The sequence below is a fragment of the Mesocricetus auratus genome, unplaced genomic scaffold (assembly GCF_017639785.1).
Source record: "Mesocricetus auratus isolate SY011 unplaced genomic scaffold, BCM_Maur_2.0 Super-Scaffold_100015, whole genome shotgun sequence".
Lineage (NCBI taxonomy): Eukaryota > Metazoa > Chordata > Mammalia > Rodentia > Cricetidae > Mesocricetus > Mesocricetus auratus.
The window spans coordinates 19,068,895-19,213,073 of NW_024429198.1; the positions used below are offsets into that span (position 1 = coordinate 19,068,895).

At 42.5% G+C, this 144,179-nt stretch overlaps 1 protein-coding gene and 1 long non-coding RNA gene across 4 annotated transcripts; one reads left to right on the plus strand and one right to left on the minus strand.

Moving 5' to 3' along the window:
• Positions 1-62,166: 62,166 nt before the first annotated feature.
• Basp1 (brain abundant membrane attached signal protein 1) lies at positions 62,167-109,025 on the minus strand. Of its 2 annotated transcripts, XM_040757664.1 has the most exons (3): positions 108,806-109,025; positions 100,210-100,333; positions 62,167-63,769 (listed from the first exon to the last, which is right to left on the minus strand). In XM_040757664.1, exon 3 carries the CDS (start codon positions 63,758-63,760, stop codon positions 63,080-63,082), a length of 681 nt encoding a protein of 226 aa, XP_040613598.1. In that variant the 5' UTR covers positions 63,761-63,769; positions 100,210-100,333; positions 108,806-109,025; the 3' UTR covers positions 62,167-63,079. The 2 variants fall into 2 exon arrangements, with proteins under 2 accessions (XP_040613598.1, XP_005081364.2); XM_005081307.4 differs by lacking the exon at positions 100,210-100,333 and having other exon boundaries at positions 108,806-109,018.
• On the plus strand, positions 84,776-99,961 carry LOC121144277. 2 transcript variants are annotated; one of them, XR_005881597.1, is made up of 6 exons: positions 84,776-84,894; positions 90,350-90,460; positions 96,490-96,597; positions 99,031-99,094; positions 99,301-99,488; positions 99,616-99,961. It is a non-coding gene; the product is annotated as an uncharacterized LOC121144277 (long non-coding RNA). The 2 variants fall into 2 exon arrangements; XR_005881596.1 differs by having other exon boundaries at positions 99,301-99,961.
• Positions 109,026-144,179: the final 35,154 nt, after the last annotated feature.

Sequence of the window (144,179 nt, forward strand, 5' to 3'; positions counted from 1 at the left end):
ACATTTCCCTAATCCCAGGGAACTAGTAAACTCCCCCACATCCTATCTTTTCTTCTACGATGCCACAGACATGGTGCAGAACCAGAGAAGTCGACTGCTAACTAGATAGACCTCTAATCCTCGTGTAAATAAGTAGCCAAACAAAAGCAGAATGTCCCAGGACTTGGAGGGGAAGAGGCATATCGGAATCCCTTTGGAATGCTTCTCCCCACATCTGAGCACTATGAACTCTCAAACTTTCCCAGGCATCTGCTTCACATCTGTTTTCTTCTCCAGAGTCAGGTAAAGAGGAAACAAAAGGAATCAAACAGACTCCTGCAGTGGCTAGGAAACATTTAGCCCCAGAGTTGTGCTATTTCATATTGTGGAGACGGTTTCCTTGGCTTGAGACTTTCCTGGCTGAGTAAATGCTCACATAAATCTGCCAGGGCACTGGCACCCAGACCCATTACTCAGGGCCAATCAATACCCAGGACCAGTTGGTTTATCTATGGGGCTGATACCATTACCCTATGAGTAAGGAAGTTGAAGAAAGGGAATTTGTTAGGATTGCATGACAACGAGATGAAGAAAATTTAATGGAGAAAAATTACATATATTCCATCAATACCCCCAAAATATCACTAGAAAACAAACTTAACTCTGCTTAACTTCCTGCAATAAGAGAGAACAACACTCCACTTGACTGAGTCAGGATGGATTGGAAAGACATGTTTACAGAGTTTAAGGACCCAGTTAGCTTCCAGCAGGTCTGGCAAGGCAGGACTATCTATGGTCAGAATTGGCCATACTTTTGACACATATGGATTAAGAGACAATTCAGCAATATCAACAAGCTGCCAGGCCCTCTGAGAGGATTACCTTGTGGTTCACAGGCCTATCTTCAAGAAGCAATGCATTCTGGGCCCAGGATATGAGATATTTGCTCACTGATTTCTGAGGGAGCTGCCCCAGTCCTATTGAACACAAACAGGAAGTAGACTTGAGACCATTGTTGTTCAATGTGCATGGGGAGTTCTATGAGCTTTGACCCCTCATAGGATTCCAACAACTTTCTGGCTGTGTGTTATACACCCATCCCTGCATCCCCCTGAGTATCTCTAGTGCCTCCCAAGAGCTACAAAAGCATTTATTTGCTGACTATATCAATATGATGTCTTGTGTCCAGTTAGTGTAGTTGGCAGAGACAACTATATTCTCTGTGGCCATGAACTCATTCTACTGGGACTAAAAAGTTTATACTGGAGAAGAGTTTTCAGACAGTGAACTTAAAGCAAAGGTCTCTGGAAACCAGGCAGGTAGATGTGAAAGTTTTAAATAGCATAATCAGTTTGTTTGGCTTGCTTTGCTTTCCTTAAAGATTTGGGTTTGCAATTTTCACACAACTTGAGCATGCATTCTAACTTGAGGGTTGAAAGTATGGCCAGATGCTCCATTTATCATTCTTATGATGCTCAAACCTGATTGGGTGAGAAGTCCGCCCATCTTATCTGGGTTAACCATTGGGTGTAGCTATTTTTAAAGGAATTTCACAGAATATTCTTAATGACATTATTTCAAAACTCCCTTTCCTTCACCAAAAGTCAAAGGGGCAATCAAGGAGTGTGTGGAAGGCTGGGCCTAGAGAAACTGTTTTCACAGTGGTAAGAAGATGTCTCCAGACTGTGATTTTGTTCTCCAAAGCTCTTAAGGGGCATTCTCCAAACAAAGCAAAGCTTGAGCAAGGAGTATGAGAGGAAAGAAGTCAGAAGTCAGCAACCAGAAGAGTAACTAGTTGAGCAACTTGTTGTCAGAGGGGCAACAGAAAGAGCACAGAAAGTCAGTCAGGCACCTGAAGAAGACAACCTCAAACCTTCAGCAGTGTGTGAAGCTGATTCACTTAACACAGCACAGATCATTCCAAAGTTGTCTGTTTTAATCTTACACTGCCTTTCCCTCACTTTCCAACCCTTTTATAAACCATCTCTTGTCAGACTCCTCACAGTCCCTAGGTTAAGTCAAAGCAGAACTGTTAGTTTAGCTATCCCCATGGCCATTTGCAAACCACCTATCCCAACATTCACAAAGAAAATTCACTTTTGAGAAACACTTGCTACCCATTTTCTGTTCTGCTCCATAGAGGGGCCCCTGCTTCCAGAAGGTGGGTATTCATCCCTACATTCCAGTAATCAACTTTACACTCAGGATCTTCCCAAACCTCTATTGGCTAAAATGGTGATGCACTCATCAATCAGCCCTTACCCTGAACACCAATGCTATTCTCCACTTAGTATCTTTATTAGAAAATGGTCTTGACATCCTCGAGCTGTTTGTTCTTAAACCAAGCTCAGTTTCAACACGCCTTCTGAAGGTACTACAAGTTCATGAAGGTGTAATGTGCCTGGAGACTCACCTGTGTGTCACAATAAGTGTTTCAACAACCTTGTTTGTGGATACCTCCCCCACCCTGTGCAAAGGGATCTATGGCATTTTCAGTTGTTGGTGGCTTGGGATATTATCATTTATATATTTTTATACTGAGAAGCTCAACTCAAAGGAATATTTGTCAATGATACTTTCAAAGTTGAACCCCATGGCTATGTAAATTAGTCTTCTAAGATGGCACTGTGTACTTCAATAAACCGTACATTTAATCCATGGAGGGGTGGGTTCACAAATCATTAGCTATTTACAGTAAAAATAGCTCTTTTATCTACACAAACAGGTTCATGACAGCATGAGTTCTGTGGTTTATTAAACTAAGTAATTACTAAAAGGCAAATGACTTTTTAACTTCTTTATTGTACAAGGTTACTTAAGGCAATTTCCATGCAAGTGTGTAATATATGTTGAGTAAACATTATAAGTTGTGATGGAAATGTGGTAATATTTCTTCTTCCTTCAAGATCCCCAACTTTCATTCTTATGACCCTCAAAGCCAACTGAGTGTGGCCCAAGTGTTTTATCTGTGTTAATAACCTGTTGTAATTAACCATATTTACAAAATGACTCCCCAGAAGACCCCTAGACTGGTGCTGAATTGAACAACTGAGTACTGTCGCCTAACAGTGCTGATGAATAAAAGTATCTGTGTAGCCATCCTTAGGAATCAGTGATACTACGGTGGCTCTGGTATCAACAAAGATGGCCTCGGATGGAGTGTTAGCTACATATTTCATCACTAGCAGATACCCAAGGAAATCGCTTAAGAGGACGTAACTCCAAGCTCCAAAGGTTCAGTGCATCATCTGCTGGCTCCATTGTTTTTGGCCTGAAGGGAAAATGAATATCATGATGAAAGTCACCTTGAGGCAGAGTTGCTCACCTCATGGCAGTGAGGAAGGAGAGAGGGTGTGTGTGTTTGTGCAAGGTTTACCATCCCAGGGTGTGTTCCTTCTAATGGCCTATCTCCTCCAGTAGGCCCCACTTTCTAACATCATCTCCCAATGCCATCAAACTATGGCTTCATTAAGTGAGTCAACCACTGAGTAGTTTGGATCCTTCACAGTCCAAACATTTCTCAATGGTTGGATCTACCAGCTAGACATGAATTCTTCAATGCATGAACCTTCTGAGGGGAACTTCATATTCAAACCAATCATAACAGGAAAGATGTTATCCAGGCATCTAAGACATAATTGTCCAAATGAAGGTCATCTAATGGGGGAAACTCACAAGTTATTGACAAATATGCAACATGCTGTACACACACACACACACACACACACACACACAGGACAGGGAAAGCCAAAACCCAGCATTAGTTATTCCCTTGCTTTCAATCATTTACCCACTTCACTCATTAAAGCCTATCACCATTTGTTTTAAACAGACCATATACATTAACCAAAGCATTGCCTTAATTGAAAAATCCTTAAAAACAGATTTTAATTTTATTTAAGATGAAAGTTTTCCATTGTCAAAGCATAAGATTATTTTCTAGCTTGATGGCACTATAGAAAGCATATTATGATTCATCAACTTAATGAACATTATTTCCAGTTTTCCCAATGGTTTTACCATACAAATGTGCTATCATCAAGAAAATAATTGAAGGATGAAGACAGACGTTCCAGAGTGATTACATTCACCTTTCCTCCAACTTCCATCTTCCTTTCGTATGGTGAGTTCACTTCTTTTAATACCAAGTCTTTAAGGAAAGCATGAGGGGCTGCCCTTCCAAATCCATGTCAAAGCCAAACTCTTGTTCTGAGCTGTAGATACCACTGACCTCACAGGCTCCTGAACAGCAGGTTGGACGGGTCCAGACTCCAGCTGTGCTGGCAGCAGAGAACTCCTGCCTGCACAAAAAGGAGCCTGTGGGGGTGCAGCCCACATGCCTGCCCTACATGCCAGTCTCCCGAATTATGTAAGTCAGTCTCAACCAACCAATCAATAAGTGTGCATGCAGTTGAGAGTGTGTGTGCACTCTTTCCCTAAGAAACTGCAATATAAGCCTTTTACTTAAATTTCACGCACGTATTTTACCCAAAACGTATAACCATTGTTAACAAAAAAAAATCTTCCTTCCCTTACTCCTTTTGTCATCAATTAGATAATTCATTTTCTTGGTATGACACCTCTTCAATTATAAAGCAGAGAGGTTTGAGGACTCATTCTCTCTCTCTCTCTCTCTCTCTCTCTCTCTCTCTCTCTCTCTCTCTCTCTCTCTCTCTCTCTCTCTCTCTCTCTCTCTCTCTCCCTCCCTCTCTCTCCCTACCTCCCGGAGTTGCATACCTGCTTTTTCATTTTCATAGACTACAGTTGGCGAAACCAGATACACTCTGTTCTCCTTCCAAATTCTACTTCCTTATTGCTCAGGGCTTGTTAGGCAATGGACACTGGCCAGGTTCCAGGGATGGCAGACATTCAACACAGCCCCGAATGCATATGCCTGGTACAGATAAAAATTGGCTGGGTTGTAATTTGAAGACCAAACAGATATGATAACTTGGAGCTGTCGAGTGTGTCTGTTGAGGGGCTTTCTATTATCAGACCTTCTCCATGACCCTTTCAGGGGACTTATTCAATTAATTGCCCTTCTAATTAACAGTCTGAGAATGACCACAGTTTAGCAAAGAAAGAGCAGAACAGACTTTTAATGATGCGAATATTACTCTCTTGTTAAGGCTGCTTTTTCGATAAGGTTTTGCTCAAATGACTAAGATTTGCCTTGTTACTAAGGCAACCAGCCTTCGGGAATAACAGATCTATATATCATTCCAGCAAGTGGTCTCTGCAATTTAATAAAGAGGAAAAAATAGTGTAGCCACAGGCTCTTATCAGAGAGGAGAGCAAAATTAAAATGTGGAAGGGAAAGGCAGAGTGGTTGGCATGGTGGGTGCTGGATTTAAAGAGTGAAGCTAAATGTGCATCTGCGGATACAGAAGATAACTTTATTGGAATACAAAAGATGTGTAAGAGGCCAGGAAAGTGAAAAGGATCCTTTGCAAAGACAGGGCGGTGGGGAGCACTAGGAAGGGATCTGATCAAGGAAATGGGAAGGGGAGGGAGGTAAACACAGAAGAGGAGGGTCAAACATCAATATGAATACCTGAAAACATCACAAGGAATCATGCAACTATTTAACTGAATGAAGTCTATAATACAGGTAATACTGTGTATACATACCCATACACTTTAAACAAACTTTTCTCATCCAGGCTAATGGTGTTTCCTCCAAGCACCAAAGACCTTCTTTTTTTCTTTTTTTTTTTCTTAGAAAGGGAGTCCCCCTGGCCAGAAACTCATCAACAAAGCCAGGTTGGCAGGCCCAAAAGCCCCCCAAGATCCACCTTTCTCTGCCTCCCCTGTACTGGGATTCTAAGTATGTGTCACCAAACTTGACTTCTTATACAGCCATATGGGTTCTGGGGGACGAACTCTGGTCCTCACACTTGTAAAGCCATGTCTTTGCAAACTGTGTCATCTGCCATCCACAAAAGAGTTTTCTTGAAGGGAGCCATAGTGTAGCTTTCTTCCCTTCTAGATAAGCTTTCCAATTTAGAATATGAGCTAAATAATAGTTAAATAAAGGGGTTGCATTAAACTGACAGAGTGAATGATACAATGTTGGGACTGCTAAAGTAAGAAGTATACAGTTGTGAGCTTAGATTCAGTTAAGGAAATAGAGAAAATCACTTCAAATCTTCCCACAGAGAAGTATTTAATATGGGGAATTAGATTACAAAGTTGTTGAAATGGTTGGAGAAGCAGGGAAGGGAGATATTTTCACTGATTGGGAGCTATCTGCTACCAGCCCCGCTGAAGTCCAGACCCATTCAACCTGCTGTTCTGGAGCCCACAGAGGTCAGTGGCTGTCCCTGAGGCATAATATATCACAGGCACCAAGGGAGCCTGAAGCTACTGGTGAACCCAGAAAGGAATGGTTTACACTCTTCTCATCATCTAATCTCATGGGAGAGTCTCCTGCTGGCAAGACCTCTCCTGGAATCTTCTGGAACTATGACACGTAGTTTCTGGGCTTCTACCCAGGCTATGATTCAGTGAGAATTATCGGATTCAGGAGTAGTCAGTGGCAAAGCGCTGATCTAGGAAGATTTCTTGGGCACATACTACAATCACATCCCTACAAATGATTTCTTTATTTTTCCTAACTCACACTTCATCTCACTATAACTGCTTTAGCTTTCCATTTTGTCTTATTTTTTCCTCCACATCGGTACTATGTCCTTGCTCTGTGTCTGCTTTCTGTCTCCAGATGGATTCTTAAAGATTAGGAGGAGAACTTCACTTGTTGATGAATCATCTGTATGTACAATGAAGCGAGGCTTGATTTAAGATGCTGAGGACACAGGGTTGGTTGAGGCAGTCAGTTTGACCTCTTGGTGAAGCTTACATTCTAAGAAGGAAGACAGAAGAAACAGTTGAATACACACATTTAATAGCCGATGCTGATAAATGTCCTGAAGGGAAATGTTAGACAAAAACAGGGGCTTGCATTGCAGGCACTGGCAACAACGCTCTGACAGGAGGATCTGAAGAGTAGGGAGGAGGAGCCAAGCTTATATTTATGGAAACTAATAAAGCTGCAGTTTGCTGAAGCTAGAGCAGCCTGGCATGTTTGAGAAATGCGTGAGGCTGGAAGGAGACAGCAGGCAGAGCTGCAAGAAGTGAGATCAGAGAGTGGGGGTACATCATACAATACTCACGTTTTTGAACATCGTTTATTTTACGTTAGAAGTTTGGAATTACGACATAATTACTACATTTCCCCTTTGCCTAGTCTCCCCTCCCATGTGCCTCTCCATGCACTCCGTTAAATGCATGGCCCCCTCTTTTACTAATTGTCGTCGCATGCATAGATGTGTACATGGAAGTATATACTAAATATAACCTGTCTCATCTGCATAATGTGTGTCTGTTTTCAGGCCTGACAACCAATTGGTGTGCTCTTCCCTGGGGAAGGCCTCTTCTCCCACTCCCAGCTTTCCTCGGTTGCCTGTAGTTCTTTCTAAGGTTGAGGCCTCCTGGGCTTTCCCCCGTCTACCGTGACATGTCCATTGTTGTCCTACTTCTGCTCATACCATACAGCCATGCTGGTGAGATTTTACGGGTGTAGCTTCTTGTGTTACTAGGAGACACAGTCTCACAGCAAATCTGATCCTCAGGATTTTACAGTGTTTTACCCACCCACCCCCTCTGTTTTGTTCCCTGAGCCTTGGGTGTGACAGTGTTTTGTAGAAGTGTCCAGTGGGATAGCACTCTGCTACTCTGCATTTTCTTTGATTATGGTTTTTCTACATGATGATCTCTGTCAGTTGCAAGAAGTTTCCTAAATAAGGCATGAAGATGACACTTACCTTTGGGTGTAAGGACAAACATTTATAGATTGTTGTTAGGTATTCCACTGGTTTAGTAAATACCCTTGACTTTGTTATCATTGAATTTTTGACTAGGTTTCCAGTATCAGGCATGGTTTCTTTCTTGTTGAGCAAGTCTTGAGTCCAACTCATCTTGTTGGTTGTTGGTTACGCCAAGGTATGCATACCACTACTCTCCCCTTAGGGTTATCGAGCCATGCTAGCCATTGTTGTAGTTCATAGGCGCCATACCTGGGAAGGACTGTAGGTGACCTCCCTCCTTTGGAAGCTTGCATTGTACATTCCGATTGCGTGAAAGCTAGTCCTCAGGGAAAGAGGCATGCAGATCAGTTCCAGCTCAGGGGTCTCCAGGTTCTGTTTCTGAAGTACATTGTTTCTTCAGTAATGGGGACCTTCCTTCCACCTCTCAGAGAGAAGCAGGGGCAACAGCATCAGGGCAACAGGCTGTATGTTTTGGGATTCTCTTGAATCTACCCAATATCACAATAAGATTGGGATCAAGTCCTCATCACCAGAGTCTTTGTGGGACACTTCCAAACCACAACAGGCACTGTTAAGGAGCCTGGCATGTGTACATATTACAAAAGCTACAATGAAAATCTGCAAGTCCTGGCTTTCAAACTCTTAACCCGGGTATATTTGCATTTAAGAAGAAAGACGGTGTGGGGTAAAAAATTAAAGAAAGAGTTCAAATACAAAACCGTAGGGTAGGGTGCTGATTATTCCATGGGAAATTCAGGTATGCAGACAGAGAACTGATGAATACTGAATAATAGCTAGAAGCAGCCCTTTTGGAGTGTGTGTGTGTGTGTGTGTGTGTGTGTGTGTGTGTGTTATATATGGTATGGGTGTATTTGTGTAGTTTATGTTTATATGTATGATGTGGGAGGAGAGTAGAGGATATGGGGGATGTGTATGTGAGTGTGGTATTTATGTGTGTGGTGTATGTGTATGTATATGTATTTATATGTGTGTATATATATGGTAAGTATATGGTTTGTGTGCAGCATGTATAGGAGAGTGTGTAGTGTTGTGTGTGTGTGTGTATTTCATGCACATTAGTGCATACATATAAGGATGCATGTGCTCCTTCCTGCACTTGCTTGCTGAGCTAAGCAAGACATGAGACAATTACCTCTATCACTACTCTGCACCGTATTGCCTGGAGACAGGGTGACTAACTGAACCAGATGCTCACTGATTAGGCTAGGCTAGCTGGCCAGCCAGCTCACAGGATCTGCCTTCTCCATCCCACAACACTGACACTGCAGTCAACCTCGCTGGCTTTTTCAGCTGGTGCTGGGAGTAGGAAGTCAGGTCCTATGCATGCAGAGTGCAGCAGTCTTGTCCTTTCCAGCCTCCGGCTCTGCTGGGTTTTGCGTTCGAAACTATTGCTTCCCCTCAGTGAAAATGAGTCAGCAAACAGGAGGAGCCAAGAGCAGTTTTCAGTCAAAGTCTATTGCTCTCCAAACTGCCCAAAAGCCTCAGATGGTGACCTAACTCCCGGGCAATGCACTGCCTGTCTACTTCACTTCAACTACCTTGCTTGGAAATCCCAACATTTGCTTGGTATACTTGAACTTTCCTACTAGAAACAAACTTCTCTTTGATATCAATCATTGGTTTCATAATTTAAAATATTTCTACTTTTTCAATAAATAGTTCATTTTCATATCTAGTGTATTCATTTAAGTAGGCTCAGAGAAGAAGATAGGTGAACTTTAAAGAAAAAATTTCAAAAAAGAGCATGGGGCTATACAAGCATCCTCACAAGACTGTTATTTTTCAATCTTTTTTTTTTTTTTTTTTGGTTTTTCGAGACAGGGTTTCTCTGTATTGTTTTGGAGGCTGTCCTGGAATCGGCTCTGTAGACCAGGCTGGCCTCGAACTCACAGAGATCCACCTGCCTCTGCCTCCCGAGTGCTGGGATTAAAGGCGTGCGCCACCAACGCCCGGCTATTTTTCAATCGTAAAGAAAAATATAAACAGTTGAATTAAGAGCCAGAAAGTATGTCTTGGAAATTTTGAAAATTGAAACCAGTAATAATTCTATACTACTATCAGAATACCCTGAAAATGTACAAGGAAGTAGGGGGTGAACCATGACTCAAATCAAAAAGATCTTTGCAATGTCTCAAAGATGATTCAAGTCAGAAGCAATCTGTTATTCAGTGAGCAGAGATGAAACTGCTATCTTCTTAGTGCTAGTAAGGCCCGATGTGAAACTGGGGAAATGTTGGATGAATAAAGGAAAGGTCTTTGCATTGCAGCAAATATTAAAAGGGGCTTTTGGATGACAGGTTCATGCTTTACTTCCTTGGTTGAGCAACTGTCCTGCTGAGCTCTCTGAAGGAAGCCCGCCTGCCATGGTACTGTAGCTAAAGCAACCACCTCAGGTGCTCTGTTCCGTGATAAATTAACTTATTTGGGGTTGTTAGCTGCCAATAACAGTACACTGGCTGTGTGCACAGAAAGGGGGCGGGTTGTACAGGACAGTACTTACCTTACAGAATCTTCACGTGTTTCAGAGAATGAACTGAAAGGCAGCAGGGCTGGGGACCCCAGGCCATCCATACTGTCTCAGAGCAAAGGACCTGGTGAGCAGCCCTAGCCTCTGCGGCTAGCCTTTCTTTCTCCTGCTCTGAGTTGTCTGCCTCCTAGCCTCGATGACTTGAAAAGTGCGTGTCAGACCCCTACTGCCTTCCCTTGATCTTTCCGAAGCCTAATGCCAGTATGCTTCCTGCATCCAGTCTGCATCAGACATCTGCACTTCATAGCAATGGACATCACTGTGCTGAGTCATACTACAGCCAGGCGGAAATGAAACTTTTTCTATCATGAGTCTGGCTTTCTTGATCCCTGGTTCGTGTTTCTTTTTTCTTTTTCTTCCTTTTTTTTTGTTTTTCTTTTTTTGTTTGTTTGTTTTTGGATTTGTAGTTGTTGTGTGGTATCTCTTCAAAACTGTCCCTTTGGGTGAGTGCCTTGCTCAATTTCCCAGACCCCAGCAGGAGATGCTGAATGTAAAACTAAAGGCAATGGCCACCACAGGTGACAATGCCCAAATCCCCAGAGGCTGGGGCTGTGTAAACTTCTGTGACAAAATAAACTTTGCAGCTGGACTAAGGGATGGGAAGATAAGAAACTGCCTCGGGTTGTCCAGGTGGCCAGCATTCTCTAACTGCAGAGGAGGCAGAGGAGGACAGGTGATAACAGAAGCAGGAGACAGAGTGGAGACTCTGCTGTTCACAGTGAAGATAGGGAGCAGACAATGGCCTCAAGAACACAGGGCTGGTGCCGACCAAACAGGTTCCCGAGTCTCCAGGAGGGATGCAGCCCTGCTATTGCTGGGCCCTTTCCTCCGGAGAGGCCAGTCTGAACATCTCACCTCTGAACTATGAAGCAATAAACCTATGGGTTTTAAGGCGTTCGTGGAGACTTTTTTGAATCAGAACAGAAAGCTACTGTGTTGTGGGACTCTCCAGTGAGCATCATGGTGGTCCAAGGGTGGGGCATCAGAGGGCTTGACAGGTGCCCAAGAGCTATGCTCCGTAGTACTCAGTCTCCAGTGCTGACACGGTCTTGTAGTTTTTAGCATCGGGTTACAGAGTTTGTCAGGGAAATGATGAATTCTCTGCCATGTCTGTAGTTGCCATCAGCATTCAAGTGTCTTCAGTCATTCCTGTGCCCTGCTTCCTGCAGCCTTGCAAGTGTTCAGAGCCAAAACACAGAGCCCCAAACTTCACTCCTTTCCAAAGAACAGTCATGAGATGCTAGAGCGCCCTGCACTTTTTATTACAAAATGTTCATTCCTCACCATCCTTTACTGCAGTAAAAAGTGCTACAATGAAGTCTGCTTTTACTGTTCACCAAGTGTCTGAATTTACATAAAAACCTAAACACTGACATTGTAACAACTGTTTTCTGTTCCTTAGAAAAACTTTTTTTGCACTGTCTTATTAGATTTTGTTTTGTCCTATTTGGTGGTTGTCTCTTGGAGGCCTGCTCTTTTCTGAGGGGGGATGTAGGGGGGAGTATATTTTCAATATTAAAAAGGTTATAATTTTGTTTAGCTAAGGTAAGTAGTGATGTTCTTTCAGCAACTACATTTGTGAACTGAAGAGATAAAGGATAGCCTCTAATGTCATTGCAGAACTTATTCCCAAAGTGCATGACCGGTCAGTCATTTGGAATTCAAAATTCATTTTCATTTAGTAACAGGGTGGTTAGTATGCAGCACACATTGCAATCTTTTGCATGGTAACCGGCACATAGAAAGCTTTACGTTTGTAGAAGTCAGGGTGTAAATTCCCTGTTGAGGAACTGACTTAGTTCTCATCTAGACCATCACATAAAGTATCAGCTTGGCTATTACTTCTACCTGGCATTAACCTGTGTATGGGTATACACACAAGTTTTCACATCGGAATACTACCATATAAAAAAAAGAGTCACACCAATTCTGTCACTTGCCAACAGTAAACTCACCATAAATATTTGCCAAATAAGTGAGTCAATAAAGTAAATCATTAACAGACTCTGATAAACTGTTGATTTGAAGTCAGTTAAATTCATCAGGGTACACTTGTATTGAGCCTATTTTTATTTAATTTCTCTTTACAAGCAAGTTGAGGGAGGGGTAAGGGGGGAGTAAGAGGTTCCATAAAAATAGTCTCACCAAGGCTTAGGTTTCTCTGAAACTTCTACAAGCGAAGGAGTGAGGCTAACAAGAGGATCACAGGTTTCCAAAAATAAACCTCAGTTTAAGAACAGGCAAGCTGCCATGCCTTGTAACAGAACTCCAAAACCCCATTGCTGGGCCCTTTCTAGGAAACCTCACAGCTCTGTGTCTTGCAAGACAGTCTCCAGTTGGCTGTGTTCTTCCAGGGCCTTAAAGTAGACGCCAGGCTTTACCTGATTTGGAATGCATCCAGGAGCTGTCCCCTGACAGAGATGACACAAAGGATGTGGTCTTCCAGCTTTTCCTCTGCTCCTGCACAAAGCATTCAATAGTGCAAGCAAGCCAACCCAAACCTGCCCACACAGAAGAACCACATTTTAGAGAAACTATCTTTATAGAATGTTAATATCCAGACAAATTATGAAGCTCAGCAGTCCATGGCATAAATATTCTTAGGGAGTCCAATGCCTGAGTCTACAGTGTTATTTTGCAGAGAGGATTCCTACTTATAGACATGAGTTATTTGTGGTATAAAGGAAAATGAGAGTTTAATAGCACAATCAACTCTAGGCAAAATTTTAAATTAAATAGAAACTGAAATCCATGTCTCTAGTCTTATACCATACACACACACACAGAGAGAGAGAGAGAGAGAGACAGAGACAGAGACAGAGACAGAGAGACAGAGAGACAGAGACAGAGAGACTCACATACTTTGCATCATATTTTAAAAAGCCAAGGGCCAGGGTACTAATGCATGCCTATGACCCCACACAAGACAGAGAAGCACAATTTAGCGACCAGCTAGACTATATAGTTTGTCTCAGTGTTATTTTAGTAATGTACATCAGTGTTCTAAGTCTCCCACAGATACTTGATCTGTCTCATTTTTATCCATAGCATAAAATAGCTTGCCGTAGAGACATTTTGTTATTGAGCATTTTATTACTTGCATTTCTGTTGCTGTAATAAAGCATCATAACCAAGGCATCTTACAGGGGAAAAAGAAGTTTATTTTGGCTTATGATTCCAGAAAGCTCAGGGTGCATCTCAGAGAAGCACGGTAGAAGCACAAAGTAGAAAGTGTGAACTAAAAGTGGCAGGAGGATTTTAGAATCAAAACCCACCCCCGGTGACATACTTCCTGCAGCAAGACTACACCTCCTAAACCTCTCCAAACAGCGCCAGCAACTGAGGACCAAGTGTTCAGATGCCCAAGACCACAGGAAATATTTCTCAATTCAACTACCCCAAGTATGACATAGACTGACTTAGAGCTTTTAGCTTGAAGTTAGAGAGCAATCTTCCTGGAATGGCGCCGTTTTCTCAGCAACTCACTGACTTCAAGTGTGTCGTCTTAGAAAAGCAGCTCCATTCATCCATAAAAGATTTCTGCCCTCATCAGCCAACTTTTGGAGCCATTAACAGAAGAAATACAGACTTCAGAACTTCTACCTGCCATCCAGAAGCACAAACCCGCCCACACCTCGCCCACCTTCTTTTGACTAGCAGCTAAGAGAGTAGTGCTGAGTGTTCAATATCAATTTCTTAATTACTCATTCTGCCTGTGTGTCTGTGAAAACAAAGACATCTCCATCTCCTTGTTTGCTCACATTTTCTTTAAAATCAAAGATCTCGTCAGAAACTGTTGTGACTTGGTAGCAAGCCAAATGCTTTTCAGCAAGCTGGTTGCTACACAGAATACAGTCTGGGACGAATTTAAACACAAGGAATTGACATCCTGCAGATTCAGCTTGAACAAACCTGGTAGACCCAAGTAAATAAAGGGACAGAGGGATAGAGCTAAAGTTTGACAGTGGAACAGTCATGGCCTCATACAACCTACAGGCTCATCCTCCATCACACAGTTCTCCCCAATCCTGAAAAGCCATCCTTCAATCTGGCAAGGTTTCCTGTCTGTTAAGATTCCTCACCTTTGCAGTCAATGTCTATCACTGCCATATCTGAGTTTCTCCCTTGGTTTTCAAGACCTAGCACTTACTTTCCATTGTCTGCCATAGATTAGTGGGGGTTAAGCAAAGGGATGGAAAACTACCGACCAGTCTAGAACTCTGGTTATATGCATCAAAACCCCTCCTTACAGTTTGCAATTTTGGAAATATGCACAAATATCATCATCTACATGATGCAGCTTCAAAATGTAGGCCAAGACCTGCAGAAGCTATGAACAAACAGCCTGAGTGAGCAAAACCCATCAACGCAGAGGAAGCAACTGACATGGGAAATGAACAGAAAGAAGTCTGCTGGGGCGGATCTCTGTGAGTTCGAGGCCGGGCTGGACCGATAGCCTCCAAAACAATACAGAGAAACCCTGTCTCGTAAAACCAAAAAAAAAAAATCCGCTGGGATTTGTGCTTTCTATCCAGCCATGTCCACACCTTGGCCTTCCAAGAAAGTCTTCATTTTGTTTAAGCTATGGTTGAGTTGAGTTTATGTAACTTACCATGAGAAAAGGGGTTCTGAGTACCCGGGGGTATGTTCTGTTCTCTCAACCATATCATAAAGACCTTCAGGATAAGAGCTTGTTTCTCATTGTTTCAGTGACCATGGTGGCATTTTGGTATACAAAAGCCACTCAGTCCTTGTACTGATACTTTCCTGATAAGGCATTCAGTGCCTTCCTTGTTTCGTAGTCAAAAACACAGATATTAGAAGCATTTCAATAACAATGTAACTGAGAAAGTGCTGGACAACAAAACTGAGGTGATGTTCTTACAGTAGCTGGCCTCTCCCTCCTGATACCCTATCTTTCATAGTCCCCTCCCCTCCTGCGCTGTACCAAGGTTGTTCTGTGCTAGACAAACAGCATGCAGCATTGTTGAGCCACTTCTGAGATTTATGGATAGGGCCAAGGAGACAGCTCAGTGAATAAAATGCTTACCATGCAAATGAGAGGATCTGGTTTGAATCCCCAAAACCTTTCTAAAAGCAGGCTCGGTGTATGCCAGTAATCCCAGTGTTCATGAGACGAGATGGAAGGCAGGGACAACAAAATCCCCAGACGTTCACAGGACATCTCACCTGGCATATTAAGCAGCAAACAACAAAAGAGAGATCCTCAAACTAGGATGCAAACAAAGTGGAAGGTGACAACTGACTCCCAATGCTGCCCTCTGACCTTCACTGTGGCATGAATATGCCCGCACTTTCACACAAGAGCACACACAGACAAGCGCGTGCACGCACACACACACACATACACACACACACAAAGTAAGACTTACGGTATACTCTATCTCATTAGCCCTCTTCCTAGCATAACTTTGATAGAGAAAGCCTACCAGCAAAGAGATCGGGTCTGATAATAGTACTAAAGAATGGTGCTCTTGTGAAAACCTCATTTGTGAGCTAGAACATGGGTCCTTTTGAATCAAAGTAATATTGATATGGCTGCGACACAGGCAACATCTTATTCATAACCTCAGAAGAAAATAACTGAGCCAAAACCACCTGCTACCCATATCCAGATTTAAGAGCTTCAAACCTAGAGATCAAAAGACTGACAGTTATTGCAGTTCCTATAGTCCCATCATAACGTCAAAGATCCAGAGTTCTCTGAATTAATAAAACAGCATGAATGTTTTCTTGGTCTTGCTTAACAGAGGGAATAGTTGAGAACTAAAGTGAAATCATGGACAGGGAAAAATCTTGGAGATAAGCACAATGGAAGGAAATCTGAATGCTATGTTTGCTATGAGCCAATCAAGGTTTGGGAACAAGGAACCAATGCCAAAGTGAGAAAAAAGCATTGAAAGTCTTAGGGACTCAAATTATGAAGTGTTGAAAATTCATAAAAGCAGGAGAAATTATGCTCGAGAATGCTTCATGCTAGCGGAAGGACTCACTGAGCTGCATGTTAAGTACATTGGGCTGAGTCAAAGTAAAAACCACACTAGGAAGTTATAAAGTCTGGCCAGAGTCGAGAGCCAATCAAGGCTGCTCTGTAACCTTTTAGGAAATTTTACACTTGCTCTGTGCCTAGCATTTCACACCAACAAAACCAACAACCCTGCAAACTCATCACTGACTCTCAATTCCTGTCCATTCATTGATAAACTCCATTTTGTATCTTCCCAAGTGGATCACCTGACTCCTATTTCTTGGCTTTATCAGACATTACCAATTCTTTTAGACCCAGTTTGTGGCTCTGGTTCTACAAAAACTAATGATCCATCTAGCCATTACTAAGACTAGAGACCACAGAACTTGGTGCTGGGTTTTGTGTCCTGTTATTGACTTGATTCCTGCCCCCCAAATTCCTTGCTTTGTCCAAAGACTCTAAGATACTGGTTTCCAGTTCTGTCAAGGGCTATGGCTTCCAAATTCAATCACACATCAAAATCACCTTTACTGCCTTTTGAGATTTGCGTACTCAGAGTTTTAGGGAGTGAGGACCCAGGAGAGCATCAGTTTAACAAACTGCCCAAATGGTTGCTTGGCCTGCCCAGCTCTACAGAACGGTGGTACACTGGAAAACCCAACAAGCAGCTTTGGGTAGAATGATCCCACATCACCACTTCTGATCACAGAAGTGATCTAACCAACTGGACACAGGCTCTAAAAAAATTTTGGTTTACATTTTCTTTGCGTACTTAGAAAGATGTGTAGCATACTAAGTAGAAGAGATGTTGTCAGCAAAGCCCAGATTCTCTGTACCTTTAAAACTTTTTAGTATAAAGCATTGAACAAAATTGAAAAAGAGTCCTGTACTTCCCAGACGCCAAGCCAACACAAATTTACTCTCTCTGAATTTCGCTTCTGCTTCCTTTCCTTTTTTTTTTTTTTTTGCTCTTGTTTTTGTTTTGCTTTGTTTTGTATTATTCTTGATTGTAGTTGAAGACCTAACCTTAGGAAAAGCATTTACCTCAACTATGCTTCTCATATTTGGGATTCGTCCTATAACCCTAAAAGGAAATGAGGGGAATATTTCAAACCTTGCAAAACCTCAGCCTTGACATTTGGGCTACAAATGATGCTTCAGTGTTTTATGCAGGCAATCTATCAAAATGATTCAAGACTAATTGGGGAATTTTTTAAGTGTTCTGATGGGTTCAATGAAAGACATGACAACTCAACAAGCAGTTTTGAATAGACTGACCTGGCATTCCCCATGCTGATCTTGGAAGCAAGGGTAGATGCTCCCAAAACAGTAAAACCAATTACAGGATACATAAGCATCCAGTATGGAAATTATTCAAGCTGTTCAATATTATCGTAACCTCACTGTGATAGTTTATCTCAATTCCCAAATCCGTGGGATCTGGACTCACCTGGAGATCGCCCTAGGGGAGCACACAAATGATAGTATCCCTGATTATGTTGATTGAGCAGGAACCTCAGTGGCTGTTTTATCATGCCTCCCCCCCTCCTCCTTTTCTTCTACAAATTTAACTGCCTACAGCTTCCACTGTCTAAATTTGATTCCCTGTTACAGTATTTATTCATCTCAACATTTTGTGGGGTTTTTATCATTCCTATTTTACAAATTAAGAATACATGGTATTGCAGTAAACAAGTGGCTATATCGATGTCAAAACGCATCACAGATGAGGACTGAGGGTATGTTCTCCTGAGCTTGAACATCTCTACAGCAAGTATCTCAGGCACGGCATGATTTGGATGACATGAAAAGGGAAAAGAAGAAAACATCTTCTTGTAGGGAGATTCATTTTTGCATGCCACAGAACCTTCCCCTTACTCCCCAATCCCTACAAAGATAGCCCCAGGGTTGAACTCAGGCTTCTGATGTGTCCTGGCAGTTCTGTCCTTCCTGATAATCCGGTTCAACCGAAAATGCTCTTATCAGCTGCATTATATCAGCCTTGTTGTTTAACTGTGACGCAAATACAAGGAGCTGAGACCTACCTTAAGAGATAGTAAAAATGCTCATGTTAACAAAGGTGAGGCAGAAAATATAAACATTTTAAATAACAAAATATGGAAACATAAAACATTTTTCATAAAACAGAACATTTGACTGGTTAAGACCAATTGCCAGAATAATACTCAACTTGAAAAGAAAAAAAGTTAGTATCTATTTGGAGACAAACAAGTGTATGTTTTCTGCAATGTCTGATTTAAACACCAAAAACTCCAAAACTTCAATAAATGTCTTCATCTTACCTTGACCTCTGACCTAACATGCACCCAAAAAGCTAAAAATGCTTTTAAAAAATATGGTGGTAGTCACTGACCGTGCTCACTTCAAAGACAGAGCCATTTTACACTCTGGAAAACCACATAAGAAAGAAAAGCAAGATGGCAACCACAAATAATTATGGCTGAAAGAATGTCTGAAATACCAAATGGCATTAAATGAATTGCTCTGCCCAGACTTCCTTTAGGGGATATCTGGGACATTCATAACTTATAAGAAAATTAATTATGAAACAATGCATTCAGGAGTTTTCATATATTCGCATTAAAAATTAACACACATAGCGATAGTGTTCCATTCTAGGGCACCTGGCCCTAACCGTTCTAGTTAATTAAAACTTACATAGTGGCTTTAGCCTCCGGCAGTCCTTTGAATCGCACACCACACCACCGTCCTCTGTTCTGTACTCAGACACGTTGTGCTGACAGTTTTATTTCCCTGATGAACCAGTGTGATTGAACCCAAGAATGCAAAATGCCCCGTTGTTTTCCCTACAGTATGCCTTCCGGTAAAAATGGAACTGTTCTCTGGCTGCACTGTAAGTAATTAAGAACATGTGAGATGACAGCTTTAATGGGAATATTGGTTGAAGTGAAGATCGTTTAGAGAGAGGTCATCATTTCAGAGAGGACATTTAAGCTTACGCTTAAATCATGCATCACATTTAATGATCAAACTGGTGGAGAGGCGGTATTAAGAGCGGGAGGGAAATGGGAGATAGAAAGGAGGCAGGAAAGACAAGGTGAGAGGAGCTGATGAACACAACTCTCAGACTGTCCCCACCAAGGTGACAGTAGGACTGCAGGTCTCCAAAGCCAAGAGCATGTCTGCAATAGAATCTAAAAGTCAAACAAAAATAGACAATACGAGAAGAGAGAATGGAGGGTCTATCATATATGTAAAAGGAACCCAGTTAGGCATGTTTTACAAGTAGGGTGCCAATGACATTAGTACAGTCTCCAATCTGCTCAGAATTAAGCATACCATGGCCCAAGTATTGTAGGTAACTTAAAATAATTTGACTGCTTAGGTACTTCCAGGTCCTCTTGGTTAAAGTAAAGGGGTGTATTTGGAAATCATTAGAGCTATTTACACATATTCAAATGACTGCACGGCCAAATTGTGCTTCCTAACATGTGTATGGCGATGAGTCCTCTGATGAGCCCTGAAATAATGTAGGAACATGCCCACTCTGTAGAGGTTACCTAGTTCATGTCCTCAGTTACCTGTAGATGAAAAGGCTCCCAAGCTTTAAGAATGAGCCAATCAGATACAACACGTTCAGTTCATTAAGTATCCTGCATTTGAGCTAGAAGAGGGAGGAGGGTACCTCCAGGCCTACAGTTTTAAGTTTGAATAAATCCGGTGAACCATTGGTCTACAACTGTAAAGTCAGAGGCTGGGGCAGGTGGAAGCAGATGGTTAAAAGAGACCTAGAATCAAGAAAGAGAGCACAAACTGTCAGCAAGAACAAGACCTGAAAGCTCTTAGAATACAGACTTCCCCATTCGGGACAAAAAGGAAGTAAAGCAAGCACTCTGGGGCCTGCCTTCAGCAGAGTCACTGGCTACCCCAAGCCACTGAACAATAAGCAACAGTATAGTAGCTGTAGTTCCCCCATGGTGAGCATAACCCATGAAGGCCGGGTTAGGCTGTGGTCCACAGAATATCTTAATGAGGCAGAGCTGTATGCTCTGTAGCTTGTGAAGACAGTTAAATATATGTTTTAGTGATCAAAGAGCAAGATTGCTTAATAATTTGCTTAATCAGAAGGCTTTCATTCCCTAACTATGCCACATAAATGAAGTGTAAGAGTGTTAAGTGAATTCTCTGCCAATTATTACATTGAGAAACCAGAACTTACTTAAGTACCCTTTGTGACTGCTGAGAGTTACCAAGATTGAGTACATTGTAGAAACCAGGACAGGAACCTCCTCGCTTCATTATCTTCTTGGGGTGTTGCCAGAAGACCTGCCAGAAACAAGCTGAAAGAGCAGCAGAATTGTATTCATCCTGGTTTTAGGCAATCCATGGTCTTATTCCACCCAGAGACGAGAGCTGGGGAAGCTTAACCAAAAGCATCTTCCTCACCAGTCCCCACTTCCTAAGGCACTTATAACTTCACCTAAGAAGCACAAAGTATGTCCTCAAGACAGGATATGCATGTCAGCTCTCAAAAGCAAGTTTTTAAACATTACTTTAAAACTTTAGCCCTAGGATAGACTTCCAAAAGAAAGTAAAGCCAACTTATGTGATCCTACAGGTCTGATGATGACCTAAGCTCCCTTAAACAAGAAGATGGATCATGCGTTTGGTGGATGCAGGGCATCCTTCTCAGCTCTGAGATTCCTTGGGCAAGAACTATGTCCATAAACTGATTTTGCAACCATACTTTGCATAACATAGACATTAGTATGCTAGGTAGGCATTTAACATTCCCTAGGGACTCCACTGGAAGAAGGAAATGGGAAACCAGACACACTAATAAACTACAGAGGAGAGGCCTGTTGGACTGCATACCAGACAACTCAGTAGGCTGGAGTTTCTTCATCTAGTTTCTCATCTCCGGGTTCCAGATATTATCTTCCAGATCATCTCAAATAAACTCCACTCAAATAAAAACAACCCACTCTAAAAATGCCCCATGTCTCTCAAGCAGCAAATTCAAAAGAGAATCTGAGTAAAACATTATAAATTAACCTTGTTTTCATGTGTGGATTCTATTACATCCTCTCTAGTAGTGTTTAGTGGCATTATTCTACAATGTCACTCTCCAGGATGCTGCTATAGAGATCCTCACCAAACTTCCTCTGCACAACCAGGACTATATCACAGAGAATAGAATCCCACTGCAACCCAATTATGCAAACCCTCAAAGAGGGGAGGAGCCAATCTAGAAAAAAGGAAAGTTCAGTAAATACAAAATGTGCTCTGACAAGAATAAAATAGGATTCAAGGGAACTGAGTGCTTAGAAAAATTGCACCAAATGTGAGCAGAAGATGAAATGGCAAAACCAAAGAGCTAATGATGAGGATATGAGTTGTACATTGACACAATAAGTGAGATTAATTCCCTTACCAGACCAAATTAGATGTAACACATAGACGTGATCCAACACAAAGGAAAAATCTTTGAAAGGTTAAATATGGTAGCTACTAATGGGATTAAGTTTGGCATTGGGGTATTGAAAAGTAGAAGAGATGAGACTTACTGAATCTCTTCTAGATGGTTTTCACAGCACCAGCATGGCAAAGAAATACACCCTAGTTATATCCTGACTGCCTTGATTTAGGCTCAGGAATGAAGGTCTCAGATACCTCTTACCAGGAGCATCAGTCTGACTCCCAGAGATTAGTTCATTTCCTTGCCATATGTAGTAAAGATTTTTGAACCAACTTATATGTCCTTATGAAGTAAGACATAGCCCCTTCATTACTCTCTATTTTCCTAAACTTAACCCACATTACACATTTGCCAGCATGGTTTGCAGGGGAGCATTTAAGTTTATGAGCCAATGAGATAAAATACCAGTTTGCATTTAATCTACACAAGCATCATTGTCCATTTTGGCTGTTGGGCCACTCAGATGGGAACAACCCAGTAAGATCCCAATATAATCTTATTCCTACCACTGTGGAGGATTCATTCATTTGATGAAAATATGAGACAATAATCAGCAGAAGACTTGAATAGCCTTCTCAGCAATGATGGTATACGCTAGAAATGAACATTAGTCACTAAGGAAAAGCAAAAGAAACAAAAAGGAACCACCATGAAACAACAACACAATATTGCTCACATCAACCACAATGACCCAAATAACAAATGCTGGCACAGACATGGAGAAGAACTTTCACAAATTACTGATGCAGTTTACAATGATGAATCCACTTCAAATGACAATGTGAACGCTTCTTAGCAAGCCAAACGTAAACATAAAGCAAACACAAATTCACTAAAAGCCTTAGCAATTTCACTCTTAGCAATGTATCCAAAAAGAAATGAAAGCATGTATCCCTGTGAAGGTGTACACTGACACTTTTCTTTCTAATTAGCATATGAACTATTGGATATTATAATGACTTTTTCAAACAAAACACGTGATTCTCTTCCCCATGCATTGCCTCTCTGTGTCCTCCAGTTGTCTCTCCACCCCTTGTCTTTTCTGCTTCCACACCCCATGTGTCCTTCTGCACTCCCTTCCCATACTTCTTTTTACCTTTCTTCTCCTTTTTAGTTGGTTTGTCTTTATCCACACTTATACTCATCTGTGCACACATATAAACATTACAACACAAGATGTGCATATAATAGAGTATTCACTGGTGTTGTCTGTCTGAACTTAGACTACTTCACTGAGTATGCTTTCGAGCTCCATCCATTTGCCTGCAAATTTCATGATTTCATCTTTATTAATATCAGAGCAAAAGTCCACTGTTTGTATGTACCACATTTTAACTATCAAGTCATTTGGCACTGGGCATCTAGGCTGATTCCATTTCCTCAATACTGGGAACAGGGCAGCAATAAACACGGATGTACAAGTCTCTCTGCAGTAGAAGAAGCAATCCTCCAGAAAAATGCCCCAGTGTTGGATAACTGGGTCATACCCATACAGCAGTTCTATATTTAATTTTTTGAGAAACCTCCATACTGCTCTGCATAATAACTATTATTCCAGTTCACTGTCCTGCTAGCAGTAAATAAGGGTTCCTGATGGCTATCATCAAGAGCTCTGACAGCAAAATTATTCTTTATTAGCCATTTGGAAATATTCCAAACGGTCATTAAGTGGCGGTGTATGAGCAAAATGTGTTGTTATTATGCAATGCAGCACGCGACTGATTGAAGGGTTAGCACCTACTACACAACGAAGGGATCTAAAAAGCAAGCCCCAAGTAAAAGAAATCAGTCGCAAGACACTAGGCATTGATTTATATGAGTCCACTTATACCAACGCTTAGGAAGGACAAGTCTACAAAGATGGGACACATATCATTGGTTGACTAAATGTAGAAGTGAGAAAAGAAAGTGTCTACGGTGGGCATACTAGATATTTAGGAGGTAATAAAAACATTCATGAATTGAATTCTGCAAAAGATCTTATGATTCTCCAAATATATTAAAAAGCATTTATCTGAACAATTAAAATGAGGCAATTTCATAAAATACAAAATAGATCTCAATAATCTACATTTTAAAGCATGGTGGTAGGTCTGGGAGATGGTTTGGTGATTAAGAGCCCTTGGTACTCTTGCAGAAGATTGTGCTTTGGTTCCCAGCATATTCCTACATATAACAGCAAAATAAATAAATGCTTTAAAACATGATAACATTATAAAACATGATAAATGCTCTACATTTTTAGGATCACACTGCCATGTATCCTTCATGAAAAGTGTTGATTTTAATCCTTGAGATGTATTCACTCTTTTCTTCACAAAGCACACCATAAATAAACATATTATATGGAGCATATGAGAAGCCCAAAAGTAAAGTAAAAGGTTGTATCCACATAAAACAGATGATCCCTCAATATAAAACTATTGATTTGATTGTAAGATTTTCTCAGAATGACAGAGTAAGAATTAATAAACATATCAAATTTCAGAGTAACGAACATGTGAATATAAGAATCTCCCCAAATTAGCAAATGGCCATGTGATGGACAAGACCACCCATGAAGTAGACACCCTCATAACATTCTTCAGATTGGAAACCAAGTTCAAAGCAATGTCGTCCTTGCATGAGCATCAGTCAAAATAAATCCAGCTGTTCCAAGGATGCCAGATCCTCAGGAACATGGGACTGCAGATATTAAGAAATGTCAAGCAAGAAAGTTCAAAAGAAAAAGGCCAGAGAAATGGCAGTGGTAGGAATTACTTCTACAAAGATGAAACTGCCCACACAATGCAGTCTGCTGCCAGGGAGGATAGATTTAGTCACATCACTCCACCCACTGTGACAACAGAACTCTTATAGGAAGGTTTGCATCAGGGTTTAGGGTACCGATAGAGCTATTAATACCTCAAGTTTGCTACGTCCTCAAGTTTTCTTCGCTGTTTCACATTATAATATAAGGATTTCTGTTGAGTTTGACATTTACAATGTGGTGTCTAGCAAGAGCTCATTACAAACAACAAATGGAAACCCCATACAGAGGCACCTTGCCAGTGAGCCGGAAGCAGTAACGCTGGATGGGGAATCAAGGTGTTTCCAAAGGGTCTGGGAACAGACTTAAGGAGACTGGATATTTTCTCTGTAATCACCAGAGGGACCTTTTCATATTTTTGAGCTAAGTGCTTTCAGAAGGGATTAGCAGAATGCTATCCACTACATAAGCACTTGAAGGAGAGTTGGACAGCATTCTAACTGGTTAGATTTATACAGAACATTAAGTAGGTACAGTCAGAAGTGAGGGCTCTGCTCCAGATGATAGAGATGAAGACAGGGTGCAGAAAGTGACGAGGAGTTTGTGAATCTTAACGACCAGTGCTTCCCAACAGGAGGCCAGAAGGAGAGTTCAACTGAAGTGCACAAAAATGGGTTTCCCTTGGGTGCACGTGAGTCCTGGGTACTTTGGAGCAGGCCCAGGCCCAGGTGGGCTCATGTCCTTATCATCCAAGCAAATGCAGCGTCCTCCTCCTCTTCCTACATCTGTGCTGCTTAGCCACTGCTAATGAAGCAAGGGAAGTTAGAGACATGCCTCTAACACACACACACACACACACACACACACACACATTTTACAGCTAGGGATTCTCATGGGAACAGAAATCACTGTCTCATCCTCTTTTCTTTCACCAAGTCACGTGAGAGAGGTTCTAATACCAGCATCTTCACATCAACATTTTAAGTGGTCAAAACAAAAACAAACAAACAAAAAAACATCAAAATCATGTAACTTTAGCTGAAGGTGTGGCTTTGTAAAAGCCAAGAGTCTGCCCAGCATATCCAAAGCTATGGCTATTCAATTACCAACAGTAAATTTTTTTAATCTTTTAATTTTGGAAAAAGAGACCTTCCTCTTCATTCATATTTGACGAATTCAGTAAGAAGACATTCTTGAGTAAGACCCAAATGTCCATATTCAGTTATTTGTCCTTGGGTATGTCATGGCTTAAATCCACCAGATACCACAGAATAATACAAGTCTGTGTTCTCTTTCAGGAAGCAGATATATGAAAATTCTGCACTAGCACAGAAACTATACATAACCAAAACAGACACAGTATCTCTGCATTGCAATGAAAAGATGGGGAAGCTGTTTCTATCTATGCATTCCTATTACCATTGTAGAACCACTCTAGTGAAAATTCATTGGAAACCTGCATTAATGAATTCATAGCAACTCAAAGGTTTAGATTTTCCTCGTGAACCAACCTGAGGAAGAGAACATAAAGAAGAATATGGTTCTTTGTGTCCTGGTCATAAAATTCAAATATTTAGGATAATATTATCTAACAGTATTATTCTTCTGCCTTTTAACACTTGTGAAACTCAATTCAAACCATAGAACTTGGCTTCCTTCAAATGGGCAGTGGCAACTGCCAGACATTTGGCTTCCTCTAGAGACTATCTCTATGGTCACAAAAATCAGTCACACAAAAGCCATGTAAGGGAGCATTACCTATAATCCCAGAACTTTGGAAGCTGAAGCAGGAAGGCCCTGAGGTCAAAGCCAACCTATTCTTGGAGGTAAAGTTTTCTGCTCCCAGTACAAAAGCAGAAGCCCTTCTACGCTTAATCACTAATAACTGGTTACTAAGTGGAGCTTTGTTTAGTCTTTTCCTAATTTTGAATGAGCAAAATAGCTTATTTTAACAACATGTCATCTCAATTCCTGCAAGAGTTGGAGCATTTGATACTTGGCTGGATGATGCCAACATATGCTTATTACTTTTCATAGAACAGAAAATGCTATCATTCAAATCTTCATTATTCTAGATTAATTTAAGGCTGAAAATAAAGTTCAAGTCTTGAAACGCCCTTTCTGTATGATAAACTGGAATATCTTATTCCTTGCATTGTGTGGATGGTCTCTTTGAGAAAGGATGAGCATCACACTAGGTATCTTCATAAATAGAATCTGGAAGCTCTGGTCTGGGAATAGAGTGACTCCAAGAGTGGCTGAGTTGTGAGGGATTTTGCACTGAACCTCAGTGATGCAATAGAGTGTGGGACCCATTCACAAGGTGAAACAGGTCCTCTAAAATTAAGACTTCAGAGGCAAATGAGATGTGCCATGAGCAAAAGGTGACTAGAACCAACCAAAGTTCCCTCTGCAACTCTATTTCAAGGATGCGATTGCTGAATGAAAAAGACTCCGTGACCCTCAAGTGAGTTTTCAGTTCAAAATTCCTCTCCCATGCTATCTGAAACATGCAGAATGCTGATTGAAGTTGTCTTTGCTGCAACATGAGTAAACTCACATCCCAGAGACTCAAGTTCAAACCAAACCTCAAATAATTCCCTCTAATAATCTCCACGGAAACAAGCAACACTCATCCAAAATTCAGGAAACACATGGGGGAGAGAGACCACTGGCACCTGGCTGAGAATCAGCAAAAATAAGCAACAACTTAAACACACAAAATTAGATATGCAATTACAAGCCACAATGGGAATGGTGACTACATATGAGCATTTCTAAGTGGGCTTTTTTAAAACTTGAATAGGGACATGTAAAAAAAGCTTGTTTCTAATTTAAACAAAGAAATGTAAAAAGAAAAAAACTTGGGTAAATTTTAAGAAGGGAGAATTTCCCAGATGATAAGTGTAAAATTTTAAATATAAAACGATACATATGAATACTTAATAATCTCCAGAAATGATTACAATAATTTAAATATAATGAGCATGCACATAGATGTGTATATTTTGAAGAAGTGAATGCTGAAGTGCTTATGAACCTACATCCAAAAGACCTGCAGCTTATTGACAAAGGACTCTTAAAGGAAAAGCAGGAGTGCAGGCAGTAGGGTAGACAGAAGAGGACAGATGAAAACATGAAGAGGTGCACAGGAAGATGGATGAATGATGGATGGCGGAATCATGCGATCTTCTGGGCTAGAGAGATGGCTCAGCAATGAAGAGCGCTGACTGCTCTTCCAGAGGACCTGGGTTCAATTCCCAGCAACCATATGGCATCTCAGGACTATCAGCAACTCCAGTTCCAGGGGACCCAACACCATGGGAAAATACCAACGGGGGTAAAAAGAAATGAGACATTCTTTTTTGTAGTCTTTGAAATGCTTCACAATAAAAATTGCAGGTGAATTAGAAGAATGAGAAGAAGAAGGAGCGGGGATGTGGAGGACAGGTAGGACTGAGAGGAGGAGAAGAAGAAATCCTCCATAAAAACCGTACAAAGCCCCCCTTCCCTGCCCAGGAGCCCGCAGGGAGGGGACTGTGGTTTCCCTCCTTTCAAACACTGCTCTCCATGGGGGAAGAACTGGCTCAACTAACACAAAACTTAATTTGTATAGTGTGATTCTTCTAAGAATGCACATGCACATGCGCAGTCACACACACACACACACACACACACACACACACACACACACACACACACCAGTCCCTCAGTGCAGAGTCACAGCACAAATGGCCATGTGAAAATCAAACAAATAAAACCGTGAATCAGACTACACAAATATTCCCAGACAGTCTCGTTGGAAAGAATTAAGTATTCAATGACGTTTCCCCCAGGGAAAAGTAAGGTGAAATTGTGTCATTTGCAGGCATTCACATAATTAAACTAATGAGAAATTAAAGCCAAAATGAAATATTCGCCTTTGTGCTAAAAGTGGCTCGCTTATGCTGCCTGTGCACAAATGCCTCTGCAGACATTATTAATAAGGGATTTAAAAGATTAATTTTAGCACAGACCACAGTTCCGGTGTTACAACGCTAACATTAAGCAAATAAGCGTCCTGGCTGATGAGGAAGCTGAGGGGTCAGGGCAGGGAAATACTGAATCATCCTGTCTAGCCATGGCAGTGTTCAGACATCACACTTTGGTTCACAGTACATTTGTGTCTTTAACCCCCAGCCAGTCTTCTGCCCCACAAGGTCCTTTCCTCTCAACGCAGAACCATATTCAAATGCTAAGAAAATCTCTCTCCTACACCTTGAAACAAAAATGTGAATGCAAACGACATGGGAGTCATGTTCTGTAAGGGCAGATGCGGATGGCGTTTGCATATGGAAATCCCAGGCTTCTGCTTCCCTGCACAGCATTATACTAAAAGCAGAGTTAACCTCTCTGACCCTGAGTTCCTTCCCCCAGCAGAGGGGGGACTGTTGGTACCACTGAATGCCACATGCCGGCTTTAATAAGCCTGCGTGGAGATACAGGAGAACAAAGAAAGAGCTCCTGTAGAGCCAGGATCAGTGGACTCTACTGTAAAGGAATAGATAGCAAAGATTTTAATCTCTGTGAGTGTTGTGGGGATGAATGAAAACTCCTGAAAGGAGGCTGTCGGCAGAGACTGTTTGACTGACTAGAAGTCCAACACAATGGAGAGATTGGAATGTTGCAGGTCCAAAGACTAAGTACCTTATCTTCAGCTAGTGTTAGCTCCCCCACCACACACCTCCCCAAACAGCCATTCCTTGCTTAACTTGGCATCCTGCGACTAATAGATTGAAAACCTTTGAAATCTATTGACCTAGCAGACCCACTGGCTTCCACCAACCCAGAAGGTAAGGATGTCAACAAATGGCACCTTGGGTCGATAGAAAGTCTTCCCTTGTTACTGTACCGGCTTTCCTTATATACCCACCAACACACTTCAAATTGCCTTGATTTATAACTTCCTTTGTTCCATAAAATCACAAAACTGTTTCCAGGCTGGAACATGGAACTTGGGCTATTCCAGGACCATTGCCACTTAGAGTGGCTTTAGAATAAACTATCTCTTAGTCCCTTTATGAGAACCGTGGTTTGTGCATTGACCACCAGCCTCTACAACCACAGCCTATTTTTCAGAAATTTTGGTTCACATGGCTTAAATCTGGAATGACCTCCAAGGCTCATGCCTTGAGTCTGGTTCCCAGCAGGTTATTTTTCTTTTGGGAACCTGCAAACCTTTGAGGTCTAAATCCTAGCAGGGAGATATAGGCCAGTACAGATGGCGGAGACAAAGGCAGCAGTAAGGATGGGCCTTTGAAGGCTGTACCTGACTCTGACTCCAGTCTGCTCCTACTCCTGTCTGCTGCTATGGGGTGAAAAGCTGAGTCATACACTCCCCCTGCTCCTCCTGGAGTAACAAATGCACTGAGTCAATGGTGTAGACCATAGGTCATGTGGTCTCTGCTACAACTACCCATTGTACTCTCCCAGAAGGAAAGTTGCCATGGGCCACAAAGTTCATGTAAATACATGCCCTGTCTATGCTCGAAGAGCAGAACATACAGGCAGACAATGAAACTCATATTATAGACAATTTTCATAGCTTACAAAAATAGGAGTTCCTTGGTATGTAGTATTTAAATATATAAGAACTGAAGTGGACATTATACCACCTGCTTATATCCCAACTCTCAGGAGTCTGAGACAGGTCAGAGTACCAGGCCTGCCTGGGTTACAGAGTGAAACTGTGAAGACAGAAAGACCCTTGGACTACAGTTCACAGAACACTGATTTACAGTAGCGATTCTAAAGTTTGAACCAGCAGTTGCTTAAAGGATGAGTTAATACAAATCCTGGGAGACAGGGATGAGCCAAATTGTGTGCATTTCTTATGGTTCTTGGAAAGCATTCCTAAAGCCTAACCACACTTGGAGGACCACACGTTTGAGACAAAAGAACAAAATGAAAGTAAGGAAAAAATAACTGTTCACATTGACCAGGGCAATAGTCATTTTAAAATCAAGGTAAAACAAACTTTACACCCAAAGTGAGGCAGAAAAATGATAATCTAGTGGAGTTTCAAAAGTATATTAGCACTATATGTGGGTTTCCCTTAATAATTCTAGCCTCTGACATCTACAAACTAATGTTAGCACCTCCCTCTTCTCCTCCACACCAAGTAATCTCAGGTCTATTAGGCTCAAATAACTGTTAACAATGTGCTGTGTCTTCAATTCCCACACCTACCCCCTGCCCTCCTCCTTAATTCTTAGCAATTACCACCTCTAATGGACTATATCATTTACCTGGTTGTTATGCTTATTACCAATTATCTGTCCCTGATAGGATTCCTGAGTTCTTAGAACACCAGTCCAAACAGGATAAGAAAAGCATATGAGTGTTTCTGTATCCCTTACAAGAAATGGTACCTGCCACTCCTGCAAGCACTTAAAGATTGTTGATGAAATAAATGCATAAGCAATTCTAATATATCTAGGTGTTAATTAGAAAGTATGAAAAGCATGAGTGTTTCTGTATCCCTTACAGGAAATGGTACCTGCCGCTCCTGCAAGCACTTAAAGATTGTTGATGAAATAAATGCATAAGCAATACTAATATATCTAGGTGTTAATTAGAAAAGGTGTAAAGACCATCTGACACTTCCCAGAACTTTGAGAGAACATTGTACATGTTCACAGTCATCTCAGAGACCATTAAAACAAATCCAGGAGGCAACCTTCTAGAGCTTTATAATCTGAACACAGGTTTGGTCTCTAACAGCATAGTTTAATATTACAAGAGCCTGGCAGACCTCTCATCTAACCATTCCTTGTTGAGAAAGTTCACTGTCCATCACTCCAGTCCATCCCCACATACCAATTATACCAGTCTGAACCTGTTCAGGCAGCCAGAACAAAATACCCAAGACAAAGTGGTCTACACAATAGACATTTCTTCACAGTTCAGGTAGCAAGCAGGGCATCAGAGGTCAAGAAACCAGAATGGGCAAGATTCAACGAGGCCATCTCCTGTCTTACAGATGCAGTTTTTGGATGACTAATAAGCTCAGCTGTAAATGGGTCATCTATACCAACCTCTCCCCAGCCCAGGCACAGAGCACATCTCAGAGAGTGGGCAGAAAGAATGTAAGAGCTGAAGGATTGGGGAGAGAGCTCTGAAAAGCTGTCTTCTGGACATGACATGGCTACTATAGAGATCAACTCATTGCAGCCATAGTTGCCTGCACAAGACATACACAACATCAAGCCAGTCAAATTCTCAGCATTGAAGAGGGATTCTCTAAGCCACACTCTTAGCTGAGGAGGTACTACCAGTGAATGGCTGTTGGGGGAGAGAAAGTCACGTTTTTGTGGTCACTTGTAGGTTGCCTATGCCCCATTAAATGACACTATTTCCATTAGAATATGACTAGAACTAATTAAACTTAAAGGGATATTAATAATGATCATTAAAAGGAGAGCATGAAGTCCTGAGGAAGATAGGTTGACGGGTCCTGAGAGGTGGGTGGAGATACTGGGAGTGGATAAGATCATGATGCATGAGATGAACACGAAACTTCAAAACTATAAATAAAATATATTATTTTAAAAGTTCAAGGTCGTCCTTTTCTGGGTAACACAAGATCCTATTTAAAAAGAAAATAATAAGAATGAGGCAAGAGGAAAATTTCCAATGTCTTTACTGTGTCTGACTCAGCCTGCCCAAATTAAATGATTCAGATCACTTCAGTTAAAAAGAAGACTCACTTAAAATTATTATTGAGTATCTTCCCCAACCTTTTAACTGAGTTCTTCATATCCTCTATCTAATAAGACTTTTCACTGGGCTGTGTGCATGATGTTCATCTTGGCAATGTTTTCAGTTTCATAAAAAAAATAGGATTTTGCAGAAGTATTGCGTATACTAAAGACTCCTCATCGGAACTTAAAACCATAACCTGCACAGATGAAAAGTCTGTGACATAACTGTGATGGCTCTAGAATTGAGCCACTCAGACCAGAGCAGTGGATGGGATCCTGCTGAAGCCTGATTAAAATGCAGACTGCTGGGCCCTGACCAAAAAGATTCTAGCTCAAGAATGCTAGGTGAAGCCCATGAGTCTTCATTTTAAAGAGTCCCCAGATAGAACTGATATTTGGTTATTTAACAATTTTGTGTTCATTAACCTTAAATAGTCATCTTATTGTTTGGCAATTATTTAAAATTTAACAAGTTTTAAATAGAGGCAATGAAAGGCCAAGGCATTTGAGACGAGCCAACTCTAAAGGCAGCCTGCTGATGGCAAGCTTCACAGACTTCCCAGCACACAGCAGGTGTTTGCTAAATGTTTTCAGAAAAGAAAAGAAAGTGGAAGGGACAGACGGGTGCAGGACCTCACATCGTTCAGTAAAAGCGCAGTTAGTAAATATATTGTTCCGGAATCATGCCTCTTTCAACGCGTTCTAGCACAAACATGTACATCGAACTTCACCGAATGTTGTTTTCAAAAATGCATCTCAAAAACATCACAACCTCTCAGATGACAAAGTCTATCTGCATTGTCCCTGCTGGTTTTCTCATTGCTGTGATAAAATACCTGAGAGGAACAACTTAAAGAAGAAGGATCTATTGGAACTGACAGTTTGAAGTACAGTCTACAGGGAAGGGAAAGGCATAGTAGACACCACGGTTAATGGCAACTCTCAGCTATGGCAGCAGAAGTAAATGGCTGCTCGATTACATCTCAACAGATCAAGGAACAGGATCTCAACTTGAGACAGAACCAGAGCAGGCTGTTAACACATTAAGCCCACCTCCAATGACCTATTTCCTCTGGTAGGCTGTAAAGAAAGGGGTCTATATTCTGCTACAACAGTGTCACCAGCCTACAGGAAACACTTAGCATCCAAGCAATAGGAAGAGCTCCCTTATTTTCTACTCTGCCCCTTTTCCATGCATCTTCCTGAGCTCCAGCATCCTCTCACCCATCCAGCCTGGCACTCATGGGAAGGTGCTTTCAGACCACAAAGCTATGCCTCCTAGTGTATGCTACCCTGACCCTATAGTTTACCACTACAGAGTAATAAAAGCAGCAATAAGGCATTTGTAAATCATATAAAATGATAACATATAAAATATTTCCTAGACAAGCACCTGGGAAAGCGGCTCAGAGGGTAGGAGTGCTTGCATCACAAGCATGAACACTTGAGTTCAAGCCCAGTGGCACAGACATAAAAAGAATGGGAGTAGTTACACACACACACACACACACACACACACATACACACACATACACACACATAAACACACACACAGACACACACACCTGTAAGTTCGAGGTAGTGGTTGACAGGAAGGTTTCTGAGGTTTGATGACTTTCAGTCTAACTCCAAGTTCAGTGAGAGATCCTGTCTTGAGGGTTCTATCACTTAAGGAAAATGATAAAACACGACACCAACACACAATGCATGTACACTACACACACATGCATGTACCACACTCACATGCATATATCACATGTACATACCCACACATAGACACACAGAAAAACAAAATAAAAATAAGATTAATTTCCAATCAAGTATTTCATCTTACACCATATCAGAATTCTCATAATCTAAGTCCCCTTCATATATTTCAACTATGTCTTTTACAACCCTTCACTGTATCTTGTCTTTCCAAGAAACTAAATAAATGTTCGATTTACACTAATTTAGGGTGAACTTAACAGACTGCCACCTATCAACCATCTGTCCTCCTGTCATCATTCTTATGAATTATAACTCAACCAACAGTTCCAGAAATGAATCTAAGAGGCTGCTTTTCCATATTTTAATGCCTATAAATTGTATAGAGAAGGATATTGAGCCCCAGAACCTTAGCTAATTTACACATGGAATGATGGTCACAAGGATCAGAGCCCAGTTCTGGCTTTTATTCTGCTTATTTGATCAAAATTAGAAACCTTAAAGAAATACCCAGCCTGAATAGATGGTTGATGAGGAATGGGAAGGAAATTTTAGTTCTGGGGAGGGAGGCAGAAAGTCATACATAAAAAACATAATATGTAATTATATGCATATAATGAACTTACTATATAATGATGATTATAAATAAAACTTCTTTTATTAAAAAATATACAATTGTAAATAGGGTGAAACATTTAAGGAAAGTCTTAAATACATTGAAAATTAATCATGTATTCCAGAAAGTAGGAAAGAGTAAAGGAAAGTAAACGCTGCATGGGAATACCACAGAACTATCCCCAAAGGAACAAAGAACTAAGAGGGGTTATTCATATATTGTTCACATTTATAACAATGACCTTTAAGATTCTTTTGAAATTCAATTCAATTTTTGTTTTCCCTGTAAAATAGTATGTGTCCTGGAGTATACACACAATAAATGTTTGTGGAACTGAATTTAAATTGCTTGACTTTGGCAAGATGATTTCTTTTTCATAATGCTCAGAGGGAGAAAAATCATTAAATAGATTTTCACCCTGTCTCTCATAAATGTCTTTATAGAGCTGCCCCAGTTGTGTTTTCCTTGGCAGGACTGCTGTGTTTCGCTCCCCTTGTTGCAACTCCCTTCTCTGTTCTTTGGATTAGCACAGTCAGAAAGGGAGACATGCCAAGTAAATGTATATGGGCTTTATTTTTGTGAGGTTCACATGTATACAATTGTGGATTCAAAACAACCAAAGCCTGTTGTCTGTATGTTAGAAACCCAGGAAAGCTGGAGGTGGAGGGCAAAGGCCTGAGAAGAAGGGACACAAGGAGCAGTCAGACAGCAATGTCCTAGGTCATGCAGTCATACAATTCAATTTTCTCCTACTTTTTAAAAAGACATGGTCTTACCTTTGCAGCCCAAACTAACCTTGAACCTATCATGTGACTCAAGTTGATCTTAAACTCAGAACTCCTCTGTTTTAGCATCCTGAATGCTGGCTGGGGTTCTAACAGCATAGAACCAGATATATAGATTATATCATCCATGCATTCCCTCACCGGATGTGTGCTGAGCACTTGTTATAGGTTAGGCAGGATTTAAGTAAGATACAACCATGAATAAATAATAAAATGCAAGATATCATAGAAGTTATATTCCGGTAAGAGCAGAAACATAATAACAGAAACAGATAGGTGATAAATAAGTAGGTCTGTAGATAGATAATAGATAGAAGGAAGAAGATAGATAAATGACTATTTATGGAGACTGCATTAAATAGTCTAAGATAAAGGATAAAAGAAACAAAAATGGTGGCCTCCTGTGACAGAGAGACCAGTAAGGCCTTTGGACCTTTGATTGGAGGCCTGAAGTGAGGTCAGTTCAACTGTTTATCTTATCTGCATCAAGCCAGTAAGGAGTACATCAAGTGGACAATTAAAAGTGTGAAAAGCAGGAGTATAGAAGATTAGACTGCCTTTACTTTATTTCAGTTTTCCTTCGCCTTTTTTGTTATAATTGAATAGAAATTCACATCACATAAAGTTAACCACTTCCAAGTGTAGAATTCAGTGGCATTTAGTGCAATCACTCTTTGGTATAACCAAAAGTCTATCTCTGCCTAGTTCTCGAATATTTGCATCACCTCAAAAGAAAACTCCATGTCCATTTGCAATTACTTTCCACCCCACCACCAGTCCTGGGCAGCCATCAATCTACTTTGTTTCTATGAATTTGGTTATTCTCAGTTTCACATCAACTGGGCTCATTCAAGACGCAAGCTTTTGTGGGGTTTTTTTTTTGCTTTTGTTTATCTGTTTGTTTGTTTGTTTGTTTAGTTTTACTTCTGTGTTAAGAGAAGCTTTTTCTTGAGAGGAGCCTTCACGCCAGCCTGGTTCCAGAGCTGCTTCAATCCCAAATAAACACACAAGAGGCTATATTCATTATGAAGCTGTTGGCCTTGTTTGTTTCTTACTGGCTACCTCTGACTTAAGTAATTACCCCATAATTGTTAATCTAAGTATGTCTCTTACCGGAGAATGGTTCCAGGCTTCCTACCCCCATGGCGTTACATGTCGCCATGTTTCTTCTTCCCAGAGTTCTCCTGGCCTCCTAGTCCCTCCTATCTTGGTTCCCTATAGGCTCAACAGTACTTTATTGGCAAATGCACAGGACTTCCCCCAACATCTCCTCTTTTCTGTTTAAACAAAAAGAAAGGTCTTAACTTTAGCACAGTCAAATTGTGTATAACAGAACAGTTATCAAATAAGAACATAGTTACAATATTTTAGCAAGATTTAAAGAAAATATCATACATCCCATCCTTGTGAGTCCAAAGTTCTATATGTATCTTTTATCATAACTAAAGAAAACTATAATTATAACTATCTATCTTCAACTCCATCAAAGACCACAGAAGGATAATATATAAACACTAGGATTGACAGAGACATCTTACTGCCTGGACAGTCACCCGAAGTTCCTCTGTAACGTTGGGGCATCCATCTTCAGCCCATAGGCCACAATGTGTCCAGAAGATTTTTTAGGAAAGCAGGAAATTTCAAACTATCCATCTGCATTGGCAGTCCGTCAGTCATTTTTCTGTGTCCCGCAGAAAGTCTGGTAGACTCCTCCATGAATCAGGAACCCTGCAAGACTGAGTTCAGCAGTCACCCCTCTGTGGGTCCTGCATGTCCAAACCATACAACAACAGTCAAACAGTCTAGGCAAGAGCAGTTTCCTGCCCAAATGGCCAATCCTGCCATGCTGAAAGCAAACTCCACAACAAGTTTCCTCGATGCCCATCCTCCTCTCAGACATAATTGGTGCTGCCAGGAGCAGACATTTCTCAATGTCAAGAAAAACCCTAAACTATTTTAAATGCCATTTTCGGAAGGTCTTTGAGAGGTTTGAAGACTGTTTATCTATCTCAAATATATTTCTGTATATCTAGAAAACCTAACTTACCTAACTATAAATTCTGACTATTATAAGTAACTATCTATAGTCTGTATTCAATTATGCATTATGTTTTAAAAGATCAGTATAAGCACAATACTTAATCAAGAGGAGAAATATACATATCACAAAATTGACCTTGAATTTGTATCAATAAATGAAAAACAATACCCATACCATAATTCCCCTTTTTACCATTAAAAGGAGATTGGTTGTGATCATTAACCAATTATAAACAATCCCATTTAAATGAAAACAAAGATTTATAAACAAGATGGGAATTGGGACGTCGCTCATTCCAAACTGCTTCCTGCTGGAAGGGGGCGCCGTTCATACCATGGGGATCATGACAAAACTCAGAAACCTGTATCAGTCCTTATTTTCGGGGCCTGTAAAACTGCATCATCTTAGTTGTTTCAGTTGTTGGAACACCTGGTCCACTGCTTCCGGGGGTCTTGGTTCGTTGAACCACAGAAGCCTGGAAGGAATCCTCAGCTTTTCATTTTCTGTGGAAACATAAACTAAAACTCCTTTTCCGAGTAACATATCCTTATACTTAAATTTTGAAGTCAAGGCATTTTTCAAAAGATATAAGTTGAATTAATTCAGCAGCATTTATAATCAAGTGTACTTCAGTAGCTGTTCCTTCCTTAGCAATGAAAAAACTGAAAAACACAATAGCGTACAGTATCCAGACTCTCTGTGTGATTTCCAACTTTACGTTGCTTATTTATTTATCTATTATTATTATTACTCAATTTCTTTCACTTTTATTTATTTTTCTCTGAGACAGGGTTTCTCTTTTGAACTCTGCCTGCCTCTGCCTCTGAAGCAATTCCTACCGGCGTGCGCCACCACAGACAGCTTCTGTATTTATATACCACTTTGTCGTTTCATTTTCTCTCTCAATCTCACGTATATTTTTAAACACACTGTAAACCTTTAGAGGTTTTTCTTTATTTAAGTCTGACTTTACTGTAAATCTTTATGTTTTTCTGACCACGTGTCTTATCTGTAAAACCGCGGCTATTTTAAACTGCCAGGTTTTTTTTTTTCCGTCAAGATGGCGGGCGTAAGCGTGATTCCAGCTTACCGCCTCAGTCCATGCTGACCTCCAGCAAAAGCTGCCACTTCCAGCTGTACGTACACACCTTTAAATCGTTAGCAGAGTCTCTTAAAACAACCTTGCTGGTTTTTTTTTTCTTTTTATGCCGAGTCAGGAAGACTCTGGTAAGCAAGCCACGTGAATCTCGGCTTGTGGATAGCAAAACAGAGCACACCTGAGAAAAATGCTGCTACCAAAATCTGTGCTTCTCTCCGTTCTTCTGTTTCTAAAATTCCTTTAAAGCTTTTGTTGTTTTGCGTGGAAATTCAATCCCGCTTCTGACAACCATTATGTTAAGGGAAGCTTTTTCTTGCTAGCCGCTTTGGTTTATCCCCCGCCAGCCGCCTGGGCTCTGTCGCTTTCTAGTCCCCAAATAAACACACAAGACGCTGTATTAATTATGAAGCTGTTGGCCTTGTTTGTTTCTTACTGGCTACCTCTGACTTAAGTAATTACCCCATAATTGTTAATCTAAGTATGTCTCTTACCGGAGAATGGTTCCAGGCTTCCTACCCCCATGGTGTTACATGTCGACTCTCTGTGTTTCTTCTTCCCAGAGTTCTCCTGGCCTCCTAGTCCCTCCTATCTTGGTTCCCTATAGGCTCAACAGTACTTTATTGGCAAATGCACAGGACTTCCCCCAACACTTCTGAAATGATGTCCTCAAAGTGTATTCAAGCACACTGTATGTACCTGTACCTCATTCCTTTTCCAACTCAGTGGTCCATCCTCCACTACATAGATCTACAAGAACTTCCTATCAATTCATCCACTGATGAACAAGGTAAGAATTCCTTGAGCGTGATGAGCAAACTGGCAAAGAACGGGCTGGCAAAACCAGCAGAGACAGATGATCTGAACAGGGGAGAGCTCTTGGACCCCAGACAAGACAGCTGGGAGGCCAGCATGGGACTGATCCAGACGCCCTGAATGTGAGAGACAGTGAGGAAGCCTGGGCAACCTATAGGGCCCTGGGTAGTGGATCAGTGTTTATCCCTGGCATACAAACAGACTTTGTGTGTCCATAACACAAAGAGGGATGCTCTCTCAGCCTGGACTCTTAGGGGAGTGCCTGGACCCTGCCCTGAGTGAAATGACAGACTCTAGATATCCCTTATGTGGAAGGAAATGATGATAGGGTGGGAGGCTGGGGGGATGGTGGGGGAGTGCGGGAGGAGGGGAGTGAGAGGGAACTGGGATTGACATGTGAAGTGAGCTATTTAAAATTAAAATAATAAAAAAAAGAATTCCTTGAACACCATTTATTATGAATAATGCCACTATGGAAAGAGTGTACAAGTACTTGAGATTTGTTCTCAAGTGTACCTTCTTTGATGATTTGTTTATTTTATGTACGTTGGTGTTTTGCCTGAGTGTATGTATATTTACCGTGTACATTTTTTGTGCCCACAGAGGCCTGTAGAGTGAAGCCTTTTCCTTGCCAGCCACTTTGGTTTTTCCCCACCAATTGCCTGGGCTCTGCCGTGTTGTAGTCCCCAAATAACACACAAGACGCTGTATTAATTATGAAGCTGTTGGCCTTGCTTGTTTTATACTGGCTATCCCTGACTTAATTATTTACTCCATAATTGTTAATCTTAAGTATTTCTCTTACAGGAGAAAGTGTCTGGACTTCTTACCCCCATGGCCGCTACATGGTGACTCCCTGTGTTTCTCCTACCCAGAGTCCTCCTAGACTCCTAGTCCCACCTATCTTGCTTCCCTATTGGCCAACAGTACTTTATTGACATATACACAGGACTTCCCCATCAGAGGCCAGAAGAACGTACCATCTTTCCTGAACAGGGGTTTCAGAGGTTATGAGCTATCATGTTGGTTCTGGAAGCTGAACCTATGTCCTCTGCAAAAGCAACAATAACTCTTAGTTGCTGAGCCATCTCTTCAGTCCCTCACATTCATTCTTTTCAACCCTCCTTCTTAATCCATTTGTGAATCTATTACAAGTCATACTGACAGCCTGGAAATGTGTGAAATGAGTTCCCAAGGATCAAATATATTTAAGCCTTCAGTAAGTACCATGTGCATAAGACCTCAATGGACGGTAGTTATTGTTGTCAGTAACAATTGATTATAATAATAACAATTAGTGAAAAGCCTAACCCTAAACATAAACTTCAGAGAGAATCGCCCTGCTTTCTAATGCAAGGAGATGTTGAACCAGATCTTTACAGAGAAACAAGTCATTTACAAACTTTCCCTACAAGTGTTCATTTCCGGTAGCTGGAGAACTAGCTGGGATTTGCTGAGCACTTGTGTCATTAACCTTGTCATACAAGGAAACAATGAGTAGGGCTCAGATTCAGCAGTAGACTTCCTCTGGGGTTTGCCCAGAAATTGTAGAAAACTTGTTTTAAAAAGCAAGTGGAAAGAGGCTGCTGTTGTTTCCATTTGTGTAATTCGGTAATAAAGAAAACTCTCATTTATTTACATAGCACACAACTGCCCACATCACTGTCTGAAGCATTAGCAGGCAGCGCTGACCCCTGACTGTTTGCCACCTAAAGCCAACACCCTTTAAGCAAATTGTGACCATAAAAATTCCATTTCTACCTAGAGCCATGCAGCTGCTCAATTAATCACTTGGTGATCATTGCAAGGGTTCAAATTTAAGAGCTGTTCCACACTCAGACTTTGAGATCGTCTCTGTCTTCATGCAGATTTGTTTTCAGCCTCCGAGAGTATAGTGATAGCACCATTCTACTCTCAAATTGCGTATTGTTCACTTTTTCTAACCCCTGAAACTCGCCAAAGATGGCAGGGTTCACATCAAATTGATGTTAACACACCTGGCCAACAGGATTGAAACGCCAGTGTGTTGTGTAAGACACTGCTAAAAATTATATTGAGATTTCTAGTATCAGTTATACCTTTAAGAAAAGGAGAAAAAAATTTAAATTCCACTAAGAACTGCTTCTTGTAGGAACGTTTACTGCATAGTGCTTAAGGGTAAAATTGTGTTCATTGGAATTACTTCAATGTACCCTTCTACCAAATGCTAATTTAATATCCTCTAGAATGACTGTTTTAAGAGAGAGATGCTGTCCTCCCTCAACAAACAAAGCATTTCTCTTTGGAATTAACAAGGTCCTCCCTGACGCATTTGCTAGCAGCGCTCCCCCACTTGCAGAGACAGATCCAAACATTGTATCTATAATTGTGTGGCTCTGCTTTTTCAGCTAATCATTTTTGCAAAACAGCTGAAATCGGTCAGAGAATTCTCCCCAAATGTTGACAACACAGTGCCAAGCAGCCTCCACTTCTTTGTACTTTAATGGCTGGGCTGAGTTATCGTCATAGCTCGGGTTAAACTCCAAACAAGATAAACGTCATTATATGCAACACTTCTCTACAAGAAAAATATATATTAACCTTTCAGACTCATTGGTGTGTGTGTGTGTGTGTGTGTGTGTGTGTGTGTGTGTGTGTGTTTGGGGTGTCATATGCAAGTGAATCTGAGGGTATAAGAACCTATGCACACACACACACAAAGGTCGAAGACCACCAGTATCTTCTATCATCCTCAGGACAGGCTGGCCCTCTGCTGAACTGAAAGCTCATTGTTTCCATAAGGCGACTAGCCAGTGAGCTCCTAGAAGGTGCCTGTCTTTCTGCCTGGTGCTAGGATGTCAAGTACTTGCAGCCACAGACACCTGCCTGTTTTGCTGGGAATTTGAACTCAGATCCTCTTGTTTGTACAGTAAGCACCCTTACCAACTGAACTATCACCCTAACCTCCGCCTTTGCTGACACTGATTCAGTACACCACGCCATGTCCACAAACATGCAGTCTGTGATAAACCATGCCCAGGATGTGGACACTTCTAAAGCCTAACTAGAAAGCCTTCTAGAGAAAGGATCTGCATGGCTGATCGGTAATGTTTTTGGCACGGAGTGAATATTCAAAGGAACCATGTGTTGGATTCCTGATAGTTAGTGAGCAAACAGGCTTAGTAAATGTTCCTTCTCAGAACTTAAAAACTCAAGGAACAAGTAGTCGCCAGGACTGCAAAGGCTAACAAAAAGATCTCAGTCCTTTATTTGCAAGTATTTAATAGGTCAGGCCAGGAAAAACAAAAGAGCCATGATCCTGTAAGAGCAATCCGCTTCCCGTTGGTGTTCTCCTCCCTGAGCAGAACAAACTGCACCAACTAACAGACAGCTTGAGGGTGTCAGGCTTTCTGTAAGTGCTTGATTGTTGAACCAAGTCCTTATGGATTTAACTTGAAATAAACAAGTTGGCATGGGTAAATAACACTGCAACAAGAAATCATCTACAGGCTTTTCTGGATGGTGGACGGTAGTCCTTTTCCATCTTTGACTGAAGGTATTCTCTTCCTGCCAGTGTAGATGAAGTGGGAGGAAGATTAGCACACTCTGGTCGCTTTCATTTTGAAAGACCAGAAGTCTTTTCCAAGGCCTGTCTCCATAATACGAAAACTCGGAGTCTTTATGTCTTGCTGTGGTCTCTCAAGGGAATGTCTGTCCTTTCCTTTATTCAGGGTCAGTACATAATATCAACAAAAGCAAACTACTTTGCAAATGGTCACATTGAAAGAAAGGGATCCAGTATTATGAGACCAAGTAGAGAAACCAATGCACAAAAGCTTTCAGAAGAAATTATGTGTCTCAGTGTTAAGCAATGGTCATGTCAATGGTGACCTTTGGGTAGCAGTTTATGCTCCTCAGAAAATACATCCCAACACAACGGCGAACTTATTTAAATACCCAAAGTTGCCAGAGGACTCAAGGATGATAACGGATCTTAGTAACCTTCCCTATTGCTGAGACATAATACCCAGACAAAAGCAACATAAGGGAGAAGAGTTTATTTGGCTCTCAGTTTGAGGGTACAGTTCAGACCATAATCCCATCCACAGAGGCCTAGGTAATGCCAAGTTGTCAGTTAACATCAACCATTACACAAGGGGACTAAAAAAGGTTAGCAAAACATGCCAGTGTGCGAAGGGGCTCCCTGGAAATGGCATGGCCAGGTGTCAGGGGTGGTGACAGCCCTTAGAGTTGCTCTTGGTTGACCTAGGGAATGAGATGCTTGGTCCTTCTCCCATCCACTGAGCAGTGACCTTGGTTTGCACAGAGCATCAGCCCCAAAGCCAACCAACAGCAGCTTCAAGATCCCAAAGCAATGACTGTCAGAGTTATATTACCAAAAGTTACACCGGGGGCTCCTGGGGCATATGTCAGATGTGAAGGAAGACAATTTATACCTCAAGGATGACTAGGTGACCCTTCTCATGATTTTACTGAAGACAGGAGCATTACGAAGAAGTCCGTATGGGAATAACAAACTCATATTTAACAGCAGAAATTATTCATGTACTATATGATATCATACATATACATATGTCATCTCACCCATTGAAACAAATCTTTCCTGGGTTCAATACCCAGAGCTTCACAAAGTAAAATAAAAAAGCAAACAATTTTTAAAAGAAAACTACTTTATGTCAAAATTATTACACTTGTTCTACAAAACTCATTTTGACTTTTTTCAGTATCATGACTTAATTAAATGCATGTTCACCATACTTTTTACATGGTCATTATTAGGTTTTCCCTAATCCTAACCCAAATTTGTACCCACACTATATTTTATAGCTTAGGTAAGTTTACAATCACTACAGAATACTAACTTGAACTTTATTTTGTTCTGCTCAAATCCAAGAGGTTCTATCTCTCTTTTTTCTCTCTCTTCCCCTCTCCCTCTGCCTCTCACTCTCCCGCTCCCTCTCTCTCTCATACAGACACACACACTTGCTTTCCCTCTCTCTAGCTCACTCTCGCTCTTGTTCTCTCTCACTTTTGTTCTTTTCGGAGTTCATACATGCTCAGCAAGAGCCCTAGTACTTAGCTCTACCCCAACTCACACCATATGCTTCTTATAATTAAAGAGAAATATATTGCTTTCCAGAGTTACAGTATCACAATATATTACTTCTGTTTAGTTTGCTTTCTGTTGCTGTAATAAACCATGACCAAACTCGGGAAGAACGTGTTTATTTCATTTTATTGTTTGCAATCCATCTTTGCAGGATGTCACAGCCGAAACTCAAGCAGGGCAGGAAGAACAGAGCAGAGCATGAAGCAGAAAACATGAAAGAATGCTGCTCACAGGCTTCCTCCAAAACTCTGTTGAGCTGCCTTTCCTAGATAACCCAGGCCCATCAGCCTAGGGATGGTAGTGCCTGAGGTCGACTAGGTCATCTAGCATCAATTAATAACTAAAATGTGCTCCACAGACTTGCCTACAAGCCAATCTAACAGAGAAAACTCTTTAATTGAGGTTCCTTCTTCCCACATGAGTGCAGTTGTTGACAATCAAGATGAACCACCACAATTACATATACATTGATTACTATGCAAGATCACCATTATAATCCAACTTGGATTTGTATCTCAATAGACATCTTTGTCCTAAACACATTCTTGATTAGAAGCAGGTCATGAGGGATAGGGGGCAGTTCACAATGGGGTGACAGATTCTAATATGTACACCAGATGTCTCTGACAAATCTTTATGTTTGGTTCATACATATTAAGTACTATATTAACTGACCTATAAAAGTTTTGAAAAATTCACATCAAAGTCTAATTCAAAGGCTTCTTTTAGAAAAAATTCATGCCTGCTCAGGGCCTGCATTTGCTTATAGCAACCATCTGTAGGACTGAGCTGGTCCAGAGCACTTTGCCACAGTCCCCACACCCTTCCTGGCTCTAATCAGTATGTAGTATGTATCTTGTGGGTGTCTGGGTGAATCAGTGCTTGAGACAGAGGAAGGTGGTAGGGTGTAATAATAGCTCGTGATTGCAGGTGACTTGGGATAAGGGCTTAGTTACAGATGACAATTCTGCACTTGTACACTGTGCTGTGTATGAAACACAATTTAATATGATACGACAATTGCCTACTTAATGACAAAGACTGATGGCGCTTTGCCTTGCTACCTGGAGGGAGGGGAAGCACTCTTCATAATGGTATATCCACAGAGAACAATGTGTGTCTGCTGGGCAAGATGAAAAGCAGCTGACCTGTGAATGGCACTGAGCATGACTGGAGCTTTCCTTTGCAATTCCATTGTCTTTGTGCTGGGCAGACGTTTTGCTGTGCCGTGTAGCCCAAGGACACTATCACGAGTCTGAATCATGTGACTTCACTTGAACCTCAACTGTGATTTATCAGCTGTTTATAGTTGACTGCCTTTCCTTCCCCGGTCTAGTCTCCTCTTACATGTGATCTTTCTTCATGGGTTCAGTTACTCACAGCCAAACATATCTTGAAAATATTCAATGGAGAAACTAGAAGTAAGCAATTCACAAGCTTTAGGCTGCAGGTTGTTCTGAGTAGCACGATACATTTTGTCACAGCCTGTCCATTCTACCTTAACTGCAATTTTCTCTTTGTTCAATGTTTCAAACCTCTATAGAACACCCACCTCTTAGTCAGTTAGTAGCCATCTTGGTTTATGAGATCAACTGTTTGGATACCTCAGTGTTTGTATGTGCTGTCTTGTTCTTTCAGTATATTCTTATGATTGTTCTGTTTTTACCAGCATTGTTGATAATCTCATACTGCATCTCAGTAGTTAAATTTGATCACGTGTAGGTATGTATAGAGAGTGGCAGTCTATATAGGTGATGCAATGCTGCTTGAATAATGGGGCCCTAATTTTTTCACCTACTCCCTTATCTTAGTCAATTGGCTAGACCAGGGATGCAAAATTCCTAAAGATCCATGTATATTATTTGTGACAAGAATTTTCTTGGATTGCTGTTCATAGTTTTCTTCTGCTTATTTGTTGGCCCACATTATGAGGTCTCAGAAACCTGGTCCCAGTATCCCTAGATACAGTGATATCATGATAACAATGTATTCTTTAAGGGTTTTACTTTGTCTTCATAAAATATACTCTCTACATTTCACTTGGAAATGTAAATGGGTATGGCTAGCAGAATACTTCACTGGGTAAATGTTTATGACATAAAACTACAAATACCTACATAAAAAGGACATTTCCAGGGCTGGAGAGATGGCTCAGCTGTTAAAGGCTAGGCTCACAACCAAAAATATAAAAAGGATACCTCCCCAGTGTGCATGTGATTCAAAACAAATATATATTTATTAATGTCTATACAGATTTAAAATAAGAATATTTTAAATGTTCCAACCCCATTTCAAGTCAGTCCCATTTTTTTGTTTTATGGAGAAATTTTAAACTGGTTGTTCAACAGCTGACTATTAACATAGCAATAATACATCTTGGACTTTGTCAGCTCAAACAGGCAAAGGAAACTGTGGCAACAGCAATGTCCCTCTTCCCACATTGCATTGATTACCATGCTGAGTTATTTTCCAACCTTTTGGGGTGTGACTCATTCCCACCTAGTTCCATGCACATAAGGAACACATGCAAACATAAATATGTTTGTCTCTTGTTTACCCGCATACAAACTTAAAAGTATTCTAAAAGGCACAGTCTTCAGTGTCTCTGTCTCGCTTCTTTTTCCTTTTCCTGGGTTTAATAAATATGAGCATATTAGCCATGCCTTTATGTGAACCTGTTATCTGCAATCATAGTCCCTCCCAAGCCCTGTTAGTGTTTCTCTGGAATGCTGCCCTTTCGAAGGTCTGACTAAGTAGACAAACAGATGATAAAACTCCAGGCATATTTGTAATACAAATAACAGTCTTTTGTTTCAATTTATTGTATTAGCCACTGAAAATAGGGAAGAAACTTTATGAAGAACAAAAAGCTTAATCCCTCAAAGCAGCAGTATGGCATCACCTCTCTTAGTCTAGGAGTCACACTTTCAGGAAAACCCTGCCATTGAATACAAACAAGTATGCAGAAATAAGTTAAAACATTAGTCTAAGAAACTGGGAGAGACAAGTCAATCAGATAGCAAGCCTGCTTCTCTGGTTGCTTTCAGGACATCCATCCAGCATATTCAAGCCTTTTTTGTATGTGTGTGTTCTTTGCAGTAGTTCAGAGAAGTCCTGGAGGAAGTAGACCCAGAAATGATCCTACACCATAACATGGGGAACGTCAACCTCCCAACTCCTGCCAAATCAGGGATACAGCCAAGTCTGGCAGGAAAAGTTCACATTTGGAGAATTTGGCAAACTGTCCAACCCAGAAGAGGAACCTCAGTGTTATGAGATGTGTGTGTCTGTATGGGTCTGGGGGGAGGGGATCCTGAAACAGGTAAAAGTTGAATTTTTCAGGCAGTCTCTGAAAAGATTCTTAGAAGTTTGAATTGGCTGCAGATTGGACCCTCCTAGTAACAATTGGACTATAGGAAGGAAGCAGACCCCGTGAGAGATGGACAGCTCTAGGTTAAATTCAAATATAGAGAGGCAAATCTTATCAGAGGGACATAGATTACAGGAAATGTTTCTGATTTTAAGTGAGAGGTAGATTGTGACACTAGTCAAAGCCACAGCGTACTTGTTTTTTTATCATTTTTTATTTTAATTTTAAATAGCTTGTTTTACATGTCAATCCCAGTTCCCTCTCCCTCCCCTCCTCCCGCACTCCCCTTCCCCCCCACCCTCCCACCCTATTGCCAAATCCTTCCACATAGGAAGTCTGTCTGTCATTTTATTCTGGGTAGGGTCCAGGCACTCCCCCTAAGAGTCCAGGCTGAGAGAGTATCCCTCTTTGTGCTATAGGCACACGAAGACTGTTTGTATACCAGGGATAGACACTCATCCACAGCTCAGGGCCCCATAGGTTGCCCAGGCCTTCTCGCTGACACTCACATTTGGGGGGTCCAGATCAGTCCCATGCTGGCCTCCCCACTGTTGGTCTGGGGTCAAAGAGCTCTCCCCTGTTCAGATCATCTGTCTCTGCTGGTTTTGCCAGCCCATTCTTTGCCAATTTGCTCATCACTCCTCTCTCTCTGTCACTGGGTTCCTTGGGTTCAGTTCAGTGATTAATTGTGTGTTTGCCTCTGCTTCCATCAGTCACAGGATGAAGGCTCCCGGATGGTTATAGACATCAAGTTCATTATCAGGAATGGGCATTCGAGGTGGTCTCTCCACTATTGCTTAGCTTGACAATAGGTGTTATCCCTTTAGATCACTCGAGGTCACTCTGGTGCCTGATCTGTATTCGATCCTATGATTCCCTCTTTCCCCTATTCTACCCCCACCCCCTCAACTTCCTGTTCCCCATGACCAACTCTATTCCTCTTCACCTTCACCCCCTCTCTTCTTCCCAGGTCCCACTCCCCCCACCCCTCGCCGTGTTCCCCATCCATTCAGGGGATCTTGTCTCAATCCTCTTCTCTTGGGTACTATGCATATATGCATATCTTTTAGGTTCTTTCCTGTTTCCCAGACTCTCTATCAGTGGAAGTGCAGACTGGCATTTTCCTGATCCATGTCTAAAATCCATATATGAGTGAGTTCATACCATGTTTGTCTTTTTGCGACTGGGTTACCTCACTCAGGATGGTTTCTTCCAGTGCTATCTATTTCCCTGCGAATTTCAAGATTCCATTGTTTTTTTCTGCTGTGTAATACTCCATTGTGTAAATGTACCACATTTTCTCTATCCACTCTTCAGTTGAGGGGCATCTAGGTTGCTTCCAGGTTCTGGCTACTACAAATAATGCTGCTATGAACATAGTGGAGCAGATGCCCTTGTTGTATGAACTTGACTCATTTGGATATATGCCTAAGAGTGGAATTGCTGGGTCTAGTGGTATATTAATATCCATTTTCCTGAGGAGTCTCCATACTGATTTCCAAAGAGGCTGTATGAGTTGGCACTCCCACCAGCAGTGGAGGAGTGTTCCTCTCTCTCCACATCCTCTCCAGCATAAATTGTCTTCGGTGTTTTTTATTTTAGCCATTCTGACAGGAGTAAGATGGTATCTCAGAGTTGTTTTGATTTGCATTTCCCTGATGGCTAAGGATGTTGAGCACTTTCTTAAGTGTCTCTTGGCCATTTTAGCCTCCTCTACTGAGAATTCTCTATTTAGCTCTGTACCCCACCTTTTAATTGGATCCTTTGGTGTTTTGGAGACTTGCTTCTTGAGTTCTTTGTAAATTTTGGAGATTAGCCCTCTGTCAGATGTAGGGTTAGTGAATATCTTTTCCCATTCTGTGGCCTGCCTTTTTGTCTTTTTGACTGTGTCCTTTGCCTTACAGAAGCTTTTTAGTTTCAGAAGGTCCCATTTGTTAATTGTCGATCTCAGTGCCTGTGCCACTGGTGTTATGTTTAGGAAGTGGTCTCCTGTACCAACTCGTTGAAGAGTATCTCCCACTTTCCCTTCTAAAAGTTTCAGTGTGGCTGGATTTATGTTGAGATCTTTGATCCATTTGGACTTAAGTTTTGTACAAGGCGATAAACATGGATCTATCTGCAGTCTTCTGCATACCAGTACCCAGTTATGCCAGCACCATTTGTTGAAGATGCTTTCTTATTTCCATTGTACAGTTTTAGCTTCTTTGTCAAAAATCAAGTGTTCATAGGTGTGTGGGTTAAAATTAGAGCTTTCGATTCGGTTCCATTGGTCTGCCTGCCTATTTTTGTGCCAATACCAAGCTGTTTTCAGGACTATAGCTCTATAATAGAGCTTGAAGTCAGGTATGGTGATGCCTCCTGAAGTTCCTTTATTGTATAGGGATGTTTTAGCTATCCTGGGCCTTTTGTTTTTCCATATAAAGTTGATTAATGTTCTTTCCAGGTCCTTGAAGAATTGTGATGGAATTTTGATAGGGATTGCATTGAATCTGTAGACTGCTTTTGGCAAGATTGCCATTTTTATTATGTTGATCCTACCAATCCAAGAGCATGGGAGATCTTTCCATTTTCTGGTATCTTCTTTGATTTCTTTCTTTAAAGACACAAAGTTCTTGATATACAGGTCTTTAATTTCCTTGGTTAACATTATCCCCAGATATTTGATGCTGTTTTTGGCTATTGTAAAGGGTGATGTTTCTCTGATTTCTTTCTCAGTCACTTCATCATCTGTATATAATAGGGCCACTGATTTTTTTGAGTTTACCTTGTATCCTGCCACATTGCTGAAGGTGTTTATCAGCTCTAGGAGTAACCTTGCAGAGTTTTTTGGGTCACTTATGTAAATTATCATATCATCTGCAAATAGTGAAAGTTTGACTTCTTCTTTTCCTATTTGTATCCCCTTTATCTCCTTTTATTGTCTTATTGCTGTAGCTAGAACTTCAAGTACAATATTGAAGAGATATGGAGAGAGTGGACAGCCTTGTCCTGTTCCTGATTTTAGAGGAATCGCTTTGAGTTTCTCTCCATTTAGTTTGATGTTAGCTGTTGGTTTACTGCATATTGCTTTTATTATATTCAGGTATGTTCCTGTTATCCCTGATCTCTCTAGGGCCTTTATCATGAAGGGGTGCTGGATTTTGTCAAAGGCTTTTTCAGCATCTAGTGAGATGATCATGTGGTTTTTCTTTTGCAGATTGTTAATATGGTGGATTACATTGATAGATTTTCTAATGTTGAACCATCCCTGCATTCCTGGGATGAAGCCTACTTGATCATGGTGGATGATTTTTCTGATGTGTTCTTGAATCCGGTTTGCGAGTATTTTATTGAGTATTTTTGCATCAATGTTCATGAGGGAAATTGGTCTATAGTTCTCTTTCTTAGTTGTGTCACAGTGTACTTGTTAACTTCAGTACTGAACTAGGGCTTTTAAAGTCCCCAAACTCTCTGAGATCAGGATTGGTCCTTTATACAGAAGACGAGGATTAACATCTGGGAACAGATTTTCCAGACTGAAATTGGGGAAAGGAACCCCGTAGGAGCTGCTTGTGCAAGGAACAGTGCTAGTGTGAGTGTCTGATTCTTGCATGGAATGACCATTTGGGGGCCCAGCAAGCCTGCCTTCTAAATCCAGGGGATGTACTGTGTTTCTTCAAGGTCCAGGACTGAATTGGAATCTGTTCCCTCTGAGGAGAATGCTCAAAGATTAAAGACTTGGCAAACTCCAACATTCTGTAAGTTCTCCCTTATGGGCAAGGTAAAGCTGTGACACATTTTAACCTGTTTCTACCACAGTCCTGTGTGGATATGTGGGTGGAAGGGGTCAATTTCAGCCATCATTAGGGGAAAGATCCAAAAACTATCATTTAGGGGTCTCTTTTTGGAAAATAGGCAGCATCCATTTCACCACTTAAAACTGTCAATCATTCAAGTATAGACAGTATAACACAGAACTAATTTTTAAGCTTCATACTGGAAAAATTAGACATGTACCTATGACAGACATTTTCAGAAAGAGATTACATCTAATTGTGTAGAGTAACAGTAATTACCTGAAATGCCCTGAATCCCTGTGTGTGGAGCAAGGACCAGCAACATAGCATCTCTTGGGAGATCTCTACAGATGTGGAATCTCCTAGCCAACTTTAAACCCAATGAATCAGAACCTGTAATTTAACACAAGTTCTGAGTGATCTATACATATTTAAGTCTGAGAAATTCTCTAAATTATATACAAATCCGTTTCCCTCCTTGGTGTAATTATAAGAGCTTTGGAAAGTTGTGCAGAAAAGGTTTCTTCATAGTTAGCATTGGCTGCCTTTAAATGCACTTGCTGGTTGGTGAAGGTACCTACATTGTCTCCATCCACCCCACCACCACTACCATCTGAAGCAGTTACGTTTCTATTATAGTTGACTGACCAACTGACAAACCCAGCAGAAATGAGGAAAGGTTCAAGCGCTCAGCAAAAGCCCTCAAGGACTAGGAAAAAGTCTAAAGGGATCATGTGGGCTAGCAGACAGCTGGAGCCATCGGTTCACTGCACGTATAACCGGATCTTCTGCTTTACAAGTCACAAAGGTCTCTGCTTTCGCCACTGACCACTGACTGGGTGCTCATGCAGTTTTACCAGCATCCTCTGCACTTGATTTTCTAGTCTTTATGGGGCCTGTTCTGTCCGGGCTTGCTGGTTGCAGTCATGTATCCTGCTGGCTATTTTTAACCTTAAGACTCACATAAAATTATCTTCCAAATTTTCTATAATCCTGAAACTCCCCCAAGGGATAATATAGAACCATAGTCTAAGGTGCAAAAGAGCCCAAACCTAAAGGTTTCTTTAGGTAAAACACAATAGGATTGTTTGAAGAAAACAACAATGCCTGTGGTTGCTCATCTTGCATTTGAGTGGTAGCTTGTAGCTGGTATGAAACCTCTCCTGCATATGAGTTTGGGCCGCTGATAAGAATTGGGAGATAGAGAAAACACACGAGAGGAATTTCTATTTCAACCAGAAAGTCTGTGTGAGTGAATCTGGCTGCAAAGGTTGAGCGGGCATAAATATCATCATCAGGGATGGGATGCGGTGGGGTGGGGTGGTAACTGAAGAAGAAGAAGAAGAAGAAGAAGAAGAAGAAGGAGGAGGAGGAGGAGGAGGAGGAGGAGGAGGAGGAGGAGGAGGAGGAGGAGGAGGAGGAGGAGGAGGAGGAGGAGAAGAAGAAGAAGAAGAAGAAGAAGAAGAAGAAGAAGAAGAAGAAGAAGAAGAAGAAGAAGAAGAAGAAGAAGAAGAAGAAGAAGAAGAAGAAGAAATCGAGATTGAATGTAATCAACTCTGAGTTGGGCCAGAGCTGAGTCCAGATATTTCCTTAGAGACAGAATTACAAGTTATAAGAAAGTGTTAATCAAACTAGATATATGGCAAAACTAGTTCAAACCCCTCCTCATATTGACCTTCCAGTTTAAATGAAGGAAAGACATGCATTTTCTAAAATAATCATACATAACTTAGGATCTTGCGCAAATTATCCTCTTTATTCTATAAACATTACAGGTAAGCATGCTTGTGTATACTAACAAAATACAACCTAGAGTCCAGAGACAGGGTAAACTACTTGCTGTGAAAGCCTGTGGATCTAAGTTCCGTCCCTGGAACCCATAAAGGTGGAAGGAGAGAATCCTTGACACTCACAGGCCCACACCTTCACCCACTATATACATAAAATAACAATAATAAACTTTTTAAAAATACCACAAAATTATTACAATTTGGTGTTTTGTGCAAGTTACTAAATAACAATGAAAATGCAGAGATGGGCTCACTAGGGTGCTATAGTAGATACAGAGGTTTCTAGTTTGATTTTATCAATGTCTAAATTAAATAGCAGTATGTTCAGCAAATCATGTGAGGACACATTCAATTCCTGTTCAATCCTTTAGGAAAACTATTGGAGATCCAGTGGCATCAACTCAGGTTCAAGAAGCGCGCAGTGGGGAAGCAGTACAACCACACCTCATAAAATACCAGCTCTCATCTGCAATCTGAAATTCCTTGTATGTTTCTCCGTTTAGAATGCTAGAAATCAGCATGTACACCTCCTTTGCCAAGTACATGAAATTCTAAATTTATTAATAAGGTAAACATTGTATCACTCTAAGATATAGGACTAGCTTATTAACAGAGTCAAAATGGTCACAGTGGTTCTGGATTATTGCCCACCAACAGTACTATAACCCCAACAGTCAAAGTAATCTTAGTTTTCCCCAAAAACTTTGTTTATTACCTGAAATTTGAAAACCGAGTTATTTTCAGTTAAGGTTTTTTTGTCTCGTTTTAAAGAGCAAATGTAGCTGGGCAGTGGAGGCGCACACCTTTAATCCCAGCACTCGGTAGGCAGCAGCAGGGGAATCTCTGTGAGTTCGAGACCAGCCTGGTCTACAAGAGCTAGTTCCAGGACAGCCTCCAAAGCCACAGAGAAACCTTGTCTCGAAAATAAAAAAAAATAAAAAATAAAATAAAATAAAAAATAAAGGGCAAATGTGTTTGGGAGAGAAAAGGTAAGGCATACTACATAGGTCATTTAAGTCTGAGCATTTGGAATATTTGGGTGTACAGTGATGTACAAGGTACCTGGTATAAAAATAGGAGTATTCTCAGCACTCGTGCACGCGCACGCACACACACACACACACACACACACACACACACACACAAACACCAGCATTCACAATCCATTAGGCAAGGGACACACAATTAAAGAACACCAGCAGTTGATATAAGAGAGTTCAGTATGAGTAAAGACGAACATTGGAGGGATTGTGCCTTAGTTCTAGGTCAGGACAAGACAAGCAGAGGCCAGGACAGAATAAGAATAGCAGTTACAGACACTCAGGGTGTGGAGGACGGCATTCAGAGTGAGCAGCATGGAGGAAAAGAACTCCCAATGGGCATCAAGGGTAGAGTGGATGATTTCCATTGCTCATCTGCAGAATGAACCATCAGTGTTAAACCTTGGGGAATTGAAAGGGATGATGTGGGGCAACTAGAAGTTCACTTTGGACATCTTACCTTTAAGACACTTGTAAGTCATCCAAGTGAGGTGCATCTTAGCCTCTAGATGAGGGGTTCTGCATTCAATTTCCATGCTCAGTAGCTCTTTAGACTTGAAGTGATAATAATTGTAGAAGTGAACCCCACAAAGCTATCCGCCCAACAGGGAGTGGTTAAGGTAGAGATAAAAGGAAGTGAAAGGAAAAGGGGCTTCCCTTTTTCTCCTGGAAGCCAGCCATGCTTCTGACTCCTGGTCGGTGCGACTCTCTCTCTCTCTGATAAATAAATATATCGTTTCCCCTATATAGCCTCGATAAATAATGATAGCAACTGTTTCTTTTTTTCTTTTATTTGGGGGGCGGGTGAATGAGTGAAGCAATCGAGAGCATTAGGAGAACTGGAACTGGCACATCCAAATATTACACGTAGAGAATGAATAAACAGCAAGCCAAAGTTCATCCATAAAATGAGATTTTCCCTTTTAAGAGGATGGTTCTGAAAGTCAGGTTAAAGGAAAGGAGGAGAATTAGTCCAGCGTCCATTGGTCACATCCTCCAGAAGCAAGTACAGGTGATGGTGGCACATGCCTTTAAGGGTTGCTTGGAGACTGCAATGTGTAAGCACCATCTTCTACCTCCTCCAGAAGTTCTTCAGGCAGGTTCATCCTCCAGGCCTCAGGTAAGTAGGAAGCCCAGAAAAGTCAAACCTGTTTGCTGGCCACAAAGCAAGTAAGTAGTAAGCATAGAATTCCAACGACCTTATCCCCCAGTACATGCAAAGGCAACTTTTTATTCCCTGGATTAAGTCCCAAATACCTCAGGAATGTGATTAGAACAGTCTTGGAAAAACCATCTTGGATTTTCATGTCCCCTAAAACAATACTTCGTCTATAATGTGCTTATTTTAAAATTTCCCACAAAGTTGTTTTTCCTCTTAGATAACTTGAATGTCAATCTCATGGCCTTTTTCACTATATTTTCAAGGACACATTAAGTAATATCTTCCTACTCTACTCAATGTCTTTCTGTTCAATGTCCCTTTATAAAGTAAGGGACAGGATGAGGCTTCCTGTGCCCTATTAAATTTTTTATTCTATTTACTCATGAATTCACATGTGTATTGTGCTTGTGTGTGAGCCAGCATATACCAGGGCTCACTTAGGGAGAGCAGAGGACAACTTACAGGACTTGGTTCTCTGCTTTTCCACTGTGTGAGCCCTAGGGTTCAAACTGAGGTCATCAGACTTGGCAGCAAGTGCCTTTGCTTACTAAGCCACCTAGTCAGCCCTGACCTCGGCTCTTTAAAGCAAAGCTTCCCATAGAAGAGCTTCCAAATTCATAGATTTGTTCCAGGATCACCATGGACGCCAAAAAGCGTGGCTATGCAAGCCCCTTGTATAACACGGCATAATATTTACATACAACCAATGTGCATCCTTCTACATACTTCACACCTTTACTAGACTGTTATTTAGAGATCCAATGCATATAAATGGCTGTCATCCTGCATAAGTTAGGCAGTAGAGGCTAGAAAAAAGTCTGGGTATTCTGTACAGATAGAAGTTTTAAAAACACATTTTCAGTCCACGGATGGTTGAATGTGCAGATATGAAGCCCATAAATATGAAGGGCTGACTGTGCATCATGACTAAAAATATCCCCAGCAATCCTGTTAATATTTTTTCAATTTTTCTAATGATGTGTGCCTCAGAGATTTTAATAATTTTCTTGAAATCATAGACCAATACATCAATCCCAGATTGACTCCCAATCTTGTGAAAGTCATGCTGTCCCCACTGAACCCCAAAGAAGGGTTTATCAGGCTTCCAGCCCACTCCTTACCTTCCATAAGAACTGAAGAATCCGGGGTCACAGTTCAGGAACTGGGTGGCATTTTTCTGCTTTAATATGTCAGGAATTTTTTTTTCAGGATCTCACGGTGTAGTCCTGGCCTGGAATTTACTCTTGCAGACATGGCTGGCCTGGCTGATCCTGCCTCCCAAATTCTGGGATTAGAAATGTAAGCCTCTAAGCCCAGCCAGACAAAGATTCCTTTATAAACAAATGGGACGGCATTTAAGAACTCGCTTCTGTTCCTTCTGGAATCAGCTCGTGGTAGAACCTTCTGGGTTCTTTTTGGAAGGCATTCTGTGTGAGGACCATTTTGAATTACCTCACATTCTGACTACATCCTCTGTTAATCTCCCCATCATTCTTACAGATGAATGTAGGCAGAAGGAAAATACACAGAACACAGGAGAGTGTCAAGGAACTTTTTCTCCCAGAAGAAGTGAAATACAAGGGCTCTGCAAAGCCAGGGGAAGCAGACTTGAATTGTGTCTACAATGATGCACCTGGGGCTGGAGAGATGGCACTGTGGTTAAAAGTACCTTCTGCTTTCACAGATATCCTAGGTTCAATTCCCAGCACCCACGTGGCAGCTCACAACTCCAGTTCCAAGATATCCAACACCTCTTCTGGCCGCCATGGGCACCAAGCACACCTGTAGTGCACATTCACAAAATAATCGTGCACATAAAATAAAAATAAATAAACCTTTAAGGAACATCACATTTAAGGTGTTTACAGTTTTTATAGTTCTAATCCAATGTAAGCATTTAGCCCTGTGTGGAATCAGTGGGAGGGAGGCAGAAGGCAGGAGCAAGTGGGAAATGATTAACCAACAAGAAGTAGAACCTGAAACAAAATGCGGAGAAAACAATAAACAATAAATAAAAGACAAAATTGTTGTAATGTTCTAACTAGCCTCAGAAATGTAAGCGGCTCTCTTTTATATGTGTCCAAGTAGTTCATCTTACTGTGATATTGGTGGGTGTTGCTTAGTGTGTGTGAGTGTGTGTGTGTGTGTATGTGTGTGTGTGTGTGTGTGTGTGTGTGTGTGTGTGTTTTGAAAAGCTAGAATTTGCTCTGAATTCCAGGGCAATTTGAGCTCTGGAAGAGAAGGCAGCTGAATAGATAGCAAACAAAATGCAGTCTCTATTATTCTTAGCTTTAAAAAAATTTTAAATACCCTCTGAAGAATTTGCATACTAGTCAGACTTCAGTGCTGAAGTGGGTGGTTCCGGCTGAAGGTTGAGAGCAAGCTCTATTCTGGGATGTCTGTGCCCAGGCTGAGTGGGACAGAGACTGCTCGGCGCTGCTACGAAACCCTGTGGAACTGTAGAGTCATTTCTTTTAATGGGGTTCACCTGTCAAGTCAGTTCCCAAACCTGTGCAAAAAGCTCTCGTAATGAGACATGCCATCCTTTTTTTTTTTTTAACAAAACTCAAAACTAGACTGTTTCTACCAATGCAATGGTGAGATATAGTCTTTCTCTCCCATTGATAGGAATGCTTTCCCTTCAGAACCAAAGCTCAGGGATTTCTTTTCTTTTTTCTCTTTCACCTCCAACCCTACCCCCACTCCTTTTGTTAACAAAAGTGTGTCACAAGTCAACACACTTAACTCAAGGCAAAACAGGTGTTTTCTTTTCTTTATCCTCCTTTGAGTAACAGTGTTGTGTAGTTGGATTTCAGGTTATGTGACTCTTAACTACACAATATCAAGCCTTCATCATTCGATTACCAGACAGGAGTTTTTGGTGTCTATTCAAAAGTTTTCTATTTGAACTCACATCTAAAATGCAAAAAGATTGTGAAGTTGCCAATACCCAACCTTTCCTACTAGTATCTGGAACTCGGGATTTTAGAAATTGAATAAATAAATAAATTGGCTTACAGCTTTAGTTTTTCTATGTACAGAAAACTTGAAACTAAAATTTTCTCCTTTTGATTATTATCTGAAACTCTGCTTAGCAATCAGTAGGGTATACACTTTTTGTTTGGTTCAGGTTGACTTTAGTTAAAAGGTTACAATTTCTTGGGAAGGTTTTAGTTTTTAATTCCTGGAAAATATGAAGACAAAACTGAGTGAAAGAAAGCAAGTGTGAGTTCCACTTAAACGACTCAAGCCTGGGTAGATTAAGCTGCCTCTAGTCCCTTGGCATTTTAACACACTGACTGGAGGAAAGTAAAATAAAAAGATGCGTTAGATAAAGCCAGTTGATTTATATGTAACATTAACAGTGAATTTCCTGAATCCAGAGGAGAACCCAGGGGAAATACAAAATTATTTTCTAACAAAACAAACCCAGAAACAAATGTGGTGTTTGCATTTCAGAAAAATATGGAAGGTGAGGTTAGGTGAGATACAAAGATGTGTGTATCCTGTCTTGTTTTGTTTTCACAAATACAATTGCACTAGGATTTTTTCCAGGATTGTGTTCTTTTCAATCAAATTCTCTCTAGGAATCTCCTTGAATACAGATGTGGATGGAAACAAAAGGTTCCTCAGAGGAAACTGCTCTCAATAACATGGAGACTAGAATGAGGAGGAATGTACTAACCTAGCCAGGCTCCAGGCTCTGAGATGTCATATACTCAAATTCCATATACTGAAAATGTTGTCCTTAAAAAGTCAGAAGCATATAATCTCCTGGTGAAGAATGACTTATTAAACATGACACACCAAGTTGTCATGAAAACCTTCTATACTGCCCTTTTCACCTCTCCATTAGCAGAAGGATGACACCCTGGTTAAACAGTCAGCTCATTGCTAAATACTTTAAATATCAAGTGCTTGAAGGAAAAAAATTACTGACAGTTTCAAACGAAGCAAAACCATAGCTCTTTTTGCAAAGGTCATACCTGTGGGGTAAGGTGGCACATGTTTTTAGTCCCAGCATTTGGGAGTCAGAGGAAGGCAGATTTCAGTGAGTTTGAGACTAGCCTGATCTACATCTACATGATGAGTTCCAGGCCAGCAATATATATATATATATATATACATATATATATATGTGTGTGTGTGTATATGTATATACATATATATATTCATATTCTCCTGGGATGAATCCCAAAATTACTAATGATGCTATCTTATAAAAATGTAAGATTATCCCCCCTGAGAATCCAGTTTTCAATATTGTGCAAATTAGTTAAAATAAATCTCAAGTGAAATACATCTGCAATGTTATTGCTGAAAGGCTGAACCAAATCAAAATGATGGCAATGGATCTTACCAATCCTAAGAGACTTGGTAGCAACCAAAATTAAAAATTTAGTCAGTTTTCTAAATAGATCTTTTTCTCAATAAATAACTGCAATTTGCCATATGTTGAACTCTGACATCTAGAAAGGAATAATATAAAACTGATGTTTCATTCAAGGCCAACTTTGGTGATGAACTTAAATTGCAATGTTGTGTGTCTCAGTAATAAACCTGTGTTTCAGTTTGCTATGCTATTTCTCTCAATGAGGATTAAAGCTCCAGGATGTTCAAGAAAAGAAGACTCTGAGCAACTGGGTATCTAGTATCTAACAGTTTGCCCAACTTTGACAGCCAGAGAATGTCTGGATCATGTCAGGTCGTTGATAACCATGTCCTTATGGTCCATCCAGTCTGGGTCTTGAGTCTAGCAAGCAAAAAAGGCTCCAAGAAACTGAAGGATGTCCCTGCATTTTTTCCAAGTGCTCCCTTCTTCAATGACTGGAAGTTGCCTAGGAAAGAGTGACCTCCTCCAAGCTTAAGGTCGCATCAGAGGGTCCCAGGATGCATGCCACAACCCAGCTCTTGTGGGCTTGCATCTATCACCAACATTCAGAGGTGACATCAGCTATAGGATAGGACCACCAAAGAGGAATAACAAACCCAGCAACTTTGGAAACACTCATTTTGATTATTATTCACACACACACACACACACACACACACACACACACACCAGCAAGATACACACAGACATCCAACAAACGTGAGCCCTAGAGCCATTCCTGCTTCAGAAAAGATTTTGATGGCCAAGTTAACGAAGCAAATATGTGGAGTTCACAGACAGTTGGGATTAGCTTAACTGATGTGCCTTCACTTTATATGATTAAGGAGGGAAGGACCGAGGTTAGTACCAATTTAATACAAATGCCCAACACTATGCCCTTCCTATCGGAGCCAGTCATTCCCATGCCCAAGGTTTTCTGCTAAATATCGCAGTTTCAAGCACTTTTAAAGAATGATAAAATTAAATGTCATGTACGAAATAATGGCTAGAAAATATGGGAAGAAAAGTAGCTCAGATTTGAACTGTCTGTACCACATCCTTCAACTCTTTACATAAATGAAGTATGTCTCCTTATTTTGTGTATCCCATCCAGAAACTTAAGAAGATAAAGGTTACCCTGAGAGCTCAAGCTGATTGTTCTCACCCAAAAGCCTGTGAACATTTTAATTAAAATGGAGGGAGGAGAAAGTATATCTATTAAATACTACTTCCACCAAGCATGCTTCATTTCAATAAATGAATGCCATTTAGCATTCATAACTACATTGTAGCCATCAATAATTAATTGATTTTTTCAAAAATAAGTCTTCTTTTTAATTTTAAAGATAGTCTGCAGTTTTAGAAATGTCTTCCAAAGCTTGTTGAACCTGTCACATCCGTAATACCAGAACCACACCCCCATCTGATTTTATGTATTTTAGGACAACTTGCAATGCTCTGGACACCCTGGCCCTCCCATACCCCACACACCCCGGCTAGTCTTCTTACCTAAGATAGTTTTCAGGCAGGTAATGTTTTTACATAGTTCATGTGTGCTGTACTTTCATGAATTAAGTGTTCAAACTGATTTCATTTATAAAAACTAGAACCCCTAGAGCTAGCCATGATCTGCTCATGGCCTGAACCTGAAAAGTACATTAACTAATTCGACGTCACCATTTCTGTTTCTCCAGGTAGAGTACTGATTCCAGATACTCAGAAAATATCTAGGGAGGATCACTTTCCTCTTTGTGTAGCCCACAGGAATGGAGCCAGGCTGACTCAGATCCACAGCATCATGCACGGTTCATGGCCTCTGTGAATTCTACAGGAAACCATCTAAGTGGCACTGGACATATGAAACTGTTGTTTATTTTCCCGGGCATTTCTCTGATTTGAGTCTGAGAAATCCTTACAGTGGCTAGGCTTCTTTATGAAAAGTCATTCCCAGTATCCGATTGGAAAATTACTCTCAGAGATCCTCCTTATCATTGGGTGTGAATCCATAGACCTTTTCCCTGTTCACCGGATGACTAAACGGCACATTGTTTATGGTGGTTTGTCTGGTTTTTAAAGACAACGGTCAAGAAGACTTAGGATCCTGCTTCCCCCCTTCGTTCAGTCATAGTGAGGAAAGAAAAACACCCATTACAGACAAGGAAGGGAAAAGAGATCCAACAACAGCCTTCGCTACTTTTTAATCGTTTAACTTTATTACTGTTGCACCATTTATACAATTACATATAATTTCAATGCATCCATTGTACATTTTTTTATTTTTGTTTTTTTATTTTATTTTCCATTTTCCAATGGGTGGTGTGTTGGTGTCTGTGACACAGACGGCAGAAAACTGGAACTGCAATGAAGGCAGACTTTTTTTTTCATTTCCACTGACCAATAAACAGAACTACAGGTGCACCCAACCACGGACATGCATTAACTCGTCATGAGAAATCTAGGTAGGCTAAGTATGATGAGAGAATGTTTGTTACTCCCAAACATATCTGGAGAGGAAGAATGGAGGGTTGGCATCGAGATACATGTGGACAAGCTAAGTGGGCTTCCGTCTGAAAGTTGGCATTCATCCACAACGTTAAAAAAAAAGTACCAAAATAAGAAAGGCTGTAAATCAAAAAGGAAACACAGAAAATACTGCTTTCATAAAGATCTGATTGCCTTGGCACTGGCCCTGTGGGCAGAATCAAACGCTACCCTCCCCAGCTGCATGGCAGGAAAGATGTTGGGATTTTCGGGGTGGAGCGCCAGGGGACAGCGGTTCAGGTACAAACGATGTACTTTCAGACAGTGATCTCTAAACTCCAGGACTGACTGGTCAAGTTGACTGAAGGTATATTAGATATTTCCCCCACAAAAATACTATTTGGATTCTCCCCACCCCCTCCCTCCCCTGATGGGACACATCCTCTTAATTTTTTTTCTTTTCCTTTTTAATCCCTTGGGCAATACATATCCTTACTTCCAATTTGAAACAAGTTAGTTATAGGATAGAGAGACAGAGAGAGGACAGAGTGAGAGACAGAGAGAGCGTGAGACAGGTCGTTTGCAAGTGGCCTCGTCGGTTCTGGCTAGGCTGTCCCGGTTGGTTACTCTTTGACGGCCACGCTTTGCTCGGAGCTGGCGGCAGCGGCGGCGGGCGCCTCGGCCTGCGGCTCGGTGGTGGCGGCTGGGGGCGCGGCGGGCGCGGGGGCCTTGGCTGTGGAACTGGGCGCCTCCGAGGCCGCGGGCGTCTCCTTGGACGAGGGCGCGGCCTCCGCGCCGCTAGGTTTAGAGTCTGAAGCCGGGGCCGCGTCGCTTTTCGCCTCGGGGCCGGCGGGAGCCTCAGTCTTTTTGGCCTCGCCCTCCTCCTTGGCCGCGCCTTCGGCCGCGCCCGTGCTCTCGGCGCCCGCGGTGTCGCCGGCCTTGGGGACCTCGCCGCCCGCAGCGGGCCCGGGCGCGGCCGCCTCCTGCTCGGTCGCCGGCGCGGGCTCGGGCTGCTCCTCCGCGGCGCCCTCGCTCTTCTCGGGCTCAGCCTTGGGCGCCTCCTCCTTGGCCGCCGCCTTGTCGCCCTCCTTCTCCTCGGCCTTGGCCTCGCCGTCCGCCGCGTCCTTGGGCTTCTCCTCCGCGCTCTCCTTGACCTCTCCGGCGTCGGCGGCCGCCTGGGGCTCGCTCTCCTTCGGGGTTCCCTCCTCCTCGGTGCCCGCGCCTTCAGCCTTCTTGTCTTTGTCCTTGGCTTTCTCGTCGTTCACATTGTAGCCCTTCTTCTTCTTGCTCAGCTTGCCTCCCATCTTGGAGTTCTGCAAGGAAGCACAAGAGGAGACAAAGCGGTGTTAGGGTCGGGCAGGCAAACCCACAGGAGTGGGGAGCCAAGGACCCCAGGCAATTGCACAGGGGCTACCGAGCAGCCTGCATGTCACATGCGTTCTACCACAATTTAGATGTAACACTTCGGAAACAAAGAACAAAGAAAGGAATGCCTCAGCTATGGAGCCTGCAGGCCAGCAAGTGCTCTTAATGGAGGGATCAAGGATTCAATGAGTGGGCCCCAGCTACCAGAACGCTACCAGAACGGAGGACCGGTGGCGTGGCATTGGTTTCTTATCTGTCTCCTTCTATCCGTCTTAAACATCCAAGATTAAACACGGCTTCACAAAATGGCAGGGACAGCCATTTTAGAACTACAATGTACCTGGTTAAAAACCAACAACAAAACCTCATCATTTATCAACAACTTTCTGAAGAATCCGCACAGCATACATCACAAATCTATCACCTATTGCTTCTGGAAGCACGTTTTTAGTAGCATCATATGCCTGTGAGAAATCACCGCGATGTTGCTTTCTTGAGAAACTGTGATTGTTTTTCGTTAACGGAAGTGGGCAAAGCTTTCAAACGCTAACATCCCACGGCCGCTGTGGGTCCCCACAGGAAGAGTAGGTCGGAGCAGAAGCGGAGTGAAAGGCCACAGGACAGAGTAGAAACTCTTGGAGAGCTCACCAGGCTTGCTTACTCCCGATAGGACCCTGAGCTCTCTTAAGCCAGCTATTCCCCACCCCTTACTATCATCCATTCAGAACAGAAAATGTGCTTTTCTTCACTACACCTCTTGTGATCATGATTCACGATAGTGAAATTACCTACATTTTTAAAAAGTCGGGTGTTGCATACAGTGCTATTCTTCAGTCAAAATGTGTCTCACCGTTCTATGCTAATTTCCTGCCTGGGTTCATTTCAAGAGTTGGAGGAGACAAGAAACGAGAAACAAACACAAAGATGACTGAAATATTTTTCCTATTTTCAAGAAGGGTCTTCATTGTGTCATCTAAGAATTGCTGCTACTTTTCTTTTTAAGGAAAGAAATGGCTTGGAGTCCTAACTCACTTCCTAACTCACTTCAAGCAATGGGTCCCATTTTCTGTTGGAGTAAATCAAAATATTTTTGATTGTGGTAAATATTTTACCATTAAGCAATAAATGAAAACATAAAATTGAGTGATAAATTAAATTGTAATTTGTAACACCACCATCAAGTTCTTAGACACGTTACCAGTGTTGATATCACACACCACCTCAGCTCCTATACTCCAAGTTTCATTTTGATGCATTAGATTGAGTTAGGAAATAGAAAAATCTGACAGGTCTACCTTTAGGTTCTTTTCCCAGGTGTATGACAGAAATCCATACACCAACCAAGAAAGACAGCTTATGAAACAAAGAGTAAATGTAGTCTCACTGTGAACAAAGAATGGAGTTCTGCATTCTGACACCCACAATATGAAATTCTATATAGCAATCCCCGGAGGTTTAAAGTCCTGTTGGTTTACAAACCTAAAATCTAGGATACTAAATTGGTTTTCTGCAGCACAATTAAAGCCACATTCTAGTCTTTGTCCTCAGCCCAGCTGTGACTCTTTTCTTGGTAGAAATCGAACACACACAATCAAGTTGTAAGAGAATGTGTCTCAGTACTGTCGATTCTTAAAACACAAACAGCCCGCGCTTTCAGCTGATTTACCTGTGTGAAACACAGCAGAGTTCCAGGAGGAGGCTTGCGAAATGCACTAAAATTCTGGGAAAGCAGATGTCTCGTTATTTCCTACAAGAATATGAGTGAACACCTACCCAGCACCCAGAGAGGGTAAATTAGAGTTACAAATTAAAACCAAAGGTGGCAGGAACAGTTCTAACTCTAAACAATTTACCTAAATGTTTAACCTTCTCAAGAGTGTCCTACAATGGTGTACCATTAGTATCTTCCTTTTACTGAAAAGGAAATCCTAACTAGCTGAGTTCCTGAAGCTGTGCAACAAAACAAAAGTCAAAGCCAAAAAGAATGTGTTAGTCTGAGAAGCACCACCTGGCAGGTGATGGGGGAACTCTAGTCATTAAGAAGCTGATTTGGCAAGGGAGCTGTAAACCTAGGAATGTTACCTTCCTGGATTCCCAGGCAGGACCTCCCAGAATGGCCCAGAGCTCAACACATTGAGAGGATACAGGATACAGGATACAGAAGAGGCTTCCTGGGTAATCTCTACCCTAACCCTCTCCTCCTCCTATTTGCTAGTGAAGCTCTTTTATTCGATCCTTAAGATATGACAACAAGCAAGAAACATGGGCACAGAATTGAATGAGTCCCCTTCTTCCTATGATTTCCAGTTTTGGAAGAAGTGATTTAGTCTAGAAAGTTGGAACACTTGAGTTTTAAGAAAGTAAAGATACATTTTACAATTCCCAGAGAATTCTGCACTTAGAAATGTAAACAGAATAGCAGAAATTAGGTTCTCCATAAGTGAGTTTTGGAACTACCCATTAGAAACACGAGCTCCTGCTGTATTTGCAGATGTGAAGAAGTTTGTACAGAGTACCCGATACCAGAGTCAGTCTACCTCTCTGCCCAGAACACTTTAGACATAATTTTCACGATGTTACAAGTCTTTCTAAACAAAGATTTGTAAAACCGAAGTTAGAAGCTAGCACAGGTTGTAATCCTGACACCTTCGAGGCTGGGGCAGTGGTATCTTGTATTCCAGGCCAGCCTGAGTTATATGGCAAGATCTTGTCTCAAAATCACAACAAAACAATTATATATGCATTATAAATCCATTCCTCCAAATAAGAACTCGTCCTGAGTGGTCGTGAAGGAAGTACCATCTCACTTTCCACTGTGGTCCCAACACCCTTCCCTCAGTTACTTCAAGGAAACAAGAATTCCCACTTTTTTACATTAGGATGGAAAAGAATCCACATTCTTTATTTAAAGGCCATCAATTGCTTCAAATTTATATATAAAGGATAAAGAAAATCTCTATTTATCTTGTCTTACAACTCAACAGTAAGATGTTTCTGAGAAAAAGTAACATGACAAATGTCTTTTTTCTTGGTCATTTTCTACACATGAATTTTTTCTGCAATATCAAAAGATAAAGCAGTGCTTTAGTGTGTTTAAATCACTAACATATATATTCTCATATATTCACATACACACACACACACACACACACATCTCCTATGACTGTCTTCTATTTTTCCTCTCTTTAGAAACTCGGGCCGCTCATGGTCAGTCAATGACTTTTCCTAATGAATGTTTATTTTGGAATTCTTGTGACACTTCAATTGCGCAGATGTGTTCCTGTGTCTGTGTGTATGTACGTACAGGTGCATGTAAAAATCACAGAATAACTGTGGTTTTCAATGAGAATGGCCCCCATGGGCTCATGTGTTTGAACACACGCCATCATGACTGGCTTTTTTTTTACTTGACTTCTGAGTGGGACCTCAGGTCCCAGTAGCTGACTTAGTGACCTCCCCAGCCCCTTTTGTGACCCTTCTAAAGCCCTGTTTCTTTAGCTTCTTCACACCCAAGAAGGCACATAAAGAAACACCTTCCTACCCAGACAGATTTGGGTATGGTGATTTCTTTTGCCCTACAAGGCAACTCGAGAAAGTAATAAATATCCTTCAAAAAATATGCATCAGTTCCTCCTCTAAACCAAGTATTAGGATTCTAGGCATTGACAAGTATATCTTACAGAGGGGAAAACTATTTACAACTAATTTCAATTACCTAGGGAGGAGAAACGTGATCTTTTATATTGGTACTACAGCAAAACGTAATGACAAATTGGCTCTTGATCCATCCTGAAAGTTTAAATTCAGAAATTTTACAGCTATATAAAATTTGAATGGGTGCATAGATATTTATTTTTATGTTTCTTTGAAACTCCAGGAGATTAAAGGTGACAAATAATTCAGAACTTATAATCAAGGCATTCTTACAGAGATGGTCTGAAATGTTTTCCTGTTTATTACTTCCTCTCCAGGAAACCTGTCAGAGAACAGGAATATATATATGCCCCTTGGCTGTTTGCATTACATAAATTGTGCTTATTTTGTATACAATGCCCAGGACACAGCAGGGCCCAAATCAGCTCTGCAATTATCTCAGAGGTCCATAAAATCACCCTAGTTCTCACCAACTACTGTATGATGTGGGTGCTGACAAAAGTCAACACACCCTGAACATTACTGAGCTCACATTTTTTTCTAATCTTAAAGTAAGCCAGTCTATCAGTGCAGCCAATTAAATTAAAAGAACAGTCCACAGAGAAGACATTGTCTGCAGAGCCTCAGGAAAGCGTGGCCCATGCAAATAGAGGCCATGTGTTTTCTGAAGCTGGGCCACACTGTTTCACAGGACTCTACACTCACAGCTGAACCACATATAAGCGAGCACAGCATGAACCAGGAAACCTCCTCTCATGCATTTCCTAGAGCAGGGAAGAATCATCTCAGTAGTAAGGGCTTCCTCCATGCATCTGACAGCTCTTCCATTCCTAACCACAGACTCCTCTGTCCCAGGATAGAAAGCTGGGAGATGGTCTCATATCTAACCAGGCTGATCTTCCCGGGGAGGTAAACAATAGAATACTGAATTCTAGGAAGAAAATCCCTCCAAAGAAATAAATGTTAGGATATCACAGCACAAAGAAGGCCAAAATGTTGCCAAGACTCTTCCCTTTCCTTCCTTCCACGGGCCTAAGGGCTTAACACACAAACAGCGTTCCCTCTCCAGTTAGTACCTCTCACCTGGGAGGAAAACATTTTCTGTTTTCATCCTAAGTGAGCTCAGAAACCTTGGGAATTACTTTCGAAGAGAAAAATATTCCTTTCTATATACCCATGGCCTTTCTAAGAGACTTGGGAATAATGAAATTATCTAAGAAATTCTTACCCCTTGATTCTTTTCTCCAACTGAAAGGGTAAGTTTTTTCTATATTCATGAAAATGGGAAAGCTACATCAAATAAAACAAGGACACATTGCCATTTTGACAGAGTTGTAAAAGGGCTCCATTTTAGGGCTGAGGCTGCAGCTCCGGTGGTAGAGATTACTTAATCTCTCCAGGAGGCCCTTAATCTTGCAGGAGGCCCTGTGTGTGGTGGTCCATACTACAATCCCAGCACTCAAAAGGTAGAGGAATAATCGTGGCCAGCCCGGTATAGAGAAGCCCATGTCTAAGACAAACTTTGGTTTTTAAAGGACACATTTAGTAAGATTTTGTTTGGAATGTAAGCCAAGGATCTTAAAGATCAGTTGTGGTTTCTTTTATATATATATTTTTTAATTTAAATTAGAAACAAGGTTGCTTCACACGTCAATTCCAGGTCCCTCTCTGTTTCCCTCCCCTCCTCCCATGCCCTCCCACCAACTCCCCCAATATCCCCTCATTTCCCCAGGGAGGGTGAGGCCCTCCATGGGGGTGTCCATAGTCTGTCATTTCATCCAGGGCAGGGCCTAGACTCTCCCCCAAGAGTCCAGAGTGAGAATGCATCTCTCATTGTTGGATAGGAGTCCAAAGTCCATTTGTATACCCGGGATAAATACTGATCTACTGCCCAAGGCTTGGTTTCTAAAGCCACGGGCCTTGCTTTAAGAAGCACAAGGCGGAAGTCCCGGGGACCTGAAGCACAGATCCTTTATTCCTGGCATGAAAATCTACAAGTGAGAGTGTCATTGAGAGAGCAGAGTGGGAAGAGCTGCTCACCTCGAGTGTCTACCCTCCAGATACTGTCTTTGGAAGACCTGCTGCACACCCAGTCCTCTCGCTTGTTTTTGCCTTACAGAAACTGGAGTCCCATATTTACCCTAAAGACACCTTCAGAGGACATGGAGCAAAAGCATGCAGCAGCAGGGGTGGGAGCGTTGGTCCCTTTCTAACAAAAGTAAAAGCGGTGGTGTAATGAAAGGCCCTGTCTTTCGTTCTAGCGATCTTGGCCATGGACAAATTGCTTTGGTGGATAGAAACACTCTCTGACTCAATTTCAGGGGTAAAGGGCAGTGGTTGTACCCTTTTCAGAAGACTGCACATTGCAATAATGCGGTTCCTCAACCTCTTCCAGTAATAACCAGCTAAAATGCATGGCCAGCCCTACTACCTGTACACTCTTGGTTTTAGCCAAAAAAGAATTGCATTCGGGCTTTGCACAGCTCAGCAGGTAAGTGCACTTACTGAACAAGCATGAGGACCTAAGTCCATATCCCCAGAACCCACCTAAACAGCTAAGAATGCTTACACACGTGACTGTATAAGGACAGGGTGAGAAACAGGAGGATTATGGGGGATGGATGGTTTCCAGCCAAATTCCAATGGCTAACTGTGTTTCCAGGGAATAAGAAGAGTGACACAGTAGTGATGTCTTCCTCTGGCCTTGTTGTATGCAAACAGCATGTATACCTGCATAAGAATGTGTGTATACACCTCATGTGTGCAAGCATTCTCTCTCTCTCTCTGTGTGTGTGTGTGTGTGTGTGTGTGCTCTCTCTCTCTCTCTCACACACACACACCATATTTTAAAAAATCAGAATGCTAGGATTTTAAAAACAAAAGAACTACAGTCATACAAAATTCGAGAAATGATAGCCCCATGTCCTAGGATAGTATCTGATGCACATGTAGGTCACTATGGAAGTTGTTTGTGTGGTTTCCTAATAAAAGGTGGCTTTTGTAGAGCTGTTGTTACCGTGTCCTTTCTCTATTCTTTAAATTAAACACATTCAATTTTTTGGTGTGCCTGGGTGTAGATGAAGGAGAATGGGAGAACTCCAAAAGAAATCAAGCCATGAGTAGAAGAAACAAGAATTTTATTAATTTAACAAGCCTTCAGCCCTCTAAGACAGGTCTGAATAATGATATGTGATCAAGCCTCCTCAAAGACATTTGTGCTGACTTGGGTTATGCCAATGGCCCTCAACTTGGCAGCACATAAGACCAAGGCACTTACATGCGGGTGTTTCTCCCAATCTGTGTTCTGAAGTTTGGATGCAGATGCAGGACTTGTGATGCATGTGTCTCACATGCATGGTATGCAGATGAGTATGATTTACAATTGCTCACTTTTCACCTGAGCAGAACTTCCTTGGTCCTATCACTATGACTTAGGCTGCCCAGTTCTTTGAGCAAGTGAAGAATCCCTAATCAGAGCACTGCCACTCTTGAGAAAATGCACAGTTGCTTAAGGATGCAACTTCAGGCCATTAACTAACATTCTCCATGATATACCCAATTCCATTTCTCACTAGCAAATTCTATATTAACATACTCCATCAATGAATATAGCGTTGTAACTTAATAGAACTCACTGGCATGCATTAACCAGCACATATTAGCAGCAAGAAGACAAGAAAATGACATCAAACTCCTCCATATGATCCAAAAGCTAATATAGCTACTACTTCACAAGCTATCTCTATTTGTGTCTTTTCTTTGCACTAATAACTTCCAAGCATTTCTTACATAAAAAGCTACAAAACACTGAATAATTCCTATTTTGAAAATGCAAATTTGGATCAATTGGCCATTTCATCTAGAATCAAAATAGGGTTCTTAAGTATTATATCAAACATTATTACACAGACAACTGCATATCTGCAGCAAAACCCAACATGAATATACAGCATCCTGTTCAGAGACTAGAGTATTATTTAAAGTTCATCACTAGGGACACACAAGAAATAATCTTCTGATTGTGTTTCTATCTTACAATCAGAAGAAAATATGTATGCCATGGAAGGATGCTGGGCCCCAATCCTCCATTCTTGACAAAAGCTACATGGCTACAGTAAACTACATCCTTGGACAAGCAACTGTCACTCAGCTAACACAGAGCTGCAAAGTTAAACAGTTTTAGAGCTGCAAAGTTAAACAGTTTTAGATACCAGGAAACCCACTACTGCCTTTTTTGAAAGCAATATAAAGTTACAATTGGCCCATGAATTTCATCTGCTGACATATTTATCACTAGACAAGGTGGACTTGTAATTACTCAAGATGGAAGAATCTAAGCTATTTGTCAAATCTAGCTATAACTGGGTGTGGTGGTATAAACATACCTATAATTGCAACACTGGAGCTGCTGAGGCAGGGGGATTGAGAGCTCAAGTATAAATTAGGCTACACAGCAGAGATTTCTCTCTTACAAGTATCACAAACCTCCACTACACCACCACACCACCACCACCCTCACTGCAGTCGTGTATATGTACATACATACACACACACACACACACACACACACACACACACACACACACACTAGCTGAAGCATGTTGGGAGGGAGTCTCCCCTTACCTTAAAGAAAGAATTAACAAAGAATGAAGAAGCAAAGAGTGGTTTTAGTAAGTATAAATAGAAGAAAGTGTCTGTCTAAAATAGATTGTCAGGCTCACCGATTTCTATTTTGAATAAATGACTGGTTCCTTTATTTTAAGTGCTTAAAACTTTTATTCTAGGGCCGGGCGTTGGTGGCGCACGCCTTTAATCCCAGCACTTGGGAGGCAGAGGCAGGCGGATCTCTGTGAGTTCGAGGCCAGCCTGGTCTATAGAGCAAGTGCCAGGACAGCCTCCAAAGCCACAGAAAAACCCTGTCTCGAAAAATCAAAAAAAAAAAAAAAACTTTTATTCTAAAATGGGGAAATGAGGTGACGACGATATAGCCTGTGTGTTTTGGGTGTCCTTACCAGTGTGTGTCCATCACAATGACTTGCTGTCAAGCTTCTTCAATGCCTGGTGAGAATCTCCATTATTATTAGACTTGCCGTTTTGTCACTGTCTGCTCAGTCAAAGCTTCTGTTCAGCAATTCTAACATCACTACCATTCAGGGACAGCAATGTTCTCCAGGGAAAGAGAACTGTATTAAGAGTTGTCAACCCAGTCTAAGTTCCCAAAGCAAACCTCTGAAATATCATCAGTAAAAACTGAGAGAGAGTATTTTGAAGACAAATTATTCTCTGTTCACAATAAAATGTTCCCAAGGGTTATGAAAATTTATTGAGGAGGAAAGGAGAAAGGTAGGGAGGGAGGAAGGGAAGGAGGGAGGATGAATACATTCATGCTTCTATAACCCAATTTTTTCAGACAGATGACCAAGATGAATTTTTTTCTACAAAAGCTCAGAAATGTACAAGAATACAGGAAGTCTTTGCAGCACAAAGAACAATGGCTCACAAGTGACCTCCTAGTTGTACGTCACCCATCCCAGGCCATCCTACAGAAACTACAGCAGAATACTCAGTGCATCTCTGGGAATTGCAATAAATAAATAAATAAATAAATAAATAAATAAATAAATAAATAAATAAAGGCCAGCATGCAGGGGAACCTAGAGAAATTAGTATGATTAAAACAGTCTGGAAAAATACATTAATCCAGATGGGAGAGGAGCTTTATTCCAAGCATATGAAGCAAAAGGGAATGAACACGATATCCAGCAACTAAGTATAGAAATACCATGAGAGTGAAAACCAAGAGAGGACAGCTGAGGACAGAGAAGCAGGGAAAGTTATTGGCTAAATTGAAACATGAAAAGTACTTACATATATATGACTTATTCTCCCTAAGATGATGCTAAAGGTTGATCTTTGTATACATCAATGTAGTAACTGTTCTATAAGGAAGAAATTATTACTAGTCCCACCTTACCATGAAGAAATTGACGAAATTTGACCAGGTCAGGGAGCTGTGGACTACTGCCTCCTCCATGACCTTGTTACTGGCAGGAGGGCAGGGGAGATGCTTGACTCTCGGGGAAGGCCCAGATAATATCTGAGCAGCATGAGAGGATCTCTCCTCAATCAGCACCAAGAGTCTGAGCAAACTGATTCCAGGAATCCAGACTATTAGCAAGCCTGGCTTCTCTTTTGCAGGGATTTGGATGGAGTAGACATATATATGGGAATATGGGATTAGGCAAAAAAAATGGAGAAACTGAAGTGGAAATATGAGAAAGTATTAATGAAGGAATGTTCTAGGAGACTCAAAGATGTATGCCTAAACTAAGCTTGTTAAAGAGAGACTGTTGCTATTCTGAAGGTGGAGGGAAAGAGAAATAAATCCAACTCTAATGGTTGTTCCCTCACTCAATCCCATTCTTTTCTAGATGGATATGATAAAATATGAACTATTCCAAGGCAAGCACTTCACAAGATCTCTGGATAGTAATATCGGATTTTAAGCCTTCAGAGTTTTAACTTCTCATGGGCCAGACATTTTTCCTCTTGGCTCTTTCATATTCCACATAGAAGGGGTTAAATAAAGGGAACAAAGGGGCAGGCATCTCACCAGCTGAAAGACTACACAACTGAACTGGTGACCATTAGACATGGGAAGGTCTTGTTGTGACACAGTGTGCCATGTAGCAGCAAAGAGAGTCACAACATTCTGTCCCCCACCTCCCCACCCCTGGCTTCTCAGAATTGAAGGCACTAAGCAAGAATTAAAGCATATATTTTCAAGCAAGACCAAAAGGGCTTTGGTTCATGTGAACCCCTTATTCTCCTTTATTACAAAACCTGGCTTGGGTGTAGATAAACCATTCATTTTTAGTCATTCATCATTTGATTGTTCAATCCCTTTATATTCCGTTATATTATGTTGAGAGTTTTAGCAGTCAAATAGACCCGTGTAGTGACCTAAAGCTTTTCTTCAATATTTATCCAAGTCCATCTGATGTACGTAGGACAAACGTTTTGTTTTGTGTTTGTTTTATGGTAGTTACTGTTCAATGGGAACTTGATAAATACTATAAATTCTCTATACATAGGAACATGAACCGCTGACTATAAAACTAAGATGAAAAGAATCAATACAGTGATGTTTACACACCGAATTATGTAAACCCTTCTTTCACCTGGCAGTAGAAAAAGAAGTATGCTAAGCTACAGTGGAGACTTCCATTCCATTAAATGAAACATGACTAGGTCCTAGGCAACAACCATGGCAACAAACTCTGTCACTGTGACCCACAGCAGTCAGCAATAAGAACAGACATCCTACAAACAACATCGTCATGGTTTTCCCACTTTAAGTAACTGTGTGTGCATTAATACAAGTCTCAAACTGTACCTCCTCTAACTGATCCTACAAGTTTTTAGCCATAACATCTGGGCTGATCATTGTGCTGCTGCCCTGACCCTGGCAGGTGAGGCTTCTCTTCAAATGCAAAGGGTGACTGGCTTCAGACATTATGCAGAGCCTCTCTTACTACATCCTGCCGTCTGTGGCCGGCACTCTCAGAACTCATGTATTATGCATTTCCATCATTCGTGGAATACGCTTTTAGAGTCCACCGAGGCATCTCGTTATTTATTTGCACTTAATGGGCAGCCCTTTTGAGAGCACTGGCTGTAGCATCCTCACACAATTCTCTATGAACCACCTGCGCTTTCACTCAATAGTGGACCACAACCTCAGGAAATGCAGGCCGCTGAGATCATTTCTAAGCCACATTTCCCTTATAAAGACTCAGGAAGGCAATATGGCGTATTACCACAACTAATTTAGAACTTTCAAACTGAATCCAAAATAAAGTATGGGGGACAATAACTAATAGCAGCTGAGATATTTTTTGCTGCTTATTAGCGGGCTAGACAGGACTTGATGGGCTTGGAGCCATGACAGTTTCTCTCACTTGTAGCTTCCTGACAAAGAAGGAAGGTCCACCAACACCAGGAATAGCTACAACTTACTTTCAATCATCCCTACCCCCAGATATAAACAGATGAGTCACATATTTTATGAATGCCTAAACTTGTCACATATTGATTTTTCAATGTATTTTTCGTCAATTCAATAAGTATGGTTATGTGCAGTCTTAAAACCACTTTTCTAGTTTTAATCATTGTCTCAGAAAAACATGTTACAATTCTTTTTACCTATCCTTAATTATCTAAACAGCGTGCTTTTCCTTGGCATCTTGTGTAGCGCCAAGATGGACTCAACAAATGTTTTCTACGTTAATAAAGGAATGAAAAGTCCTCAGACAAACAGTGTGTGCTAGGCCCACATCTAGAAGAATGAAAAGCTGACTTCAGGCAACACAGTGCACTGATCATCCGGTTCTTTCTGACAGTTGACATGTCTCCCCCACATTTCTCCGTCGGTACTCACACTCTCCTCCACACTGTCACCTCCTTCAAATCTGAGCCTCCAGGCTACCTAAGGAGACACCATTCAAGGAAGACACGTTCCAGTGTGCTGTGAGATTTCAACCGAAAAGAGGCTACTGCTTCTCAGCTGAGGAACCCTGACAGAGATCCTTGCATCCAGATCACAGCACATGCATAGCTGAAATTCAGGAGCACTTTCTGAGTGAATGATGGGGATGGATGCCAACAGGAATAACCAGATTTCAGGATAACTTAGAGCATCCTCCTTCAAACTCTCTTACTTTGCCACCACTTCAACATAACCTATCCAACTGGAGAGCTAGTGAGAACAAAGGCAGATGCTGGGGCCACAGGGACTTCTCAGGAGATTAAAGGGGGGGACCTAGAGAGTTCACACTGAGAATTTCAGACATGAAGTATGAGAGGCATGGGACTTTCTCATCGCCTATACACCCTGAAGCAGCAAAAGAAAACCAGTAAGATCACTGGTAGCTATGAAGAAAGTTAAAAATAAATAAGGAAAAGTAAAAGCTAGGAAACCTAGCCTATTCTAACCCAGAAATGATGAGGGTACACAGAATGTAGTGGTATTAGCCCCAGGGAGACATCATCAACTCTTAGGATATCTTACCTAAGTTCTTTTTGCAGGCAGAGTTGCAGACACATCACAATTACTACAGCATATTCCACAGTCCAAATATCCTCTGGCAGCCAATCCCTCTCCCATCTCCTGCTCACCCCACGACTCTCTTGCCAACTCCTTCAGCCAGTGCCACGGTTTAACTGTGGACACAGCATCCTTTGCTGAGCAATGCCCCGACCATGGTGCAGATAGTACCACAGTTTAGCTGTAGAGGGAATAAGACACAGCATCCTTTGCTAAGCAATGCCCCTGATCACACTGCAGAGAAACCCCACCTGGATGCACCAGGATTTAGGCAGGCTCTGTCACCCCAACAGCTTCATCCTTAGTCGTGGAGGGTGCAGGATAGGTGCTATTTGGTTTTGAGTGATCCCTTCTTACATAAGTCAAGGCTTTGATTGTTGTTCAAGATTTGCAGCCTATGCCATAACCCAATACAGTTCTCAGAAGCATTCATTTTATGTAATTAGAGTTCATGTTTCAGAAAACAGGTTTTTCTCTTTTGGTTCAAATAGAACTTCAATGGCTTGAACTCTGACTGGGTATACTCTATACAAAAAAAAAAAATGTGAGGTCAACAGACCTCATTGAGCTATGTGACCCAGGCTGGGAAGTCAGCCTCCACAAAGCCAAACTTGGCTGAAGAAGACAGGGTCAGCCAGTCATTGCAGCATCAAATGCATTATCTGTAAAAAAGGGAATGAAACCAGCTCGTGACACACAGTGGGTCTCCAGTCCATTTTTGTTTACATTCTTCTACCTAAAACAAAGTCTCTGTTGTATTTACATGTAACAGAGTCAGACTGAAATTCAAGTTACCTCCAAAACCCAGATGGAAATAGCAATCAGACAATTACTGCATTCACAACTGAGAAACAAGAGAGCATTGATTCAATTATAACAAAATAATCACCTTCCTCAATGTTATAATTCTAGGTCAGACACTGCAAAAATGCACAATCAGTTTTGTACTCTAGGGTTCTAAGAGCAGGTAACGTAAATAAATCTTCCAAGGATGGAAACAGATAGCCCACACCAGGAAAGGACGAATACAACCCATAATACCAAATGGGCAGGGCCAGTATTTAGGAAAATGCCCCCCGGGCAACAAGAAAGAAGGATTTCACTTAATGTGCTCAGAATACAGACTGCTTTCCAAGCTATTTCCATCTTTCTTACTTCAGGTTAGATCAGGCAGCTGTGGCAAAAAGCATGTAACTAAACACCGTATTCTCTTGTGCTCAATTCACCTGTTTGAGGTTGAGAACTAGTTTTTAAATTTAACTATTTTTCCCACAAGATTTTATTTTCCATCCAAGGTTGTAAAGCCGTATATTTGAGCACTAAGTCTGAAAAAAGCTAACAGAAACCTGTTGTTAACCTTAGCACAAAATTCAGGACAAAAATCAGTCAACACCATTTTTACTTACAGGTTTAGAGAAAGCAAGTTAAGAAACTGACCTTCGAGGCCACACGCTGCTATGATGGTTCTACTGGAACATGGACTCCTTGGTTGTTCAAGACATTCAATAGCACCCAAGTTACTTTCCACAGAAAACCAACTAACTTGGTTCACTACATGGGGTTTTTTAATTTTTAAATTTAAACATCTGATCAGCTAAGGACTGTGTCTGTGTCTTACCACAGCCATGATACTAACTGTTCAGGTTAAATGGGCACTTTTAACTTCCCAGGGTTGGTTACAGCAATTGCAGTATAAATTACCATAATCTCTTAGCTCTATATATTGGTCTTCATAAAAAATGTGTGATAATATTAAGTGTGTCTAATGAGAACTCAAATCCACCTACAGACTTGTTTCAAAAACTGTCCGAACATCTGTGCTACACCTCGGCTGCCCACTGAAACACAAGCTCGTCCCTGACCTCACCTAGATACTTCCTGCCAGCATCACCAGTGAATTCTGCTTCTTGAAAGGGTCAAAGGTAACTGAGCAAATGTCATCCCAAGGATCAAAGTCAGAGAAAGCAGCTTAAATACTTTGAACAAATCAGCTACAGTAGAAAGTTGATTTACTTTGCAAGACCTAGAGGAGAAAAACACATAGCGAAGGTTTCTTCATTCTCTCTTCAGACTTGTAGTTCATTGATTTGTGGTTCATGGGCCAAGGTGTGAGTTGCTAATAAACGGGGTACAATGAGGTGATGTGGGAAGTATGAGGACAAAGGAGCCATAATTGAGTCCCAATGCCAGTAACAGTGCATCTCCAGATTCATTGACGAGCTCTCTCTAATGGGTGAAGAAACCATGTGCCCTCTCCTAGGCACTCAGCCATGCCTCCTGCTTGTGCCTGTGGCACATAGCCATTCTTGCACCATTCCAACTCCCTACCCTATTGCACTGGCATGAGCAGTGGGTTACAAATTTCATTTCCCAGTTAGCCCAATGCAGCCAATGGATGGCAAGAGATTCAACACAGACAGCAACCACCCACTGCCACGGGGACCAGAGATTTCATTCGCCCTTCAGATGGTAATGGAAGCACAGATACAAGTCTGAGAAGGGGTACTAGTCTATGACTCAGAAGCCTGTCTCGGGGAGGGGGGGGGGAACTCTAGTGAACCTCATAGTATTAAGTGGGTAGATTGTTTCACAGTGTCATTAACAAAAGACAAGGGCACCTAAAGTAGATTTTTGAACCAAATTTTTTAAGCCAAAAACCTATAACCTGTCTCTCACACATCCCTATTATCACACACAAAATCTCCTCTACAAAACAAATAAGCTTCAAAAATCCCCATGGATCGAAGACACAATTAGAATAAATATAAAAATTTTGTTTGACTTTGTTACATTCGAGTATAACTGAGCCACTGTTTTGAGTAAAAGGATATAAACAAAAATTGACTGAAGACCTACTGTGTGTGTCGTGAGCTATCTTCCTTCCCTTTCCTATGGAAGATCCACTTGAAGGTTCAAATTGGTTACATGTTTGGGAAATGGATTTCAAAACATTACTGCTTAGAATTAGACCAAAGCAGCATCTTCAGTCGGCATAAACAACCAAGGAGAAGCAGAAGGTGAACTGAAATTACCCAAGACCATGCCTAAGCCAGGGAACATCAGTAGAGATAGTGATCAGACCCAGAATGTTACTTCCTTTGGCGCCAGCTGAAACAGGCTGTACCGTGTGATAGCTACTGAAATAAAGATATCCAGTATTGATGGCACTGAAGATCTACTCTCTTCATTTGGCAATCTCGAGTTCCATCCGTTTTCCCACAATAACATTATAATTTGTTGTTTAATGGCTGACTAATACTCCATGGTCCTCCTCTCTCTCTCTCTGTCTCTCTCTCTCTCTCACTGTAACATGAATGTACAGATATCTTTGTGGTATGTTGCCTTAGAGTTCTTTTGATATGTTTCCGGATTTAGTATGAATAGATCACATGATCATTACACTTTTAATCTATTATGACTCTGTGTGTGTGTGTGTGTGTGTGTGTGTGTATGCGTGAGCGCATGCACGCGCTCATGCTCAGCCATTTATGTTCAGCCTCACTTTTGAATTTTTCAGGAACTTCCATACCGATTTCCACAGTGGCTGGACCACTGTACATTTCCACCATCCTCCCAATAATGAACAGACATGCTTTGGGCTTGTGTCCTCACCAACTTTGGTTGTTTGTTTTCCTAATCACACATCTTCTGACTGAGGGGAGAAGTTAAAGGAGGCCAACTCAGAAGACAAATGACACGTTCTCCTCTCATGTCAGGAATATGAATGGTACATAGTGTCATATGAGAATAGAAAAAAGACAATTTGGGAACAGAAAATGGACAAGTAGGGACAGGAGAAAAATACTTATTCTCTCTATTTTTCACTGGCCCTTCCCCCCACACACACGCACACGCACACAATCCTAACATGTCTTAGGATTGGAACCAAGTGAGACTTAGACTAAGCTGTCAGTGGTCGAGTCGCACAGGTCACATTTTGTGATGGCTTCCCCTTGGGACTTGCACGCTTTGTTAAATTAAACCCTGTAAAATAAATGACAGTTATTTAAAAACATCACCAAGATCTCACTATATACAAGCACTAATCAAACTACCTCATTTTACTTTGGCACCCAGACTGATTCCATCTAACTGTGGCCTGGAAACCACACTTCAAAAAAAAAATCCACAAAATCAGAACAATCCTCATGGACAAAAATCACACCCCTGTCCTTAGAATTAGTGAGGAGAACACACCTGGAACACTCCCAGCCTCAGCAGGTCTTCCCACCCCTCCCCCAATCATTCTGCCATGCAGAGGTCATTCACAAGAGAACACTTTTATGTTTTATAAACAGGAAGGACACCAATGGTTAGATATGTACCACTATACCCCTGCAATGCATACACTCTTTCATGGGGAAAGTAATTTAAAAAATAAAAAATAAAAGAGCTTGAGCTACAGTTGTTTTCACAGAAACTTACTTTTTCAATTACAAGTAAATGTGAATCAACTGCTAACAAAGACTAGAGAAACTGCTTCTGAGTCTTTTAAAAATGAATTATACTCATTTTTCCCACAATCAGCGCTTATTTGCACAGAAGATACTAAAGTACTAGCTTGCTCTTTTCTTTGGGAAAAAAAAAAAGCCCCCCTCAAGATTCGTCTAGCTCAAAATACTAAATACTCTCAAGTACGGTGCAAATAAAGACATCCAATTAGAATACATTGTCGAAGTGCCTAAATGCATATTCTTTTTATAACGTTTTTTTTCCTCAAGTAGCCACACACATCCTTACACAGAACAAGAAAATGCAAAGCAGCACATGTGGTAATTAACCCTGAAGGATTCTTATGTTCCATAAATCCTCCCGCACGAATTAGTCGTATTCCCACTGCCGGTGGGTAAAACGCACACCAGTTGACTAACAACGTGAGAAGTGAAGCTTTGCCTCTTCAGTGGGCTCCAGCCCGTCAGCACACCAGCATTGACAGATGGACACAGCTGTGACAACCAAACTTGGCCTCACAGTTTGGTAATCAACTGACTTCGAAGGGAAGTCTTGAGAGATAAGGTTCATTTTGAGCTACTGAGAAGTTTGGTTGCTCAGGTCTATCCAAATCAAGCAAGAGAAAGGAAGATGCAGAACCAAGGATCCCCTCACTTCAGACCACAGCTGTTCTCCTAAATCAAGATCCACCTATGAAAGGTAACATCGCTAAGACAAAGTTTTCAGAAACGTAGCTGAGTCCTCTGAATCCTGCAGACGAAGAAGAACGCAACAGCTGATTTTCGGTTTTGTCATGTGATTTGATTTGTCTGGAAATTCCAGAACTTAACCTCTTCTTTAAGAGCAGCAAGCAGCAAACTGGGCTGCCTTCACCCCTACAGAGTTGAAGGAAGTTCCACCGGAACTCAGGCCTCACCATTCACTGACACCGCCTGTGGCTCCTTCGCATCCCAAGGGCAAAGCTGAATAACTGAGACCGACACTGTGTAGCAGAAGTCTAAAATAGTGCCTGTCTGGTCCTTTAAGTTTGCTAAGCCAGGAGTGGTGAGAGTGGTGACACATTTGTTTTACCAGCTCTCAGGGGGTTGAGGCAGGAAGGTCACAAGCTACAGGTCAGCCTGGGCTACATACGCAAGCCCAGGATGGCAGGAAAGTGAAGGAAGAAGGCTAAGAGGGTTAGCTCAACTGTGTGTTGGTCTTGGGTGAAAGTTCTCTACCCAATGACCAGATGGGAATCTGACTGGAGTCCACTGGAGGCTGCAAAGGTGAGTCAGACACCAGTTAGAATGGCATGAGGGATTCATGCACACTGCAGACAGGGGAAGAAGATAGTTGGGGAAGGGGGAGGTTTAGGTTTTAGTGGTGTTTGTTTGTTTGTTTGTTTGTTTATAACTCAGACTTCTTGACAGCAAAGAAACATAGGATGTAACAGGAACATAGCTCTTGCAGTGAGGCAAGCCACAGGGGATGGTAACATGTGAGAAGTTATCTCTAAAATCTGAAGTGACAGGATTTTAAAAATACTCTCCTTGAACAGAGGACAAGGTCTTGTGGGGCCCTTGTGATCATATCATGCTTGACCCACTGCAAAGTTAAAATATGTATCTCTATGATGGTTGCATGATATCAAAGAATCATCTAATAGTGAAAGGAAATGCTATCCACTTCATACCATGAGTTTCTTCCCAGACCACTCTCTTCCATCACCAACTCTAGCCTGGACTTGTCTCTCCTGTCCAGGGCTGAATCCAAACATTCCTGAGAGTATCACCTTGGGTTGCACTCACCCAGTCTTTCTCTTGTTAAGACATGAAGACCCTCTGAGTTCCAGAGCTTCTGAGATGCTGTAACGTCCAGAGCACTGATTCTCATGCTCAGGTTTTACATTCAGACACAATGGTACAACCAGTTGGGCAACTGTCAAAACCCTCCAGCTCAGAGTTTCCCAAAGGAAGAAGGCTGCTACCTTTCTCATCTACTTGAACCCAATCTTCCTGTTGTGTTCCAGTCTAAGAGATGAGAACTACTAAGCACTCTGCTACCAGCCAGAAATGTTGGGATCTTACTACAGCATTACTACCGTTGCATGCAATTCCATGTGATCTCCTCTCACTTAAAATCTTGCAATTCCATTGTAAGATATGAGAGAGAGAGAGAGAGAGAGAGAGAGAGAGAGAGAGAGAGAGAGAGAGAGAGAGAGAGAGAGAGAGAGAGAAACAGGGCAGGTGACCTGCCATCCCAACAATTGAGAGGTAGAGGCAGGAAGATCAGGAGTTCAAATTTAACACAGAGATTTCAAGACCAGCTTGGACTACAGGAGAACTAGTCTTCCAAGACCAAAGTGAAAGGAACAGAAGACAGAGAAAGAGAAGCATGCTTGTATATGCTTATATATGCTGCCAGTTTCAACTGAAAATACTTTCACAGCCCCTGTCTCTCCTTAACGTTCTTACTTTGATTCTACCTTGATGGAATGAAACAGAAAATATCAAAGCAGTTACTCCAGCTGGCTTTTGAAACTTCTCATTAGTTAATGACATCCATCAAGACATTCCTTGCCCCCCAGCTCAGGAGGCAAATGCCACCCCCAAAGGCCTGAAAGGGGAGTAGATGACATACCCTAGTTACTAGGTGGGTGAAAGAAAATAAGGGTATGCAATAGGACTGACATTGACTGTACCCCACACAGGTTCAGCCCACCAAGAGACGAGTGGAGGCAACAGATGGGATCTGCATACACAGACAAGAGTGGCTGAGCTCACGAGCATGCTAGAAAATGAGATCTCAAGTCAGTAAATAATGTCCCCAAACCACAATGATGAGGACCTCCAGATTTTAATTAGTGTTCTTCTGCAGTAATAGGTATGCCAATTAGTTTTACAAGTCAACAGATTTCTAATTTTGCAAATTACATTTAATTTAGGATGTGAGCATATGTTAATGCTTAATAAGATTTTAAGCTAGGCCTCCCCCTGGAGACGGTAGAGCCATAGAACAAAGAAAGTGAAGGGAGGAAAGGAATTCAGAAGTCCTAAAATAGGTGCACTGGTGTATACGAGCATTATATATATTCCCCCAAGAGACATCCTTCTGTGCCATCTTGTTTGACATGGACACATAATGGCATGCTTGTTTTAGGACGTGGTGTTATCTTGCAGGAGGGAAGTCATTTACATTGTACAGTAGAGCATGTTGGGTTCTTGCCTTCAGAGTTTGAAAGAACACGGTGGTGTATGAATTTGGTTTTATTAATGCAACAAGAATGTGAGGACACTGAGTCATGGCATGGCATTGGGCCCTCATATAGTAGTGATCAGTAAACATCATCACTCCCCAGATTATGGTTGAACTCAATCTGGAGCAGGTACCATTTGATGGTTTTCTGCAGCAGCCTCCCTTCAGTTAACAGCAAACAGATTGATGGTCCAATACAGAACGAACGTCATGATATGCTAACACTGAAAAACTTTGAATTACTTAACTTATCCAGCTCACAGAAAGACAATGGATAATGAGGGAGGAGAAACAAAAAACGTCCTTAGAAGTGTGATATCACTATTTTCACATCAAATGAATAAAACTAAAGTCAGGATAAAGGCTGCCTCATAGAATAGGCACTGGGTGTAAACCGGGTCCTTTAACTGTAGCACTGATCAGGGGACAAGGCTAAATCTACAAGTAAGCCAAAAAGGTTGCTATGGTTACATCGGAAGTAAGAATTCTGACAACAGGTCCATGTAAGTAAGATGCGGTCACTGGCTACAGATCAGCCTAGAAGCATCTGTCCACACAGATGTGGATGTTCAAGAGCTGCACTACCGTGACGAAACAACTGACAACCAGAGAGCAAGGCTGCTGAGTGTGAGTCTAGGACCTCATGGCAGCCTGGGGCCACCACAGGACAGAGTGCAGAAATGCCAACCATGGCTCAAGTCCCCTATAAAACATTCATCCCTTGGTTCACATCACATGAAGTGAGCTGTGAACTTGGACATGAAGAGCTGGAGCACTGACTTGGCCTTGCTGCATACCTGCCACTGTGTGTGTGAAAGACCAGGTTCCACAAATCTGAGAGAGGCAGTATGCCATGCAGGGCTGGCTTGAACGCTGACCCAGAAACATAATAGGCCACATCAAAGCTGGTCCCCAGCCTCAGACACCGTTTGAAGAAGCAGCATCCGTGGTGAGGATTACAACTTTGCATCAGTCTCAAGACCCCACAGGGCACAGAAAATATGTTCATTGGGCTGTCTGGTATTTAACCTACTTCTTCATAATTACATGAAGACAAGGCAACATCTCTAGTTCCAATCCTTTGAACTAAACGAAGACTTAACAATAAAGAGGTGCCTGATGTATAGAAGTTGTGATCCACGGCCACCAAACTTCAGGGCACATTCTCACACAGTGTCATCTAGATCCAAAGCCTGACACCCAGGGGCCACTACTTCAGATGTTAAAATTTTAACAAGCTAATGCTCACAAATCCAAACCATTTGTGCAAGGTAATCCAAGATTAGATTAAAAACTGGGTGATTCTCAGGGTTCACAAAAACTTCACACAGGGGCTGGTGTGGGGGATGCAACTTCTTCAAAGACCTGTAACGGAAAAGTTTGGAACTGCAAATTTGATGAAAAATGTGGCCCCTCAGATGTTTCCAAGCTGTTGTGTCCTTACAAACCTGTGCTTGGTCAGAGAGATGGTTCACCCAAAGTATTCCGAGGAGGTCTCTAGTACTGACTGACTGATACTTAACAAAGTTTAACGTAAGTAGCAGTAATGAAGGTAATAACCCGGACTGCATTTTAAATCTAGGTTACACTTCACAAGCTGACTAGATTGTTCATCTATCTCCATACAGGATCTCAGGAGTCATTTGTAGATTGGAAACCTTGGTTTTATTCCATTAGTTGGTAGCCATGATTTGAGGAACAATCAGTCCCAGTGGCTTCCTGCCAACCCTATGCCTGATCTTTTCAGGGAGGGTCCCAGATTCTGCAATCTAGAACCAGACAAAATCCTGTATGTAAAGCAGATCATGCAGACACACAAATCTAATTATTAGCATGCTATAAACTATTTGATTGACAGACAATCAGACCCCTACCAGATGTTGACCAGTCACTCACCTCGTCCTTCTGTCTCCAGACTTTGGAATGTGTAATGTAGTCATTACTATCAGAAGGTTTTAGAAAGGATTTTGCTTATAGAGTCTCATCAAATTGAACTCTATCTCCCAATATTTGAGAACATGAGACATCAGTTATGAATCTTCAACTCTGCTTCACAGTTTACATTGTAAATACACACAAAGAACTAACTCACTCAGTTCCTCAGTACCCCGAACCTACTGTGTGTGGTGAACACTTTGGCAACAGCTATGCTGTTCTTCATAGGCAGTGGTCAAATCTCTACTGAAAACCAAGATGTGGGGTCTCAAAGACACAGCCATGAAGACAAACACAGGGCCTGACAGCACAGTGCTTACCTGCAGGCTAGGGAAGAGATGGTAAAGCGCGCAAGGCAGGCCTTCCAGCCGCAGCAGCCTCCAGTTGCACAAGCAAGAAAGACCAAGTTACCAACAGAATACTTGAAGTGTGCCACAAGTGCTTCAAAGGAAGCAAGACCCAAACTGGAGGCGAGCAAGGAAGTCAGGAACAGCACCCCGCAGGCAGGTGGCTGTGTGCCTGGCTTATCTTTCCTGCAGCATGAGGCAGACATCACAGTGTCAACTTGGAACAGCTAATACAAGCAAAGGAAGTGGGGTGGGCTCATACCAAACCAGATACAAATAATGGATGAAACAGCAGCGTATAGTCAGGAGGGTTCATCACGATGCCCATTCATCATCTACCACAACAGCCTGATGGAGACTACATACGTGTTCCAGAATATTCCCTTTTACTTTAGACATATAAGCTACTCTACAACCCAGATTTCATGAAGGGCAGAGGTTTATAGTGTCTGCTTACTTAGCTACTCCCTGAAAAGAAAATCACTTTAAAAGGCAAATAGTGTGTGTGTGTGTGTGTGTGAGAGAGAGAGAGAGAGAGAGAGAGAGAGAGAGAGAGAGGGAGGGAGGGAGGGAGGGAGGGAGGGAGAGAGAGAGAGAGAGAGAGAGAGAGAGAGAGAGAGAGAGAGAGAGAGAGGAGCTGTATTCCCGGTCCTTTTATAGCTTTTAACATTGAATCAGCTAGGACCAAGTTTCCCAGGCTGGACTTGACCTTGTTCTGTGGCCTAGACGGGCCTTGGACTTGCTGTTCTCCTGCCTCAGCCTTCTAAGTGCATACTGCATCTATTTCTGGGCCATCAGCCCTGAGTGCCTTTTGTTAACTAGGCTGACTTGTTTCTGATTTACCGCCACTCTGGAAAGACATGAACAAGTGCAGTTAGTCTCTGCTGTTTACAAATAATGCTAATGTCTGTGATGTGAAGTCGTAATTGGAAACAGCACACATTCTTTAAAGGGGCACAGTGACCTAACAAATGCACTTAAAACCATTTAGCCCCTCTTAAATTAAATGAGCAGTCCCAATGTGAGCATTTGTTACGAGACAAGTAGTCAGGAGATGTAGCTGAGCAGGCACTTGTCTGCATGTGCACGGCCCAGTCTTCTACCTCCAGAACCGTAGGAAAAAAGAAGAGGAGAAGACATGGTCATACTCTAATGTTGGACATGCAATAAGCTTGTTATAAGCTATCCAATGTACAAGAGTAAACACAAACTCTACTGAAAGTATGGACTTCGGTTGCTTAGCACGCATCGATGTAGGTGTGGCAAAAATCCCACTCTGGTAGGGCACATGGAGAATGGGGGAGGCTGAGCATGTGTGGGAAGGGAGAACATACGGCAAGTATCTGAACCTTCTGCTCAATTTAGCTGCGAAAACGAAACTTCTCTGGAAAATATGGTATCAAAGAGGAAGAGAGAAAAAAACCACCAGGTCATTCTTACCTCTGCCCGTTACAGATGAAAACACTCTCGAAAACTTCTACCATTTCCTGCCTTTCTTCTTTGCCGTTATATTAACTGACTCATTGACAAAATTTAGAAGCAAAAGAGAGAGTACAGGTTTTCTATAATTCACTATAATTGCTAAAACTATTACTGTAAGAATGAGAATGACTTCCTATTCCAGGGAACAGCATAATAAAACTGTTCCTTTCCCTGTCAATCAGGAGATTGGGAGTGAATGAGAGGAGTGGTTTCTCCTAAAGATACCCACTTAACTTCAAATGTAGTACTGCATTTAACAGAGGCATGGTGGCTCAACATCCCAGTTCAGGTACCTCTCGATTTGAATAAATAAATATATAAATATACACATATATGTATATATATATCTCAAACAAAAAAAACTCTAGGTCTCAGAAAGCCTGAGTTTTTAAGTTCCCTCTAGGCACTAGTTTTCTGACCTATTCTTGAATTGTCCAGCCTCCAACCCGCTTCTGTGATGAGCCCCATAGGCCAGATTCCCACCCATAACAGTGCAACGGTCTGGTGAAAAGGGCCTCATTGGGAGAGGGCATCACTCGAGCTCTGACCCAGACCTAAAAAGTCTCACCCCCAGTATTGCAGCCAACGTATAGCACCTGCTTAAAGGAATCAGAAAACTTACTTAGCTTGTAGTAACAAATTAAGCTTTATTTTTAACTGACTGGAATATTGCCAATTAATGAGAAACATAAAGTAGGATATCGAGGGTCACACTGACTGTGACTCACAGTTTTCTCGTCTGTACAAAGAGGTTATCTATTGATAGAACCTGCCTCCCCCAGCTGTGTATTCTCGAAAACCATGCAAGACTGCTTGGAACACAGCAAGCACAAGGCAAGGGTGTGTCCCACAGACTACAAGCCTTTATTTTATTACATTATAATTAAAAGAGACCAGAGCGTGTTTTTCATTCTAGTTTAAAAATAAGTCTTTGACTAGCTTCAATTTCCCAGAAATAGTAGTTTTATATTATCTGCTTAGGATCAAAATTATAACAACCTGACCTCCTTATCAATTCCTTGTCTGTCTTTTGTCTTAGCTCACTCCTATGCCTGTCACAAAATCCTTGAGTCTGAGTAAATTATAAACAAGTTATTTCTACTACTCTCAATGCTGTGACATCTACAACAGAGAACAAAGAGGAGAGGATGTTCCGGTTGACCTCTGTGAGAATCCTCATCTTCTTGGTGAGGGTGGAGACAACACACAGCCTGTTAGGCCATTGGGTACCAGGCTCCAGTGTATAACTTCTGGAGGCGGACAATACAGTGAAAGCACAGCACAGGCTCAATTGTCTACCTGGTCTCTGTGAACAGTGCTTATTACTACTGAGACTACTCAAGAAAGAAAGCAAATATTACCCTCCTACTGTATTAAGACATCCTTTATGGTGGTTTCCAGACTATTCAAGAAAGAAAACAAATATTTCTGTCCTACTGTATTAACACATCCTTTATAGCAGTTTCCAGAGAAGATGGTTTAGATCAGTATAAACTAACAGACTTGGAATCTAGACCAAGAGTCTTTTACTATGTTATTAGTGTAAACTAATCATAGAGGATGATGGATTTCCTGTGACATTCATATCTGTATGTCATTCTTTGGTCAACTCACCGCTCCCCATTACTTCCTCTTCGCCCCCCTTCCACAGCAGAGGAGGAGCCTCATTTCACTAACTCAAGTGTGTGCTGCCTGAAAGGACATGATCACAGGCAAATATGCCACACATATCAGAATCCCTGAGTCACCAACAGATTCAGCCCACGTCAAGCTCAGCCAAAGGTGAATTGTAAGCTAGAAATCTTTGTACAAGTGCCAAAGTCACTTCTGCTGCACAGACTGATCATGGGGCCATGATTACCTCCAAACGTATGCCCCTCTGCTTTGTCTACTAACAATGACCCAGCCTGCAGGGGATGGTGGTACACACCTTTAATCCCACCACTCCGGTGCTACAGGCAGGAGGATTTCTGTGAGCAGCCTAATCTACAAAATAAGTTCCAAGACAGCTAGGACTACAAAGTGAGACACTGCCTCAAAAATTTAAATAAAGGCCTACTTTAAACATACCCTCAATTTGTTATCCTATAAAAAAAATGATTTCCTACAGTAAATAAGAGTTTCCTCATACTTCATATCTTCAAAGTGTTGAGGGCCACATGTAATATTTAGACATGTGTTGATTGATTATCCAGATAAAGAAGAGCATATGGTTTTAGTTTTCAGCTTATTCACACATTCCACCAGGTGAACCAAGCTAAGCAGCCTTCTTACACTGCTGAGAGTGGGGACTAAACCAGTTTTTCTTCTTTCCTAAGCATTTATTATTGAGCTGGGAAGTCACCATTTGGAAAGACAAGGAAACTTCGCTGAAGATGAACAAGGTTAAACAGAAGAGAGGTGTGAAATAGTTGACAGCTCCCACTAAGGTAATTCTACACAGTCTCTGAAAACTCATGAAGTCCTATCACTAGTTAAAGATAAGTCACGAGTCATACTATCGTAGCTACACACCTTGGGTCCTACTTTACATATCTATCAGCAATTATGTCTAGTGCTGGGAAGGAGGTACCATGGAAAGACAACAGAAAGGGAGGGGTGGGCAATGAAATGTCTTAATCTCAGATGGGAACTAACCATGGCAAAGCTTTAGACATTCCACTGAGGTGACCTGGGGACCAGACAAACATTTATATGCCAGATCTCACAGGTTCCACAGATCTTTTGAGTGTAAGTCTCAACACAGACTATTAAAAGTCTATCCACATTGTCCTGCAGCTGGCATGAGTCTCAATTAACACACTTAACTACAGGTTTCATCAAATAGGCATTACATTATTTCCAAGATAAACATCAGTAGGTGTTAGTTGAAAGGGAGAGGAAGGAGGCCCGGGTTCTTCCAATTCTTTGAAGTTTTATTCTGGTGAAATAAAAACTCAGGGTGCCAGTCATGAAGGTGAGTTGGATGGAAACAGCAACCACCTTTGCCTGCAGAACTCTGAAATAGTGAGGAGAACCAATGAATTATGAGGTTTAGAGGAAATCCAGTGTCCCTGTGCTGTTCTGAAGAGAGAGAACAGCTAAAACAGACACACAGGCACATAGACACACACACACACACACACACACACACACACACACACACAGAAAGGCACCTAGACAATGGGTTAGGTATTGTTCACAAAAATATCCTAAGTCAAAGCCTACACAAGATGTCTTGGGGAGTTCCAACTAATGGGTGATTAGATCACTCAAAGAAGGAACACTACTCAGAGCAAGACAAGTGCCTGATTCTTGAATAGATACTTAAGAAATGACAGTGTGCTTTTTGTCTCAGTGTTACTTAGTGACATCAAACCATAAGCACTCCGTGTCAGAGTCAAATGGAATGGCCAGGTGACAGACCACTGGAGTCCCTCATTCCCATAGTCTCCAGCTGGAGACTTGGAGAGTAGTCCTTCTAACTGTGCAAACCCCTAAATCATGTTAAGAACAGACCTTCAGTCTGTGCCTTAGTTCAGAAAAGCATCCCAGATGAACTCTGAGGGAGTTCTTTGGTCCAGGCTAGACAGGCTCATCAGTTTTCCTACTTCGTCTCCATGAGGAATTCTTGGTTGTCTACTGCTTTGTGGGCTGGAAGATTCCACTAGGGAGCTTGCAAGGTATGCTGAAACATCCCAGGTTTTTTTAGTTCCAGAATTACACACTAGCATAAGCAGATTCTTTGAGACAGAGAACTATGTTTGTGCAAACCAGGATGACCTATTAAGAAAACAACGAGGATCTAATAAAAATAATGTACTGCTCACTATATTTGAACTATTAGAGTCTCAAATATCAGTGGCATTTGATGAATCTTTCATCTCTATTGTGAAACTATTTATCAATCTGCAAACAAACACCAGATGGTTTGCCCATGGTTCCCACCAGTGTAAATAAGAGTAATAATAAGCTGGTTTTGTTTTTCTTCTAGCAAGGTAATAAAATTGCCTTAAAGATCACATTAAACAACTACACTGGGCCAAGTGCTAGATAAGGTTCTAGGGAAGCAAAGACCAGGAAGACAACGTTAAGTATCCAGGAGTTTCTCTACAAAGTCAACCAGTCACCCACTCCAGATGACAGGAAATAGAAAGCAGAGTAGAAGGTGAAAGCTACACCACTAAGAGCCTGGCTACTAACTTCTCTCCAAGTGTGATGAGAAATTAAGAGAAAAAAAATACATGACCAAGAGTCCAATCTGAAGCTATTCTGGAGTCAAATTAAGCCAGCATGTTAGGAGAGAAATCATACCCACATCTGTCTGGACACATATGAAGTACACTTACAGAAAACAGTTATGGGTAATATTCTGGTGCCAACGCTAGCCTTGCAAAGAAACCTACATGGACATTCTCAGATCACATTTTATCAAAATAAAGTGTTCCCCTTGTATAGACACCCTCCATCCTTAAAGGTCAGAGTCCTTTCCATAGCACGGAATTCTTTGCTCCAGACACTACACTTTTGTCTAGATTCAGAAGAAAGAACAAACATTATTCATTCCTTGGACTTGATAAGAACATTTCTACAGGAAGGAGTTGAAAGATCTTATAAACGATAGGTTGCTTTTCTTAAAATTTTGAAGGTTGGAACCACAGCAATTTTTCCTGTTTTCCAAACCAAGTGGCCTGTGCTGTCACAGGTAAACTCACCTGGAACTCCTCAAGAAATCCAACAGCAAGAATTCACTTCACTGTGGTTTGACATTGGCAGGCTTTTCCTTCTATATCTAATGCCCTAAAGGTTTGAATTTTAATGGAAACTTAAGATACTTAAATGTCTTTTCATTTCTAGTGATTAAGACCTTGGAATTAAATAAAATCAATTCAGAATTCGCCTGCATTGTCTAAAGAGCTCTTTACATTAAACCCTTCCAGTAATAGATAATTGAACTTGGGCTATCTCTGATGGCTTAAGATCTACAGATAGACTACAGCAAAAGAGGCAGGGCAAGGTGAGTGACTGATAGAGTTGATTTAAAGCCTGTTCTAGGGTGGTGTCTAGTAAATCTATAGACTGATACTCATCACTCTGTAATTGCTGGCTTATTTGCTTGCCTGTAAGTTCCTTTAAAAAAGATAATAAATTATCATGTCTCCCAGCTCCATCAACAAATAAAAATTAATTCCACAACATTTTACTGTGGTTTGTATCTTCCCATGTTGAAATGAATAGAGAGCATTTCTTCATCACAGATTCCCAAGGCAGACTTGGGAAACACATGGACCCCTTTTACAACTGCAATTCATCTTTAATACAGAAAGGGAATTCATTCCCAAAGTAAAGTTTGCAATGTTTAGCTACATAAGTAACATGTTTACTTAAAGTCTCAAATGTTCTCCTGACCCAGTGACAGTGATGAGTAGGAGCAGGACAATCTTCCCACATTCAAAGTGGGGAGAAGGATCTTGGCTCTCCTACCAACAGACTGAGGCCTGTCCACTGGGTTACCAAGAGGACAGAGACAACACAGCCTTAACATCGACACTGGTCATGCCTTCAGACCCCTAGTGATTCATGGTGTCTTTTCCTGAATTCTCCAATTTTAAAACTAAATATCATCATCAGAAGTTTAAAGAAATGGCAGGATGAGGAAAGAAATGAAAAAAAGAAAGAAAAACTATCACACGCCTGAAAATAGATGTCAAAGATGGACTAGTCACCCAGATACTAGCTAATGTCATTATCTGCTGCTCAACCATTATATCGTGACCTTCCAGCTCCTTACACAAATGTAAAACCCATATGAACCAAAAACAAAGAACATATATGGAACTTAGTATATGAAGAACCAGAAGGAATGGTAAGTCAGGGATGCTAAACTTAGTTTGGATAAAATAAAATTAACTATAAGGAGCTATCTGCTCTACTGCCTCCATTCTCTCTATCTTTTTGTTCTATTAGTTTAATCAAGCAGACTTCACCCTATGCATTAGAATCAAATGTATAACGATTACATGATCCACGATCCGCAGGTGTGTGATACCTTTCCCCATGGGCAGTTCCTTCAGATCTGTCGAGGGAGGGCCCGGAGATGTGTTAAAAGAGTACTAGAAAGGAGGAGGAAAAAGGAGTCCCAATGGAAGACTCAACTTGACAGTTTATGAACTTATCTCATTTCCAATGGCACGGTTTTAAGAGAAGGTGTTGATTTAATAAAATACCAAATGTTTGTTGTATAAATTATGTAAAAGGCATAAGACTATCTTGTACCCCAACTCTACAGTTACATCAAGTATAAATACAGTCTTAGTATGTAAAAGAGAACCAATTCAATTGTTTAAAAAAAGTATCTAGAATATGTATAAAGGGCATCCCTAGAAATAGCACATCCACTGAAGCAAAGTGTTGCTATTCTTCAACCAGAAATTGCTTCAGAAACCAATGCCATGCCACAGTTTTAAAAGCACAAAACTACTAATATAATAAGCACTCCACTGATAAGAACAAGTTTAAGGAAACTATTCCCAATGGACCTGAAGAGATGACTCAGTGGAAAGAGTACCTGCTTCTCTAGTGGAGGACCACAGCTCAGTTAACAGTACCTATGTTGCATGGCTCACAGTCACCTGTACCTCCAGCTCTGCTGTGTGTGTTTGTGGGGGAGGGTGTCCAATGCCCTCGTCTGCCCTCTGCAGACACACACACACACACACACATAAACATAAAAAAAAATTTTTAAAAGAAAACTAGACATATTCTGTGATAGTTTACAGGATAGACATAAAAATACCCTCTAATAGTTAAGAGTAAAGCCGACGATATTTATGAATAAGACAATGGGAAAAACATCAGGGCAAACTTTCATGGAATACATCAAAACCAGAGAGGAAGGGGGCATCTCACAAATGGCATTCTGTTTGGAGTAAAGCCAAGGACAGTTTTCTGCGACAAGCCTTGTTTGGTTACCCTGATGTATGTGACAATGAGGCATGTGCTCAGGCCTTTTCCAGGCGACAGATTCAGTTAGAAATGGACTCATAAAAATGCCATGCCACCGTTTCAAAAATGCAAAACTGGCAAAGTCCTGACCTCGAAAAACTCACAAAATTTAGGGTAAGCAGTCCTAGCATGGAGTCAGGGAACAATTCATTGTCCCCTTAGTAGGTTTGGAAGTGTCTACTGTGTCTCAAATCACATGCTCATTGGCAGGCTAACATTCCCAACTTCACAAAGGCTGGTTAAACTGCTCAGTACTGATCGACCCAAAGCTAACGAATAACACTCAGTGATTTGGAAGAACAGACAAGCAATGTCCACTGCACTCTGCCCCAGCTCTCACTGAGTTGTACTGTACAAAGTTCCCACAATGCAATATTATTTGTTGCCCACGAATAGCAGTTGTATTCTCCATTTGAGACTCTACCTTAGAAGGGAGCACAGATGCATGAACCATCAACACTAATTACTTGTAATGTCTCAGGGCTTTAGGACAATTACTTTGAGGTTACTGCCTGGAAACAGAATAATTACACTAATTGGAGTTCATCAGCTATTCATCTTCATAGTAAGCACAACTGATGAGGTGAAATTTAGTGTTTCTATATGGGTGTCATCTCAGCTGCCATGAGCAACCGGCAGAATGCATGTGCCTGCCATGAATATACTGCATGTTGAACAAACACAGAGTGCTTGTGGTGTATCAAATCCACACAGGATACTGTAGGAGTTAACAAGAGCGGTACATTCTTGCCTCCTGGGTGTATTTTGATCTAGAGGAGCAAAGACATCAAATAAGCACAAAAATGTCCACAGTGCTGGAGAGAAAGTGTCACTTAACCTTTCAGTTGTGGAAAGAATATCTCCGGCAGAAGAAACAGCAGGGACAATCTTGGAGCGAGATAAGAACTTGAGTAGGCATTGTAGCCAGTCCACTGAGAGCAGATGACAGTACATGTGAAAGAAGTCAAAAGATAAACATATGGGACCTTAGAGATTGGCCAAAGGCCTCCATGTTTTAGTTGAAATGCAACAGAGAGTCACGATTTTAAGTATGGGGTGAAGAGACATCAGGCTGGAAAGCAAACGTCTGAGTCATGGTCCTGCAGAAGGATGGGCACTCCACACCATCTGTGGCTCGGGCATATGACAGTGGGCAGATGTGAGAGGCCACAGTGCTTTGGTACCCAGGACGGGCCTTAGACAGAGTGGCGGCTCTTAGGCCTGAATGGAAGAAGTGCATACAATAAGAGGACCACTCATGGCAGCCTAAACACAAGCATTGCATAGAGTGAAAATGTTGGAATTCTAAAATAATTACATCAAATATCTTCTAGGGGAGATAATCTACCTGTGAATTTTTTTTATAAAAATACTAAGTAGAATCACCTTAGGCTTGTTTATCCCATGTAGTAAAATTAAATGGTCACCTTTGGTTTCACAGTGGGCTAATGAGGTCATATTTGCATTGCTGTAGTTAAAACTATCTGACCCAACTTGAGATGGAAAAACAGAAACCAATGGCTAATTCACTTGAGAAATCACCCTCTAAGGCTGCAAACTGCTCTGTTGAAAAGCACAAGAGGTAAGGGCAGACATACCTGCAGCTGCACGTGTCTAGAGTGTCCCTCAGAAAAACCCCTTTATGTATTACTACTTGTTTTGTTACATGGAAAGGCCCCAAATTTTAGTAGTCTTGGTTTGTGTAGTCATCAACATGGACCACAATGTCCCTATCTTAATGTTCTACTGATCCCAAGCCTTCCATAAAATCCTAGACTCTTTCTGATACCTGTTTTGGCTGGAGTCCCCATCTTTAAAAAAAAAAAAAAAAGATTATCCCCCAATAAAAATAAGTCTAGTGAATTCCTACCAATAAGCACAGATGATGGTGGGGTAGGACTGAAAGTGACTCACACATCTGCTAAATGTTTCTGTCCCCACCACCACCTCTGCTGATAGGACTTTACAAGGAGCTCCCTCAGAATAAGCCCATTCCACTCTACGAACTGAAGATTGGCTCCATCTACCTGCACTGAGCAATCCCACCTCTTGTCCTTTTTCCAGTCTCTGGCAGTGAAAAGCTTTATAACAACACAACATCAGGAGGAAAACTAAGTTTTTCTCTGGGTTCTAGGTAACTACTAGGGGATGTCAGCTTCCTACAGCACTAGGTTAACACTCTGAGACCCCTCTGGCAGTGGAACCAGTATGCATCCCTAGTGCAGTAATGGACTTTGAGAGCCCATTTCCTGTGGAGGGATGCTCTCTCAGCCTAGACACATGGGGGAAGGCCTAGACCCTGCTCCAAATGATGTGACAGACTTTGATGATCCCCCATGGGAGGCCTCACCCTCCCTAGGGAGTGGATGGGAGGTGGGATGGGGAATGGGGAAATGGAAGGACGGGAGGGAGAGGGAACTGGGATTAGTATTAAAATAAAATTGTTTTTAATTTAAATAAGATAGGAAACCCTGTCTCAAAAAACAAACAGAAAAAGATTCTGAGGCCCCTTCATATGCCCAAGCCCTTCATGAGAAGGGTACAGGTAATGGGACCTGCACACCCTATTTACAATCCTTGGCCCAGAAGTCTAGGAACCTGACTCTGACTCCTGCCTTAGTTTGTTCAGTGATGAGAATCTGAGGAAAATGATTTCCCCTTCATCCTGTTTGGTGCATGCTTGGCTCCCATGGCTTCAAGAAGAGTCAGCCAGGGCTCTAGCTGCACAGAGTCCCCTTGCTCCCTCTTGAGACCCTGAGTTTCCGTAGGTTTCCATAGAAAGTCGTCTGTTTTGAGCTCAGTTAGGAGCTATCATTGGCTGAGTTATACACCTCTAAAATTGCTAAGTTGAAGCCACACCCTCTGGTATTCTAGATTGTGACTGTAATGGAAAAGAGGCCTATCATGGGGTAACTCATACTAACGCTGGTAAGGCAGAGAGTCATTCAGTCTGGCCTGTGTCCTTACCAGAAAGGGAAATCAGGAGGACATCTGGAAAGACAGCAATAATGTGCACAGTCTATGATGACTGACCTTCATCATCAATTTGACTGTCTTTAGAATCACCATGGAAGCATCTCTAGGTGCGTCTATAAGAGTACCTCCAGATACATGTAATTGACGTAGGACCTACCCTGGAAGATGAGTGGCACTATTCAATGGGGTGGGATCCTCAAGTTAATAAAAAAGGGGGAAGCCAGCTGAAGACCAGCATTCCCTTCTCTCTGCTTCCTGACAGCTGAGGCCATGTGACCCACTGCCTCATGCCCCTGCCATCACGATTGACCAGTCCTGACTAACTGTACCCTGTAACTGGAGACTGCACTTTTATTTCCTGAGTAATCACATAGAAATTTATATTAATTACAAACTGCATCACCTACTAACTCAGGCTTACTATTAACTAGCTCTTACAACTTAAATTAACCATGTCTATTATTCTGCCTTTTACCACAAGGCTCGTGGCTTGTTGTACCTCACACCTCGCTTCCGGGTGGCTGTTGGCATCTCCTCAGCTCCGCCTTCTTTCTCCCTCTATCTCTGCTTGAATTTCCCGCCCAGCTATATTCTACCCTGCCAAGGCCAAAGCAGGTTCTTTATTATCCAGTGGTAATAAAACATATTCACAGCATACAGAGAGGCAGCCCACATCAGTACCCTCTGAAATAAACTGTCTCCTGTAAGCTGTTTTTGTCAGCTCTTTTATCCCAGCAGTGAGAAGACTAATACAAGCCCACTTAAGGCAACCACGAGGAAGCAAGGAGAGGAACCTCAAAAAAAGAATTCTACCGGCTCCTTGATCTTGGATGCCAATGTCCAGGAACCACAAGGAAAGAGCTTTTTCTGGCAAAGTGACCCCAGTCTATGAAGCCTTGTGCTGGCTGCTGGAGCACATTAAGAGGAGAGCAAGACACAGATGCTCCCACCTCCCTAATATGAGTCTTCCTACCCTCCCTCCTCTCCCTTGGCTCCTCCCCTTCCCTCCTTTATACTATTTCCCTTTCCTTCTCCGCAGACACTATGAAGAGCCAATGGTGGTGCTGGATCCCAGAAGTCACAGATCGCTGACATCAAATGAGGTGGTTTTGCTTCCTGTATTGTACTTATCAGAAACCGTGCCCACATTAGGGGAATCCAGGCTCTTCTAGAAGCAGAACAGACTGGCTTTCCCCTCTCCCCTCCCCCCATCAGAAATATGGCTGCAAAAGCACCCCAGCTCGGACTTCCCTCATGTTGAGCCATTTCCTCCTTTGCAGAGGGTTTTTACCAACATCTCTATTTACAGAAAAACCCTACTGCTCACAATGCCTCTTCGCCTGTCAAGACCGGAGCTGTAGGACCAGCTGCAGGGCAGATAAATGTGTTACCAGAAATTCTCATGGAAAGGCATCCTGGCCAGTTAAATGTCACACTAGCCTGTGTACACTAGCAATCTGGAACATTTTTCTGATTGTTGGCTATTTCCTCTACTAGGTAAACTAAGCAAACTGTGGCTAACACGCCAGGGCATGCTGGCTTGCCATGTATGAGCGACTAATATTAACAACTGTCTTAATACCCTAAGGGTGTTTTATTGTTGTTGTTTTTGTTTTTTTTTAAGATACACCTCCTCCAGCTCTCACCTCCCTCCAGTAGAAATCACACCCAACTCAAAACCAGCTATGGTTTCACTCCTCCTACAAACAGCAGTTCACTTGGGGAGGCAGCTGGTACAGTACAACCCTCTGGACTCCTCTGCCATTTTTCTCAGCTGGGTGAACTCACTGTAGAGATGAAAAAGGCCCCTGTGATGGTGTGCCTGCCACGAGGTATCAAGAGGGAATGGAGAGCCATCAAATCCCACCTCTCCCTGCAGAGAAACTCCAGTACCACAGTCCATTGTCTCAACCCACCAAATGCCTCATCTTTCCCTTCCTTTTCTCCTTAACACAGCATTTGTTGCTAGAAACAAGGATGCAATCAAAGAATGTGCTGTTATTGGCTGCCTTGATGTTTCGAGAGTAACGAAGTGATTTTTGTTAGCTAACACCGTTTGGGGGTCACTTGAGATGAGAAGCATGTTGACTTTGCATTTGTTTTGTTGTTGCATTGTCTTTTTGTGAAAGTCTCAGCCTTCAGGGGGGTCGTCAGTTAGACATAACCTGAAGTAACATCAATAGAATTCCTTTTCCTTGAGAGATCACAGCTGCCTTACCTTAGTGAAACCAACTGCTAGGCTCCTGTGGCATCCTTACCCTGCTCTACACTGTAGTCTGGTGAGTTCATCCAGACCCTGCCCATCCAAGACTTCAGTGCGGAGGACTTCAAAGCCAAGCTCTCTAGATGACAGAAGCAGAGGTAGTCAGAACAGAAAGGTAGAGCTGGGCTAAGTAAGCTAGTAATGGGTTTCTTTCCCCGCCTTTGGTTCATCCACCAATGAAAGGATACCAAATCTTCCATAAGGTTTTTCATTGGTTGGTCATTACACCGCAGGAATGAACAGAGCTCACATTAAGTTGTAAACCGGAAGGAACATACACCCTGGAGACTGCCATCAATCAAATGAACAATACTTCTAATTGTTGGTAGAAAAACCAATCACCAACCTTCTAAAATCCAGTTAAGTGAGCCCCGGGGAAGTGAGAGCTTGGTGTGTCAACAAAAGATCACCAGGGTTACTGAGGAAGCCCTGATACCATCATAACCCCTGTCCACAGGGTGCTACTCAGCATGTTTACCTAAAGTTGTGTGGTCAAAAACTCCAGGAACTATGGTCACCACCAGTTGTTAACCCAGATTCTTTGCATTGTCCTTGGGAACATGAGTCATGCAATTCCAAGCTACCTTAGTTGATCATGTTAGTTTCTTTAACAAACATCCAAGTAGTCCCATAACTTCAGCCCAACCTATCCATGAAACACACCTGTGCACCTATTAAGTCACAGATTTCTCCCTCTTTCCCTTCTTTCCAATCATATTTGAGGAGCTTAAAAGCAAATACAGAATGCTGACACTGTTTCCCATGTTGCCACAGCTGGGGACAAATGTAAAGGTCAAAGACAGCAAACACCACCACATCACTCTCAGTCTCTAAGCCAACCGCAGATGGCCTGGGCTATGGAAGTCTTCTGAGACTCAACAATCCAACCAGAACTCTTGTTCTCTGTATCATTAAAGAATAGGGGCAGGGCACTGCTGTTTTCCCTTCTGATACACTAACTCCCCTGAATAGAAGTTGTCAGTATTTAGTTCCTCTCTTGTCTTAGTCTGTAATAACAGTGTTTTGAATAGGTCACCAATGGAAACTAACTGTGTACCTTTTCAAAGCCACTCGACCAGGCAATCTGGGAAGACTGTAATACACTTCAGTCAACCAAGCTTTTCTTGTATGCCCATTTCTTCATCAACTTAGAATAAAAGTTTACTTTCAGGTTACACTAGGAATATATTGACTTCCAAGGGTGCATGAATGAGTGATTAAAAGCACAAAAGCATTCTAAAAGCTGTGACATCACTTACACACTGCAGATTTCCCTGGAAAAATGCAAATTCCTCAAAGCTCCAGTCACAAAAACTTCTGGACTGTTTTAAATGTGAACTTAAAAGTTTCCTACCTCAAGCTAAACTAATGTTTGTTCAAATCTGAATACATGTAAACAAAGTTGCTAGTAAAAAAGTTCCAAACATTCCAATATTAAGCTCCATATTAAGTTCCATAATTAACAGGCTGCTTCAGAGTGCCATAGCTCTTTTAAAACCCTAAATCAGCTCAAGCAGCATAACTGGGAATTCTAAAGAAAAGCTAAGCCTCTGGTTCCCTGAAGCCTCCAAGTCAGATGACACCACAATGGGCAGAAACACTCTGGGCATCCATCACCTGTCTACAAAAGTGTACACACTGGATGTCCCCAGAGGCCTTGACGCAAAATTAGTCCAGAACTGGTTTTCTTATCAAGTGTGTACCTTCTATCTACAACCACTTAATCCTGCAACTGTTGCTCACTTTAGGAAGAAAGGGAAGACAAGGAGCAAAGTCTGGTGGTATGAGTCATTCTGGTCATGCTATTAGCCTTTGGAATAAGGATCAAGTCACATGCATAGAATGTAAAAGGTAGAGACAAGTAAGCTGAAGGTGATGGATGACTTGGGAATAGAGGAATAACAGGTAGTTTCTAGAAAGTTCCCCATGTGGGCAAATGTGCTGTCATAAAGATGGAAGAGGTCCTTTAGAGAGAAACAGTGAGAAATACAGGAACCCAACTGACTGCCAAACAGTAGTAACAGGGCAAAAGAAGTGTTATGAATTTTTTGTCATAACTTTCAGGCCATGGATATGAGTAACCCAACTGGACATTTTGATTTTCCCTGCCCCACTCTCTCAGTTGGATGGGATAGCAGAAATGACATCTATATTTGGAAATAACCTGGCTTCCCCCTTAGCCACTAACCAGCTCATGCCACTGTGTGAAAACCACTGACTTCTCTAAGACCCTTTTGAGTTCCCTGGTAAGTATGTCAGGACTGACCCTTCCAACCTTCTACTCCAATGAGGCAAGAATTTACAAAGAGCTGAGGTTTGGATAGTAACTAGAAGCAGCCAGGGGGGTTCTGTATGTGTATCCTGTGTGAAGGTAGATGGGCTAAATCTAACAGGGTAACCCTAAATGCACAACTGGAAACAGGTGTACTGCTTACCACTCTACCCATCTCCAGAGCTAAGTTCCAGATAAGCTATTTGAGATACTACTTCTACCTGTGAGGTAGAAGAAGGCAAGGTAGCTTTCAAGTGAATCCACACTTATTGAAAGCGTGAATAACAGCAACCATCATAATCACTATTCTAGAAAAATGTGACATAAGGACATCAACCCCTAGACACGATGACAAAGGCATATCTAATCAATAGACCCTAATTGCATCTGCTGTTTGAGTATGGAAACTGTTCAGTAGATTTCTTTTCATTGAGAAATTTAGTCTCACTCACTTTAGGGGAATATTGAGGTTGTTCGTGTGTTAAGAATTACTTAGCTCTAAGAATCTGTATTGCATAAAATAAAATGGCCAATTACCACTGGTGAATGAACCAGGGCTGAAAACCACAGATCTTAGGCACACCATTTAAATCTCTACTTTCCATTTATTTACAGGTGAAATACATATTACAATTAGTTGGGGGGGGACTAAAATTCAAATATGACATGTTTCATCACAACTTAACAGCATCCTGCAACTAGGAAGTGTTCTGCTGGCATACTCAAGGAACTAGAGCTATGAATTTTTGGTTTTGTTTTTTGTTTGTCTGGTTTTTTAGCCATTGATTTCTAAGTTCTTCCAAAGACTTCCCAAGGCATCCTCATTGGCCTGACTTGTAACACTGACCTCGTTTGTAGAAGCATGTGACAGCTATCAACACAGAGGATGATGTAAGGAAATGGGTATGTCCACCACTTTAGAGTGAATGGGACTCAAAAGACTTGTGGAAGATGGATGTGTCATTGTCCTAACTCAATAATTTCCTTTCATCCTTACAATAACCCTATATTCCAGTCTCCACTTACAAGATGAGTGTTAGGCATACTGAAGCTAAGTATTTTGCTGAAGTTCACCTAACTAGCAATGCCTGAGGCACCTGAGACAGGACTCTATGCAGGTGACCACAACCCCAGCCACACCAACCTATAGAAATCATATTCTCTAGATACCATATCCTATACGCAATGCCCAAACTATTGCTGAAATCTGTATTTCAAAGAAAGGTCTTTTTAAAGCTACTGAAGCACAGGTCCTCTCCTCTCTTACCCAAACGAGCTTTTATTAATTAAAACTTCATCAAATGCTTTCAAGTGACAAGGAGAAAACACCATGCAAAGGTTTTGCCTTTCTCCACTCTACCCCCACATTCCTGCGTCATCCGGAAGTATTTCCTGATGTTCAAGTCCCCTGTTGCATTCACAAATAGGATCTCTTTCCAAATCTCCAAGGCTTGCAGGAATGCCTCCTCAGACTCCACTCAGTCACACCCGCTCTGCACCAAGTACCTAGGCTTCACAAACTTCTCTACTGTATGTGTTTCCTTGGATTGGTACCTAAATCCTCTTGGGCACAGAGGAAAAACCCACTACTGGGCTCTCCCTGCCTCTTCATCCCATGCCTAAGTTCCAGAGGGAAAGGAAGAATCCTGTTTGACACATACAGTGTCCTACACTGGTGTCTCCTCAGAATTAGAATTGACCTGCACCCTAGTAAGACCATGATGATGATTCCCTTTGCTTTCAAAAGGTTCACCATGCAACCTTCTCATGTGACATTTATCTGCACATCTGTCTTTCTTGCCACAGAAGGACTGAAGGTAACAGTAGCTCTCCTTTGGAAGACTAGCTATGGCTGTGGTTTTGGGACACCACAGGGGTTAATGTAGCTTCTCAAAACAACTTAAATGGCTCTCTTGGTTTTTATAAGCAGCCCTGGGATCAAAGGGACCATCCTGAGCCCATGCAACCCACTTTGGAGAAAATCCACACAGTGCCCACAGAATATCAAATTATATACACATGTCACTCATATGTACATATGAGATTTCTGAGCCCTTTCATATTGAGATAGGCTGTTTCTGGCTGAACATTGCTAAGTACTCAAGTCTTTATCCGTCAGCCTGGGTCAGAAATGCATCTCAGCATGGTAGAAACTGGTAAGTAATGTCAGTTCCATTTACTACATCAAACGTCACAGACAGAGATATCAAGGAGCCCTGAAGAGACAGTCACTATTCTTAGTCATTCATGGACATATGCAATCCTTATTGTAACCTGAAAAAGAACATTACTATCTCTATTCTACAACTGAAAAATAAAAAGGGAAATTCACCAAGATGTGACGTCATTTGTCTTAAGTACAAGTCACTGTCTAAAGATCCTCCACACCCAGTTTCTTTCCATTAAACTCTGGGGAAACCTCCCTGCAAATTTTCCCCAAAAACACATATTTTACCTTTAAAGCAATTCTGCCTGATGGCAACTCTGTGGTTTCGAAGAGTAAATCCCATACTCCCTGGGTTTGCTCAAATTTTGGGGAAAGAACAAGTTGGAGAGGATTGAGTTGAGAGAAAAGTTGAGGACAGTGCTGTGCCTGTCCTGGAGAAGGCCAACTTGTCCATGTACTGGCAGGCTGTCTTCAGCAGCTACCTAAGGTACCAGCTAAGACCGTCATCCTGGTGAAAGCTGCTCACACCAGTAAAGGCCTATGCAAATCCAAAGCACCTGCTTTGACGTAGTTCTCAGGACTTCTTTGGACAGTTTTTGAAAACAAAATTTTATAAGAGATCACAAAAATAAGACCAAAAAAATCTGTATAAATCCTTTATTCAGTGGCGTTTGTTCCAGCCTTTACAGTCTAAAGATTGTTAAAGTGAGTTTGAGGCCTGAAAATGAGCATCTTAGCCAAACCCAATGCAAACCATTTTAGAAGTATTGGTAAGGACTGTGTTTGTAGTCTACTAAGACTTCCCCTTTTGAATGTGTGTTTATAAAGACAGAAATCAGTTGTTTTCCAAAGACTAATATAAAACCACTACAAAATAGCATTCTACACCAACTCATTTAGTATTGTCATTAATAAGATTGTATAGTGTATATATAAATATGCATGTATACATTTATGTGTGTGCATGCGTATACACATGCTACTTGAGCTGTTTGATGAATGATTCTCATGTGCAGTGTTTTACAGAACTACCATAGACAACACCGACATCTATTTTACAATGAATAATATTCCCAAAAGGTAGGTTTTCCTCTGACTTCATGCACCATTTATTTTAACCACGAAATGCAGATGGCTTGAAGTTAAAGGGAAATAAAAATAAAGAAAACATAATTAGTACATTTAAGCCATAATGTGATTTGTTCTGGAAAATCCTGGAGGATTATAAAGAGGCCCCCAAGCACAGGGAGCCTAAAGCTGGGAGCTCTTCCCCTGAGCATTTAAATTAGGGTAATGGAGGAAGATCCATTTCATAAGCCACGGACAGCTTGCACACCAGTTAAAGAACATAAATGTCACTGTCCAGACAGTCAATATAGTCAACTGCTGGTACAATATATCAGGATTTTAAAGAGTTCCCTCTCTCCAACTGCTAAGCTTGGCAAGAAAGCTGGCTAAAGAAAAAACAACATAATATTTTCAATTGATTTCAAAATTATTTTGTTTAAAAATCTAAAGCTCACTGCCTTGAAAGCTATTGATTTTAGAATATATTCGAGCACTCTCCTCCAAAAACACTACCTAGGGGGGGGAAAGACTTCATTTAAGTACAGATAACCCTCTAAATTATACTACTCAATGCATAATTCATACTGAAAATAGAGAACTCTAAATATATAAAACTCATTACTAAGGATAAAAGAGGATAAAACCCTTGCCGCTTAAAAGTCAGCAAGACACCCTACCAATTAAAAGCTGTGATATAGTAAACGCGGTCAATATTGAGGGTATTTTTGGTTCTTTAAAGAACAAAGGGAGGATTGCCTTTTTCTGCCACGTGTTATTCCACCAAGACCTACTGAAAACCCTGTAGCATGAAATTCTTTCGAACACAACCCACCATGGCAAAAACAGAGCATTAGGCTCCTACCTCATACACACAGTCGGTTCTATTTTAAATAGCAGAGGTAAACCAACGCCCCAAAAAATCTGAAGGGCCACAGGCTGAGAAATACATCATTTGAAAGAAACCCTGCTATCAAAGGACTATCATGGCTCCTGTAAGGGGGGGTGGGGGAGGGTTGTACTATGAACTTGGTGCTTCGCCATCTTCTTCCCAGCAACCCTAGCTCCCGTCTTCCTCTCCATCTCAGTGGGTTTTGCCTCTTGGAATCCTTAATGAAACAATAAAGTAGGAATCAAGAGAATTGGGAAAGGCTTAGGCTGATGAAATGGTAACCGTTTTCTCACGCTGGCTTCCGTAGGCCATCTTGTTCGTTTAAATGCCAAGATGTCTTAATCTGTCCCAGGTGGTATCACCAGGAGCAACACCATCGCTGGTCTGAGACTAATGTTCCTTGGTCAAATGGCCAGCAATAAAGATCTGTCAGGCAAACAGTTAATTGATGCAAACTAAGAAAACCACCATCCCTGCAGTGCAGTGTGATACATTGGAACAGAAAGAACAATGGACAGTTCTAGAAAGGAAAAATAGCAGTGTGCGTTTTAAAAATAGATCCACAATTTCTCTCGTTGGGAAAGGCTGTTATAGTGGGGGGGGCGCTAACTGAAATCTATAAGAATGGGTTAAGATCTGATGGCCTGGAAAAAGAGAGAAACACGCACATAACCACAACCGGGGCGGGGAGGGGGTGTCATTGGTGTCCAAGGGTTTCATGAAACATTTAGGGCAAACGCCTTTGTTCCTGGGCTCCGGAGAGCAGTGGGTGGATGGATGATGGGGAGATCAGATGGGGCTGCCTGGCCCTCCACACCCTGCTCTGTGGCGCATGCGCGAGGCCAAGACAAAGGAATAGGTAATTACAGTCCCGATTCATTCATTTTGCCTGCAGTACAGGAGGTCTGTGAGCCCTTGCTAGGTTCCCAGGGGTGGAGGCTAATCCACACCCCGGCAGCTGGCCCTTTAATGCGCGTGTTTTATTTTAACCCCGCCAAGTAAGTGGCCAGTGGTCTTGGCCAAGACAGAGGTGTGTCAACCCCCCCCCCCCGAACAAAACACTGAAACTGCACCCATGTGCGTTGTGCTCCTTTCCACAGAGTGAAAAATCACTGGGGCAGAGGCCGTCCACCGAGTTCGTTTCAAGGCGGAAATGTCTCGGGGGAAGCGGATTAGGAGCAGGGCCAGCCGTTCGATGAATATTCATGAAAAGAATGCGGTCCCCAGCCACGCATTGTGTGCCATAGGATCCAGGCATTCTGCTTTTTTTTTTTTTTTTTTTTAAATGGTGAGGGGAAGCGGACGTTGGGTTGTAGCGTTTGAGCTAAGGGCAAAAATCCTACAGAGATCTTGTGTGGCAGCAGGGCTGAGCCCGTTCGGGCCGCGTGCTGTCAGGTTCAAGCCCACACCCCCCCAGGCTGGGGCGGCGGTGGAGGCGCAGCGCACGTTCTCTGAGCGCAGGGCTCAACAGAGAAAACGCTGGAGACGTCCACAGGTTAGTGGGAATCAGCTCAGTCGCAGGCCGGCCTGGGGCTTTGATCTGCCCCGGACGTGCACACCGCCTGCTGAACCTCGTGTTCCTCGGTTACCCCAAATCAAGATCCAGGAGTCCCGCGGGCCAAGCCAGCCCCCGCCCCTTCTGATCGGACCAGATTCCGTGTCTTCTTTCTCCCTCCCCACCCCCATCCTCCGTCTTCTGCTGCTGCGCCCCTCAAACGGAGCGCTTTCTCCGTGGCTGTGCGGGTTCCGATGACAGAAAGCTGGGTTCAGCCCACAGAACCCTGGCTGGTGGATTCGATGCGTGTAAAGGGTTTTTTGCATTCGGTATTTCCCGGTCACCAACAGCTTCCCATCCTCCACTCCCTCCCTACCCAACTCGGTTCATCAGCCTCGCCACCACCCGCCTCGAGCTCCCCACCCTACGGAAGGCCGAAGCTGTCCACCTGGGATGGGGGGGGGGGGGTAGCATCACCCTGGATCCCCCAATACCACAAGCCCACATAGAGAAACCCCACGCCCACTGTGTCTAATCCCGGCCGCACCCGGTTGCAAGGGTGGAGAACCCCGGGCTTCAGGGCGGGGCGGGGCCCTGGGGAACCGATGGCCCTGAGTCCGCCGTGGCGGCGTTAGGGACCCACGGCGCGCCCGTCCTTACCGGCTTCGGGTGCCTGTGCCGGCCCTGGGTGAGTGCGGTGCCTCCAAGGGGCCCGGGTGGCTGGCGTCGTCCGGCCCTGTGCCCGGCTGCTGCACGAAGGCTCTCTCCCGGCTCGACGGCGGAGCCCGGAGCGTGGAGCGAGTTGGAGCGCTGCCGCCGCCGCCGTCGCCGCTGCCGCTACTGCCGCCGCCGCCGCCGCTGCAGCCTCTGCATTTCTCGCTCGCTCCCCCTCCCCTTCCTGCCCAGCGCCCTCCCCCCCGCGCGTCCGCCCGCCCAGCTCCTCCGCTCGCCGACCCCGCCCGCCTCGCGCCCGCCCCTCCGCGCCTGGCCCGAGCCCGGCGCCCCGAGCCCCGCCCGCTCCGTTAGCGCCCCGCTACCCGGGGGTCCCCAACTTCTCTCCTCCTGCAGTCCCCGCGCCCCGAGATGTCCCGTGATCCAGCGCCCCCCCCACCACACCCGCACAGCCACCCCCACCCTCTGCTCCCCACATCCAGATCCCTCCCCTCCAGCCCTGTGCCATGCCCGCCTCCCCAACAGTTTCTGCTAGTCCCCCTCCCTTCCTATCCCCTCCGTGTACGCCCCTCCGTCCCCCCACACCAGTGGCGAGACTGTCTGTGGATTTCTCTCCTCTCTCTGTGTCACGCACATTTTATTTGAAAGCATTGAATAAGTAGCTCAGACTGTCGTTCAGACTTAAGGGACTGAACTACGCCCCCGCCGCAACCAGCTTTCTCTGCACCCCAATCCAGCCCGCTCCAGACGTCGGGCTGAGATTCTGCTATCACGTAGGCAGTGAGGCTGGGGGAGACGCGATGCTTCCCTTGAAACCATCAAGGCAGATGTCCGCGGGTTTTATTTAGGGTGTACCCCCAAGGCAAGCACATCTGGGGCGTCTCCAGGCAGATGCTCGACCAGGAGGCTGCGGCTTTGGGCGGCACCACCACCCAGAACCCAGGTCGGGGTGGAAGGGTGGGCGGCACCGCCCCTGGGGGGGGGGGAGGATACTCTCCAGACTTCGCAGAGGATAAAAGGAAGAAATGCAACTTAAGAAAATGGGCTTCGACGTTTTGTGTCTGTGCTTTCATGGAAGTCACCAGCTCTCAGGCTGCTTAAGATGCTACTCAGAAGCGCACCCAGCCAGGCTGTGGCCAGCCTTGCTAAGTCTGCGTGTCCCTGTCGGCGACCACTTAGGGTAGCACCGGGTACACTAGCCATCAGGTTTAGGAGATATGCTCATCATGTTTACCTGTTGGCAAAAAAACAGAGAAAGAAAATGCAAAATAAAATTGGAAAATAATACATTGGTGACATCTTTGAAAACCAAGGCTTTCTTCAGACAAAAGCCAATTTTACCATCCCGAAACCCATGGAGCCCTGGAATTTCCTTTCGCGGCACTGTGGCGCCCTCTGGCGGTGAAAGCATTGCTTGCTTGTTCTGCTTCTTCCCAAAAGAATAAGGGGAATGGAAATGCATGTTGTTCTCTTGGTTGGATCTACCCTCATGAGAGGAGCAGGGATTTGGAAGGAGCCGGCCCTCCAAGGTCGCGATGAAAAACGTGACCAAATTTCCGGAAACAGATGTCAAAAGGTAAGTACCTGCCATCAGCTTCTCACCTGGGAAAGATAAATCTCTCCCTGGACAGAAAAATAAATAATAGAAATTTAATAAGAGTGGTGATGGGAAGTAACAAATCGTAACCAAAAAGTGATGGTGAAGATGGTTTATGATAGCTGCTTCTCCTCCTCCTCCTCCTCCTTCCTCTTCTTCTTCTTCCTCTTCTCTTCTTCTTTTCTTCTCTTCCTCCTCCTCTTCCTCCTCTTTCCCCTCTTCTCCTAGCCTCCCCATTCTCAGCCCCTTCCTCCCACTGCTTAAACTAATTAAGAAACAAACAGTACTAGAACAGGAAATCAGTGAGATTTGTTCAGTTGAACATTTCTTTCTCTTATGTCAGTGTACCACCTATGAAGCTAGACCTATTTGGAGTGCTGTGGTTCCCACACCACAACCAATTATGATAACCAAAACTGTTTCCAGATATGACCTAATGCCCTCTTGAGGCAAAAAAAAACCATACCAGGTCGAAAGCCAGCCAATGAGTTATTTTCTTTTTTAATTCTTAAAGCAAGCCTCTGTTTCACTCTATTAATGAGATGATCACTTATAATGTATGATATTTACCATTTGCTAAAGAAACTAAGTATGTGGAGGTGGGTAAGGCGGGTGGGTGTTGCACGGTGTGGCATCACTCAGTTAGGATTCAGGTATGTTGTATCCCGGTGATCATCTTAAAATTAATACACATTTCTACGATATTTTCAGTATAAGCCTCTAGGTATTGTCTTCCTTTGTATATCCTCATGTTTAATTTTTTAAATAACCGATAAGGTAATTATTATTCAACACCTCTGGTGCTTCTGGCTAGGTTTTTAGGATGGAGAGAGAAAACAAGCCTTCCAAAGGTGTGACTGGAATACAGATCACTGGTTACCACGGAAACAGAAGGCAAAAGCTTGTACCGATGAACAGAATTGCAAGTCTCTATCCTTGATGCTATATCACATTAAACTTAGCTGTTCACCCCTTTTTTAATTAAAACAAATTATAAGCAAAGAAAATGGGGTGCAATCCAAGGGTGTGGCTCAGTTATGGAACACTTCCCTGGGATGCTGGAGGCTCTGACTTCATTCCACAGTACCATACATGTGAGTGCATGCGCTCACGGAAGGGGGAGATTCTGTAGAGACAGAGAGGATAGTGAGGGGTGGATTAGTTTCATCTTTGGCAACTCCTCTAACGTCTCAGGACATATCATCTTCAAAACGTCTCTAAAATACACACTCAGGGAATCAGCAGTCGAGCATAGGAAGCTATGAATTTTAGAAAATCATTGCACTACCTGTTGTGAATGTTACAGACTAATGAATTTGGGAGCCTAAAGGGTTAACGATATGATTAATGATAAATTTAATTAACTTTCACCATCACAGCCATGAAAAGGGATGTTTTCCTTTCCAAAATAATGAATGTTTAAAAAAAGGCTAGATTACACAGTTTATATACTGAATGGCAGTCATTTTAATTGCCTGTATAACTTGTTCCAATAAGCACTAACCTACATTGTAAAGGTTTTCACCAAAAAGGACAAACTGCTCCATAACTATTTATTTTTTGCTAAATGACCTTCCACAAAATTGCTTGCAACATAAGGGACTCTGTCACTAAAATGACCCAGTTTCAAAAAAATGAAATGAAATAAGAAGTCACCCACGTTTATTCCACCTTTAACCGTGGCTGTGCTGAATCCCTGACATTGATCTATGTAGACAAACCTCATCTCACCTTCCCTGACATTGGTCTGTGTAGACAGACCTCCTCTCCCCTTCCAGGCTCTCCCTTGTCCTCTCTTCCCCACCACCCACCAAGGCTGTCTCCAAATAAAACAAGAGGCATAAAGCAGGCACAGTGACAGTAGTGTTAGTCCAGTCACCTTTGCTTGAAGTATCTTTGAATTATTTCTGTTCAGGTCACTAGAGTGACCCAACCCCACCCCCAGACCCATTTTGAAAGTATATTCCACTACACTAGTATAAAATTTGGCCACAGGACTAGTAGACCATCTATATATTACAAGCAAAAGGTTAGTCAGTATTATACATAAAAGCACTGGCTCTTTCCCCCTAAATACATTTAATTTAAGATTTTCTTCAAAGGAAAATATCAAAATCAATGTGTTGGTTTCATCCTTTTTCTTTCCCTTCTCCAACCTCAGCCTCACTGTTCATGTGGCCATAGGAAAGAGTGTCCTTGGTTTAATAGGTGCTATGAGTTTCTTACTTCCCAGATAACATTTGGCAATGTCACGTGACAGTTTGAGGGATGGCACTGTCATATAATTGATAGAGGCCCCAGGACAGCCCCACACCAATAACCCAGCCCAAAATACCGATCATGGTAAGAATGAAAAGGCTGAGAAACTCTGCTTGAAATTTTAATACGATATTCTACCCAGTTGGGCAAGGCAATATTTTTGTTTGTTTGGGTTTATTTCTTTGGGGTAATTCTGGGCACAGAGGATGCTCAGAGCATCACAGACAGACTGGGGTTCAGCTTCTAGTAGAATGCTCCCTTTACCATCCCTTCAAGGCCCCCTCCATCCACTGCAACAGAAATCAGGCCGGTTGCTTCAAGAGCAAGGGCAAAGATTATCACTGAGGAATTTGAATTCCATCCGTGTTACTACAGGCTGGGTAACTGAAAGCAAACAGCTTAACTCCAACTCTCCATTTTACCTGTTCTTTATGTTTGTAAAAGGATAGCAGAAAACCTGAGTAGACACTTGTTTACGAGGGAGCACCGGGCTTGAAGTGGGAGGGACTGGCTGCTGTTGGTATTGTACTAGCAGAATTTTCTCCAGATGAAAGCAACCTGAGTCCCCCTGCACAGTTCTCACTCCCTCCCATCGCCCATAATTCTCCCACAAATCCCTCTGCTCCCAAGTCCATTTCTATTCACCAGCACTTTGTATGAACAAACCATGTAAAGCCAAAGGGAAAACAGGGTCTACTTCCCAACCAGCAAGGGTTCTTCCAGGCAAGACATGCCTGTTACCACAGGACGCCAAACAAGGGCTTTAATCTGGGGAAACAGTCCTTAATTTGGGGGCTCCCTTCCCCCCTTAAATCCTTTAGAGGATAAGCTATTATGGCATAAAGAAAGTTATAAGGCTTCCACTAGCTTTTCTGAGGCTGTTGAAGGGGCCTGGAGCTCCTGCAGGGTCAAACCAAAGAAAATCCTTCTGATTTATGGCCAGTGCAAGGAATGGTGGCAGGAGTAAATTGGTAAATGCAAAATCAAGTTGCCAGCAGAACATAAAGGACTCGCCGTTCGGTTATAAGCAAATGAGAGGGCGCCTCATTGCACCCTTAAAGTGTAAGCACTGCCCAACTTGCAGTGTCTGCCTGTTTCTGCTCTCAATGGATCCCTGAGGGTCCCAAGCAGTTTCAATAACTCTCATCTCTCAAACCCAGGCAGCTCCTACTCAAATGAAGCTGAATGAACATGAGAATGAAGATTTTTTTCTCCAAATAAGGTGTTATGAAACAAGAGAGCCAGGCTGGAAATGTGTGGAGGGGAAGCAAACCCCGTGTGTGAAAATGAAATGGGCAGTTGCATGGCTGTGCCAGGGGAACTTGACACAGTAGAAAAATCCTGGCCCCTGTGCTACAGAGTCAGTGTTCTTGAAAGATTTTGTTAAAGGTTCATTTCCTTTATTGATTTTATCAAAGCCAAGCACAAACAAAGATGTCAAAAGCAAGCTATCGTGTGCCTAAAGCGAATTGCTGTACAATGTGTATTGTATTTTCCCTTTGAGGTTATAGATAAATACAGGGGTGTGTCTGCAGGGTTTGTCCCCAGATTATTGACAGGGGAGGTCCCTGGGAATTGATGTTACCTCTGAAGTGTCTAATTTTATGTCAGCTTGACACAAGCTTGAGTCGTTTGAGAGAAGGGAACTCAATTCAAGAAAGTGACTCTGTGAGATGGAGCTGTAGGCAAGCCTGTAGGGAATTTTCTTAATTAATGACTGGTGGAGAACCTACAGCCCATGGTGGGTGGTGCCACTCCAGGTTGGTGGATCTGGGCTCTATAAGAAAGCAAACTGGGCAAGCCATAAAGAACAAGCCAAAAAGTAGTAGCCCTCCATGGCCTCTACATCAGCTCCTGCCTCCAGGTTCCTGTCCTGTTTGAGTTCCTGCCCTGACTTCCTTTGATGATGAAGTCATAAGCAAAATAAACCCTTTCCTCCTATACTTGTTTTTTTCACTGTGTTTCATCACAGCAAAGTTACCCTAAGACACTTTAACACCACGTTATAAAATTCTATGTGTAGTGAAGAATTTTTGCAGTTGAACATTTATGGCTTTTAGTGACTAGATGATGAATAATTTGGGGAATAACTCAGGCCTAAGAAATATCTGCTAAGAACCTTTTCACTTACCTCTCCCTGCACTGACTTTTTCACGTCATGCCTCCTGCATGTTCCTGCTTCACTTGTATCTGACTGTCTCCTCCTGGATGAAGAATGTGCCTCATTCTGACCTCAGAACAGAAAGACCTGGCTTGGCCCCAGGACTTCTAGAGCAAATGTCCTTTCTGTCCCAGCTTTCTTGGTTTTAAGGTGATGCATCAGTGAACAGCAATTACAAGAACAAGGAGTTTTTAGCCTGCAGTTACCCTTCCCTATTCATCTATGTATTAACTTTTTTTTGTTGGTGAACCCAGAACACAGCACAATGTTCGGCTTTCTGTGTAATGCTTTTGCTTCTTCCTAGCTTTATCTGAATGGACTATTAGCTAGAATTTCTGCCAAATCAGAGAAGTTCAATGCTGTATATTGGCAAGCCATTACGTATCTCTTTCTTGTTGGTAATAACATAGCTATGACAGCTTTAAACTTCAAAAGGTTTTTCACCTTTTGAAATAGTCTGTATACGGGTCTAGTATTGAGTCTATCGATCACAACTGTGTTGGGTTTTATGGGCTTTTGCCCTCCAGTAAGATTAAACAAACTCAGTACAATCAAAAGAACTTCAGAAAACCAGTTTATCCAGAACTCTTCTACCAATACAACCAGTAATTCTTCATAGGTACAAAGTGGTTTTAAGTCATGCGTATTTCTTTTTCCTTTGTTTACTGATTCTTGGAGAAGTTCATACAATGTATTTTGAGTATATTTATCTCTCTCCGTCAACTCCTCCCAGATCCATTTTTTTTCTTACTCACCCAACTTTGTGTCCTCTTTTTGTTTTCTGAAGTACAATTTGTGTTGCACATGTGTTCCTGGATGTGTGGCCCTCTACTGGAGCACGGGTGACTGCCAGAGGTCACACAAAGAAAGCTCACTCTCCGTTTCACAGAATAGATCATTTCCCGTAGGTCTCTGGTTAGGGGTAAGGACTTCATGCCCACCTTCCAACTCCATACTGAGATTCTGTCTAGCCTGAACTTGCACAGGTGTTGTGCACACTTCCCCTACCACTGTGAGTTCACACGGGGAACTGTACTGCTGTGCCTATAAAATACTGTTTATACCCAGGCGGTGGTGGTGCACACCTTTAATCCCAGCACTCAGGAGGCAGAGGCAGGTGGATCTCCGTGAGTTCGAGGCCGGGCTGGACCGACAGCCTCCAAAACAATACAGAGAAACCCTGTCTCATAAAAACCAAAAGAAAATACTGTTTATTAGAGTCTCCCACTGCCTCTGTCTCCTAGTCTTTCTGCCCCCTCTTCCACAATGATCCCGGAGCCTTGGGAGGAGAGGATGTGACATAGTCGTCCAATTTAGGACTGAGCATTCTGCACTCTCTTATTCTCTGAACCTTGACAGTTGCAGGTCTCTGTTAATTACATCTATTGAAAACAGAAGCTTCTCTAACAAGAACTGAGAGATTCACTAGTCTATAGGTATAACAATAAGTCATTTGGAGTTTGTTTCCTTAAGCAGCTAGTAGTAAGTAAGAAGTTCTTCTGTAGAGCTCATGACCTCACTAGCCACAGGTTCTTGGCCCCAATAATTAGTGCCAGGAATGGGTTTCATTTTGTGGAGTGTGCCTTAGATCCAATCAAAGAGTGGTGGGTTGTTCTCATGACATTCATACCACTATTACTCCTGTAGGCATGTCTTACCAGGCTAGTCATTATTGCAACTCTTAGAATTCACAGCTGGGTAAGATTGGTGATATATTCCATTACCAGTAGATGAGGCCTCACTTTTCCAATGCTGATTCATTATTTGTGTTTTGTTTAACTTAACTAATGGTCTGAGTCTCCTGTAAAAGTGTTCTTACCAGTTCTGTGAATCAAAGATTTCTAACTGCTCATCCTTTCAATCATCCTTTTCAATGGCAGAATTGATTATATTTATACACAGTAGTTCTCTGTGTGTGTGTGTGTGTGTGTGCAGAGAGAGAGAGAGAGAGATACCCACTCTTCTCCATGAAAGCATGGATAGAGAGATGGAGCATCTTGGGACTTAGGTAAACAGGTTTGGATGTTAGAGGACAACGAGTTAAATCCCTAATTTAGCCTCTGCTTAGATTTGCAGCTTTGTGCAAATTCCCTCTGCTGTGTGACAAAACTTCTCCTGGGAAGACACAGCACAGGGATCCCACAACAGAACAAAGTATGGGTAACACCAAAGTCCAACTTGGCAAACCAATGTATTTTACTGGGGTTACTTACAAAAGTACAGGTGATGGTTTATTCACAGGCAGGAGTAAAAATGAGGCAAAGAGAGCTGCATCACTGAAGCCCCACCCAGCATGAGTGACATCACAACAGCTGGGAACCTGGAGCACACTGCACAGGCTGTAAACAGTTCAACAAGTTAGAGATTGTCCTTTCCAAATTACTCTGCTCTAAACTGTAGGCACCCACCAGTTCCCAAATAACCAACACAGAACCTCAATACTAATTATAAATGCTCAGTCAATAGCTTGGGCTTATTACTAACTAGCCCTTACAATTTAAATTAATCCATTTCTTAACCTACTTTCTGCCACGTGTGTTACCTCTTTTTTAGCATGCCCCTCCCATTTCCTCTCCATGTCTTGCTGGTGACTCCTCTCACTCTGTTTTTCTTCCCAGTGTCCTTAGTCTGGTTTTCCTGCCTATCTAGCTATTGGCCAGTTAGCTTCTTTATTAAGCCAATCATAACATAATTTACACACTGTACAGAAGGATTATTCCACACCATTCCCCCTTTATTTCTAAATAAAAAAGGAAGGTTTTGACTTTGACATAGTAAAAATTTATACAACAAAACAGTGATTAAGTGAGAAGTATAATAGCTACTCCATTTATATTTGGCAAAATCAGAAAAAATATTTTATTGTCTATTTTATCTTTGTGAGTCTAAAGTCTCATATCTAATTTACCATTTAATCATAACTAAGGAAAACTTTAAGTTCAATTATTTAGTTTTTAATTCCATCAACGACCCCAGAAGGGTGAAATGTTACCTACTGACAGGGACCTCCAGCTGCCTGTACAATCACCCTAAATTCTTTTGTAACATTGAGACATATAACTTTGGCCTACAGGCCTGGTATATCTAATAGACATTTTTGAGAAGCAAGGAATTTTGAAGGACTTTCCTATCTTGTCTTGACAAAGTTTGGTTGTCACTTTTTTTTTTTTTTGCATCCTGCTGGTTCAGTTTGGACAGTATACTGTCAGCAATTGAAGCAAGGGCAGTTTCTTTGCCCAAATGACTAGCTTAGCCATAGGAAAGTAATCTCTTTACGGGAGGTTCTTCGATGTCCATCATCTTCTTTTGAAGTAAATGGGTGCTGTCAGGAATAGATGTGTTTCACTGTCGTGAAAAGCCTTAGGTTATTAAGCATATTAAATGCCATATTCTGTAGGTCTTTGCTGTGTTTGAAGACAATCTATCTAAATATATCTGTTTAACCTTGAGAACACAGCAATATGACTATAAGTTTGATTATTATAGATGATTAATATTAACCTGTATTTTTTTCTTTTTTCAAGACAGGGTTTATCTGTGTAGCCCTACCTGTCCCAGAACTAGCTCTTGTAGACTGGGTTGGCCTTGAACTCACAGAGATTTGCCTGCCTCTGCCTCCAAAATGCTGAAATTAAAGGTGTGCACCCCTACCTCCATGCTTGTATTTCTTAATTATGCATTACACTTTTATATAAGTTGCATAAGCACAATACCACAAACAAAGGTAGAAAACACACGTTTTCTTCAATGAGAAGAGGGCGGTGGGCCAAGGAGACGTTGAAAAACGACTATGGGAGTTTTGCAGGTAATGCCTCTACATAAACCTGAGAAGCTATTTAGTTAAATTGCCTGCTTTACCTATTGCCTTCTTTGATGGACTGCAGCCCTCAGAACCATAAGACAGAAATAAGCCATTTCTCCATTCAAGTTGCTTTTTGTCCTGTTATTTTATCACAGTACCCAAAAAAATAACTACAACACCCACAGAGGAGCTGGGATGATGGTGCCGATTACTATGATATAGATTTTTAGGACACACAAACTGAATGTGTCTATAGAGCCAGAAACTAATGCTGAACAATAGAGATTTGGCCATCACCAAGCAGAGAAGGCTCTTGCGACAGCAAGGTCATTCCCAGACAGTCATTTCTCTCTGAGGAGTGATGGACATCAAATGAGGAGCCAGTTTGTGATACATGCTCAGGGATAGCGTCTCCTAGCATGAAGCTGATGCCTGATTGAGGAGAACCAGCCCTGCAAGGATGTGGAGGAGAAGGCAGATGCTGAGCACAGGGGACAAGCATTCGGAACCTCTAAGACTCGGTGGAGAGGGAGGGAGCGAGCGAGCCAGGGAGAGAGGGGCAGAGGTCCTCTAAGTCCAAAGCTGAGTGACTGGATGAGCTGAAGAGAGGAAGGTTTGGACCCAGAGGTGCTGGGTGGCTGAAGCAGGGCACTTTCAGGGAATGCAGATAGCAGAGGCTGTGAATGAAGGATTTCCTGAGGACCGGCCCCTTGCTAAGAACGACCTGCCCCTCCCTAAGGATCTAAAGGCAACTAAGACATTTGCATAGCGAGAGTGCGGCCATCAGTAAGTTTCTTCATGTTCCTGTAAGTAACCCTAATTAAACCAGTTGGTTCACAATAAAAGAAAAGATTTGTTGCTTCATCGTGGAAAGGGGGAGCAAAAAGACTGTAAGAACCTGAAGGTCGGAGGATGGGCTGTGAAATGTCCTTGTCTGCTATGTGCATGGCACAACCATTACAATCACCATCTCACAGCAGGTATGGTTGCCTCTACACACCTGCGCTGCTCAAGACTGGGGTTTGTATCAGCCAATCATGGATCAGGAGGGACTTAGAGACAATCCCCGCTCCCTCCCCCCTCCCCCACCCCTCCCCCATCCCTTCTAGTGGATTCCTAGTGGAGAAGCAGCGACTATCTTCACCTGTGTGTCCACAGGTGAGCCCGCCAGGCTCAGATGAGTACACGACCACAAATAGCCCTAGTTTACCTCAGTGCATCCAAGACAAAATAAAAAGACATGCCTATGGGAAAGAGCCTTCTGAGGAGGAAGGGACGACATTGCTGGGCAAGGGTGAGGTGAGAATAAGTACAGTACATTGTATAGCCTGATGAAAATGTTAGATGGGAATTAATAAAAAGTATATACTCCATACAAAAGAAATGTAGCCAGGCAGTGGTGGCGCCTGGCTTTAATCCCAGCACTCCAGAGGCAGAGGCAGAAGGATCTCTGTGAGTTCAAGGTCAGCCTGGTCTGCAGAGTGAGTTCCAGGACAGGCTCCAAAGCTACAGAGAAACCCTGTCTCAAAAAACAACAAAAACTAAAATTAATTATTCCATACATGTTATTACATACATGTTGTCGCCAATAATATGTATGTATGTGTGTATGTATGTATTTTGGGTTCTTTTTGTTGCTTTTCTGTTTTGTTTTATTAACACGGGGTCTCACTCTTAGAGAGCCGCCTGCCTCTCTATCCCAGGTGCTCGGATTAAAGGTATGCAAGGCCACACCTGGCTTCCAGCTTTCTTTTTAATCCTGAGGGTTTCTTTTGTTTTCCTGTGCCAGTTTTCTGGCCTCACCAGCAGAAGCTTGAACGGCAGCAGTGGCGGTAAAAAAAGCCTCCATTTGCACCGTCGCATTCCAGCACACGCATTCCATGCCCTAAGCTTCCTTAGTGTCGAGAACTTTATCAGTTTGGGAGCCCTGCCACTCCCCAGTTTGCAAACACATCTATTGCCAACTGGTTCCCTATTTTCCTGCATCTCATTTCCCCGGACTGGTTTTCCAAACAGCCACGAGGTGGCAGACTCACTCAAGAAATTCCTCTGGCATCCATTTGGTGGGTTTCTATCCTGTAATGAACACTAAGCTGGAGAAGTGTTCTCATGAACAATCTAAAAATCTGAAGAAAAAAACAAGTGTCAGCGTTAGGATATGTCCTGTGACCAACGATACCTTGTGCAGTCATAGGAAGGAAATGTGCTTCTAGAATTCATGGGGAACGTAAAAGCTGAAGACATGGTTCTGTCGATAGGAAATCGTTTCCCCTTAAGAGATTTCTGTGCATAGCTTTCTCCTGCAATAGATGGGAATAAACACAGAGGCTCATGGGTGGGCAGTGAGCACGGAATGAGAGACCTTGGAATACTCAGTCTAAATGGGATGTCTCCGTCAAATCCTTCCCCTTGGGCTCAGATAATGCTGTGACAGAGGAAGCAGGAAGACTGTAGGAGCCAGAGTGGGTGGAGGACACCGGGGGCAGCAAGGTCTTCTAGACACAGCAGAACTGATGCCCTGTGAACACACAGACTGTGGCGGCATGCCCAGGGATTACAGGGTCCCAGCACTGAGAAGAGTGGACATAAGCCCCACCTCTATCTCAGAAGCTAGCTCCCAGAGATAACGGGTCACAAAGGAAAAATCAGTTTCTGCAACAGAGTATCATTGGGTATACAAGACACACTTAAGGCCAGGCCCCATAACAAGTAGTAGATGGCCAATAAAAAATCGGTGGTATTTTGGGAAGGTTTTTTTTTTTTTTTTTTTTTTTTTGGTCCCATAGGGTTGTTGTTGCTGTTGGTTTGCCTTGGAATTTTGTTTTACTTATTTATTTTTAAGCTTACATATTTTTTGCTTATATCTTATAGTTTCCAATTTTGCTTTTATGTGTTTGAATGTGTGTGTATCTGCCTACATGTGTTTCTTGTGCTCTTTCTTTGGCACGCTATCTCTTTCTCCTATTTTTTGCCCTATTCTGTTTTGTTTGCTTGCTTTTATTTTTATTTTTGGAGGGTTTTTTTTTGAGACAGGGTTTCTCTGTGTAGCCCAGGCTGTCCTGGAACTTGCTCTGTAGACCAGGCTGGCCTCAAACTCCTAGATTCTCCTGCCTCTGCCTTCTGAGTGCTGGGATTAAAGATGTGCAGCACCATGCACAGCTGTTTGCCTTTATTTTACCTTATTTTATTTTGTTATTATTACTATCTTAGATGTCTGTTTGCATTTTAATAAGAAAGAGAAATAAAGAACATAGTTTGGGTGGGTGGGGAAGATCTGGGAATAGTAAACAGAGAAGAAAGCACAATCAGAATTTATTGTATAAAATCTATTTTTATTTTTAAAAAAAGAAATTTCTCTCCTTAAAATAATAATGTCCCTTTCTTCTTGACTGAATTTCATTGATTTGGTAAATTTCAACATTCCATGATAAATCTAAGAGACAAGAAATTCTCCAGTGTGAACAGGACATTCTGTGAGACCTCTTTGGATATGAGAAATCTAGATTTTTGAACCTGAGTTTTATTTGTATAAAAATAATTAGGGTTGAAGTTTGGTGGTAGAACATGTCCATGGCATGCCAAAGGCCCTGTAATCCCCTGACAAAAATAAAATAGGGTTCCACACAGAAAATAACAATATTAATATTCTGTTTTCCTTCCCCAGTGAGGTAATAACCCTGAGATAAAGATCCTGTGTTTTCTTGTTTGTTTCTCTCTCTCTGAGAAAATGTGGCATGCAGGGTTTGGCTCCAACAGCTTTTGAGATTACATCTACTCTACTGTAGCTCTGTTTTCTTTGACTTCAGTTGCATTTATTTTTACTGTTTTATTATTTTGTTTTATTTTTGAGACAGAGCTAAATGTGTATCCCAGGCTGTCCTGGAACTCAATCCATCCTACAACAGCCTCCTAAACACTGAAATTATACGTGTGTGTCAGCACACCTGTCTGTTCCTTGCATTTTAATTATACAGTATGTGACCTATTCAAATATTTTTTCTTCATAAAAATTAAGAACTGAATGGCATTCCTAAACTTGTTTACTTTCCCCACCTGGAAATCAAGAGGCTCGTAGTAATAATAATAGCTATCTGAGAGAAATATTATTTAAAATAGTTTCTGTCTGTGTTAGTCACCTTCCTGTCACTTGAACAAATATCTGACGTACTGAGCTTATAGGGAGAGGGCTTGTAATGTCACAGTCTTGAAGGTGTCAATGCAGAATCAGCTGTTCATGTTGAGTTGGGACATCTGTCCACCTCTCCCATTACTCTCTCCTCCTACTCCTGTCCCCTCCCCCACCCTCCCTTCTTCTTTCAAAGGCTCCTTCCCAGGATGAATTAGGTGCTGGGAGAACCTCAATCTAGTGTACCAGCTATCTTTGCCCTGTTCTTGTCCTTGCCCTGTGTCTTGTCATTGCCCTGTGTCGGGTTTCAAACCTGAGAACTGTACAATGTGAACTTACAATGCATTTCAATGGTTGTAGATTGGAAATGAAGTCTGCCGTGTGAGCAGATTTTAAAGGGGATGCTGAGTCATCACTCAAAGGCACCTCTTGACTCTGATTCCTTTTAAGATATCACTGTTCCATTCTCAACACTGCCTAGCACTTTGTCCTAGAATGCATAAGACTAAAATAAGTCCGTTTCTTTTCTGCTGACTGGCAAAGACACACGGGTCTCCAGTGCTGGACACCTACTGGCGGGCATAATTGATAAGGTACCAGATGCCAACCTATTGCGTGACTGGAATTGCAAGAATAAAATGCAATGGATAGAATGCATAGCCTGAGCAAGGTTGATGACTCAAGATGTGGGGTAAAAGGCTTGGGAGGGTGCCCCAAGATGGTGCAGTGGGTAAAGGCACTTGCCACCAAGTCTGATGATATGAGTTCCATCCCCAGACCCACGTGTGGGACAAAAGATGCAATTCCTGCAAGCTTCTCTGACTTCCACACGTATCACACATACATACTTTCATACATACCTATATACACGCAATAATTATCTAATGTTGGCAGTTGGAAATAACATCAACTATGAAAATCATTACTGTCAGGTGTCAGGAAATGTGTGAGACACAGTCTCAGAATGTTGAAGACTCCTGCAGCTTTCTGTGGCTGTCGTTACAAGTTCCAGCAATTTGGTTGCTCAAAGCCACAACAAGAATGTTCCTCCAGGCTTGGAGGCCAGAAGCCAAGGTGTCAGGGTAGCAGTGCTGAGGGAAATGTCTCCTTCCCTTGATGGGAGATGTCCTTCTGTATATACATTTATCTTATTGGTTGATGAATAAAGCACTGTTTGGCCAATGAGGCAGGAAAATAGGTGGGACGAGGAGACAAGGGGAATTCTGGGAAACGTAGGCAGAGGAAGACCACGAAACAGTCACCATGTGGAGACCAGGAGGAGAGGATGCACCAGGCAGCCTCTGATAAGATAAGGTCACGTAGAAATACATAGATTAGTAGTTATGGGTTAATAATTAAGACAGAGCTAGCCAATAAGAAGCCCTAGTCATCAGCCAATAATTTAATAATTAATATAGTGTCTGTGTGTTTATTTGGGGCTGAGAAAGGCAGCGGGACCTGGCAGGACCAGGCGGGACAAGAAACCTTCCACAACATTCCCTCTCTCTCATTAGCACCAGCTGGCCATTCAGCGTTTCCAGCAGCCATCAGGATTTCTTGACTCTTAGCCACATGAAGCCAATCTCTCCCCCCTTCACATCACACATGTCTTTTATTGGGGTTCCTGTCATGCACAAGTGATCAATAATTTCCCCATCCTGGGAGCTTTAATTCATTATATGTGCAAATATGGAAATGTTCATGTGTTCTGGAGATTAGGCTGGGGAAATATCTTTAGAGGGCATGTTCAACTCTCCAACATTGCAGTTATCCGAAACCAGTAGCCAAATCACTAAAGACCAATTCAGAAGTTCAGGACACAAAACAGCAGACTGAAGTGCAGCATCTGCACCCACGCGACAGAAACAAGAGCCTAAACCCCAAAGGCTTTGCTGTGTTGGCCACAGAGTACTGTAGACCAGCTGAAACAGAACATGTCAAAAGACATCAAAATGTCAAGCAAATATATTTAGAATAAAACCTTCTAATTCCTTTATATCTTGTGTGTGCACACGTGTATGAGTGATGTGAGTAGACATATGTGTGCATGCTTGTTCGCATGAGGGTAAAAGTCAGAGGCCTGTGCCTGGCAACTGTCCTCGACTCCTTCCTTCATGAGACAGCCTCCCCTTGTTCTGCCCTGTTGCAAACACAAACCCGGCTGACCTGAAGCTCCTGGGAATCCTCGAGTCTCAGCTTTGTATCTTGCCCTGGGAAACCGGGATTACAGATAGCCTGCTTTTTGTGGTCCCTGGGGATCTGATCTCAGGTCCTTGAACTTCCACAGCAATCACTGATTCCCCTCAGCCATCTCCACAGCCCAACAAAACCTTTAAACAGGGGATAAAGAGTGTGAGGAGGAAGGGGATCAACCATCAAATTAAGGGACTCAAGTCCAGCCAAGACCTTCAAAGAGAGAACTATTGACTTTGATGCCTCTCAAGACAGGTAGGCACACTAAAGCCATTACCCCGTGATGTTACGCATTACTGGATGTCAGGGTGTTAGGTTAGGAGTGACACACATGGAGTCCCAGGTCACCTACCCACCTGCTGAGACACATGCCATGCTCTGGATTGCCTGGCTCATACCCATCAATACCTTTACAGTCTCGGTGAGTCTCCAATTGCCCTTTGCCTCTTTAAGACTAATTATCAACTTTGTAACACGGGAAATTCAACTTCGTGATTTTATAATCTTCCCAGCTCTAACTCTGTGAACACAGGGGTCTGTAAATTTCCTTCCTCAGAAGTCTCGAATATGAGACACATTCCAGCTGTCTGTTGGGATTCACATAGGGAGGACCCTGTGCTGGTGTGGGGGCAGTAGCCAAACGTTCCCCAGGGCACCAAGGGTCTGGAAAGCCTGCCCGTTGAGCGCTTCCACAAACTGAGGCCAGCACGGAGCACATTCTATAACTCAGAAGGACGTCTCGCTTAGTTCATCCCCTTACACACAATGTCCCCACAGCTCTGGCCCTAAAGACACACTTTTACAGAGGTGTCTACACAGCACACCAGAGACTCAAGGGTCTGCTCCCCAAAACGCGTCCATGTAGGTGGTCAGTTCGGGCTACATCACACCATTGCAACAGTTCTCTTCTCCATGGTGATTTCCTGCACACCCATTTTCCATTTCCTTTCACTGGGATTCTTTCCTCCCCTGAAGAGGAAGAGAAAATTCTGGGTTCGTGCATGGAGTTCACACACTTCAATCCTGTAGTGAAGTCCATTGCTGAGCTATGCTTGTAGGTAAATGAAACAAAAACAAGAGGCAAAGTCGGGACCAAACAAAAAGTCTATCAGCCAGAACAACCTTGAGTACCACAGATGCCCGCTAGGGGGAACTGTAGATTTAAAAACCCTCCAGAACAAAGTCAAAACCCCTAATTTGGGTAAATATGGGTCATTTTACTAACACTGCCAAAAAGGAACTGTTTCTGAAAAATGACATGCCACCGTATCTCAGACTAAGCAAAACGATTTCACAAGGAACTCCTGAAAAAAAAAAATCTGGCCTCAGTAGCTGGAAAGTAGCTGACTCAAGTGTGCAGATTTGGCCCCAAGCTAAGGTCAGTGTGGATTCGAGCAGGAAACCCCAGCCAGCCCAAGAATGCATGCAAGACACCAGGCCTGAGATAACAGAGTGTCCGTAAAAGTCAGATTTGTGGCTCTGCCCTGGTGAAAACATCCTACTCTCACCCCACCCCACCCCACACTCTCACCCCACCCCACCTCTGCTGACACTGGAAAACAAGAAGACGTAGGCAACTCACAGACACTAGAAAGTAAGGTTTAGGAGTGGAGGGGGGGTTAATTTCAAATATGTCGCGTGTTGCCAGCTGCAGCTGAGTGAGGACACAGCCTCTGTGTGGAAGGGGTCACTGTGACAAAAGCTAGGTCAAGCAGGCACTTTCTTGTAGCTGGAGCAGATGGACGTGAAGACCAATAGAGTACCTGAGACCAGAAACTCACGCTCTAATTCAGTCCAAAGTGGCTGGGTTTTTTATCAGTCATTTTCAAAACATATAAATTATTCCTTAAACTAAAACTAAATTCTTCGACTAGGAGTTGAATGCCCAAAGGCTAGGACAAGGCAAACAGAAACCAGGATAGAAATGCCATACAAAGCTCATGCTATCTGCGCTGGAGGATAAGACAAAGCTTGCTGTGGGCTGCCCTTCCCTGCCGCTGGAGAGATTGCTCTCACAGAAAACTTCCCAATGCCTGGGGCCAAGGGACCATTTCTATTCACCAGCATTCCAAACTGCACCAACATCCCAACCGCCCCCTCCTGTGAGTGTGCTGCTGTTCAGAAAGAGGGTCTCAGCAGACGAAATCAGGTCAAAAAGAGGTCGTGGTGGGTCCTGGTCCCATGTGACTGTTGTCCTGAGCAAAGGACATTTGGAGAAGCAGAGTGACAGGCCATGGAACAACAGAGGCAAAGACTGGGATGGCATGCATGCCTATAACCCAAGGACTGCTGACAGCCCAGTGGTCAGGAGGGAAGTGCTGACGTAACCCTGCTATGAGCCTCCATAACCATCCCTTCCTGTGTCTTCATCCTGTGTCCTAGCCTCTACAACTGTGAGAATGTACAGTTCTGTTATTCCAGCCACCCAGCTTGTGGGATTTGTTCTGGCAGCCCCGGAACAGTATCACCAATGTCAGAAAAGTCAACGGAATTGAGCAACCCCTGCGTAGAGACACTTAACTAATTTCCTGGGAAATTCTCTCTCCCTGTCTCCCCTGTCTATTCAACCCCGGGTTATTTTTAGTAGAGGGTGGTTTTTAGTTCTCCCCAGGTGAACTGCCCTGGGTGATTTCTGGAGCAGATCTCCTTACAAACCTGAAAAACCACACAGTCTGGTGGACGTTTTAAAAGACTGTGCCCCCTTGAGTCACCCAAAGTATTTGCCTTTTTTTTTTCTCTTGTTCTTCATGATGGCAAAAAGAGAAAAAGAAAAGAAAGGTATTTCAACTGTGGCTATAGGTCATTGGCAGAGTGATTCCCTAGCAAGTGTGTGGGTCCAGGTTCAATTTGTTATAAAGGAAAAAAGGAGGAGGAGGTGGGGGAGGAAAGGAGGGAGGGAGGGAGGCAGGGAGGGAGGGAAAACAGAAAAAATACAAAAGAGCACTGAGAATGCAAAGGAGAGATGAGTTTCAGTCACACATCCTCACAGAGGGTAGCAGAGCTCTGGAGACAGGTTTTCCAAACTCCCTGTATCACATGATTAGGTTCTCTTCTTAATTTCCATTAATAAGAGTGAATAAATGTTCCTAAATGACAGCCAGGAAGAAGCTGCATCTAGGAACTCCTATGTGCAAGGTAACGTGCCACATGAGGACTCTGGGTGGTGAAGAAATGGCAGATGGATGTAATGGGGTCCCATGAGGCTTGGTGGAGCTGAAAAACCCCTCTTGTCAGGTATCGTTAGTCATTTCTCTTGGACTCACTATGCCATTGGGCTACAATTGCCCATAGCATATGACAGTTAGGTGCTGAACCACTGCAATTTAAAAAGCTGGAGGTTGTATATAGCCTATGTGTGAGGTAGACTATACATACCATCCAGGGTTATAGATGTGAATCTACAGTGTTCACAGAGGAAAAATCCGGCATCCTGACAAGCTATTTCCTAGAATGTGTTTAGGTACATAGCTTAGGCAAACACGTCTCTGGCTTCTGAGAACTCATAAATTTGAAACAGTATAGTCTGAGGACATAGCCATGCTCTCATGCCGCTGTCTACAAGAATTTCTCTTGCTGTCTATTCCATTCTGCAGAAAAGCCACTCTACCCTCAGAGCAATTGGAAGCAGCAGGCACAGCAGCACTATCTTGTCCCCTGATGTCCTGGCTCCACCTATCCCTGAGGCAGAGAATTCCCTAGCCAGTATGCCAGGCTTATCTCTGTACCACGGTCACCCAGAACTTCTTGGCTGGTGCTCAGCATTCCCTCTGCCAATGGCACTCTCTCCAAGAGGAATCCTGCCTTCGAGGTCTGACCCAAACTAGAACAATATCCCTAGGAACAGCCTCTCTAGATAGGAGAGTCCCTTGTCCTTGTGGGTTTCTGCAGAGTTGCAACACACTGGTATTTCTAAATGTTCTAAAGGAAATTCAGGAGAAATTGGAGAAAATCATAGGAATGCAATCACGTGCTTAGTTTTCCCACAACTCACAGGGCCTCTGCCATTTCTTATCCAAACTCAACACACAATTCAGACAGTAGAAATACCCATGAAAAGTGCCATCTTACCTCCTCCACCCAGCACACACCCTTTGCTACTCACCCCGCGTGATCAAAGGCATTGGGACCTAGGACCTAGTCTCCTGAGGAGTGGTAGATGATCAGATTCTTCTCATATCATCAAGGTTGGGGCTTAGAAAAGTAGCTTTAGGGAGTGGTTCAGCCCCATACAGTCCCATATAATAGAGTAATTACTGGAAATGCAACCACAGAATAGACATGACACGCAGGCAACCTGAATCACAGACACATCACAGCCTCTGTTGACCTCAGTGAAAGCGAACTACCTGGAAAGATTGATGATGGAGGATGAGGCCACAGAAAGATAAGGATACAAGGAACAGGAGACAGTTGCTACCAGCAGGGAGAAGAAATGGGATTTAAAACTCTGTGAGTCTGGAGTTAGGCATTGTTAGAAAGCAGGAAAGACTTGCGTGAGAGCTGCCTGTCCTAGGAATAAGGGAGACAGGAACTCTCATGAAAAAACGGTTGTGTTGGGGGCTATCCAGATGACACACAGGTAAAGACTTTTGCCACCACACATGACAACTGAGTTTGAGCCCTAAAACCTGCAGCATTTTGGAAGGAGATAATTCCTGCAAATTGTCCTCTGGCTTTCTCATGACCACCGTAACACACTTGCACACACACGCACACTTACACACACACACATACATTAAAATGAATAAATGTTAAAAAATTAAAATTTTTAAAATTAATGGGTAGTTTCAAAGAACATGGAAGATTCTTCAGATGATGGTGAATTAAGAAGGAAGTCTGGCAAAACAAATATTATAATAGTCAACATTGTTTGAGTTACACCCAAAAAAATGCTAAACACTTCTTCACATGTATCTTCTCATATAATCCTCCAAATACTGTAACATGGAAAGTTTCTGTAAACCACATTTCAGAAAAGAACTAGCAAGCCTAATAACATTAAAGAAATAACCCAAAGTTTCACAAAATCAAAATTGGAACTCGTCTCAGCTGTGGTAGCCAGGGTATTTAGTATGAGTACACACACACACACACACACACACACACACATACACACACACACACATCACCACCACCACTGCCACCACCACTTAATTGAATTGAAGGTGACAGGACCTATTCACCATAATCTCACACATAGTAAGGGTGAAGGTCCTCACACATAGTGGGGGTGAAGGTCCTCACACATAGTGGGGGTGAAGGTCCTCACACATAGTGGGGGTCAAGGTTCTCACACATACTGGGGTGAAGGTCCTCACACATAGTGGGGGTGAAGGTTCTCACACATAGTGAGAATGAAGGTTCTCACACATAGTGGGGGTGAAGGTTCTCACACATAGTGGGGGTGAAGGTTCTCACACATAGTGGGGGTGAAGGTTCTCACACATAGTGGGGGTGAAGGTCCTCACACATAGTGGGGGTGAAGGAATGCAAGAAGACTCACAAAGCGTGAAAGACTCAACAGAACACACGCAATGCCAAAACAAGGAGCATAATAGACAGGAAGTGACCTTGGATTGTTGATATAATGCACTTACCCAGCCCAGTGGAGGAAATTTGGTCAACGGGGAAATGGGAGAGTCCACAGAAGGGACTTCAGAGAGACTGGGGGCAGAAAAGGGATTACTCCCCAAGAAGCAAAGACCTCAGACAGACGGCTGAGGAGGAAGAGTGCCGGGATTCCCCAGGAAAGCAGAGGAGTACAACTGATGGCAGAACACCAGTGATTCTTGCTGGGGGGGGGGGACAGGAATGAGCAAGCCCAGTCCAACTCACCAGGATCCAGAGTCACTCAAGAGTCCTGTTATTTGCCTGTCCCTTGAGAAGCCAGGACACTGCAGCACTCAGGGACCAGTAGATGGGTCCAAAGGCAGAAGAGGAATGCAGGGACCACAGACTCGGGGAAGAATGAAGGAGCATTGATCCCCATTGCTGGTGACCGGAGCTGCCAAACCTCACAGGAGAATTAGCTGTCTAGGAAGCTTACCCTGGTGCAGCAGGAGAGGCAAACAATCTGCCTAGAGTGCATTCCTCTTTTCCCTGGAAAATCCAAAACAGAACCATTTGCTTGGAGTGTGGTTGAACATGCTGCTTATTTGGAATAGGTAGGACAAGGCACTCCCCTCAAAGAACAGGGCCTAGTAATTACAATGTCAGAAGCCTCAAACTGGATCCACTGGCCCTGGGTAAGGTAGGAAGTATGTGGCAGCCACGTGAATCATCTCAGAATCACTGCTTTGGGTCTAGTCTTCTGTCTCCTGACTGTCTCTTTGGTCTCACTCACCCAACCACTAACAGTGTATCACAGACTTTCCCAATCATCTTGTACTCCCGCCGTGCCTCGCCCCTGCTGGGTTGGAACATGGTAAAAACAGTTTGTGAGAGTGGGTTGAAGGTTCCAGGAAAAGGCTTTGTAAAAGAGTCTCCAAGGAAAATGCTCTTAAATTAGATGCCATTCCCCTATTCTGTTCCCTTCTCCCAGGTGACTCTTCAAGATGGAGAACAGCCACTCACTGTTAACACCACTAACACTGTAATAAATTGATCATTCCTCTTAGCCATTCTTTGCTTTCTCTTTTTTGCTTGTGTTTTATTTATTTTCCCTGGCCCCAGATTTGGAAAGGAGGCACTTTTTGAGGGAAATGCACCCAAGATTTGCCCAAATAAGCAATCTACGTAAATTTGGAGATGATCCCTCTCAGGAGATGGGTCTGTATAACTGAGGGGGATTCCATAGTTCTAAGACAGCTTTGATCTCAAGGAATGACAGGTTATTTTTATCTCTATGTCTAATACAGGCCCATGTATCATAAAGAGAACTCCCACTTTCATAAGGAACGGGGATCACTTTGAGTCACTATGGTAAACTATGACCCTGAAAAAGTATCTTTTCTTCTTATTATAAGTGTCAAACATATACAGTAAAATGAAGGGGGAAACTTGTTAGTCTCTGTCCAGTTTCAATATCCAGCAAACATCCACTCACTGTGACCACTGTATCCAGTAGACATGGGGAGGGAGGGAGGGAGGGAGGGACCGAGGGAGGGAGGGACGGAGGGAGGGTGGGAGAATAAAGAGGAGGAAAGAAAAAGAGAGCCAAGCTCATTGCAAGCTACAGCACAGTCCCTGCTCCCACCATGTTTGTTCCCAAGTTTCAACCCACACTGAAATCGTTTCTATTACAAATTACATGCTATTCGTTTGGCAAAACTCCTCTAGAGTAATCATTTCAATTAAGATTTCAGAAAAATCATTAGGAGCCCCATTACCAGGCAATCCATTTCATTGTAACTTATTCTGAATGTAACTCTAAAACAAAACTGATCATTTATGCCAAGATCCCATTTTGCTTGTTGGGGTTTTAACCTCATGCAGCAAATTCCAGTAAGAAGCTTAGAAGTTTCCAAACCAAAGAAATGATGGCAGTGGCGGGAATGGCGAGGGACAGCAGGAGGGAAATACACGTTCCATAGATTTCAGAGAAGTCTGGCCAGGTCAGGGGGTATGCATTGCAGACTGTTTAAAGATAAAGGTTTTGTGAGGAGTTATTTCAGGATGACTCAGTGGAGACAGTTCTAGGGGCAGCCTAAGGTATCAGAACTGGCCTCTGTTTGGGGGCAGGGAACAGATATTGACTTATACACTAGAAGTTTTACTAATGTAGAACATGGGTTTTTTTCCTCTCTGCCTCTTCTTCCTCCTCCTCATCCTCCTTACTCCTTCCCTCACTGTTTCTCTCCCTCTATTGCCTTGTTTTAAGAGAATGCCCTGACTAAAAAAGAACATATTACCATTTGTGCAAGCTGTGCCTTACAGAGTTTCAGGAGGGAACCCTGAAGATGAAAATGAAGGTGAAAACTCCAAGCAAGGAGCACCAACTTTAGCTCAGGGTCTTACCATGTCATTTGTTACCAGAATCATGAAGCCATTCATTATGACATCTGGTGAACTCAAATGACCAACCCAAAACACTGTCCACGTCTACAACTACAAACATAGGCTTTATGAGACATTGTTCAGAGCCATGAAATCTTGGCCAGCAAGGTCTTCACCTCCACCTAGGACTCTCCCTAAAGTAAATGCAGATGTGAATGTAGAGCCTGGGAAGATGGGTGGATACAAAGATTCCCCCATCTCTTTCTCTCCATGTCATGTTTGTTGTCTCAACATATAAGCTCTCAACTTCTGCTCCAGTGTCATGCCTGTCTGCTTGCCTCCTGTAATGCTCCACACCACAATGGTCACGGGTTTACCCTCTGAAATTGTAAGCCGCAATAAACTTTCTTCTATATGTTGCCTTGGTTATGATATCTTAGCATAGAAATAGAAAAATCACTAAGACACATGTGTACCCACCCACACTGATAAGTACGTATGATAAACATATATACAATACATAATAAACACACACACACACCCTTGTTTGTAAGAGTGAAGACAAAGACCACCCTCCCCAGAGACCATGGCTTTGGATGTGTGATTTTGCAGAGACTTTAAGTTCCAGGATGACTTTCTTCAGTTCTCAAGCAAAGAGAAGACTGGCCAGTTCCCCGAAGGTCAGAAGATACCAGGAGCCATTAAACCACATCAGAGATTGGCCTCTTCTCTCACAGATTAAAATCTAGGTTGTGTGAACATGGGAAACCCATTTGATTTCTTCCCTGACATAGAAAAAGGAACACCTGTGTCACAGACCCCTGTAAGAATGGAATGCCTTAATACTATTAAAATGCCTGATTTAGGGACTACATCACAATGTCAGCCTGATCTCATTTCAAGTATCACAGAATCTGGGAAGCTTCCCTTTCTGGAACACAAGTGAATAGTCGAATCCAAAATATTTCTCACTATAACTCATTACTCATCAAAGCATGACAGGCATACAAATTTGGGTGAGTACCACCAGAAATACTCTGGCGCTAAAAGTATTACATAGTCTATTGTTTTCATTTATATCTCTCCCATATTTGGTCCAAGTTACTTATGACTAAAAGAAATGACAGCAGTTAAACCAAGTTAGGAAACTGTTGCCTTTACCAAGTTTATGTTGCTAATTAAGGTTTGTAACAGATCAAGGACAGATACTGAGTTCAAGAAAATATTTCCTTTGATCTCGGGCTTTTGTACTTTGAAGACTGCTGGAAGACTCTTGCAGGGTTCAGGGAGTCCTCCTTTCCTACCAGGCAGGGATCCTGGCACGAGGAAGACAAGGACCCAGGAGATTCTGCGGCAGAGCTGGGGGGGGGTGCCTTCAGTGACTGGCTCTGACGTCAGACGACTCGGGAGGGTAATGAGTCAGAAGATGCAGGTTTGAGAGCTGACTCTGCCATTGCTCATACCCCATGAGGAAGTTGCTTGGTGTCTGTCTTCATATTCTTCTTGAGGAATGGGACTATGACATCTAACCTACTTGTCCTTGAAGCTTCAATAAGGAAGAGATGCGGGGAGTGAGACACCCTGAAAAAGATTCAGAAATAAAACTTGAGAGAGGTGCTCAAGCCATTTGCTTTGTCTCTCCAGGAAGAAATGCCATAGGCTTGTATGCCCCATGTTTTGTACACGAGATATACTCCATAACCCTGAGTGGAGGGAAGAATGAAGACTGTGCCGAGGGACAGGCCCAAGGACTCTGCAGACCATGTCCATCCTCCCATCCTTGGGAGCTCTCATTGTGCTGTTGTAGCTCTGACTCCACCTCAGTCTGTGCTGAATGAGACATCCTGGCAGACGTAGATATTTGATAGAGACAGCACCTTTGGCTATCAGGTCATTGAGTGAATGGCTCCAAGGGACTGAAGTTTCCACAGGAGCCTCGTGCTGGCAGTAGGAAAAGGCTGGTGCCATGGGAGAAGCTTGTCTCCCTGGAAGAGACACCATCAGATCACCTTTCGGGACAGTGAAGTTGAAACAGTGGTGACTGGCCCACATCTTGTCCAAAATTGCTTAAATATGAACACCACTTGCTCTCTAGTTAAACTTAAACCTTGAGTCAGGACCCAGGAAGGTGAATGCCACAAGTCACTAGACCTCTTCCTTCCTCCTCTCAATGTGACCACACTGAGTAAATCTTTCTCTGATTTTCACTATTACACATGTTTTCAGTTTGTCCGTTGAGGATGACTGGTAAGTGTACCTTTAATAATGGGTTGTCAGGTGTGACAAAGACTGAGAATAAAACATCCATGACTCGGGCTGTAACAAGAGCATCGGGGAAGGAGAAGGCAACTGGAAATGATCATCCCTCCACCCATGGAAGAATCCCACAACTGTGAAGAGGAAAACAGGTTTCCTGCAACTGCTCCATGCAGAAGTCAGTCTCGTGCCAGCTCACTATGCCAAGTGCCATTGAGCAAGGGCTCCCACTGGGCTGAACATTTATCTGTTTCCACATTTTTAAAGGCTAAATGTCAAACTCAACTTGTCAGTGAAACACAGCATCAGGTCATCCTAGATACTCACAAAAGACAGTTGGGGATCCTGGGGAAGCACAGCCCCTGACAGTGTGATAAAGAGAGAATGAGTAAGGACTGAACACAGTTTCCGTTTAGAGATGTTGTCAGTGACAGCCTGCACCTTTGAGCAGTTTGTTCTGACGTTTGGACAAAGGTTTTTGTTGTTGTTGTTTGGTGTTTTCTCCCCAATCTGAGAGAAATGAGCTGATACTAGGAGGCACACTGAGCTCCTTAGAACAGGACACCAACGGAATCCTCTTGTGGGTCCCATCATTTGGAACTGCAACATCCATTGCTGTCCCCAGCCTTAGATGGCTTTTTCTTTCTTTGATGTTGAGATGGTTCCCAACCCACAGCTGCAGTGAATCAGCCCTTGGCAGACAACTGAGACCCTCAGGTACTGAGACAGAGCCATTTTCAAAAGCGCACTATCACTGAGGGTGGTGAGGCTACGAGTATAGGAGACTGATGTGACCTAATACCACTTCAAACATAAGCTCATGTGCTTATCTCACTTAAGAAGAAGTCTGGGGGCAGCTGAGCAAGGCTGTGCAGCTCTCTGCAGTCTTCCCAGACTGAGAAGACAGTTTTGGTGTGACAAAAAGAGCAGCGTCTCGACAGTATCTCCCTGAGTTCTGGGTTATAAAGACCCTGTGGGCTGTCTATCACCTGGCCTCAGTTCCTCCTCTGTCAATTAGACAGAATATACCTCCTTACAGCTTTGCTGCTAGCGTTAAGTTGACCAAGTCATCTAAGTGCTTATGTAGAACTTGGCATGGGATAAGTACTGTGCAAATGTTAGTTCTTACCATTTTCACCTAGTTAAAGCTTCTGCTTAGCATTACGAGACAGTCCCAAAGCAGTAATCTTTCATGGGGCACATGGCAAGGGACATACCAAGAAACAAAGGAAGGCACAGCAGAACTGGAGAGAACTGCTGGTGGCCTGAGTTTCTGGGCATTTCTCTCTTTCAACCAAAAAATGGTCTTCCCCAGATCACCATCCCTCACTGGTGAATCCTCCAGACTGGTTCACATGCTAATTTCCAGGCTGATTCTTGGCATGAGGATGCAATTATCATGGTTCAGACTATGTGTGCTATTTTTTATCTTTTATTTTTTTAATTTTTAAATAGCTTGTTTTACATGCTAATCCCAGTTCCCTCTCCCTCCCCTCCTCCTGCACCGCCCCCACCATTCCCCCCATCCTCCCACCCTATTGCCAATTCCTTCTGCATAGGGGATATCTAGAGTCTACCATTTCATTCAGGGTAGGGGCCAGGCACTTCCCTAAGAGTCCAGGCAGAGAGAGCAACCCTCCTTGTGTTATGGACACACGATGTCTGTTAGTATTCGAGGGATAAACACTGATCCACTGCTCAGGACCCCATAGGTAGCCCAGGCCTCCTCATTGACTCTCACATTCAGGGGGTCTGGATCGGTCCCATGCTGGCCTCCCAGCTATTGGTCTGGGGTCCAAGAGCTCTCCCCTGTTCGGATCAGCTGTCTCTGCTGGTTTTGCCAGCCCATTCTTTGCCAATTTGCTCTTCGCTCCTCTCTCTCTGTCGCTGGGTTCCTTGGGTTCTGTTCAGTATTTAACTGTGGGTGTTTGCCTCTGCTTCTATCAGTCACTGGATGAAGGCTCCAGGATGGTTATAGACATCAAGTTCACTATCAGGAATGGGCATTCGGGGTGGTCTCTCCACTATTGCTTAGCTTGCCAATTGGTATCATCCATTTAGATCACTAGAGGTCACAATGGTGCCTAATCTGACTTCTAACCTATGATTCCCTCTTCCCCCTATCCTACCCCCCCCAGTCGACCTTCCTGTTCCTCCACGTCCGACTCTCTCTTCCACTTCTCCCCCTCTCTATTTCCCAGGCCCCCCTCCCCTCCACCCTTCGCCGTGTTCCCCATCTGTTCAGAGGATCTTGCCTCATTTCTCTTCTCTTGGGTACCATGCATATTTTTAGGTTCTTTCCTGTTTCCCAGACTCTCTGTCAGTGGAAGTGCAGACTGGCACCATCCTGATCCATGTCTAAAATCCATATATGAGTGAGTACATACCATGTTTGTCTTTTTGTGACTGGGTTACCTCACTCAGGATGGTTTCTTCCAGTGCTATCCATTTACCTGCGAATTTCAAGATTCCATTGTTTTTTTCTGCTGAGTAATACTCCATTGTGTAAATGTACCACAGTTTCTCTATCCACTCTTTAGTTGAGGGGCATCTAGGTTGCTTCCAGGTTCTGGCTATTACAAACAATGCTGCTATGAACATAGTGGAGCAGATGCCCTTGTTGTATGAATTTGCCTCCTTTGGATATATGCCTAAGAGTGGAGATTCCTCAGGAAAATGGGAATCAATCTACCTATGTGTGCTGTTTAACATGAGAGTCGGCAGCCATATGAAGCACTTTCTGTTTGTTTTTTTTGGGGGGGGGAGACTGCTTTTTAATAAATGTTTATTTTTATTTTATTGTGCAGACGTTTTGCCTGCATATGCCATGTGCACTACATGTGTGCAATGTCCACAGAGACCAGAAGAGGGTGCTAGCTCCCCTAGAACTGGAATTACAGATGCTTAAGAGTTGCCATACAGGTGCAGAGAGCCGAACCTGGGTCCTCTGTATGACAAGTACTCATGCCTGCCTAGTTATCCCTCTCCAGCCTGAAATTTCTGTTTTAAATTAAGTAAAATTAAATTTTCAGCTGCTCAGTAACAAAGGCCCCATGTTAAGAGCTCAGTCGGCTCATAAGCTGGTGTTCTCTGCCATGGATGTTAAACACAGAGACTGATAATTGCCACCACAAAATGCTGAGTTGAAAAGAACTACAATCAGAGTTCACTCCTTGGGCTGGATGAGGAGTGAACTCTCCAACGCCACATTTTCCTGTCGTATCTGGACAAAACCAGGGATGTGTTCACAAGCCACAGGCAGAGGGAGACTGGGAGCTGGGATCAACAATGAAGAAGTAGCAGAAGAGACGACCAGCGCTGCAGTTTGTATCTGGAATGTCACTCAAAGGTCCGTGTCTTCATTCCATGGCACCAGGGGGAGGTGATGGCACGTTTAAGAGGCAAGGCCCTGCGGGGCGGTCTTTAGGTCATTGACAGTCTGAACTTTGGGGACAACACAAGATCCTAGTCTTTTATCTGTGTTTTGCTTCCTGGCCATAGATGAGCAGCTTTGTTCTACCATGGGATCCCTGCATGAGGTGCTACCTTGAAACACCCCCTCCCAAAGAACCAGACTAATCAATCACAGATGGAGACCTCCAAAAGGACACATGGAAAGAAATCCTTTCTCTCCCTCAGTTAATTATCTCGGGCAGTAAAGTCAGTGCTTGTGAGAGCAGAGTTGGGAAGCTTGTGTGAACAGTGGGTGTGATGTCATGAGAACAGTGGGTGTGAAGCTGTGTGAATACTGAGTGTGATGCTGTGAGAACACTAATGTGATGCTGTGTGAATACTGGGTGAGAACACTAATGTGATGCTGTAAGAACAGTGGGTGTGATGCCGTGTGAACAGTGGGTGTGAATACTGGGTGTGATGCTGTGAGAACACTAATGTGATGCTGTGTGAATACTGGGTGAGATGCTGTGTGAACAGTGGGTGTGATGCTGTGTGAATACTGGGTGTGATGCTGTGAGAACAGTGGGTGAGATGCTGTGAGAACACTAATGTGATGCTGTGTGAACAGTGGGTGTGATGCTGTGTGAATACTGGGTGTGATGCTGTGTGAACAGTGGGTGTGATGCTGTGAGACCTCTGAGTGTGAACACAACCTGCACAGGAGAGCAGAAGAGTGCAGGATACATCACTGGAGTTGCATTTACCACACCAGCCTCTCTGGCGGCATCTCTACACATGAAGCCAGCTGATCAAATTTGAGAGGGGCAGCAATCAGGAAGAATGATTAAGATCCTTTCCACTCAAATTTGTTTTAGTAACTGAAGGGGGAAAGAATTGCTTTTCCTGCCAGCATCCTGGACCTGATGTAGTAATAAGATTTTATAAGTTACCATGCTGACCATTTTTATGATTGTCCCATAAAATTTAGCAATAAAAACCACTTTCTGCCTCACATAATCACTGTGAGGCAAAGTCTATCACATTGCCAAAGCCCCAGGGAAGGATTACAGATCTGCCGCTGAAACGCAGCAATGGGAACATCACCGTCTTACCCAAAGGCCCGGGGCAGCAGTAAAAGTCCCCAGAGCACCACAAATGTGTGATGTGCTGGTTGGCTGTGGAAGCCGTGCAGCTGGAAGGGCAGGAATAGCTGGTGTGCAGCTATGCACAACTACATGGAGACACTGCCTAAAGTCTGCAAGTGAAAGAAAGGCTAGGATTGCGCCCAGACATCCCAGTGCCAAAGTATGGCACTCTGTCACACTTTCTCATCACAACTCTAGATAAGCAAATATTCTGGAGATGAGCCAAGATCATGGTTCTTGAATGAATACATACATCAAAACCATCTGGCAATCTCTGATACACACCTGTCATTCCAGCACATGACACTCAGGAGCCAGGATCAGGAGGACTGTGAGTTCAAGACCAGCCTGGGATGCATAGGGAGTTCTAGGCTAACCTGGATTACATAGGGAAACTGTGTCTCCAAAATAAAAGGAAAAACTACTGGGCAGTCTGGACATGGCAGTAGGATGCTCCTGCCAGCCCAAGAGCATTGTTTTGAATGAATCTCTTCCCAACTGTGTATTTCAAGCATCGTGTTAGTGTCTCAAAATCAGGCGTACAAGAGACATGCATCAGAACCGTAGGGTATGTGTTCCTAGAAGAGCCAGTTTCCGAGCTCTTACCAAAACACCATTAGCCATTCCCCATCTTTAAAGTCTCAGACTGAGTACATCTTATATGGAGATTTACGCCTCTACCAAGTTCCTGGGCAATATCGACTCTGCTCCTCTATGAGCCGCACCTTGAAAATCTCTTGGAAGAGTATTTATCAGAACCTTGAGTCAGACATTTGATTCTTCTTTCCTGACTGAATTATGAGCCATCATCAGCAAGGAGCATGCAGCGGGTGGGGTGTCAAAGAATGTTACAAATGCTCAAATATCAAATCAATGCTACTAAAAGCCAAGGCTTGCAGAACACTGGCTGTTGTCTGACGCACTCCGGGCATTGACTCATTGAACAGCATCCCCAGACTACAGGTCCTACAATATAGTTGAGGCTAAAGCAAAGAGCAGTGACATGACTGACCTGCCCAAATTTATGAGTAGAGTTGTCAAAATACAAATATAAGTGCTCCATTTCTTGGACCAATAAATGTAACCACTGCACCACAAATCACAGAAGAGATCTGGCTGTAGTTCTGTCAAATGTTAACATAGGACCAGTTCCTTGAAGGGAGGTCTGTGCACTAAAGAAACCACTCAGAATTTAAGACATCCTTACTGTGCTACCATGAGAAGGTGAGTTTGGGTCTTAGTGCCAATGTAGCAAACTGGGCATCTTATACACACCTCTAACTCTAGCTCCAAGTGAGGACCCTGTTAGCTCCCAGCCTAGCTGTGAAAACATGAGCCTGGTGTCTAGGGCAAGAACCTGCCTCAAAGGAATAGGTGATAAAGGGGAGTACTCAACCGCCTATTCTGGCTCTGCACACACACACACACACACACACACACACAGAGAGAGAGAGAGAGAGAGAGAGAGAGTTAGTTCCAGCTCCACACACATATGTGTAACACACAAATAAATAAGTCTTAAAAATAATAATAATAATATAAGTTCAAAGAAAATCCTAAATGAAAATTTGAATTATCTCTCCCCAGTTAATGTTCATGACCTCAAGTAAAAGTAGACAGAGAACTTTCTTTTCTTTTCTTTTCTTTTTTTTTTGGTTATTCGAGACAGGGTTTCTCTGTAGGTTTGGAGGCTGTCCTGGAACTCACTTTGTAGACCAGGCTGGCCTCGAACTCACAGAGATCCGCCTGCCTCTGCCTCCCGAGTGCTGGGATTAAAGGCGTGCGCCGCCACCGCCCGGCGACAGAGAACTTTTTAATTCCCGCCATTGCCTCCCCCATAGGAGAAAACGCTGCTGTTGTTTTGTGAATGCCCAGTCCATGGTTACAACTCCTTTAAAATGTTGTTAAACATAAGCTTTGAAAAACCTTTTGCATTGAATTTAATTGGCAAAGTTTCTATTCCTCTCTCATTTTTAAATTTTTGCATTGCACTGACTATTTAAAAAAGATTTTTAGGGGTGCTAGAGAGATGGTTCCGCCGTTACGAGCATGTACTCTTGCATAAGACCCACGGCAGTTCCTGGAACCCACACTGGGCAGCTCACTGCCTGGAGCTCCAGATGTCAGGAATATAACATAATCTTCTGGACTCTGAGGGTCCCTGCACTCACATGAGCACACATACACACATACACTCACAACATTCAAAAAATAACAAAATATTCAAATTAAATTTATTTGCCTATGTATATTTATGCATGTCGTGTACATGAAGGACCCTCAGAAGCCAGAAAGGGACATCAGATCCCCTAGAACTGAAATTACAAACAGTTCTAAGTCCCCATGAGGGTGCTGGTAACTGAAGGTTAGTTTTGTTGGTTTGTTTGGTTGGTTGATTTTTTAAATTTTTATTTTTGTTCTATTTTTTTTGAAAGACCAGTGAGTACTTTTAATTGCTGTGTCATTTCTGTGGACCTACACTAATGTCTAAAGCAATGAAGCTAAATAGAATGCCCTACAATCCGTATGTAACTGATTGTCTCTTCTGGTATTAACTTAACTTGAATATTGTTTCCAAGGAGGGTCATATAAGTTAAAATTTAAAAGGATAGATTAAGAAAAAGCATTTGGCCAAAGTATAACTCATAACAAATGGGACTCACATCACAGTAGATAGTATACACCATAGTTACCTAAACTTTGGGTCATAACCTTTTGTGTGGGGTCACATAATTGAATGTGTCGAGTGATTTTTATTCTTTGATGGAGGAAGAGGCCATCCTACCCTTCCACTAATATTTTTTTCTCTACTGAGACCCATTAGGAGAAACCTGGTCAAAATAATGGAATCTGTCTTTAGACCTGATGGAGTCATAACATTCTGATCTCCAAATATTAGAGCATCTCTTCCTTTAAGAGTTAATCCATTAGACACCAAGTAGGGGAGTGCCGGCCTACAATCCCACCACCAGAAATTCTGGGAAACAGGGAGGACCCTAAGAGAGATATGCATGGTTCCTCAGAGAAGGGGAATGGGACAGGATCTTCTGAGCATATTGGGAGCATGGGAGGAATGGAGAGGGAGCTGGGGGAAAGTGAGGGGGAGAAAAGAAGGGGAGAGGAGGAGGACATGGGGGAGCAGGAAGGTTGAGTCAGGGGAAGAATAGAGTAGAACAGGATGAGAGATAACATAACAGAGGGAGTCATTATAGGTTTGAGGAGAGATCTTGCACTAGTGAGATTTCCAGAGATCTACAAGGATGACACCAACTGGGGATCTAAGCAATAGTGGAGAGGCTACCTTAAATGCCCTTCCCAAATAATGAGATTGACGACTACCTTGTATGCCATCCTAGAGCCTTCATCCTGTGACTGATGGAAGAAGAGGCAGACACCCACAGCTAAACACTGAACTGAACTCCTGGAAACCAGTTGCAGAGAGGGAGGAGTGCTGGGCAAGGGAGTCAAGACAGGGCTGGTGAAACCCACAGAAACAGCTGACCTGAACAAGGCGGAACTCATGGACCCCAGACTGATGGCTGAGAGGCCAGCATAGGACTGATCCAGACCCCCTGAACCTTGGTATCAGTAAGGAGGCCTCGGCAATCTTTGGGGCCTCGGGTACTAGATCAGATATATATATATATATATATATATATATATATATATATATATATATATATATATATCCCTGGCATCTGAATGGACTTTGGGAGCCCATTCCACATGGAGGGATGCTCTCTCAGCTTGGACATGTGGGGGAGGGCCTAGGCAGACAGATTTTGGAGATCCCCCATGAAGGGCCTCACCCTCCCTGGAGAGTCCAGTGGAGATTTGGTAGGGGATTGGGGGATCTAGTAGGGGACCAGGGAGGAGAGGGAGAGGAAGCTAGGGTTGACATGTGAAGCAAGTTTGTTTCTAATTTAAATAAACAAAAAAGTTAATCCAGCTGAGCCTATCAATCAACTAGCCAGGAAATCACTCCACAGGAAGGCTGATTTACCAAAAATCATGCTAAGAGATGGAAGGAGTAATTGTCCCCCGTGATGAGATTATGTACATTTGCAATTAGCAAAGAGCATGTACAGCAATACTCCAGCCCACAAATGTCTTGTTTCCCAAACAAAATTTCTTCTAATCTTAGCATCCTTCAAGGACACTTGGTTGAAATAATTATTTTAAATTTTTATTTTTTAATTCAGGACATTTTTATATATAGTAAAATTCCATCCTTCTATTCTGTAGTTTTGCAAGTCTTGAAAAATGCATGTATTTGTTTAACCATGACAACCATTAAGATGCAGCATAATTCCATACACCCCCTCAAATTCCCCTGTGACCCAATATAGTTCGCACCTCCCCCAATTCCAGCCTGAACAGTCACTTGTCTGCTATCTACCCCTTTGGGCTTGTTTTTTCCAGAGCATCACATACTTGAAATCAAATGTTTATGTGGCCTTTTGAGTCTGGCTTCTTTCACTTAGCAAAATGC

Bases quoted from the DNA above. Each gene is read 5' to 3' on its own strand.
- Basp1 (XM_040757664.1), bottom strand. From the start codon at position 63,760: ATGGGAGGCAAGCTGAGCAAGAAGAAGAAGGGCTACAATGTGAACGAC.